Below are 144179 nucleotides of genomic sequence, written 5' to 3'. Positions count from 1 at the left end.
GGCAACAACATAAAGACCTATATGGCAACATCAGAACCTAGTGATTCTACACCTGCAAGATCTGAACATACCAAGACAGAAGAAACAGAAGAAATCAATCCTAAAAATGACTTTAAGAAGATGATAGAGGCCCTTGAAGAAATAAAAAATCCCCTTAAAGAGGAAATAAAAAATTCCCTTAAAGAGGAAATGAAAAACTCCATTAAAGAGGAAATAAAAACTTCCCTTAAAGAAATGGAAGAAAAAACGAACAAAAATTTGGAAGAAATGAAAGAAAGCCAAGAAAAAGCAATTAAACAGATGAAAAATACTTTCCAAGATCTGAAAAATGAATTTGAGACAATAAAGAAAACACATGCTGAGGGAATGCTGGAGATAGAAATCGTGACTAAATAAACAGGAACTCCAGAAACAAGCATAACCAACCGAATGCAAGAGATGGAACAGAGAAATCTCTGACACTGAAGACACAATAGAGAAAATAGATTTGTCAGTCAAACAAAACACTAAAGACAAAAAAGTCGTAGCACACAATGTCCAAGAAATTTGGGAAACCATGAAAGAACCAAAACTAAGAATAATAAGGGATAGCAGAAGGAGAAGAATACCAACTCAAAGGCACAGAAAATATATTCAACAAAATCATAGAAGAGAATTTTCCTAACCTAAAGAAATACCTATGAAGATACAAGAAGCTTACAGAACACCAAATAGGCTGGATCCCCCCCCAAAAAAGTCCCCTTGCCACATAATAAAACACTAAACACACAGAAAAAAGAAAAAATATTAAGGGCCGCAAAGGAAAAAGACCAAGTAACATATAAAGGCAAACCCACCAGAATAATACCAGACATCTCAATAGAGACTATGAAAGCTAGAAGGTCATGGACAAATCTTATGCAGACACTAAGAGACCACGGATGCCAACCCAGACTATTATACCCAACAAAACTCTCAATCACCATAGGCTGAGTAAACAAAATATTCCAGGATAAAACCAGATTTAATCAATACCTGTCCACAAACCCAGCCCTACAGAAAGCACTAGAAGGGAAAATACAACCCAAAGAAGCTAAACATATCCATGAAAACTCAGGCAATAGATAATCCCACACCAACATACACCAAAGAAGGACATTACAACACAACCACAAAAAATAACAGGAATTAACAATCACTGATCATTAATATTCATCAATATCAATGGTCTCAACTCACCTATAAAAAGACACAGCCTAACAGAATGGGTAAAAAAACAGGACCCATTCATCTGCTGCATACAAGAAACACACCTTAACTTCAAAGACAGATACTACCTCAGAATAAAGGGCTGGGAAAAGGCTTTCCAAGCAAATGGACCTAAGAAACAAGCTGGTGTAACTATCCTAATATCTAATAAAATAGACTTCAAACTAAAATCAATCAGAAGAGACCAGGATGGACATTACATATTTATCACAGAAAAAATCCACCAAGATGAAGTCTCGATTTTAAACATTTATGCCCCAAATACAAAAGCACCCACATTCATAAAAGAAACACTACTAAAGCTTAAAACGCACACCAAAGCCCACACATTAGTAGTGGGAGATTTTAACACACCACTCTCACCAAAAGACAGGTCTACCAGACTGAAACTTAACAAAGAAATAAAGGACTTAACAGATGTTATGACTCAAATGGACTTAATAGATATCTACAGAACATTCCATCCTAACACAAAAGAATATACCTTCTTCTTTTCACCCCATGAAAACGTCTCAAAAAATTGACCCCATGCTGGGCCACAAAACAAATCTCAACAGATAAAAAAAAAATGGAATAACCTCCTGTATCTTATCAGACCACCATGCCTTAAAGTTAGACTTCAACAACAACAACAACAAAAATTATAGAAAGCCTACAAACTCATGGAAACTGAATAATGCTCACCTGAAACATCAATGGGTCAAGGAAGAAATAAAGAAAGAAATTAAGGATTTCCTAGAATTCAGTGAAAATTAAAGTACAACATATCCAAACTTATGGGACACTATGAAAGCAGTGCTAAGAGGAAAATTCGTAGCTCTAAATGCACACATAAAGAAGATGGAGCAATTCCATACCAATGAATTAACAGCACAACTGAAAGCTCTAGAACAAAAAGAAACAAACTCACCTAGGAGAAATAGACACCAGGAAATAATCAAATTGAGGGCTGAAATCAACAAAATAGAAAACAAGAGAACAATACAAAAAATCAATGAAACAAAGAGTTGGTTCTTTGAAAAAATCAACAAGAAACCCAAATTAACAAAATCAGAAATGAAAAGGGAGACATAACAACAGACAATGAGGAAATCCAGAGAATCATCAGATCATACTGTAAAACCTGTACTCCACAAAAATCGAAAACCAGGAAGAAATGGACAATTTTCTAGACAAATACCACATACCAAAATTAAATCAAGACCAGACAAACCATCTAAATAGACCAGTAACCCCTAAAGAAATAGAAACAGTCATCAAAAGCATCCTAACCAAAAAAAGCCTAGGACCAGATGGTTTCAGTGCAGAATTCTACCAGACTTTCAAAGAAGAACTAATACCAATACTTTTCAAATTGTTCCACACAATAGAAACAGAAGGAACACTATCAAACTCTTTTTATGAGGTTACAATTACCCTGATACCCAAACCATACAAAGATGCAACAAAGAAAGAGAACTACAGACCAATCTCCCTCAAGAACATTGATGCAAAAATAACAAAATATTGGCAAACCCAATCCAAGATTGCATCAAAAAAATTATCCATCACGACCAAGTAGGATTCATCCCAGGGATGCAAGGATGGTTCAACATATGAAAATCTGTCAATGTAATACACCATTTAAGCAAACTGAAAGAAAAAAACCACATGATTATCTCATTAGATGCTGAAAAAGCCTTTGACAAAATCCAACACCCCTTCATGATAAAGGTCTTAGAAAGATCAGGAATACAAGGAGTTGTATCCATGCCAGTGGATGTCCACACACCCTAGAAGAAAATTTGACATTGCTGCTGCTGCTCTTGGTGTTATAGCAATGGCGGCCACTGCTGCTACTGTTTCTGGGATTACCATTTCATAAATGCTTACTACAGCTAGTGCAGTGGAGACCCTGGCAACAAAAGTAGCTACCACAGTTTGTTAATCTTCCATTCTATTGGGCAAGATAAATTTAATTCAGTAGTTATATACATCTTGATTGGCTTTGAAAATTGTAAATTTATAAACTCAACTTCCAGTTGCTTTTGGGATACTATCTTACAAGGACTCCAATGTACAGTATGGCTCATTAAGGAAGGGGATGGCTCAGTTGCCTTTAGCCTACGGCTATGGGTGAGATAGGACCTCTGTTGGTCTTTTCTGTGTAGAACACACAAATTGCAAGCCCAGTGCCACTTCGAGATCTTTGGCAGCAGTTAACTCTGCAGCTCACACATGATTGAGCCTGTATGATAATGAGTATTCAGAGATGGGTAATGCCTGGGGGGCACTCACCAACCTAAGACAGAGCACCTGTGTGGCCTGGGCAGGTGTCTCCATGATGGGTAATTTGACCTGCTTACGTCCCACACAACTCAAGTCAGAAGCTCATTTTTTAATAAAAGGGGGACCTGTAGGGCCCTGGCCCCTGTTTTTGGTAACTGTTTCCTTGTTTGCAGACCTTGACCTTGATATCCTCCCTATGCTAATTCCCTGCCAGGTTCCACCCTCCTGAATGCTTAAGGGAAGTTCCTTGTCTGTGTATCCTGAATAATGGGCATTCACAGCATAGATGCAAGATTGTAAAACATCAGTAGTGAACTTCTGCCCTCCGGGATTCTCCCATTGTGCTGAAAGCCTGTATTTAAGACCTCCTCCCTCCTTCAATAAATGACATTTGGCTTTTAAAATATATATATATATATATATATATATATATATATATATATATATATATATATATATATTATTGAATGAAAAAAAATCAATGAAACAAAGAGTTAGTTCTTTAAGAAAATCAACAAGATAGACAAACCCTTATTCAAACTACCTAAAAGGCAGAGAGTGAATAACCAAATTGACAAAATCAGAAATGAAAAGACATAACAACAGATACTGAAGAAATCCAGTGATCATTAGATCACAGTTTAAAAACCTGTACTCCTCAAAATTGGGAAATCTAAAAGAAATGGACAGATTTCTTGATACATACCACTACCAAAATTAAATCAAGATCTGATAGACAATTTAAATCAACCGATAGCCCCTAAGGATATAGAAGCAGATATTAAACATCTCTCAACAACAACAACAAAAAAGCCCAGGACCAGAGGGTGTTAGTATTTTTTTTTTTTTTTTTTTTTTTTTTTTTGCAGCGCTCTTACCCTGGGAGGAAAAGTCATGAAACATGACAGAATCCACTAACAAGAGTTTTATTAAGATAGGGCAGAGGGACAGATGTGCATAGGCCTGCAGAAAGACACATGAGTGAAGGGGGAACAGGAATCATGGCACCGGCTTATAAAGGCTGGGCTCTGCCTGCACACACAGGCCCATGTGCCTATTCCAGGCATGCGCGTAGATCACATGGTTTTGCTGTGTGCTTTATGCAACCACACAAACCATAGGGGCCTGGTCACGTGAGATGTTTTGACCTGGAAATGACTAGGCAGAAGTGACTAGGTCCTGCTGGACAGGCATGACCATGCCCAACCATGGGGGCGCGTTGTGAATCCATATCATCCTGGACTCTTGTTTTTTATTAAAAAAAAAAAAAGGTGGAAGAGTGGGTTTGGGGCATCATTTCTCTCAAAGACTGCTTCCAGCTACCTGGTGGATATTGTTTGGCTCTTAGGGGAATGGGGAGGGTAGCTTCTGAAGTACTGGGATGATGATGGGCTGTCCTCCTTTGCTCTGGAGCTGCCCATCCTTCACGGTGTGGCTGGGAACCTTTTGTCTGACAAGATACTGGTGACATAGAAAAAGCTTAGAGAGAAAAGAATCATTATTTTTGTTTTTTCGGAGTTGACACTTTTCTGAGATAGATACAGCCTGTCTAGATGGAGGCATGTTAAGAAGTGGCTGTGAGAGAATTAGTGATTATTATGGTGTTTTAGTATTCTGCTTAATTTTTCACCTGAGACAAGCTTTATTAGAGGTAGTTTATTCAAGGCACCTGTTCCTTTCATTAGTTTAGCATTCAGGAGACACAGGTGATCAGTTGCTGAGTATTTAACAATGATAGACTGTTATATTACACTTTTTCCTTACTGCCTGGATATATTTGATGGTTCTTTTGCCTCCAGCTCTGTGTGGCCCTAGTTGGGAAAGGAAGGGGTGATACCTTATTCCTCTGGAATTGGTGACAAGGCAGTGGATCCTGATGTTCTCTGGAGCTTGAGAGAACAAGGGATGAAGGGTCCTTGCCACTTAGGGGGAAGGGTGAAGAGCGTTGGCCTGGAGGGGGAAGAAGAACCTGATCCCCCATGTGGATTGGGGGTGGGCAAGGACTGTCACATGGCTGAGGTAAGGAATGGTCTGCAAAGCTCCACAGGACAAACCTTAGGTGACATAGCAGGGGGGTTAACAGGCTGTCTGGAATGGTTGAAGAGTTGGATAGAAGACCTGATGTTAGAACTGGCCTTCCATACATTAGTTCAAATGAAGAAATTGAAAGAGGCTTTTTAGGAAGAGCCCTGAACCCGAGGAGAGCTAGAGGCAATAATCTTACCCAGTGGAGGTGAAGTTCCTGTGACGTTTTAGTAAGAATAGGTTTTAAAGACTGGTTGGTACGCTTCACCTTTCCTGAGGATTGAGGATGGTATGGGATATGAAAATGCCAAGGAATGTTTAGAGCTTTAGCTAGTGTCTGGAAATCTGAGAGTTGAACTCCAGGCCATTGTCAGATTGAAGAGAAGCAGGAACCTCAAATCAAGGAATAATTTCTCAGAGAAGGAGGTCTGCAACTGTCTGAGCCTGCTTATTAGAAACTGGGTATGCCTCCACTCAATTTGAAAATAAGTCCACCATCATGAGGAGATATTTAACTTTCCTGACAGTGGGTATATGGGTAAAATCGAGCTGCCAGTCAGTCCCTGGAAGGGACCCTCTAACCTGGTGGGTGGGAAAAGGCTGACTTTTGTACTTGGTATTGGGATCTGTTTTTTTTGGCAGATCTCACAAGAGGCAGTAATTGTTCTTAAGAACTGTAAATCCTCAGAGGTGGGCTGCAGGAGCAAAATTATTAGGATGAAAGAGCTGGTGTAGATAGGAAAGAATTTACCTAGTATCAGGTGTTCCCTATGAGGATATAGGCTGCACTTTATGGATTCCCTGTGGTGGGTGGGGTGAGACTTGACCCTGGAGGGCTGCTATGCTGGCTGCCTGGTCAGCCTGGTTGTTTCCCCTAGAGATGATAGAGCTATTGGTCTGATGAGACCAGCAGTAGACAATTGCTATTGCCTTGGGGAAGCCTCCAGGATGGCCATTATTTGGCCTGAGTTAGATATGAATCCCCCTTTTGCTGTGAGAAGGCCATAATCCCTTCAAATAGCAGCATGGGACAGGGGGATATGAAAGGCATATGTGGAGTCTGTGTAATCATTTAGAGATTGTCCCTGTGCCAATTGGAAGGGACGGGTGAGAGCTATCAGCTCAGCCTGTTGGTTAGTGGTGTGTGGGGGTAATGCCTGTGCCTCTATTATCTCAGTCTCTGACACTATGGCATAATCCGCTTTATGGGTCCCTTCATATAAAAAGGAGCTGCCATGTGTGTACCAGATATAAGTAGCCTAAGGCAATGTGCCCTCCTGTATGTGTGAAGGGTGAGGTAACAGTTCCTCTAAGGTTTCATTGCAGGAATGAGAAGGAGAATAGTCAGCATTAGGTTGAGGGAGAAGGCTTGAAATATTAAGACATGGACAGGTCTACAAATTAAGTGTGGCATCTTCTAGTAATGACACTTGGAGAGAAAGAACCTGGGAAGGAGGTAAAGTTTGTAAGCCTTTAAAAGTTAAGAGAAGCAGAAGTAGAGGTATAAGAACCCAGTTTATTTTCTATCAGAGAGTTCAGAGAGAGAGAATGGAACATGGATATTAACCAATCCATCCATACCGGCCACTTCTCACAAAGGGAGAATGGTTGGTGGGTTTGAATGGCTGGGGTCAGGCCCTTTAGCAGTCTGAGAGAGTGGAAGGAGGAGTGAAGTTTGGAGCCAGGACAGGGTCTTTGGAAACGGTTGCTGAAGAGGAAGAAATGACTTTAGAAGAAGAGGAATCTGGAAGAGAAGCTGAAGGAACAGATGCCCTGGGAGTAGGGGTGGGAGCCGGAGGTCAGATAGGTGGAGGTTCATTAGCAGGATCTAGAGCCAGAGATTCCAGAGTCAGAGAATCGTTTGGTTCAGGCATAGCTAGGTGCATATGAGCAGGAGAGAAGGAATCCAGAAGAGATGGTTTAGCACTGAAAAAGAAGAAAGCTATGACATAGGGCAACTCCTTCCATTTGCCTGTTTACTGGCAGAAATTAAATAATTCCCATAAAAATATCAGGATCTAAGGAGCCGCTCGGTGACCATTTTTTTCTTATTTTCTAAAGCATATTTGGGCCATCTCTTAGTACAGAGATGGATAAGCTTAGAATCTTTAAGGCATTATGCTGAGAGGTTTTAAAGCCTCAAGAAGACAGCCTAGGGGAGAGGTAGGACTGATGGGGTTGGAAGCCTTATTTCCCATGTTTGCAGCAGTGAGGCAGAAAAAAAAAAAAAAACTAAAAAAAGACAAAAACAACAACAACAACAACAACAAAAAAAAACAAATGTGATCCCAAGCCAAGACCCCAGGCGTCCCTAAGGCACAGGCTGCCAGATGGCTCACCAGTCAAAAGGCAGGGGTCTACTCCATGTGAGGCAATGATTCCCCGGGAATCCAGAACAACATTTGCCTACTTCATCAAGCCAGAAAAGTTTGTTGGCTTCACACAGACTGAGGACGCACCCGAAGGTGGTGGTCCAACCACGAGGAATATCTCAAACTGCAGACATTGGAGATGGCTAGAAATTTAAACCTGCGATAGGGGCCAACCATAGCCAATAAAGAGCGTAGTTAGGGGTTCCCCCAATTTCAAGAATACTCAGTGAGATGCTGGACGTTCAATGGCCATTCCCACAGATTCAGGAAACTGTTTACACTGGCTGAAAAGTGGGGGACTCACCAATTGAAGCAGTGGTGTTGCATGCAGGGTCCTGAGGCCAGGCAAATGGACAGTGGTCTGTTGCAGATGGAGCAGACTCCCTGGTTTACAGGTTCCCAGGCACAGAGTGCCTGAAAGTGCCCATTGGGTCACAGCACCAGATATTTTTGTGTGGTGCTCTTACCAGGGTCCTGGTCACATAAGATGTTTTGACCCAGAAATGACTAGGCAGAAGTGACTAGGTCATTCACAACCATGCCCAACTGTAGCTTGATTTTTCCGCCTCGCCCACAGTCAGGACAAACCTCTGTCACCCGCCAGTCCCACAGCCGCTCAGACCCAACCAAGTAAACACAGACACTTATATTGCTTTCAAACTGTATGGCCGTGGCAGACCTCTTGCCAACTGTCCTTATCTTGCTAACTGTGCTTTTATCTTAAATTGATCCATTTCCATACATCTATACCTTGCCATGTGGCTGGTGGCTTACTGGCGTCTTCACATGCTGCTGGTCATGGCAGCGGCTGCAGTGTCTCTGGTCATGGCGGCGGCTGCAGCCTCTCTGGTCATTGCGGCGGCTGCAGCGTCTCCTTCTGCCTTTCTGTCCTTTTATCCTGCCTAGCCACGGCCGATCAGGTTTTATTTATTAACCAATCAGAGCAACTTGACATACAGACCATCCCCCAGCACAGCCAAGTGCAGACCATCTCAAACACCTGCACTCAGGCCCATGGTCCTAATCATCCTCTATACGGACCTGCTGGGTAAGCGCCACAAAGAACCTGAGAATGGGCTCCCACAGGACCTACAGAACATCCCACAGCACCCAACTGTGGGGGGCAGGGGGTGTTGTGAATCCATATTAGTTAGCATAGAATTCCACCAGACTTTCAAAGAAAAGCAAATACTAGTCCTCCTCAAATTATTCCACAAAATAGAAACAGAAGGAACATTGCTAAATTCATTTTATGAGGCCACATTCACCCTGACACCCAAACCACACAAAGAAAGAGAACTGCAGATCAGTTTTCCTTTTGAATGTTGTTGCAAAAATACTCAATAAAATACTCACAAACTAAAGATAACAGAATTTTCCTAAGTTCCAGCCCTGAGAAAATTCTTCCCAGAGTCCCGAGGAAGATGCTACATATGGTGTGTGGTGTCTGAGGGAAGGGAATCTATGTACACTATGCTCTTTTGTCCATTAAGTTTATTCTTCTATGACAAAATTCTTTCTATACAGCTTCAGCTCTGTCCTTACATTGAGCTCCTCTCTGTGTCCAGTTTTCATGTCCTTATGGTGTTAGTAAGTGTGAGACCAAAATGAGCCATCTTAGAAATGCTTTCACCCAAAAACTAAGGCCTAAGATTGCTCCTTTTGGGAATAGGCCATTAGTTACTGAAACCAGTCAGTTCAGATTCCAGAAACCAGGAAGTGTAAAAAGTATAGAGTCACAAGAGAGTCACAAGGTAATGCCTGCCAGACTATGGAATGTCCTCTCCCTGGTTTCCAGGGTAACTGATCACAGAAATGCCCCCACCTGAGGGCAGCCAATGAGAAATGGTGGTGGGCAACCACTCCCTTAGAAGTAATTTCTAGAAGTCCCTAGAAGCAAGCCAATCAGAATTGTACCCATACTAGCACCCCTAAATGATGTAACCTTGTGACTTTTCCCTTTAAAAACTGAGCTTGCAGACAGGTGGGTGCTTCCTCCAGCCTCCACTGCATTGGATGTATTGGACGAAGTCCTTGCCTAGGCTTGTATTGCTTTTGGATATCCAGAATTAAACCTTGCTTTTGCATTCTGGCATGCTCGTCTTTGGTGGTCTCTCTGGGGGTCATGATCTGGGCACAACAGTAAGCTCCTATGCTTTTGACCTGATCTTTTCACTCTGTTCCTTCATCCTCCATCTATCCTTTCTGGCTATCTATCCCTGGCCCTGATAAACTCTACAAGAGATCTGATTTACCCTCTCCAGAATCTCTGTCTTCCTCTCCTCTCTCTGGCCACTTGGTTCAGTCTCTGCCTATGAAATTCCACTCCTGTCCTTATTGCACCTGGTTATGCAAAAAGCCCTATTGTCCTCAGTCAATTGCTCTGGAATGCTACTAGGCTTGAAGGCAAGGGATGGTCTGAGCTTCATTTGCACAAGAAACAAAGCTATGCATTTGCAGCCTGGTTGTCTCCTAGGCTGGGGGGATGGTGAGTTAGTTACCTAGAGGTTCAGCAGGTCTGAGGAGCTGAACTGTTTGCCAGATGGTCTGGGAGTATTTGGGCATGCGGGAATTTCATAATAGAAGACAGCTAAAATATTATAAACTGGATAACACCAAATATTCCATGATAAATGGCTTCCACTAGACAAATTCCTTGAAATTTCTAGGTATAGCTTTAATATCCAGCTGAATCTCTATAATATATTCTTGTGGCCTACAAGAACAAATCAAATTAAATAACATCAAAAAATCATCTGCTGTGGATGACTGATTAATAAATAAAGCATATTGGCCAGTAGCCAGGCAGGAAGTATAGGTGGGACAAGGAGAGAGGAGAATTCTGGGAAGTAGAAGGCTGAGGCAGAGATACACTGCCAGCTGCAGCCATGAAAAGTGAGATGTAAGGTACCAAGCCATGAGCCACATGTAAACTTATAGACTAATAGATATGGGTTAATTTAAGATATAAGAACTAGATAACAAGAAGACTGCTATGGCCAACAGTTTAAATAATATAAGCATCTCTGTGTTTATTTTATAAGTGGGCTGTGGGACTGTGGGGCCTTGGCAGGACCCAGAGAGAAGCTCTCAAGCTACAATCATCCACCATTATCAAGTAGGCTTCATCCCAAAGATGCAAAGCTTATTTGACTTAGGAAAATCTGTCAATGTAATGTATCATATAAACAAATTGAAAGGAAAAAAAAACCTGTGTGATCATTTTATTAGATACTGAAAAAGCCTTTGATAAACTCCAACATCCCTTCATGATAAAAGTCTTGGAGATCAAGGATCCAAGGGACATACCTAAACATACCAAGCCCATAGCCAACATCAATGAGAGATGCTCAAAGCAATTCCACTAAAATCAGGAAACAAAGCAAGGCTGTCCACTTTCTTCAATATAGTACTTAAAGTTCTATCTGGAACAATAAGACAACTGAAGGGGATCAAGGGAACATAAACCAGAAAGGAAGCAGTCAAACTATTTTTATTTGCAAAAGAGATGATGATATACTTAAGCAACTCCAAAAATTCTACCAGGGAACTCCTACAGCTGATAAACACCTTCAGCAAAGTGGCTTGATATAAGATTAACTAAAAAACAGACAAAAAATTAGAAGTCCATATATATATATATATATATATATATATATATATATATATATATATATATGCCATAAAAGGATGGAGAAGAAATCAGAGAAACAATATCCTTCAGAATAACTACAAATAATATAAAATACCTTGGGGTGACTCTAACCAAGCAAGTGAAGACCTGTATGACAAGAAATTCAGGTCTTTGAAGAAATAAACTGAAGAAGATATCAGAAGATGCAAAATTGTCCCATGCTCATAGATTGGTAGGAATAACAGAGTAAAAATGGTCATCATACCAAAAGGAATATACAGATTCATTGCAATCACCAACAAAATCTATAATTCTTTACAGACCTTGAAAGAACAATACTCAACATCATATGGGGGAAAAAAAACTCATGATGGCTAAAACAATTCCACAATAAAAAAAAAAATTCTGGAGGTATCACCGTCTCCTATTTCAAGCTCTACTACAGATCTATAGTAATGAAAACCACATTGTATTAGCTTAAAAACAGACACATAGATCAATGGAATGGAGTGGAAGACCCAGATGTAAATTCACACACCTATGGATGCCTGATTTTCAACAAAGAAGACATAATTGTACAATGGAAAAATGGAAACATCTTCAATAAATGGTGCTTGTCTAACTGGCTGTCAGCATGTAGAAGAATGAAAATAGATCCATATTTTTCAACCTGTACAAAACTTATGTCCAAGTGGATCAATGACCTCAATATAAATCCAGATACACTGAACCTCACAGAAGAGAAAAGTGGGAAATATCCTTGAATGCATTGGGACAGGAGACTTCCCAAACAGAACACCAATAGTACTAGGATCAACAATTAATAAATGAGATCTCATGAAACTGAAAAGGACCTGGAAGGCAAAGGACACCATTAATAGGACAAAAGGGCCACCTACAGAACATGGAAAGATGTTTACCAACTCTACATCTGACAGAGGGCTGATTTCCAAAATATATAAAGAAGTCAGGAAACTAGACATCCACAAACTAGATAATCCAACTAAATAATGGGGTACAGATCAACCAGGGAACTTCTACAGCTGATAGACACCTTCATTAAAGTGGCTTGATACAAGATTAACTAAAAAAACAAACAGAATTCTCAACAGGAGAATCTGAAGTTGCTGAGGATCACTTAAAGAAATGTTCAACATCTTTAGCCATCAGGGAAATGCAAATCAAAATGACTTTGAGATTCCATCTTACACATGTCAGAATGGCTGAGATCAGAAACACAAGTGACAGATCATGCTGGTAAGAATGTGGATCAAGGGAAACACTCCTCCACTGCTGGTAGGAGTGCAAACTTATACAGTCACTTTGGAAACCAATATGGTGGTATCTCAGAAAATTGGGAATAGATCTACCTCAAGACCCAGCTATTTTACTCCTGAGCATATAACCAAAAGATACTCCATCCTATTATAAGGACACTTGCTCAACTGTGTACACAGCAGCTTTATTTGTAATAGACAGAACCTGGAAACAATCCAGATTTCCCTTCACTGAAGAATAAATAAAGAAAATCTGGTACATTTACACAAAGGAATATTACTCAGCTGTTAAAACAACGACATCATAAAATTTGTAGGAAAATGAATGGAACTTGAAAAAGTCATCCTCAATGAGGTAACTCAGACCCAGAAAGACAAATATGCTATGTTATCACTTATATGTAAATATTAGCTATGGGATAAAAATGAGATAAAACATGAGATAATCATGTTAAGGTCCACAGATTCAGAGAGGATAAGTAAGGAGGACTTGAGGGGAGTATATGGTGGTATTCTATTTGTACTGAAATGTGATTTTAATTGTATAATAATAAATAAAGTTGCCCAGGGATCAGAGCTATTAGAGCCATAGCAAGAGGGTGGCAGTGGTGGTGCATGCCTTTAATCCCAGCACTTGGTAGAAGAGCTAGGTAGATCTCTGTGTGTTCAGGGATACAGCCAGCATTGGAGACACACGCCTTTAAGACCTGGAGGGCTGTACATACAGGCAGTGATGAGGCAGTCACGTGTTTGGGTTTAAAACCAATGAGAAGGCAGAACAGAAAGACATACACACAGGAAGTAGCTCTCTTTTGGAGAAGTAGGAGCACCACAGGAAGAAGGGTAAGATTTTAGCTCTGAGCTCTGACCTCTTGGCTTTCTCTTTTACATTGGTTCTGTGTTTCTTATTTAATAAGATGGTTGGTTACATCTACATCTGGCACCCAACTTGACAAGAATCCATTAAAAACTGTTTGGCTTGGCGGCAAGTCCGGTTTCCGGCAAGGGCGGTTGGCTCCCTAGCCCAGGCAGTCCGCTCCCTAAACTGGGCCCAGGTCAACTTGGCCTCAGGCTGGACTAACCGTGAGCTACTTGCTTAAAGCTGGTGCTACAAACAACTCAGGCCTGCCCTGCCTGTAAAGTCAACACACGTGGTCACAGCTTAAGGAAGCCAGAGCCAAGCCTTGACTTGGCTCAAGAGGGAACATGCGGCTGGATTTAAGCTTTAGCCGGCTATGCTTACTTGCGTTTTCTCTCTCTCTCTCTCTCTTTCTCTCTCTCTCTCTCTCCCTCTCTCTGGATTCACACCTCGGACACTAGGTAGCTGTTTTGAAATTCCCTTGGATTTCTACTGTTCTACGCAGATTTGGTAAGTCACAACATATCAGATATTTTAAAGGAAACTATTTAAAAGAGAATTTTTTCCACATTTTAAAAAAATGGGTTTATGTGTACATTGGAAGAATGGGTTTTGTTTGAAACTTTAGGCAGTCTGACAATGGAACAACTATATGAGAAGATTAATATTGATCGAATTATGCAGTTTATTACTATGCTTATTTTACTATTTAAAAAGATAGTCAATTTAAGTGCCAGGATGACAGCTTTAGAAAAACTTGTTAAACCTGTAAAAATTCAGACAGAAGAAATTAATAGTGAAGTTATTTCAAGTTTGGATCATAAGCTTACAGAAAGAAAGCCTGTTTTCACACAGTCACCCTTAATTTATCCTGTAACCACACAGCATTTGCCTGATCAAATGACTACACAAAATATTTTGGCTCCAATTGAAATGTTGGATTTACGAAGGTTTAAGGAGGCAATAGTATCTTATGGCATGCATTCCCCATATGTAAAGCAAATGTTAAACTCTTGGTCAATGTAAAATAGGATTGTACCATAGGACTGATAGGAGCTGGCACAAGCTGTTCTTGAACCCAGCCAGAGGCTTCAGTTTTTAATTTAGTTCAAGGATGAAACTAAAAACATAGAAAAACAATGGAGTGATAAAGGAATACAAGTTTGCCAGGATCAGCTTATTGGAGAAGGTCAATATGCTTCAGTACAAACACAATGTTTATATGATGTCCAAACCCTAATTTTATGTAGAATGGCAGCCTTGAATGCATGGGACAGAGTTGAGGAACCAGGGAAAAAATCTGAGTCATTTACAAAGGTTATGCAAGGCCCAAAAGAATCTTTCACAGATTTTTTTACAAAGACTGGCTTCAGCAGTAAAGAGAATGGTCTCAGATTCAGAAGCTAGTAAGGTAATAATTGACTCTTTGGCCTTTGAGAAATGCAAATGCAGCATGCAAAAGAATAATCAGGCTGTTAAAGGCAAGATCTGCACCTTTGGAAGATTGGATTAAAGACATGGTTAATGTTGAGGCTCATGAGCATGATGATAAGTGGGTAGGAGAAGCAATTTCAAAAAGTTTGAGGAATGTTAGATGTTTTAGATGTGGAAAGCAAGGACATTTGAAAAGGGACTGTAAACAGGTCATTCCTGGAAACAATGTTTCTTCAAGGAACAATGGCAACAAAATGCCCCTTCCTTCTGGAGTATGCAGAAGGTGTGGTAAGGGAAAACACTGGAGCAACGAATGTAGATCAACAAAGGACAATGAGAAAGGAACAACAGCTGCAGAGAGACATTGGATAATAGAAAAAACTACAGAATTAAGTCAGCTTATATACTTTAAGGATGTGCTGACCTCAGAATGGAAACCAGGGTATGTATTATGATGGGGACAAAGTTTTACTTTTGTTTCTACAGGAGAAGATAAGCTATGGGTACCATCAAAATTGATAAAGGTTCAATTTGAACAAGAGAAACCTCTTAATTACAGGAGGTGATAGTTCATCAACCAGCATGAACATCCAATTTAAACTAACTTGTACCAGTAACACATGTCTTTTCATTTAATCAGATAATAACTTGCCAAAAAGGAACATCCCCAAAATTAGTCTTGGGGAAAGGTTTTTGTTTTTGTTTTTTAGGAGAATAAACGTTAAGGAATCTGAAGAACACAGGACTAATGCGACAACTGAAGAAAAGGGACAAATCATCTATCCCAGGAAACAGAGTGAAATGGCGTATGGGTATATATTATCTAAAAAATTTTATGTCTTCCTAAATGTTTGTTTCTGCTTTTCTCTAAAGATTTAACACTATTGGTCTTCTAATAGTCCCAGTTCAATTAAAATTTAAAGCTGTCTTTGGAGTTGGAGAATGGCTCTCTCCTTCTTTAAACTCAAGCATGTTGTTAAAAGGAAAATGCAAACTCCCTGTATCATGCCAGAATGAAAGAGCCATCTTCTGCTATGGGACAGGACAAAAGCCAAATTAATTAAGGGACTATTCTATTACTAATCTCAATTCTTTGATTCTATTCTGATTCTTTAAACTTTTCTTAAAGTATGAATTTTATAACAAAATTTACAAGATATATATATATATATATATATATATATATATATATATATATATATATATATACATTTTAAACTTTATTAAGATATGAATGGTCATATAGAGTACTAACTAATTCTAGAAAAAAGACTTCAATTAGCTGCATATAGATGTCTTTGTGTTTGAGTCTCTTATCAGTTTTCTTCAGGAAATCACGGCCAGGCCTAACATCAACTGAAGTCTCCAGAAAGAAGATGGGGCCCCACAAAAACAACAATTCCATGTGGACAATAATAATATCACTCAGAGCAATTTTGAGATGACTAGCTGAGATGATCCAGTCTCAAAGACTACTTGAATAAGGACTTGAGATAAACCCTGAACTTTGGCATTATACACAGACTGGATAATAATGAAGGATATAGTTACCTTTCCTAGAATTTGACAATTAACCTAAAATTTTTCTTTCAGGATAAAGAAAACTTTGCCCATACCCAGCAGGAAGCAATTTTAAGAATACGACGCCCACATTCTCAAAGAGGTGGTGTGGGGCAGGTGGTTTTTTGGTCTTTTTAATGGGTTTTGGGTCTGGGATAATTTTCATTGTTTAGCGGGGTTGGTTACAAGTTGTTGTCAAGGGTTAAGAAAAAGGCTAAGCAAAGGAGATTAGATTTAAGGTTCTTGTTTTAAAAAAAAGAAGAAAGAAAAAAAGAAAAGAAAAGGACAATTACTAGTTTTAAATACTTTACATTAGATTGGATTGTTTTATATTGTATACAAATTTGAAATTGATATTGTTAGAAAATGCTATATGTACATTTCTAATTGTACTTATACCATTCATTTAACAATGTAATGCAATTTTCTGATCCTTGAATGTTATTATTACCAACTATTAGGATATAAAGAAATGAAAGTTAGTAGTTAGACATTACAATAGAGCTTGTAGTCATATTAGATATGTTTTGAAAATTGAGCAGAGATGTTTTAGACAGGTCGTCTTCAAACCCTTCAGAGATCTACAGAATATGGCATTTAAAATGTTTTAATAACTTAGAAATTTTTTTTTGAGACATGTCGGCTCCTGGCAGTACCAATCTACTTCAGAGAAAATATGGGCATTGAAGAAACTGCATATGGAGTTAACTTTTATTGTGGCAAATGTTAGCCACTGGACAACAAAGTATCCTCTAATCAACAGGACACAATGGACAGACAGGACACGAAACAAAGGACTACTGATTGTTGCCAAAACAAGTGTGGTTATGGCTTTATCAAAAGGCATCTTCTGAGGCCAGGACAATATGACACCATCCCTGAAGTGGCCTTCACAATCCGGAAAAGGTACAGTGCCCTTTTCTTTGAAGGCACCTGAACAGGCAGTGGGCTGATGGCTTCTGTTGTGCAATGGAACAGCAGCTGAAAGCTCACGCCTCTCAATAGTAGACTGGTATTTAATCGAGGGATGTGGAGAAGAAGGGGATGCTGAGATGAAGCCATATATACACAGCCAAGAATGGACAGCTGAATTAAAAAACCATCAACAATTTCCAGAATTTAAAATCCTCAATCATGACAGGACACTAGTGGAATTCAGGTGTTTCTGGTACATGGACTGCTCTCACCCAATGTGAAGTTGAACTGTTGACCTTGTGTACAAAATCGTACTTCACAAATGAGTCTGTCAGATACGCTAAGCCTATAGTCTGAAGATGATGCCCCAACACTGCGGAGAAACCTCAGGTGACTGTCCAGGCAGCTGGCTGTTTCTGTCAACTCACAAATTTTTGGAAGTTGCTTGCATGCACTTCCTGTTTTTATTTTTCTTAGCTAATATTATTTCCTTCTTGGGTCTCTGAGGGAGTTGAAGATTAGTTAGTTATAATTGAAGATTAGTTAGTTATAGTTGAAGATTAATTAGGATAGAAAGTGAATTAGATACATTTTGGACTTACCAAAATAGGATAGATAATGGAATTATTTTCTGTGATTTGTCAAATACAAATGGACTAGCCATTGCTTAGGTATTTATTACTTGTATAAATTATATATAGTTATTGTACTTTTGTATATATTTTTTCTTTTGTTAGTTATCTTTTGCTTTTTTCTTTTTATTAAAATAGAAAAGGGGAAATGTGGTGGTATTCTATTTGTATTGAAATGTGATTTTAATTGTATATTAATAAATAAAGTTGCCTGGGGGTCAGAGCTATTAGAGCCATAGCAAGAGGGTGGCAGTGGTGGCACATGCCTTTAATCCCAGCACTTGGTAGAAGAGTTAGGTAGATCTCTGTGTGTTCAGGGATACAGCCAGCATTGGAGACACACACCTTTAAGACCTGGAGGGCTGTACATACAGGCAGTGACGAGGCAGTCACATGTTTGGGTTTACAACCAATGAGAAGGCAGAACAGAAAGACTATGTAAAGACATACACACAGGAAGTAGCTCTCTTTTGGAGAAGTAGGAGCACTGCAGGAGGAAGGGTAAGATTTTAGCTCTGAGCTCTGAGCTCTGACCTCTTGGCTTTCTCTTTTACATTGGTTCTGTGTTTCTTATTTAATAAGACGGTTGGTTATATCTACAGGAGTAAATAAATATCTCCCTGGAAGGGGAAATAGAATTGATTTCATGCTTGAACTGGGGACTGGTGGGGTTGGAAATAGGAGGAATCAAGTTCAGGAGTGGGTAGAAAATACTGAAAGAAATGACTGGAATTTGGAGTCAAGGTGGAAGCCTAGTGCAATAGAAACTTCATGGAATCTGTGAGAGTAACCCTAGCAAAAACTCCTGAGTAGGAGGAGGACACAGAGCCTGAACTGGACATTTTCTTCAATCAGGCAAGGCCTCAAGTGGATTGGTTGGGACAACAACCAGCCACAAACCCTTCAACCTACAGTTTGTCCTACTTGCAGAGTGTGCTGGGATCAGAGCCTAGCAGAGTCCTCATCAAAAAGACCAACTGATTAAGAGCAGATTCAGAGTCCTACAGTCAAACATTAGGTGGATCTCAGGAAGTCCTAATGTTTGGAGTCTCAGGGAGGAAAGACTGTAGAAACAACCACAGGGGTCAAGGACACCATGAGAACATTGCCTACAGAATCAACTGACTGGGACTCATGTGGGCTTGCAGAAATGAGGGACCCCAGGTCTGACCTAAGCCTTCTACATAAATGTTATGGTTGACTAGCTTGGTGTTTTTATAAAATTCCTAACACTGTGAGTAGGGGTGGTCTCTGACTCTTTTGCCTACTTGTGGGACCCTTTTCCTCCTACTGGTTTGCCTCATTCAGCCTTGAAGTGATGGTATGTGCCTGGGCGTATTATACCATGTCATGCTGGGTTTGATTGATGTCCCTGGGAAGCCTGTTCTTTTCTGAGGGAATATGGGGGGATCTGAATCTGGGGAAGGGGATGGTCAGGAGAGACTAGGGGAGGGGAGGGAGGTGAAGTTGTGGTTGAGATGTAACATATGACAGAAGAATAAAAAAAAGAATATTCTATGTTTAGAACCCTAACCCATTTTTTTTTTTAAAACTGGAACATTTATGTCCTCAATTGTTTTTTAGTTTTTTTTTTTAATATTCTGGATATTAATCATTTCTTAGATGTATAAATAGCAAAGATTCTCTCTCATCCTGTGGGTTTCTCCTTCATTCAATTGTTTTGTTAGCTGCACAAAAGCTTTTTAGTTTTATAAGGTCCTATTTTGTAATTGTTGATCTCGATTTTTGCATTCTAGGTGATTTGAACTCCTTATGTAGACCAAAATGACCTTGAACTTCTGAGCCTTCTACCTCTATCTCTAGTGTGCTGAGGTTATAGATGTATGCTGCCATACCTTCACTGTGGAGTACTGAGGAGTGCACCTTATATATGTTAGATTAGCACTGTACCAACTAACCCCTACCCTGCCCAAATTCTACATGAATCACCAGTCACTTGTCTGGACTGCATAAACCCTTTACCATCTACTATAGTGCTTTACCTGTTCATGTTGAAATTCTTTAACTCATAGTTGAGATTTAAGAGTCACCAGCAGGTCCCTGTTTATCTAGCTCCTTAACTGGGACTTGGAACTTCACATTTAAAATGTGAAGGATGAAACTGTTAGGGTCCAGGAGAAGTCCCACAAATGACCACCGTCCACATATGCAATCAACAAGAGTGTTTATTATTCCAGCATGCTGGGGCCTGCCATCCAACACAAAGGCATGATGGCAAAGACGCTGAGAGGGGTGTGTGGGCTCCTTTTAAGCACAGCCAAGGGTAGATCCTAAGGTGGTTAGGTCACTTTAGATATAATTGGCTCAAGCAAGTGGCAATCATATTATTATGCCACTATTAGTACATTCTAGTTGGCCAGGGCTAGTCAGGGCTACAGCTTTCCATTTTTTTTAAGCAGGCCTGGACAAGTTTCAGGCTTTGTCCTTGAGCTATTTGTGACTCAGGCCTGGACTGCATATACCAGGCCTCATGATCCTTACTGTTGGGGCTGTTGGGGATAAAATTTTCTTTGTACATTGCTCTTCCTCAGAAACTGCTGGCTTGGTTCCAAAAAGCAGGGACCAAGGCCTAGTTCTTAACTGAGTTACTAGGGCAGGCTGTCATAATATTTGTCTGGTCCTCTCATTCCCCCATTGATCAATGCATCATCTCAAATCCTGGGGATTTTTCCTTTTGGTTCATGGGCATGTATTGTTGCTTTAAACCCATTAGTTGGGTCGTGGAGCTCTGTTCCTTAATAAACATAGTTAAAGCATTAATTATATATGGTCTATATGTCAAAGCTAATAGTAACATGATTAAGAGCCCAGCTAAGGTTGACAAGAGAATAGTTAAGCAGGGTGAGCAATTATTTTCCTATCTCAAGTTCCCTATGACAAGAAATACTCTTTTGATCTAACATTCTTGGGGAGGAGGGAATAGCACAACATATTTGCTTTGATAATTACTTTCTGCCAACATTAGGACATTGTTGTCAGAGCCCTGGAAGGCTAGAACATTATTCAAAGGTTAGGAGAGAATTTAGAAGCATCTGGTTCATTGACAAGCTGAAGAAACAGCATTTATATCAACTAAATTGGTCCATACCAGCTTTCAGCAAGTTCAGGGCTCACAGTCATTTGGAGCAGGTTGTCATCAGCAATTGTTATTTGGATGTGTCTGTCAGTCAAGTAGAAACTTGTTGAGACATACAAACTAGGAACAGAAGTTAAAATTTATAAACTTATTTGGAACTTTTAGACCCATAATCTCAGTAAATAAGGAAAGGGAGGAGTCCTAAGACCAGGAGAGAGGAAAAACACCACCCTCAGGACTAGACAGGTAGGGAAATTTAGGCTGTATTTATCTACAATCCTTTTGACCTGTGAAAAGTGGATACAAATTTTATGATTTTTAAAATTTTTTTGAAGTTTATATGAATTTTCATTTCATAAAAAGACAAAGTTTTGCGCCGGGCGGTGGTGGTGGTGGTGGTGCACACCTTTAATCCCAGCACTCGGGAGGCAGAGCCAGGCAGATCTCTGTGAGTTCGAGGCCAGCCTGGGCTACCAAGTGAGTTCCAGGAAAGGCACAAAGCTACACAGAGAAACCCTGTCTCGAAAAAAAAAAATTTGTTAAAAAGACAAAGTTTTAGATACATTTGCATTATCAATCTGTATTGAAATCCATACTGTAGAAAAAGCAAGTAACAGATATCTTTAAAACAACAAGAGTATACTCATCTTTGAGTTTTAACAAAAGCTACAGATTTGGGTTAAAAGGCACATACATTTTCCTTCTATCCAGAGATCTAAAGTTTTGAACTTGTAGCTTAAACAGTAAGTAGTCATTGCTCTATTAGCTTGTCAGAATTCCATTAATGTTAAATTTTGAATTTTTGAAATTTCAATGCAATGACAGTATGGCAAAGGAAAGAAATTTTGGAATGTCTTTTATATATCTTAAGCCATCCTTTTTATATCCCCATAAATTGCATCCATATTTTTAAAAATATCTTCTCAGACTCATGTGATACAAGCCTTTATATACTCAGTCCTTTATATTTCTTAGGCCCTCAGAATTTATATAAACTTTTATATTTTTTCCATTTAATCATTTATCAGAGACATGAGCAGTTATTATTAAGAATAGTCACTTTAAGTTATGTTTGAAATTTGCTTATCTCTTAGCATGAAGCCTGTGAGTTTGGTAAACCTGTTTGCCTTTTCTCATCAAGAGACCTAGTAGTAATTAGTTAATTAATGTATTGATTAATGAGTTAAAAATGTGGCTGCAGTCTTGTGGAAGGATCTGGTTCTCTGATTCTGCTAAGTTGATGAAGTTATAACTAGCCTAGTTGTCAATACCATCAGAGATCTGAGAAGGATAAATTCTGAGTGAACAGAAGTGCAGACCAAACAGCTTGCAAATCTATTAAAAAATATGACAGAGACTGTCCATTACCCAGCTTGCCATCCATCCCAGGCTCCTGTGGTCTTCATAGTGTTGGCAGGACATCATCAGTCTTTGACTACCAGCTCCATACAGTGAGATTTTTCTTTGTGGAGGAGGAACTTGGGGAAGGCTGACCTTATTTTTTCAGTGTCTCACTTGTCCAAAGTCTGGGCCAGATCCCTGGAAGCAGGTGTTGTATTGGAGCATCTTGCCCAGTAGTCAATGTTACCAACAATCCAGGTGGCATCATCATATTGTTTCATATCTTCTTTGGAGACTTTGGGAGTAATTGCTAGAAGGTGGGAGTCTCTGTTTTGTAAGCTTTTATTAAATAATGTAAATGTCATATTTATCAGCTCTTTGACAGATTTGAGGACCATTATTTATGAAATATATTGGAGCTGAACAAAATTAGGCCTAATCTTGAATATATGTCTAAATTTGGTAACAACAACCAGGTCAATTTGTTATCCTGTAGATATATTATTTAAACAAACTTTTCAGGTTTCGTTTTTCTTTTCTTTTAAAGAGCATGATTCTATTTTTAACATAAATATTCTGCAGTGAAGAATCACCAGTTATTTTTAAAATGAAGAAAACCAACCAGAATTAACCCAATATGGTCAAATCTCCAACACATTTTACAGTTTCCCTTCAAATTCTGTATAGTTTATATCCCCTCTGGCCTTCTATAACTTCCCATGCTCCTCAAGTCTGGCTTTTCCTATCTTTGTTCTTCTGGATCAGCCAGACATAGACAAATTTTTTTCTTTTTCATTATTCCAGTGTCCTGCCTTCTCCCTTGCTTCTCAGACCACATGCAAATTTCCATCAAAGTCTTTCCTGTGGTTTCTTCCCATCAGTTCAGAACATTGCATAGGTACCATATTTCAAACAAGAGCAGAAATAGATATTGCTCATAACAAAAATAATTCTGAATTTACATTAAAATATAAAAACCTCAATGTAGAACATCTGCAATTAGTATCACTTTTCCTTACCCTAATCAAATCAATGATAATTTATAACCAATTTCCTTAAATGACAAGCATTTATAATCCATTGAATTCAAATGACCAAAATTCATGTAATTTTTCTTTTCCTGTGGAAACACAGCATAATTTTCCCCAAATATATTATATTTTTATAGGCTGGATTAATTTAACAGTTTCTCAGACAGTGTCAGGCTAGCAGCTGGCCAGCACAAGACCAGACCTTGATGTCACAAACTGTAAAATGTATCACAATGAGTGAAGAACTTAGCTTAAGAAGAAAGGGAAGGGGAACAGTGGGCAGAGGGTACCCTTAGCAGTCCTGCAAGAAAATTGTTAACTCCTCTGGCCACAATATAATAAACCCCTGATTCTCGTTCTACATTTGTCAAAGCTTATCAGTTGCAGGCAGTCAATTCCTCATTGCCTCATCTGACCTTGCATCCCCATAACCCCGTCCCCATCTACCTGTATGGAGCACATACCCCAGCTCTCTGTGAGAGCCACTGGCTGGCTGCAGGCCTCCCCTGCACACCAGCACAAGCCCTGCCCATGCAAGGAACAATGTGGGAGGGGGGGTATGGAGGAAGGAATGTGGCCCTTTCTCTCTCTCTCTCTCTCTCTCTCCTTTGAAGAGTTTTCTTTTCAGGACAATAAGCCCCAAGGTATCTGCTTGGGCCCCAAGGTCCTGGAAATGATCCAATAAGATTCTCAAGAAGGAGGGAAAAGGTTTTTTGCCACATCCGTTCCAGGAAAATGAAGGAACTTAGTAAACAGTAACCAATAACAATGACATACACAACCAAGTACTGGTATTCCAGCACTAAGGCAATAGTCCCTCTCATAGTTAAGCAAGCCCCATATATCAGATGGCTCCTCTTGTGGTATGCAAGCCCTGCCTGGCAGGAGCAACTTGTTATCAACCAAAGGGGCTCCAAAGACTCTACCAAAGTGCAGTCAAAGACATCTCCTGACCCACAGACAGTGTAAACACTACTAATGCATCCACCTAGAATTCAGGTCTGGACTTAGTCAGCTTCAGCTTCCCGTAGACATAAACACATGGAACAGAACATACTAACAGTCAGAACATAGATCAAGAGAAAAAATCATTCACACACCCCATCTGGGTTTTCAGACACTCAACATGTCAACAGTCTTGAGGGGACTTTCCAGCCAAGTTACTATATGTTAGGATCCTGGAGAAGTACCACAAATGACCATCTTCCATATATGCAATCAGCAAGAGTGTTTATTATTCCAGCATGCTGTGGCCTGTCATCTCACACAAAGGTAAGATGGTGAAGATCCCAAAAGGGATGTGTGGGCTCCTTTTAAGCATAGCCAAGGGTAGCTCCTAAGGCAGTTAGGTCACTTCAGATATGATTGGCTCAAGCAAGTGGCACTCACATTAGTGCATTCTAGTTGGTCAGGGCTAGTCAGGGGCTACAGCTTTCCATTTATTATTATTATTATTATTATTATTATTATTATTATTATTATTATTATTATTTTTGAGCAGGCCTGGACAAGTCCCAGGCTTTGTACTTATTTGGTTATCATCTTGAGCTGTTTGTGGCTCAGGCCTGGACTGCATATACCAGGCCTCCTCATCCATGCTGTTAGAGATTGATTATTCTTTGTTCTTGTCTCTTCCTCAGAAACTGCTTGCTTGGTTCCAAAAAATTAAGGACGAAGGCCTAATTCTTAATTGAGTTATTAGGGCAGGCTGTCATATTTGCCTGGTCCTCTCAGAAACCTCAGAGTGAGATTCTCATTCCTTGATGGTGTACTGAGCAAAGTCTCGTGAGGTCTATATCACTGACTCTAGCATTAGAGCCTCGGAAATGCTGATAATGCCAAAAAGGCAGTCTAGCTTAACGAAGTGCTGAGATTAGGAATACAGTCTGCAAAGATGGGTTCAATGGTGTTAAAGTGTGAGAGGTCAACTGTGAACTGTGTAGCAGGCTTGGTGGGTCATTTGCTTGATTGTGCATTTCTGAGAGAGCTGTATAGACAGCATATCATGAACTGTAGCTCTGTGATCTGGAGCTGGGCTAACTGCAGCCTGGAACCTTAGTTTCTTCTGTCACCTAGGCATCTTGGCTTGAAATGACTTTCAAAGGAAAAATTCTTTCAGAGGCTTATGTCCTACTTTGGAAATTTTTTGAGAAACTTGTGTTTCAATCTGGCCAGGTATTTTAGTGTTGCTGGAAAAAATTTTCTTGACAATCTTAAAATTAGAAAAAATGTTTTTATGAAATTTATGATGTTTACAGGTAAAGTATTTTAGAGGCTTATTTGGCTGTGCATCTGGGTAAGTCATTATTATCTTTTGGAATTCAAGTCACACTTTGGAATTTAGGACTAGAAAAGCTATCACCAGAGTGTAATGGGCCATTCTATTAGGAGACTGGCAGACAATAATGTGAGTAATGTGGACAGTGGCCTGCTTCATGGAGTTTCTGAGGAGAACAAAGGCTTACAGTATAGCAATTTCCTCTTAGAGAAAACCTTCCAGTTTGGAGGCAAGCTCATTATTAAAACATAGGATGATGAGTGATGAACTCCAAGTCATCCTTGGAAATAGCAAATCTGTAGCCCAACATAATTATCCTTTAAACTAGAGAATATCACTTGTGAGAAAGCCATCATGGCCACATGGCTGATCTAGAGTGGAATGCTGAGTTCTGGCAAACAGCTGCATCTTTCTTCCAGTGAGTACCTGAACAGGGCTGATGTGAATTATGTACAGTCCAGATTTTAAGAATCATACTTTCTCAGGGATCTCCACAAACTAGTGGGTGTCCTCGCTGCCCCTGTGAGACAGCCTCTGTATGGGAGAGGCCTCACGTGACTTTGTCCCTGGTGTTCCTCTGGGGACATCTGTGTGAGAAACTGCATGCTCCAGAACTAGCTCTCGTGTCCTTTGGCCAATGCCGGAGTGTGAAATAGTCCAACATGGGATTTTTCTTACTGGTAGTAAACAAAGGATGATCCCAATCGGGAATCGTGACTTTTTTTTTTTTTTGATGGTCATGTTCTGTTTTAAAATAACCTCTGTGTATTTCATTTATTTTTGTTTACCTGGCGATCTCTGAGCAGGCTTCAGATTTTGACAGTTGATGAAAGATACGACAAGCATTAATGTGTGGGTGAAAAGCTTGGTGAAATTCTGAGTGAAGTTTTAGTTAAAGTTGGTTGAACTTGGGATTGACTGGGAGGCCAAAGATTTAAAAAGCAGAAGATTCTCTTAAGACACAAGTTGTGTGATAATAGTGTGTTTTGTGTGTGTGAATGAGAATTTGTAAATGTTGAATTCTAGGCTCCAACAATCATTGTCAGTGCAGATCAAGCTGCAAGTATTTATGTTTTAAAACTTAAATTATAAAGCTAGTTACATCTTTCTAACAACTAGTTTTAATGTTTATGAGCATATTTTACCTACATTACCTTTTCAGGATGTTGAGAAAGATGCATCACAAGCACAGGCTGGAGGCTGGGGGCTAGATGGTTTTGAGGAAGAGGTCTTGGTGGACTCTTTCATAGAGCAAAGGGAAGCAATGCCTTCTGGGAATTGAGCTAAGTTTTAATCTAGTCTTTAAGATTAGAAGTCAAAAACAAAAATATTAAGGAAATGAAAACCTAATTGATCTTTGAAGCATTGTTATGTGGAATTGAGTGGGACTTTTGAGGCCTTTCTTCCAGAAAATAAGGTTGTCAGGCCTATATTAGGCCTAAACCTTGGTGCCATGTATTTGTACTTAAATCATTTCAATGGAAAGTGTCTTAGTGATTGGAACTTCTAGTGCAGTTTGGAGTTCTTCCATTTGAAAAATGTGATATTTGCATGGGATTGTTTGAATCTTGTTTTCTAGTCCCTCCCCATCACCACCCTCAGAGTCTGAAGGTAGATTTTTCTCTTGATAAAGGAACAAAAAAAGTGAACATCTTGTTTGTAAATTGGTATCTAGTGTTACCACTAGATAGTGGTAAACTTGAAATGGTAGAATTCTTTAAAGTCTAATTCTAGGTAGCCTTAGGAAAATGTATCTTAATTATTTTTGAACCTGTATTCACCTTGTTTTTTTCAAATATCTTAAGTTATATTTTCTTTTTCAGAGCTGCTTCTTATTTGGGGCTACTTTTTTTTTTTTTTTTTAATTGAGGCGTAATTCATAAAAGGGTACATTGTTTTGATGAGACTTTTTATAACTGTGGCTGGATGTCTTTCTTTAGTCTTCCAAGAAGGGCCATTTTACTTTTTTAGAGTTACTTTTTAAAGTCATGAGGTCAACAACTTGGACTACTATGCATGTAAGTGCTAATGCAAATTAAAGACCAAGTTGACCTCCAGCAGCAGTTCATTCTATGTTGACAGTGAGAGAACACTTTGTCTGTTAGGATACTGTTACTCGTGGACTGAAATGCTGAAGAAACCCCTCCCCTTATTTTGTTTTTTGCAAAAATCAAGGTATATTCTAGGGTTTCCTGGTTGACCTCAACAGATAAACTGAGCTGATAGTCTTAGTTCAGAAATGATCTGAATGTAGATTTACAGTCTACTCGTACAGCTGGCTAAGTGAGATCGCTTTTACAGTTCTGCATGTATCCCATCGGCTTCCCATTAGTTACTGAACTCTTAAAACTGGTATTGTAACATTACCACAATGTTTTGCGCCAATTTTATAAACTTTACAGTGCAATATGTGTTCCTTTTCTGAGGCAAACCAAAGGTATATTTCTCAAGGTTCTGCTGCTATCAGCAGCGTTGATGGGGGATCTTTTATACATTTGTAATAGATAGAAATAAACCAGATTGCAGTTTTTGTTTTTCTTTTTTTGAAAATTTAAACCATGTACTAAGTTTCTGGTCAAGATTGTGTAGGATAAGTTAAACATAATTGCATTCTATTAACCAATATGAGTATATTTCTTATGCATATAGTTACATTGAAATAAAGTTCTAAAAAGCAAAAAAAAAAAAAAGAATTTAAGTTAAATTTAAATACCATAATGCAGTAATAGCCATATTCCATATGTTATATTCATCGTCATATATGTTTACCTTCTTGTCAATGCAAAGATGATGACTTTTTTTGTGTGTGTAAAACTTGAATTGGACTATATGTAATACTTATTGAAAATAAATTTAAGTTGCTGAAAAAAAAAATAGGATGTTCTAAAGAGTTGTAAAACATTCCACCTTAGAAGGGAGCTCAATAAGACACAGGATGTTATAACTGGAGGTGAAACATCCTATCTTGCAGGGGAACACACAAGCTGTTTAGGAAGTAAACAACTCAAAAATTTCAATGACTCCCAGAAACTGACCATGTTCACCAGGCCTCTCCCTCTCCAAGCAGAGAAGTCAAGCCATCTGAAAGAGGTTGAGACCAGATGACCAACCTAGAAGAGGCTCAATCAGCAAGCTGCCTGGAAGAAGAAGAAATCAGATGAGTCATCTGGAAGAAACAGAAACAAGTTGAACTACCTAGAAGACATCCAGACTAGCTAAATTGTTTGGAAGAGGCAGAAGAGACAAGTTGCCTAGAAGAAGCAGAGACTAGCTGGGTTACCTGAACTCCTTCAGATCAACTGAACAACTTGGAAAGGACACTCTCCCACCTGTTGGTCTACCTGCAGGTTGTAAAACAGAACTTGGCTGTGTTATCCACGTGATACTAATTTTGGAGAAAAGAAAGATGCCATATTGAGAAGGTTGTAAGTTTTTTTCATTTTTGGTTTCTAAGAGCAACTCAGGCCAAGGAATGTACAGAAGAATTAACATCTATGCAAGGAGGCTCTGAGAGGCCATTGCATGAAGTTGTGAACTGAAGCTTGGGTTGCCATAGAGACCTGAAGATGTTGAAGATGCTGAAGATGCCAGAGCTATGAGATATCTGCTAAGAAGAGCTTTATGCAGATAACAGAACCAGCCCAGGTGAGAGATGTGGTAGTGGTATTTGCTCTGCCCATGACCTTGGACTATATGGACCTAAGGAGGTGGTGCTTCCTGCCATTGTATGTGACCTCTTATAAGAAGTTGGAGAAGGGTCACATGCCCCTTCTCGCTGCTCCTGCCTGAGAGGTGGATTCGCTCCCAGTCAGATCAGAGGACGACTTTTGCTATTTACTCCATTTGGTACTTGTGAGTGTATTTCCTGAATTTATATCTTAATAAATTCTGTTACCCTTTTAATAGACTCACGTGGATTGATCATAAGATATATGTTACTGGCAAAAAAGATGGAATGGCAGAGCCATTTCAACTCTTTAAAACTTAATGCCCAGATATTGGACATGGAGCAAAGAATTGGATGTTTGCCCTCCTGGGTTTTTGTCTTGCTTTGTTCCAGTCTTTTTTTCACTATTCATTCTTTTTTTTGGAATGTTAATGCATATTCTTTGCAACTGTATATTGGAAGTAAACATTAGATTTTTGACTTTACAAATGGTTGAAATTAAGGCATTATCTTGAATCTCAGAAGAAACTATACTTTTGAACAATGCTGAGACCACTGAAGACTAAGGGGACTTTTGAAATTGGACTAGGTATTCTTTGTGTTATGAAATGGCCATGAGCCTATGAAAGTGTAATGTGGTAGTTTGAATGAGAAATGTCCCCCATGGAATCATATATTTGAATACTTGATACCCCGTTTGTCTTAGTAAAGGTTTCTATTGGGTAGAGAGACACCATGACCATGGGAACTCTTTTAAAGGAAAACATTTAATTAGGTGGCTTGCAGAGGTTTAGTCTACTATAATTATGGCAGGAAACATGGTGATATGCAGGCACACCTGCTGCTGGAGAAATAGCTGAGAGTTCTACAATGATCAGCAGGCAGAAGAAAGAGAGAGATTGGGCTTAGATTTGAAACTTCAAAGCCCACTCCCAGTGACATACTTCTTCTAACAAGGGCACAGCTCCCAATAGTGCCACTCCCTATGAGCCTATGGGGGACATTTTCATTCAAACCACCACAGTGTTGCTGTTTGCAAAGTTTATGGAATCTTTAGGAGGTAGCAACTTGCCGCAAGAATTATGTCACTGAGAGAGGGATTTGAACTTTTATAGCCTGGCTCCACTTCCTGTTTTCTCTGTTTCCTATATGTGAGTGAAATATGACAAGCCAGCTTTCTGTTTAGACTTCCATGGAGACACCATGATAGACTCTATTCCTCTGGAAGTATAAACCAAAATAAACAATTTCTTCCTAAGTTGCTTTTGGTCATGTCATTTTATCACAGCAACAGAAAACAATTATTACAGGAAACAAAAATGCAAAGGTAAATTGAGTGAAGAGGGATTCACAGAATGAGAGAAAACCTGTGGCAGATACATTTCTGACAGAGAATTAAGGACAAGACTATGCAAGGAATTAAAAAGAAAAACTCTGAAGGTAAATAACCAGTATGGCTAAATAATGCTTCTCCTAGAAGTGGTGAGATAGAAAACAATGCCCAATGCCTGGTGTTAGATGACTCCCTAACAAGTTGTTGTTCAGGGAGGTTCCAAAGACCCTCAAGTCAGTACAGGATCTTGACTTTCTACTTGGTCCCCCACCAGAATTTGATAAGATCCTATTGCTGAATATTCCATACAATATAGTTGCAAAATATAGAGGAAGCAAACCGGAAGTGACCTGGAAGCTTCTTGCTTGCTGACTATCTTTCAAAGTGCTGGGAGTTGCTATGCAGGTCCCTGGAGAGAAAAAGCAGCAATAGTCATGTCCAGCTGTGAATTGTATGGGCTACAACACCAATCTGTCAGGCAAGATGTGTTCACATGTGCAATAACAGCATGCTATCTTAGTAACTTTTAGTAGCGTGACTTAGTTATTTTTCTATTGCTGTGAAGAGACACCATGATCAAGGCAACTTATAAAAGAAAGCATTGAACTGAGAGGTTCATAGCTCTAAAGGGTAGCCCATGACTACATGGTGAGGAGAATGATGATTGACAGCAGTCAAGCAGGCAAGGCACTGGAACAGTAGCTGAGAGCTTATATCTGTCCACAAATTGGGGGCAGAAAGAGAGAGGGAACTAACTGGGAATGGTATGGGCTTTTGAAACCTCAAAGCCCACCTTCAATGGCACACTCCCTCCAACATGGCCATACCTCCTAATTCTTTCCAAACAGTTCCACTAACTAGGGACTGAATATTTAAACATATGAGCCTATGGAAGGTAGTGACAATCTCATTCAAACTACCACATTTATGGGGTTAACCAGGTTCTCTCTGATTGGATTTGAGGCTTGCTCCACAGAAGTGATCCCATGATTGGTATTCTAACTTGGTTTCATGACTTGGGAGGTCAAAAGCCCTATGAGGGAAATTACTACTCATGTTTAACTAAGCAGACATAATGACAAACTGCCGTCTAAAAATCTACGTTTATAACTTGTGACAAAAGCTACTCTCAACCCTGATCAGAGAAGCTTTTATTTGCAGTGAGTAGTGGTGGAATATGGAGATTCATAGATTCCAAGATTCTGAGAATAAGTGATGTATAAGGGATTACCCATAACCAAGTCATTAAGTACCCTTTTCAAGGATCAGGGAACACCATGAAAGACAGGATGGGCAGAATGTAAGATCTAGAAGATAGGGATAAGATTAGTGAAATTCCTATCTCTAGATATGACATAACCAATGTAATCATGAACCCATAGCAGTTATGATTTTTTTGGACTGGGCATGCACAATACAGGCCCTGTCATCTATGGATGCAAGAGGAGCTCATGAAATCCCAGTTTTTACTAATGACCTATGAGCTATTGGTGGATTCTTGGAGAGGGAAAGCCACTGTTTTCAGTGGTTTGTCCACTGGCTACAGTTAATCCAATCCAATACCACACAGATATCTCTTGTCAAAACCAAAAGTATACAAAACAAAAAACACAGATATGAGGAAGAGATTAATAGAGATGATGGAAGATGGACAGGGAAGTGAGTGAGATAAGAGAGGATGAAGATGAGGGCAATCAGAATACAATATATATTCAAATATATTTATATATTCAATATATATTCAAAGAACAGTATTAATTAAAAATTATGAGTGTATGAGTGTATTTTGGTGTATGGCATGAATTTAAAAGTTAACTGGTTTGAACCTTTACTGAAGAGACTGTCTCCTTCCTCCAAGAGAAAACTGGAGTGTGTTTTATGCAAGAGATTTTGACCACAAATGGCAATGTCCTTTATAGAAACTCTGCAGAACTTTGTAGCCTATGTTCTTCTCCAGGCTATTTCTTATATTTTTTCCTGTGTGTAATATCCCAGTGATCTTCTTTAAGAGCTGAGCGGAGTCTTCTAGTCACCTGTGAGGCCACTGCACAGCATACTGATTCTCTGTACTTCCTTTCTCTACTGTCTTCTAACACTGTGCAGACTCACTTCAATATGACTAGGCCACAGAAAGAGAGCAAGAGTCAATAATACAACAGAGGCATGAGAAGGACCACCATTCTATCATCAATAAAAGTTTTAAAAACTTGCTTAAAAGCATACAAATGCCTAATGTGCTTTATTACATAATAATTATAATTTCTGTTTTGCATTATATTTGGGACAATAACCTATCTCTGTTCTTTCAAATTTAAGGGAAAAAAGACAGAAAGAAACAATCAACTAAGAAAAAAGATAAAAAGGATATTGATAAATAAAGATGTTCTTGGTAAACAAGGCTAAACTTTGTTGTAAAAAGAGAATAAGAATTGAAACTAAAAGATATGACATGGATATAACTGAGTGAGTTAATTGTAATTAAGATCACTAAAATTCCCAAGGTAAAAATGTAACACCCAGATAAAATTATGCCTGTTGTATATCTACAACAATAAGATTTTCTTAAATATTAAGCTGTTCTTTATAAGATTTATATAAAGACTGGCTCAAAGATCCAAGATTTTATGTTTTATCATTTTACTATATGAAACTAAGTAATCTTAGTAATCTAAAGCTTAGTAATCAGATTTTGTCCAAATGGTGTTTCTGTTTTTAATATGGTAAAGTCTTTACTTGCCAGAAACTACTGCCATAACAATAGAAGGAATTCTATTATGAAGAATTGTTCCTATTTGGGAAATTCATCCTAAATTACAAATGTTTAAATCTGTTTGTTAAATGTGATCCATTACATAAAACTCTCATTGTTTTTAAAATGATATCCAATCATATAGTTTGATTATTAAATAGACCAATGATGCTAATTGTTAAAATTGGACAAAGATTTCATTTTTCTAATCCTAAAATACTCCAATTATATCTTCTAAATCTATGACCTTCTAAGTCTATAATTTTGAAAAACATATTTGGCTTCTATAAATGTAAGTGCAAAATGTTATATTAAAATTAAGTAAAAACTGTGAATTAAAGAAAAACAAACAATGTTGTATGGAAATTTTAAACACAACAACTAAAAATTCAAAATTTTTTATAGGGCATTTTCCCAGTGAACTCCCAAGAAAAGAAAAATTAAAACCAGGCAACTTCACCAGTTGGGAATAGACCTCCAATCTGGAAAGAAAAGGCTAACAGGTACTCCTAACTACTGTCTGTGATGTCACACCTCAGGAGACAAGCTCTTAGGTACATGTTTTTCACCTCAGCTTGGTATCTCTCATTTTGAGAACATACCCACATGGACTTCAGAGTCACTGACAATAGCCATTGTTAATTATAGTGACAGTTGGATTCCGAAATAACTGAGCTCAAAACCCCTCTAACAAGGTTTCTAATTCTTACTTTTTATTTCTTAAATTCTTTTCTGTTTGCCTACCTAAACCCCTAGCCTTGCTTGGGTCCAACTATTCTGTAGAAATAAGGCAAAGTCAATCTGATTAAGGAGTATGATGATGCACACCCAGGGTTTGGAGTTTATTAGGATGCTTTCTTCCATTATTTGCTACCTTTACATCTTTAGGTGATACAAATTTAATTTTAGGTATAATGTTCCCATTACATGTTCTAAATGCTATGTTAGACACAGAGGAGGAAGTAAGAAAAATAGAAAAAAGACATCTGACCTGGGTCTTTTTTTTAAAATTTATTTATTTATTTTTTTTATTTTACAATACCATTCAGTTCTACATATCAGTCATGGGTTCCCCTATTCTCCCCCCTCCCACACCCTCCCCTTACCCCCAGCTCACCCCCCATTCCCACCTCCTCCAGGGCAAATCCTCCCCCAAGGACTGCAATCAACCTGGTAGACTCAGTCCAGGCAGGTACAGTCCCTTCCTCCCAGACTGAGCCAAGTGTCCCTGCATAAGCTCCAGGTTTCAAACAGCCAACTCATGCAATGAGCACAGGACTTGGTCCCATTGCCTAGTTGCCTCCCAAACTGATCAAGCCAATCAACTGTCTCACCTATTCAGAGGGCCTGATCCAGCTGGGGGCCCCTCAGCCTTTGGTTCATAGTTCATGTGTTTCCATTCATTTGGCTAATTTTTTTTCAATAATTGAATAGAACCGAAATTTATTATAAGCCACAGTCATCCTAGGGACCTCCATACTATATATATAGCCTCTATGGTTCTATGGGCTGTGGTCTGGTTGTTCTTTATTTTATATCTAGAATCCACTTATGAGTGAGTACATACCATGACTGTCTTTCTGGGTTTGGGTTACCTCACTCAGGATGATTTTTTCTAGTTCCATCCATTTGCCTGCAAATTTCATGCTTTCATTGTTTTTCTCTACTAAGTAGTACTCCATTGTGTATATGTACCACATTTTTTTTCATCCATTCTTCCATGGATGGGCATCTAGGTTGTTTCCAGGTTCTGGCTATTACAAATAGTGCTGCTATGGACATAGCTGAGCATGTATCTTTATGGTATGAATCAGCATTCCTTGGGTATATGCCCAAGAGTGGGATGGCTGGGTCTTGAGTTAGTTCGATTCCTAATTTTCTGAGAAACCGCCATACTGATTTCCACAGTGGTTGTACAAGTTTACATTCCCACCAACAGTGGAGGAGTGTTCCCTTTGCTCCACATCCTCTCCAACATTGGCTGTCATGGGTGTTTTTGATCGTAGCCATTCTGACAGGTGTAAGGTGGTATCTCAGAGTCGTTTTGATTTGCATTTCTCTGATGATTAAGGATGTTGAGCATTTCTTTAAATGTCTTTCAGCCATTTGTAGTTCTTGTTTTGTGAATTCTCTGTTTAGCTCTTTAGCCCATTTTTTAATTGGACTGTTCAGTATTTTGATGTCTAGTTTCTTGAGTTCTTTATATACCATGGAGATCAATCCTCTGTCAGATGTGGGGTTGGTGAAGATCTTTTCCCATTCTGTTGGCTGTCTTTTTGTCTTATTGACTGTGTCTTTTGCCCTGCAAAAGCTTCTCAATTTTGAGAGGTCCCATTTATTAATTGTGCTCAGGCTGACCTGGATCTTAATTACTAATAGTTATACTGTCCAGGATTTTTTTCCTTAAAGGCTTTAATCACAATTTTGCCTTCTTGAAGGCTGCTTTCCTGCATATTCAGACTTAACCATACCAGAACATAGGAATGGGTCTCCTAGCAATATGAGACATCAAGCAATATATTTGGCTTCTGTATGCACACAATGTGATGCTTGGTGTGTTACTTAGGGCTCTCTAAAGGAAGATAACTGATAGAATGAATATATGTATCTATATCTTCTATCTATCTGTCTGTCTGTCTGCTTATCTATCTATCATCTATCTATCAGCCATCTATATACACACACATATATAAAGGGGAATACTAGGTTTGCTTACAAGATTTAGTGCAGGGTGCTAACAATAGCTGTCTTATACTGGAGAAGACAAGAATCCAGTACTTGCTCAGTCCATGAGGCTGATGTTTTGGTAGTCGCTCCAAATCTGGTGTTGAAGACTTAGAAGATTTCTGGAGAGCTCCCTGTCTTCATTCTATGTTGGAAGTCTGAATAAGTAGGTTCTAATATTGGTGAATGAATGTCACAGTAACAGTGTAGGTGGATTTTCCATTAGAGTGAAGGCAGCAAGCAACAACGACATTTCCTTTGTCCAAATCCTTTTATTTGGGCTGCCATCAGAAGGTTCTGCCCACTTTTAAGGTGGTTGTTCCTGCTTCAGATAGTTTGATCAAGAAAATTCCCTCACAGAAGTTCCCAGCATCTTGTATTTTACTTGACTGTATACATAGTCAAGTTGACAAACAAGATTAGCCATTACACTTAAACAATTAGGGAAACCTATAAAGTGAAGTTTCCAGAGAAAATAAGTGCACTCTTGTGAAAGATTTTGTGAGGCTGACTGTGTGATGAATGCTTCTGTGACAGGTTGGGCTATCTCTGTCTCCCTGGACAGCTGTTTATTGCCTGCTTCTGCCTGTGACTTATCATTACTATGACTACAGGCAAGTTCTTTTATGATAACAAATCTGAAAAGTCCAATAAAATATCAGAATGTCCTTAAGGTAATAGATTCAGTTGAACCTGAGTCTTTCATCTCAAAGTCTGTCAGCATTCCTTCCTTTGGAGGAACCTATCTTTTATCTGATTCTCTTGCTTGTTTTTAGTCCTCTTTAATAAAGTTATACAATTTATTTCCTTCAGAATCTAAAGAACCCACATATTAGTGGTTCTTCATCAACTATTGCCAGGTTATATTGAGGGAGAAATAGGACATTTGTGTGATTAGAATTACAGTAAACATTTGTACAACCCTAGACCAGCAGGTTCAGAAATTTCATGGATACCTTCTGGTGGCGTGCCAGGATACATAACAGTTTTGGTGTAATAAGGTACCAGTGTTCAATTGGGGGATGAATAATTGAGTATACAGGAAAGACAAAAGACCAAGCTTTGAAAAGGTGAAAGTAAAGACTTTATCCCTCAGTTGAGGAGACCCTAAAGTCACTAAATGGACTCTGACTTGGATATTTTATAGAGTCTCTGGATCCTTTCCTTTCCCTCACTGGCCCTGTTTAGATATTTGCCCCCAGACCTTCTCACTATTTCTCCTAAAAGTATCTCCCCAGTGAAACTAACTAACTAACTAACTAACTAACTAACTAACTAACTAACTAACTAACTAACAATAACAATAACAGCAACAACAAAACAGTCTTGCAATCTTGGAGAATCTACTTTTGGTTTTGCCCCTCCAACTCTCTTTCATTAGGGACAGACTATGAGAGACTATTTCTGCCTTACTCATTGGTACATCTCTACTCAGCATAAAGTAATTCATCTAAGACTGATCTTTAACACCTAAAATTAAGGAGAATGTAGAAGATGATGCAGTGTGAGAAAATGAGGGAATAAATATAAACATCTCTGTCCAGACATGATGGGCATAGGGCTGAAGATGACTCAACAGTAAAGAGCACTGACTTATCTTCCAGAACACTCAGGTCAATTCCCAGTACCAACATGGCAAATTACAACTGTCTGTGATTCTATTGCTAGGGAATCTGATACCTCCTCTGGACTCTGAAGACCCAGGCATCCACATGGTACTGAGACATATGTGTAAAATATTCATATACCTATGAACATATATACATACAAATATACACAACTTTTGAAAAAGAAGTCATGGGCTGGGGATGTAGTTTAGTGGTAGAGTGATTCCCTAGTATGTGTAAGGTCCTGGGTTCCATCACAGCATCACAGCAAAAGTCATCAGAGAGAAAATCAGGACAGGGCCACAGAGTTAAGAGAGTCCCAGTAGAATTTTCAGTGTGATAGAAGATTAGTGGAGGGGAATTCTACAGCTTATGTCACTTTAAATATTTCTGACTCTTTAGCCTAAAAGAAGAGCTGTATGAAGAAGGCAGGATTCTTACTATTGCTTCTGTCTCCTTTTGGTTTGCAGGGAAATTTTTAATGAGTTAAACCTCTCTTTTAAAATCTATGTGGACTCACAAAGATTATCATCATGCTGATAAGGGAGTAGTTAACTTGTAGAAAGGGGCAGGATTGGGAAAGGAGGGGTGAGGAAGTGAGGGATGAGGAGATGACGGCTTAGTGAGAGGTGCTGGGCTGGGCAAGCTTCATGTGGACTGTCTCCTCCAGTGTGATTAAATGTGTCTTTGCAAGCATCCAAACATCACCTGGTCCCTGCCTTCTAAAGAACCCAGGTGGTCTGCCTCAGTGCTTAGACAGCACATTCCTCTGATCACAGGTCCTATTTTGCTCTGAATATAACCTGTGCCATAATAGTAACAATATGAACTCCTTTTTTCCCTGTTCTCTTCTCTCCAAACAATCCCCAGAAATGCAATCATCAAATTGTACCTCTGTTTCTGGACCCACCCAGTAAGTGTGCAGGCAGCCAAGATTCTCAAAGTGCCAGCTCCGGATGTGCTCTGCCACTGCAGAGGGAATAGAGCCAACCTGAACTGCTTTCATTAGCAGAGTGTGTCTGGGAAAAAAGTAGGAGGGTGCCTGTCTACCAGCATGCTACTTAGTCATGTTTTCCCAGAATTGGTAATTTCTAGAGATGGGATGGGGCAAAGTACTCTGTGTCCAAGAGCCAAGAAACTCACTTTCTCAAAAGACCCATAATACGTAAGACTACAGACTTCAGTACCTCACAGTGGTGCTTCCAGATATAGTGGGTTTATGTTTTTTTATACAACAATAGCAAACTTTAAAAATTATCTGCTGCCTAGGAATTCAGTTGAAACATCCAGGCCAATGTTCTGTATAAATGACAATGAATTAAACTCTTTCTAACTGCTAAGTTTCTTTCACTGATTAAGGAGGAACAGGCAGAACATCTGCACTCTACATGGACTCCCTCATGCCTGCAGGTGAGTCTCCTGACAGCTCTCACCAGGCATGCTAAAAGGGTTCACAGTCATCAAATCTTGTGCAGATATTCTCTGTTAAAACATTTCTGCTTCACTGAGAAGGTGAAGTTGAAACTAATTTGGCTGCTGACAATGAGCCTGATGAAAAGGGGGGTCCTAAAGACCATACCTGAAGCAGAGAGTTGAGGAAAGTGGGAGGAGTAGAGCCATATACTAAGAAAGTGACTTTGATCCTTGAGGTATGGGTATGGTACATTTGAAGTACTCAGTTGTGATCTGCCCATTGCCACTGGCCACTGTGGCACATTATACATAGAGTTAGACTGCCCTTGTTGGGCTTCTTGATGTGCTCCCCCAGAAGTGAGAACTGTACATCTAAATAATCCATAGAAGTGTTGGGGCCCATTACCTCAGGGGAAGCAATACACATAGTGGAGAAGACCTACAGTAGTCATCAAGAGCATAATTCAAAAAGTTATGAAAGGAATGAGATTTTCCATTAGAAAGCACTAAGTGAAATAGAACTAGTACTAGAACAAATGAACAGAATCCAACTGCATTAATAATTACCTTAAATATGAATGGACCACAGTCTAAGTCAAAGAAAGCATCGCTTGACATTACATAAAAGTTTGAAATAAATATAAGAAGCAGGTGGGAGAGCTGACCCTGAGATCTTAAGAGCAACAGAGCTGTACTTATCCCCTACTAGCTACAACATGTAGGAGAGCAGGCCCTGTACCTCCCCTGGACAGCACAATAGAGCCAACCCTGTTGGTAGAGGTGTGGGTGAGCCAGGCCCAAAGTTGTGAGCATAAGAGAGCTGTCCCCATATTACTCATCTGTCTTGTGGCAGCATGGGCAGGGGAGAGATGCTTCCCTTACCTTTTGCCCCTTACCACCTTCAACAGATAAGCTAGATGACCCTTGCCTTTACCAGCTACAGCACTCAGGAAAGTAAGCCCTGCTCCATTTTAGGCAGCACAGTGGAGCTGACTCTGTTGGCAGAGGTGTTGATGAGAGAGCCCTGAGGATATAAGAGTAGGATAACTGGCTATACTCCCCTCATCTACCATGTGGGGGAAGATGCCCTCCCATGACTCTACTACCTGTGGTGGGTAAAGGAGTTGACCCTTCCCCTTACCAGTTACAGCACTTGGGAAAGTGGACCTTGCACCTTGCCTGGGCAGCACAGTAGCACCGATCTTGATGGGGGAGGTGTGGTGATATTTTATTTGTTTACCCCAATAAAGCTTATCTGGGGATCAGAGGAAAAAGCAAGCCACTATATTAAATATAGAGGCCAGGCAGTGGTAGCACATGCCTTTAATCCTAGCATTCAGGAGGCAGAGATTCATCTGGATCTCTGTGAGTTCAAGGCCACACTGGGAACAGAGCCAGGTGTGGTGGCACACATCTTTAATCCCAGCACTAGTTAACCATAGAGGTCTGGAGGTCTGTACAGGAAGTGATAGAGCTGGGTGGAAAGAGGAAGTGGTGTGGCTGGGTGGAGAGAGGAAGTAAGATGGCAGGACACAGAAAGGTATATAGGTGTGAGTATACAGGAAGTAGCTCTTTCTGGAGGTTGAGGAGTTGGTAAGGTGAGGTTGGTTGTGGCTTCTCCTATTTCTCTGATCTCTCAGTTTTCACCCCAATATCTGGCTCTGTGTTTTTTTAATTAATAAGACCAGTTAGCAATTCATCTTACAGGGAGGTATGAGTGAGCTAGCCCCAAAGTTGTGAGCATGGGAGAGTTGTCCCCATTACTCATCTGTCATGTGGTGGCATGGGCAGGAAAGAGAACCCGTGATCGATGCCTGAGGCAGGTAGAAGAGTTGGCCCTGAGGTCAAAATAGCAGGAGAGCTGTCCTTGCCCCTCATCAGCTGCAGCACATCAGCCTGGGCAAAAGGTGTAGGTGTGGGAGAACTGCCCCTGAGGATACCAGAGAAGAGCAGAAGAACTGGCCCTGCCTCGTGCTCATTGCTGCAAAGGGTGAACTAGCCAGGGCAATTCTGGAGAACTCACCATGGTGGTGAAGACAGGGGAGAGCTGGTGGGTTGACCAACTCTGCAACTACACAGGCCCAGAACCAGGGTTATGTGTTGGCCCACCCCAACATCCACCCCATCTGTGATCTGATGAAGCACTGGGTGGGTGGTGGGATCCAGCAGACCCAGGGCTACAGGATCTCCACAATACAGGGCAGCAATGGGAAATCCAGGAAGAGTCCTAGTGAGGGCTCAGTGTTGAAAGTGTAGCAGAGATCAGGGGCCTTGAACAAGACCAGTGATTCTGTGTGATGAATGCCTGAATGTAAAACTGTATGGATAAAGGGCTTTACTGTGTAACTCACTGTGTCACACTGCAGCTCCCATGAGATTTTCCCCCTTCTTCCTTTTCCCCCTTTTTTTCTCTTAAATTTTATTTTGTTTTATTTTGGTGGGGGGAGATAGATGGGTAGGATAGGGAGGCATGATGTGAAAGGCACAAAGAACAATAAAAAGAAAGTGAAGAAGGAGGAGGAGGGGGAGGAGAAAAGAAGGCAGAGGAGGAGAAGGAGGAGTAGGAGGGGAGGAGGAGAAGGAGGAAGAGGAAGAGAAGAAGAAGACAACAACAACAATAACAATAACAACAACAACAATAGCAACAACAACATGCCACCTGGGAGACCAGCTGAGAAGCTGCACTTTCTAGAAAGCAAGAAACACAAGAATAGAAGAGGGTGAGCTGTCACCTTACTCATTCTACCTTGTCCTCAGTGCCAGGATAGACACTCAGCTCACTATTTCCCTCACAGGGAAAAGTGAGCATGCAGTGAGGCCTTGTCTTCCTAGCTGCATGGTCTGAATGTTTCTGTTCTTAACATTCCCATGTTGGGACCTAACCTCCAGTGTGATACATGATGAGGGTGATAAGCCAATCTCTGGGAACTGATCAGATTATGATTTGCTTTTATTAGATCACATTATTGCAGCATTGCTGGTAATAAGCTTTATACAAATAGATTGAAACTTCATCAATAAGCACATTTAGGTCTGTGCTCATCACATTTGTGCTTGTGAAAGATAAAATGGTTTGAAATCTTCAACTTCAGGGTGACTCCAAGTGCAAGTGCAATACTGACTCTGCACTTCTGACACAGGCTATCCATCAGGATGGTTTGCCTGACTGCAGTCACACTAGGTATCTACAATCACTGAGCACAGTGGTCTCTGCTGTACCTTTCACTTTTTGACCTATTTCTTTGTGAATATGCTTTACTCCCTCCTAGCTGAATGCTTACACTTGTAAAAATATGCTATGTATCCAATTTTTATTGGAAAATAGCCTATAAACCATTTAGTTGTTTTTGTGTGTGTATATTTTTATCATCTTCTTCACCATGTAAACAAATGCATTGCTAAAATGTATATGTACTTTGTGCCACCTACACCACCTTCTTCATACCTAGACTTCCCATGTCCTCCTCCAGGGTCTAGCCTGGTGACTACTGCCACCCCGCACACCCAATACTTGTTTTTCCACATCCCACACCCAATGTCCCAGACTAGGCTGTCCACCTATGCCTTGTGGTAACCTACTTCTAGGCTTGTACAGTTTCCCAAATTCCTTGCTTCAGTCTAGTCACACCCTCTTCTCCTGTGCTAAAGCCAACATGGAGGTGGCTTCTAGGATGCTCCCTATCAGCATCCACCCATAGGACCATTTGTGCCACATCAATAAACCCATTCTGTATTCAGGCTTCTCGTGTCTTCTTCTAGGGTCTAGCATGGTGAATAGCCCTTACCTCTTTATCTATGTCTTTTTTCAAATATACCAGATTTAGCCTGGGTCCCACAACCAGTGTGCCAACCTAATCTGGTCTTTCTTGCCTTCATTACAGAGTGATTTCTGCTTGTGCCAGAATACTTCCTACCTATCTGGCATACCACAGGATTCTTCTACATCATATCCAAAACTTTCCAGGTTTGTATTCCAGCTCTGTTTCCTCTGTCCACTTGATCTTGTTGGACCCCAAAGGTTAGGGTCTCAAGTGGGTGCCCCAAGAACCCAGACTCCAGTCCAGTTGATGCAACAGCACGAGGTTTTTATTGAAGCATCTGTACAGATGGGCAAACTCGGCTCCTAAGAGCAAGGGTTGCATCTTACTGTAGCCACATGGGGGTTTTCAAAGGAAAAATCCACAAAAGCCATAAGGTTACAGTTCCCATACAATTTCATTTTATAAGATCATGGTCTGATCACAGAATGGGTACAGTCACATCTGCATGTACATTCTTCCTGAAACCTCAAGGGGGGTATCAGGGTGGGAGTGGAGTTTACACAAAGGTTACAGTGGTTCTTTCTGGAACACCCACAACTATTCCAGTCACAGTTGAGCACATCTCTTAACAGAAATCTTTTTGGTTACATTGTGGCAGGGGTGATTGAGTAGTGGCTGAGTCAGCTTGTCCTTGGGACTAGATTTTTAGTTTTTCATTTCCTGGGGTATGGGGGGTGTAAACCTGAAGGGTTAGGGTCTTTAAATCTCATTCCACCCAAGCCAATTCCAACCTCTGAACCCAAACTGCTCTTACATCATATCTTTTTCCAAGTCCTGCTCTATTAATAATCAATTTAAAACAAAGGCTTTCCTAACAAAGAAAAATCTACAAGCCCATATCTTATCTCAGGAGTAGCCACAATAGCAAAGAGCAAGTCTGTATCTTCTCTTTAAAACCTATCAGCTCTGTAGAAATGCTTGCCAATTAGAATTACCTAGATTAACTCCAAGACACAGAAATTAAAAGAACAATCATAAATCTCCTCAAAGAATCCAAAGAGTTTTTGGAAAAAACTCAAAGAAGTCACAAGAAACAGTTTAATGAAACCAAGAAAAAAACAGCTTAAGAATAAACATAACACCAGTGAAAACCAGAGTCACAAGCCCACCCTGCACTGATTGGGAACAGGTAAGACATCATCTCTGGACTGGGCAGATCAGGTCCCTAGCCCCTATGCCCCAGGGGTGCATCCTGTGCCCATCCCCCAAGCCGTTGGAGCCCCAGGGACTGGCCAGCTGCCCCTTTGCCTGCCTCCTCACCAAGAAAACAGCCCCCTGTGACACCAGTGAAAACCAGAGACATAAGCCCACCCTGAACCAATTGGAAACAGGAAACAGGTCCAAACCTGCACTGATTGGGAATAGCTGCTCCCTGAAACAGAGCCCACTGGTTCCCATTGGACTAATATCTGTTCCCTGAGACACAGAATCCACCAGCACAGATTGGACCAAGAGCCCAGATTAGACCAAGAGTTCCCATTAGACCAACAGAATCAAATGGACCAAAAGAGGCTTCATCAGGTGCAGACAGCACTTGCATGGAGTGGAGGAAGAGATGGGTAGACACCAGTGCAAAAATACAGCCAAAACCATAAAGACCAATATGACACAAACAGAACCTTGTAGTGCTGCATCAGCAAGACATGAACACCTCAAAGCAGAAGAAACAGAAGAAAGAGACCTTAAAAATGACTTTAAGAAGATGATAGAGACCTTTAAAGAGGGAATGAAAACTGCCATTAAAGAATTTGAAGAAAAACAAACAAAAAATTGGAAGAAATCAATAAATCCCTTAAAGAAAGCCAAGAAAAAGCAATTAAACAGGTGAACCAAAAAGTCCAATATTTGAAAACTGAAATAGAGGCAATAAAGAAGACACAAACTGAGGGAGTGCTTGAAATAGAAAATATGAGTAAAGGAACAGGAACTACAGATGCAAACATAACCAACAGAAAACAAGAGATGGAAGAGAGAATCTCTGGCATTGAAGATACTATAGACGAAATGGATTTACCAGTCAAAGAAAACATTAAAGCCAAAAAAGTCATAACAGAAAACATCCAGGAAATTTGGGACACTGTGGAAAGACCAAATAAGAATAATAGGGATAGAAGAAGGAGAAGAGTACCAACTCAAAGGCACCGAAAATATATTCAACAAAATTATAAAAGAAAACTTTCCCAACCTAAAGAAGGAAATGCCTATGAAGGTACAAGAAGCTTAAAGAATACCAAATAGATTGGATAAAAAAAAAAAGACCCCTTGCCACATAATAATCAAACCACTAAACATGCAGAATAAAGACAAATATTAAGAGCTGAAAGGAAAAAGGCCAAGTAACATATGAAGGCAGACCCATAAGAATAACACCTGACTTCTCAATGGAGATTCTGAAATCCAGAAGGTCCTGGACAGACATTATGCAGACACTAAGAGACCATAGATGTGAACCCCAGACTATAATATCAGCAAAACTCTCAATCACCATAGATGAAGTAAACAAAAATATTCCATGATAAAACCATATTTAAACAATATCTCTCCACAACTCCAGCCCTACAGAAAGAACTAGAAGGAAAAACCCAATCTAAGGAGGTTAGATACACCCATGAAAATACAGGCAATAGATAATCCCATTCCAACAAATACCAAAGAAAAACACACAACACTACCAACAAAAAATAACAGGAATTAAAAATCACTAGTCATTAATATCCATTAATATCAATGGTCTCAACTTGCCTATAAAACGACAAGGCTGACACAATGGATACAAAAACAGAATTCATCCTTCTGCTGCATACAAGAAACACAACTAAACTTTAAAGACAGATACTACCTCAGAGTAAAAGGCTTGGAAAAGACTTTCCAATCAAATGGACATAAGAAGCAAGTTAGTGTAGCTATCCTAATATCTAATAAAATATATTTCAAATATATCAATCAATCAATCAAAAAAAATCAATCAAAAGAGATCAGGAAGGACATTACATACTTATCACAGGGAAAATCCACCAAGATGAAATCTCAATTCTGATTATTTGTGCCCCAAATACAAGGCACCTACCTTGGTAAAAGAAACATTACTAAAGCTTAAATTGCACATCAAACTCCACACACTAGTAGTGGGAGATTTCAACACCCCACTCTCACCACTGGATAGATCTGCCAGACTGAAACTTAACAGAGAAATAAGGGACCTAACAAAAGCTATGACTCAAATGAACTTAATAGATATCTACAGAACATTCCACCCTAACACAAAAGAATATATTTTCTTGTCAGCACCCCATGGAACCTTCTCTAAAATTGACCATATGCTCAACCACAAAGCAAATCTCAACAGATCCAAAAGAATTGGAAAAACTTCCTGTGTTTTATCAGACCACCATGGTTTAAAGTTAGATTTCAACAACAACAAAATTTACAGAAAGCCTACAATCTCATGGAAACTGAACAGTGCCCAAATGAATCACCAAAGGGTCAAGGAAGAAATAAAGAAATTAAAGATTTCCTAGAATTCAATGAAAATGAAATACAACATACCCAAACTTATAGGACACTATGAAAGCAGTGCTAAGAGGAAAATTCATAGCACATAAAGAAGATGGAGAAATCTCACACTTGTGACTTAACAGCACACCCGTAAGCTCGAGAACAAAAAGAAGCAAACTCATCCAGGAGGAATCAACACCAGGAAATAATTAAATTGAGGGCTAAATTCAATGAAATAGAAACAAAGAGAACAATACAAAGAATAAGTAAAACAAGGAGTTGGTTCTTTGAAAAAAATCAACAAGATAAACAAGGCCTTAATCAAATCAACCAAAAGGCAGAGACAGAGAGCATCCAAATCAAAAATCAAAAATGAAAAGAAAGACATAACAGCATACAATGAGGAAATCCAGAGAATCATCAGGTCATACTTCAAAAACCTGTACTCTAAAATATTGAAAAATCTGAAAGAAATCAACAATTTTTCTGGATAGGTTCCACATACCAAAGTTAAATCAAAACAAGATAAACTATTTAAATAGGCCAATAACCACTAAGGAAGTAGAAACAGCCTTTAAAAGTCTCCCAACCAAAAAAGGTCGAGGACCAGATTGTTTCAGTGCAGAATTCTATCAGAATTTCAAAGAAGAGCTAATTCCAATACTCTTCAAATTGTTCCACACAATAGAAACAAAAGGAACATTACCAAACTCTTTATGAGACTACAGTTACCCTGCTCCCAACCATGCAAAGATGCAACAAAGAAAGAGAATTACAGACCAATCTCCCTCATGAACATTGACGCAATAAAACATTGGCAAATGAAGTCCAAGAACACATCAAAAAAAATATCCACCATGATCAAGTTGGCTTCATCCAAATTGAAAGGATGGTTCAACATATGAAAGCTTGTCAATGTGATACAACATATAAACAAACTGAAAGAAAAAAACACATGATCATCTCATTAGCTGCTGAAAAAGCCTTTGAAAAATACAACACTCTGTCATGATAAAGGTACCAGAGAGATCAGGAATACAAGGAACATACACAAACATAGTAAAGGTATTTTACAGCAAGCTGACAGCCAACATCAAAGTAAATGGAGAGAAACTCAAAGCAATTCCACTAAAATCAGGAACAAGACAAGGCTGTCCATTTTCCCCATATTTATTCAATATTGAACTTGAAGTTCTAGCTAGAGTAATAAGACAACAGAAGGAGATCAAAAGGATAGAAATTGGAAAGGAAGAATTCAAACTTTTACTATTTGCAGATGATATGATAGTATACATAAGTGAGCCCCAAAATCCTACCAGGGAACTCCTACAGCTGATAGACTCCTTCAGTAAGATGGCAGGATACAAGATTAACTAAAAAAAAAAAATCAGTAGCACTCCTATACACAAATGATAAATGGGTTGAGAAAGAAGTCAGAGAAGCATCATGCTTTACAATAGCCACAAATAATACAAAATACCTTGGGGTAACTCTAACTAAGCAAGTGAAGGACCCATATAACAAGAACTTTACGTCTCTGAAGAAAGAAATTGAAGAAGATATCAGATAATGGAAGAATTAACATAGTAAAAATGGCAATCTTACCAAAAGCAATCTACAGATTCAATGCAATATCCATCAAAATCCCAACACAATTCTTCACAGATCTTGAAATAACAATACTCAACTTCATATGGAAAAACAAAAAACCCAGGATAGCTAAAAGAATCCTGTACAATAAAGCAACATCTGGAGGCATCTGGATCCCTGACTTCGAGTTCTACTATAGAGCTTCAGTAATAAAAACAGCTTGGTACTGGCATAAAAACCAACATGTAAACCAATGTAAACTAATTGATGACCCTGACATTAATCCACACATGTATGAATACCTCATTTTTGACAAAGAAGCCAAAACTGTACCATGGAAAAAAGAAAGCATCTTTAACAAATGGTGCTGACATAGCTGGATGTCAACATGTAGAAGATTGAAAATAGATCCATATCTATCACCATGCACAAGTCCAAGTGGATCAAAGACCTCAACATAAATCCAGTTACTCTGAATCTGACAGAAGAGAAAGTAGGAAGTAGTCTTAAATGCATTGGCACCAGAGATTACTTCTTAAATATAACACCAGTAGCAGAGACACTGAGAGCAACAATTAATAAATGGGACCTCTTGAAACTATGAAGCTTTTGTAGGGCAAAGGACATGGTCAGTAAGACAAAACAACAGCCTACAGAATGGGAAAAATCTTCCCCAACCCCACATCTGACAGAGGACTGATCTCCCGAATATATAAAGAACTCAAGGAACTAGATATCAAAATGCCTAACAGTCCAATTTAAAAATGGGCCATAGAGCTAAACAGAGAATTCTCAACAGAAGAATCTCAAATAGCTGAAAGACATTTAAGGAATTGCTCAACATCCTTAGTCATCAGGGAAATGAAAATCAAAATGACTTTGAGATACCCTCTTATACCTGTCAGAATGGTTAAGATCAAACAGTGATGACAGCTTATGTTGGAGAGGATGTGGAACAAAGGGAACACTCCTCCACTGTTGGTGGGAATACAAACTTGTACAGCCACTTTGGAAATCAGTATGGTGTTTCTCAGAAAACTGGGAATCAATATTCTTAAAGACCCACTATACCACTCTTGCACATATATCCGAGGAATATTCAGTCATACCACGAGGACACATACATGCTCAAATCTGTTCATAGCAACATTATTTGTAATAGCCAGAACCTGGAAACAACCTAGATGCCCTTCAACTGAAGAATGGATAAATTGTGGTATATATACACAATGGAGTATTACTCAGCAGAGAAAAATAATGACATCATGAGGTTTGCAGGCAAATGGATGGAACTAGAAAATATCATCCTGAGTGAGGTAACCCAGACTCAGAAGGACAAACATGGTATGTACTCACTCATAAGTGTATGCTAAATATAAAGCAAAGGATAACCAGCCCTGCATCCCACAGCTCCAGGGAGGCTAGCTAGTAAGGAGGACCCTAGGAAAAATGCATGGATTGCTCAGTGATGGAGAAATGGATGAGATTTACATGAGCCAACTGGGGGTGAGTGGGTAATGAAGGGCAAGGGACAGGGGATGAGAGCTTAGGGGAGTGGGAGGTTCGAGCTAGAATGGGAATAGAGTGGAAGAGTAAGGAAAGAGATACCATGATAAATGAAGACACCATGTAAATAGGGAGGAGCAGATTATTAGGGAGGTTCCCAGGAGTCCACAAGGATGACTCCACCATAGATTACTGGCAATAGTCAAGAGGGTGTTTGAGCTGGCCTACTCTGGTGATCAGACAGCTCTATACCCTAACTGTCATCATAGAGCCCTCATCCAGTGACTGATGGAAACAGATTCAGAGATCCATGGCCAGGTCTCAGGCAGAGCTCCAGGAGTCTGGTTGATGAGTGAGAGGAGGGATTCTATGAGCAAGGGATACCAAGACCATGACTGGAAAGAGTGCAGAGACAACTAGCCAAACTGGTGGAAGTGCATGAACTGTGTACCAATGGCTGAGGAGCCCTCATGGTACTAGACTCCTCTCTCTGGAGAGGTGAGACAGTTGTTTAGATTTAACTGTATAGGGGGCCCCCTGGTTGTGGAATCAGGACCTGTCCCTAGTGCATGAGATGGCTTTTTGGAGCCTAGTGCCTATGATAAGACACTTTGCACAACCTTGATGTAGGGAGGAGGGGCTTGGACCTGCCTCAACTGAATGTACCAGGCTCTGCTAACTCCCCATGGTAGACCTTGCCTTGGAGGGCATGGGTGTAGGGGGTGTGTTGGGGGGAGGGTTGGGAGGTAGGATGAAGGAGGATTGGGGGAATCTGTGCTTGGTGTGTGGAATGAGTGGGAGAATCTCTTAATAAGATAAAAAAATAAAAAAAAAAACACTGCTTAAAAAAAGAAGAAACACCTGAGTGATGCCCAAGAAGACACAAACACAGGCTGATGAAAATGATGAAGACAATCCAGAACTTGAGAACGAAATTCAATGTGGAGTGAGAAACATCAAAAGAGATCTAGGGTGAAATGATGATGGAACTGAAAAACCCAATAACTATATCTGAAAACTCAAAGGAAAGCCTTACAAGGAGAAATGAATCAAATAGAATCCCGAATATCAGGTCTCAAAGATTAAGTAGAAAATTTAAACAAAACAAGCAAGGGACATGAAAATATTACAGTACATGATAGAGACACATAGGAAATGTAGAAAACCATGGAAAATAAAACCTTAGAGGCATATATATAGGCATAGGTGAGGGACAAGAATCCCAAGTCAGTGGCATAAGCCAGGTCTTCAAGAAGATCATAGAAGAAAACTCCCCCAAACTAAAGAAAGACATAACACACACAGATACAGGGAGCACAGAAAACACCAAGACCAGACAGGAAAATTTTCATGGCATATCGTAATCAATATACTAAGTACACATAACAAAGAAAGTAAATGGAAAGCTGCAAGAGAAAAAACACAAGTCACATATAAAGGAAGACGCATCAGAACAACAGTTGATTTCTCAATGGAAACTTTGAACCAGCAATGCATTCTAAGTTCTAAAAGACAATGATAGCCATCCTAAAACAATATACCCACCAATCTGCCATGATTGAAGGGAAAGAAAATTTTTCCATAACATAAGCAGCTTTTAAGAAGTATATCCAACAAACCAAACTTAAGAAAAATATAGGAAGCATTATTTCAAGTTGAAGAGAGGAATAAGCATAGAAGAGTGACCGTGGAAGGAAATAGGAAGTCATAATTATTAAAACACAGAATACCACTGATAAAAATCAAGGTAACAGTTAACCAGGAAGACATCACTGTCTTAAACATATATGCACTAAACTTACAGGTATCCAATTTCATTAAAAGTCTACTACTAGAATTAAAGACATTGATTAACATAAATCCATTAATAATGGGTGACTTCAATATCCCACTTTCTTTGATAGATATGTCACCTGGACAAACAATAAACAGAGAAACATCAGAATTAATGGATATCATATATCAAATGGACTTAACAGATGTCTACATAATATTCTACACACATTCTATTCAATAGCACATGGAAACTTTTCTAAAATAAACCACACCCTGGGACACAAAATAAATCTTTACAAATTCAAAAAGTTTGAAAACACGACTGTTACTTGGATTTGGGGAGGGGGTGAGAAGGCATGGCATCAATAACACAGACACTGGGAGTCTGCTGAAAGCAAATAATGAACTCTTTATTCAATAACAGGGAAGGCTTTATATACCCTCCTCCCAGTGCCCAGTCTGTGTAGACATCCCTCATTGGCTGGGCATGATCAGGATCTCTAACATCTGACAGCAACTCTGACAGCAACTGTTGCTAGGTCCTTAGGCAGATTCTATGTTGGCTCCTAAGGACTATGTTATGTGCATGCCTTGGCAACTGGTCTGAGCCAATTTCCTCAACCCTATGGGCCTGTCCTACTATATATCCACCTTTTTATTTTATTACCTGGGCACTCAGTGGGAGTCAGAGCAATTTTGACCCCACCTCAGGGGGGCTCAGCAACTATCTTAGGTTGGCTTGCCAAACAAGCTCTTACCTAACTTTGACTACTAGCCCTCAAAGAGCATCCATCCCTGAGGAGTCATCCTGGGTAAGGAGTGTCAACTTTCTGATTTCAGAAAGCCAGGCATGCATAATCTCCTGTGGAGGGCTATGATGTGGATGTGTGTAGAGTCTCCTTAGTGGCCGCCTGTTATTGTTGGATGTACTATAGGAGACACTTAAGAAGGAGAAAGATCAAAAACACCATTCCACCAATCAAGGCATAAATGAAATCCAGGAGAGATCAAACAGCCTCTTTATATCATGCCAAACTTTTTCAAAAAATAAAGAGTGAAAGGCCATAACCTGTGTTCTTGTCTGATTTAATTGGAAAATTTCGTGTGTTAGCTGTAATGGATAATATAGAAACTTAGCTGACTATGGGCCCTTAATATATTTAGCTAGCTCCCAGCCTGCTACACCAATGTTCCTTATCTCAAAAGGCATCATACAAAATGAGGAAAAGCAAGGCCCCACAAGTCTTCAACCTTTAGAGGGGCAATGAGAGCAAGAGAGGGAAGTATATACATTACCCATCCTGAGTGATTTCCTCCTTGGTGGAAGCAGGCTGATCTATGGCCAAACATACATCTCTTGCTGGGACCCATATTGGTGTAGTGGCACTCTGAGGAAAAACACAAGCATACCCTATACCACAGGTTAGCAGGGGGACTGGCAGCTGCCTTTGGAGGGAGATAGGATCTCTCTATCTCACCAGGGGAAGAGTGCTTGTAGGCAGGACTTAGCCCCTTGTCATTAAAATTGAGAAAGTTAATATGGAAAATGACCTCTGTTGAGGATCTCTCCTATCCTCTGGTGAGATAGTCCTTGTCAACAGCTCCTTAAGAGCGCTGTTGGTCCTCTAAACAATGGCTTGTCCCTGTGGATTGTAGGGGATGTCAGTGGTATGGGATATCTTCCAGGATCCTAGAAAGTCATTAAATTGTTGAGATGCATAAGTAGGGCCATTGTCAGTCTTAAGTGCCCAAGGTACCCCAATAACTACCATGGCTGACTTAAGGGACTGGATAACATTGTTGGCCTTCTCTCCAGAAAGGGTGAGGGCATAAACAAAGGAGGAATAGGTATCTATTATCACATGACATAATTAAGATTGCCAAAGGAAGAATGATGTGTGACATCCATCTGCCAGATGGTGTTAGGCAAAAAGCCTCAGTTATTAACCCCTGCATGTTGAAGCAGTCCTAAGGGGGCAAAAGGAACACAAGTGGCACATGCCCAAGACAAATGTTTACATTGGGAAACTGGTAATTCTGGAAGAAGTATATGTAAATTCTGCAGAGACAGATGAAATTGCTGGTAAAGAGCCCTGGCTTGCTCTAGGAGATCTACACTGGATGTTAATATGATGATGTCTGTGACCCCATTTCCTTGAGCCAATATTCTGGGTAATTTGGAATGAGATCTAATATGTGACAGGTACCAAGGCTCAGTCCTCTAATTTAGGACATCTTGCATGAGGAACATGGTGCTCACAATGGGGGTCAGTAAGTCTTTGACTTGAGAAAAGGCCAGCACACAAATTACCTGTACAGTGTATTGGCTATCAGAAAAAAATATTAACAGGCTTGATCTGGCACTCTACTAGAACTTTGAGGAGGGCCAATAGATCACCCAATTGAATTAGGGATAACATGTATAACATCTTTGGAGCCAGGACACTGGATAAGAACACCATATCTGTTTTTATTGGAATCTGAAAGAGCCAGAGTTGGCATGAGGGATGGGAGTGAAGGAGGGGACTGCATGGGGCTGTATCTGTATTGGAAGTGTGGGGAGTTCTGCTAAGATCTTATTTTTTGGCAAATGATTGTCAATTGTTCCTGTGAATGCTGCAACCATTTCCTGGAATGAGATAGAATATGCCCAGATGGACTGGGCATTCATTAAGGAAAAGGGGAAGACAAGCTTATCTGGCTCTCCTCCACATGTCCTCTGTGCCAGCATCCATGCCTTAAGGCTGAATTGGAAGGACTGATCAAACTTAGAGGTGACATTGTGCAGGTCAGAATGTGCTTTATGTATCCATAGAAGGGGCCCAAATTGCCATAACACTCCCAAGAATCCCCTGGGTGTCCAGACGACCATTGCTAATAAAGGTCTTTGGGGATCGTGGCACTGCAGGCTATAGGTGTCTAAAATCACCAAAACCTTTTGTAGCAACTCTTTAGCTTCTTGGGTAAGCCTAACATTAGTGTAAGGACAGGTGAGGCCCTCCAACAATGAAAATAGGTGTCTCATCTCTTGGTCAGGGATGGGTAAGAAAGGTTTAAGCCAATTAACTGCACTACACAGTTGTTGTAATTCTGATAGTGAGTACAATTCCTTCATTTCCAATTTAAAGGAAAGGGGAAGACCTGCTTAGTAATGGAAAATCCTAAAAAGGCAAAGGTGTTACCATTTGGACCTTATTTGGAGCCACTGTCAGATGTAACAATGCAAAGTATTCTAACACTCCCTTGGTAGTTTTTTGCAGAAAGGCTGCATCTGGGTGTGCCAAGAGGAGATCATCCATATAATGGATAAAAGAGCATCCCTGGGGACATTGACCAAAGCTTGAGAAACATATAACTGGCAAATAGTGGGGCTATTCTTCATTCATTGGGGCAAAACAGTCCATTGATATCTCTTAGCTGATTGTATATTAGGGTCCCATACAGTAAAGGCAAAATGATCTCGATCCTGTGACACCAGGGGAATTTGAAAAAAGCAATCCTTATATCTAAAACTAATATATAATAAGATGGAGGAATCATGCTAGGGTGGTAGGCCTGGCTGTGCAGACCCCATTTTTTTCCATTAGATCATTAACTACATGAAGATCCTGCAGGAGGCAGTAGTGTCCCAATTTCTTGGGGGATAGCAAATATGGGGGTATTATGTTTACTTGTGGATGGTTCAATGTGCCCCATCTTTAACTGTTCTGCAACTAATTCCTTTAGGATTGACAGTTTGGGTTCAATTATAGGCCACTGTTCCACCCATAATTCTTGATCTGAGAGCCATATCAATGGAATGGGGTTAAAAGGCTCAATGGTGGTGGATCTCATGGGGACAATGGCCACTAGAATTGGGGGTACAGATCTCATACAGGGTCACAGACCACAAGACCCACCTTTTCATGGACCTTGATGTCATCAAAAAGGCCCCTGTTATCTATAGTTAGGACCATACCTATATGTTCCAAAATATCTCTACCCCATAGGTTCCTAGGTACCTTGGAACTGATAGGGTGACTGGATCCCCTATTGCCATCAAGATCCTTCTAATGGACCAGAGAAGTGGTCACCTTCGAATCTTGTTGGCCTCCCACAACACTGATATGAGGGGCTGGGTTTAAACTTCCAATGAGGGAAGTGAAACACCTCAGTCTTGGTTAAAAAGGTAGCATCTGCACCCATGTTAGCTAAACCTTTGACAGCTTGTCCATCAAGATAGATGGTTAGCATTGGGGAATATAGAAAAATGGGTATTGTCCAATAGATTTTTGGATTACCAGAGCCTCCTCTTACTGGTGGAGTTGAGGAGAGCCCCACCTGGAGTTTAAAGGGGCTGGTGTTTCAGCAAGCTGTGACCTGCAATCCTTCACCTAATGAAATATTTTATTGCATCTGGGGCATTGGGTCCTAGTTTTTTTCCGGAGGGAAGTCACACTGCAAATGGCCTGGTTTGCCACATCCCCAGCAAGTTCTATCTACCTGGGGACCCTTGGGAGTGTCATTAGAATGGCGCCTGTCAGTGAGGAGAGCATCCAGGGAGGCAGTAAGACCGGCAATGGAACTGGTGCTGGGGTCAAGATCTCTGGTGGCCTGCACCCATTTGTGTATGTCCTCATTCCACATGACTGCAAATGCATTATGGGTTTGGACATTGAGTCCCTCCCAAGTCAGTTGTTTAACCAACATATCTCTAGTGGGGCTGGCATCTACTCTGCACTCTACTGCCTCATTGGCATGGGCCAGGAAGTCAGTGAAGAGTTCCCTGGGTTGTTGGATAAGATTGCAAAAGTACGACAAGGGTCCCGGGAGTACAGACTTTGAGAACATTGAGGGCCAGGTCTGAGACCTGTGGAAAATAGGCATTCAAGCCAGTCTGTGACTGGTGCACAGGATGGACATATTCCCCTTGCCCTGTGAGCATATCATAAGTCACCTTATCATAAATAAGATGTTTGTCTGGGCCTGGGATTCTGCCTGATCCTCATAGGCTGATTTCCAGCTAAGAAAGATGGCAGGTTCCAACACAGCTTTAAGCAAATGGTCCCAATCAAAATAAGTTTTTAACTGCATGGATCATTGAGCAAGGACTTGCTGAAAGCAGGGGCAATCTGGGCCTGATGCACTGGCTGCCTTCTTGATGAGGGAAAGATCAGCTATGGGGGTGGGAATCCAGGGCTGGTCTTCGGTGTTTGAGCCCATATTGACTGGGAAGGCTTTTATGGGCCTTTAGACTGACAGTGGTACAGGCTGTGAGGGTTGTAAGACATCTGGCACTCCAGAAGAGTAGCTACCTCCTGAGGCAGGCTGGTATTAGGGTAGATTGCCCCAAGAATACTGTGGCAGAGGGGTATCTGCCAGCAGTGGTGGTGGAGCAGAGGGGATAGCAGCACGTGACCTAATGACAGCTGCCTTCTCTTTGACAGATTTAGCAGGTTCCAAACTGAGAGCTACATTCTCCTTGACAGATTTGGAGGGTGGTGACCACATTGAAAGCTATGTTCACCTTGCCAGACTTTGGGGGGCCCAAACTGACAGTTACGTTCTCCTTGACAGATTTAGTGGAGCATAAATTGACAGATTTCTCAGGGCCCAAACTGTCTGTCTCCTCCTCATCAGATATTATGAAGGTATCTGGCAGGGAACTGGCAAGGGTGATGAAAAGATTACTCATCTTTTCAACGGTATAAAAATTTGTATTGGACGCTTATGTCCTGTGCTTAGTGGGAGACTTTCGTGTTAGTACAAGACCATATGCCCACACTGTGTCTCTAGATGAAGGCTGGTGATCAGGAGCTGAGCCTTGATTCCACCTCCTGGGGGGTCAATCCTTATGTGGAGGTGCAGGGCAAACCAAAGTAGAAAAAAATTTGCCTTCTGGATGGAGTGGGAAGACAAACATGACAGACAACACAAAAGAAAGAAAGAAGTGGAGGTCCCAATGCTTACTTGCCAAAGGGACTGAAAGAACACAACACTGAGGAGCCTTCTCACCAAAACACAGTCTTGGGAGCACTATCAAGCACCACAAGTGAAGAAAGGGAGACTATCAGAACCTGTGCTTGGAGAAACAAATTAACAGAAGCCCCACATTCAAGTGCCAGATGTAGCTGGGATTCTAATGGCTCCCTCGGGGGAGTGGGTGAGAAGGTGCAGCATCAATGATACAGACACTGGTCATCTGTTGAAGGCAAATAATGAACATTTTATTCAATAACATGAAAGGCCTTATATATCTTCCTCCCAGCACCTAGTCTGTGTGGTCATCCTTCATTGGCTGGGCATAATCAGGAACTCTGACCTCAATCAGGAACTCTGACAGTGACTGTTGTTAGGTCCTTAGGCAGACTCAGCATGATCACGAAGAAACTCTGACAGTGACCAGGATCTCTGACAGCTCCTATTGCTAGGCCCTCAGGCAGACTCCAGGTTGGCTCCTAAGGAGTATGCTATGTGCATGCCTTGGTAACTGGTCTGAGCCAATTTCCTCGATTCTATGGGCCTGTCCTACTACACACTACTTGTATCCTATCTGACCACAGTACAATAAAACTTTAATAAAATGTAGAATTCACAGCAAAAAATCCTCTAAGTAAATATGCAAACTAATAGAGATTAAACCACCCATTACTAAATGATGAATGGGTGAAAGAAGAAATTAAGAAAAATAAAACCTCCTTGGGATTAAATGAAAATATAACAAAATCTCAGAGACACACTGAAAGCAGTGCTAAGAAGGAAATTTGTAGTTCTAAGTGCCTACATTAAAAGATCAGGAAGATAAATAATTACAACTCAAAAAGTTGGAAAACAAGAGTAACCCAAATCAATGGCAATAAATAATAAAAATTAGAGCAGAAATCAATGAAATAGAAAAGAAGAAAGCATTATAAAGAATCAACAAATCTAAAAGCTATTTGAGAAGATAAACAAAAGTGACAGATCCTTGGCCCAACTAACAAAAAGAAAATAAGAGAGAATTAAATAATAAATTAACAGATTTATATATATAACACATATATAACAAATATAACACATTTGTTATGTCTGTTGACTTGTTGTTTAATTTTTGGTGATATGACTGAATCTAGAAAATCATCCATTTCTTTTAAGTTTTCCAGCTTCATGGAGTATGGTTTTTATAGTATACCTTATAATATAATGGATTTCTTTGGAGTCTGTTGTAATGTTTTCCCTGATCAATTCTAACTCTGTTAATTTATTATTAAAAAAATAAGAGAGAATTATTCCAGACATTCAAAGAAGATGTATAGCCAGTCCATCTTACACTATAAGGTGTTAGGGACAAGGATAGAATCTCTAGTTAGTGGAAAAATACAGACCCCCAATAAGACAGGGAACTAGATCATCTTACAGTCAGGTTGCCTAGCAACAGGACATTGAGTCAGAGCCCTTGACCCTTTCACCCTGTAAAACACCTATACAAACATCCTGTTAGCTTGCCCCACCTTATGCAGATGATAGCTTCTTGCCCCCCCCCACCCTGCAGGAACTATATAAACCCTTCTGGAGAAAAATAAAGTTGCACCATGATCAGAATCTAGACTTGGTGTATTTCCTTTGTATCTCCTGTTACTACATTGCTTCCTTAGGGTGGTTGAGTACCCGTTGTAGCCCTGCAGGCGGGGCAATAAGGAAGGAAAGAAGGAAGAAAGGGAGGAAGGGAGGGAGGGAGGGAGGGAGGGAGGGAGGGAGAGAGAGAAAGGGCTGTTGAATAATCCATTTGTGTACTGAGAAGATTTGTTGCAGTGATTGGTTTAATAAACAAACTGACTGGCCAATACCTGAACAGGATATAGTTAAGCAGGAAAGTCAAACTGAGAAAGATGGGAAGGAGAAAGGTGGAGTCAGGAGTTGCCAGCCAGATGCAGAGGGAGCAGGAGATGAGCATGCCATGCTAATAAAGGTAGTATTACATGGCAAAGCATAAATAGAAATATGGGTTAATTTAAATGTAAGAGATAGCTAAGAACAAGCCTGAGCTCTTGGCCAAAAATTGATGAGTAATATTAAGCCTTCAAGTCAATTATTTGGGAAGCAGCTACCAGGTATTTGGAAACAGGTAAGCAGGAGAAAAATGTCTGATTGCAAGGGAGAAAGATACAAAAGGAACACTCTCAACTCATCCTATGAAAGCAGTGTTACTCTAATATCTAAACCAGGTAAACATACAATAAAGAAAGAAAGAAAACCACAGGCCAATATCTCAAATGAACATACTCAAAAATACTCAAATAAATACTTGCAAATGGAATACAGACATATATCAAAAAGATTATACAGGCTTTATTCCTGAAATGCATGGATAGTGCAGTGTACTTAAGTCAATATATATAATAAAACACACAAATGGACTTAAAGACAAAAAATCTCATGGTCATCTAAATAGACGCAAAAAAAAGTTTGACAAAATCTAACATGCCTTCATGATAAAAGTCTGAAAGAATGTAGGGCTAAAAGAAACCTACCTCAAATAATAAGAGCTATATATGAAAATCACACAACCAGCATGATACTAAATGGAGAAAAGCTCAAGGCAGTCCAACTGAAGTCAGGAATGAGACATGGATGTCCACTGTCCTTTCAAAATTGTGCTCAAAATACTAGAACCAGCAATAAGACAAGAGAAGAAAATTAAAGGAATATACATAGACAAAGAAGTCACCAAACTACCCCTATATGCAGATGATGTGATCCTATATATAAGAGATCCCAAAAATTCTACCAGAAAACTTAAATCATAAAAAAATTCAGCAATTTGACAGGATACAGTATCAACTTTCACAAACCATATCTTTTCTATAAACCAACAACAAAGATACTGAGATCATGGACATACTCCCTCCCACTCATTATACTCTCAAAGTAAACAAGATACCTAGGAACCAAGGAAGTGAAGGATGTCTATAATGAAAAATTTAAACCTCTGAAGATGGAGTTAGAGAAAGGCATTTGAAAATAGAATGGTGTTCCATGCTCATGTGCTGAATAACTTCATGAAATTGAACTATTTACAAGCAGCATTTACAAATCCAATAAATTCCCAACAAAAATCACCATCTCATTACTCACAGAAATAGAAAAAAATTTCCAAAATTCAGATGGAACCACAAACGTTTCTGGATAGCCAATATGATCTCCAGGGGGGAAAACAGATGTTGGAGAGATTATGATTCCAGATCTTAAGATATATTCCAAAGCCACAGTAGTAAAAACAATATAGTTTTGGCACAAAAATAAATATTTGACCAACACAACAAAATCAAAGACACAAAAATGAGCAGACATAACTTTTGTCACATAATATTTGGCAAAGACATAAAAATGTACGCTGGACAAAAGAGAATATCTTCAACAAATGGTGTTGAGATATCTGGATATCCACATGCAGAAGAATGAAATTAGACAGGTATCTACTATTTTGCACAAAATCAACTCCAAAAGAATCAAAGACATAAGATAAAACTTGAAATACTGAAACTACTAGAAGATAACATAGCAAAGCATACATGATATAGCTGTAAGAAATGATTTCCCAAATAAGATTCCATTTGTCCAAGAATTAAGGCCAATGATGACCAGTGGGACTTTATGAAAATAAAAAGTTTTATGTAGCAGGAATCTTAACAGTTCTTAATAAAATCAAAACTGAGGCCAGTTATTGGGGTGAATACTGGATGATCAGAGAGACAGAACAAGCCACAGTTAACCTCATCTGGCCAACTTCTCAGCTGATCCTGTTTCCTCAGACTGGAAGCCTCTGTATCCTCATATCCGAATGGCTCTCAGCTGAACTGTGCTGCTCAAAGCCTAAAAGCTTAACCAGGCCAAATGCTTCTAGTTTCTAATCCTCACACCTTATATACCTTTCTGCTTTCTACCACCACTCCCTGGGATTAAAGGCTCGCTTTCTGGGATTAAAGACTTGAGTCACCATGCTTGGTATCCTTGAACACATGGATTTCTGCCTCTGGAATGCTAGGATTAAAGATGTGTGCTATCAATGCCTATCCTCTATGTTTAATATTGTGACTGTTATGTCTCTGACCCCAGATAAGTTTATTAAGGTGCACAATATTTCAGGGAATACAATATCACCACAGTTTTATTTATTTATTTTTAAATTTTTATTATTAAGTAATTTTCTATTCATTTTACATACCAACCACAGATTCCTTTCTCCTGCCTTTCCCCACCCCCATAGCCTTCCGGACCAACCTACCCCCTATTCTCACCTCCTCAAAGGCAAGGTCTCACATAGGGAGTCAGCAGAGCCTGGTACATTCAGATGAGGCAGGTCCAAGCCTCTCCCCACTGCACCAAGGCTGTACAAGATGTCCCACCACAGGCACTGGGCTCCAAAAAGCCTGCTCAGGCACCAGGGATGGATATAGCTAGAAGTTTCTACCTGGGCCCTGCAGTCCTATAGCCTGCTTATAAAATAATCTCACAGAGGCTTAATATTATTTATAAATGCTTGGCCATTGGTTTAGGCTAACTACTGACTAGCTCTTACACTTAAACTCAGCCCATTTCTGTTAATCTATATGTTGCCACATGTTCTATGAATTTACCTGTGTGCCATTACATGCTGCTCCCTAAATGGCAGACTGGCATCTACTGACTGTGCTCTTCCTCTTCCCAGAATTCTCCTTGTCTGCTTATCCCACCTATATTTCCTGCCTGGCTACTGGCCAATCAGCATTTTATTTATCAACCAATCAGCAACACATACACAGCATACAGAGTGATATCACCCATCAGATGGATCCCTATCCCACTGCCTGGGGGAACCATAACCAGCTTAAGCTAAACAACTGTCCTGCCTATCCAGAGGGCCTAATTCAGTCCCATGGGGTCTCCACAGTTATTGGTCCATAGTTTATGAGTTTACAGTAGTTTGGCTAGCCATCTCTGTAAGTTTTTCCATGATGATATTGATGTCCCTTGCTCATAGAATCCCTCCTCTCTCTCATCGATTGGACTCCTGGAACTCTTCCTGGTGCCTGGCTGTGGCTCTCTGCATCTGCTTTTTTCAGTTACTGGATGAAGGCTCCCCAGTTGGCTCATGTAGATCTCATCCATTTCTCCTTCACTGGGCAATCTCTGCATCCCTTTTAGGGTCCTCCTTATTAGCTAGCTTCTCTGCAGCTGTGGGTTGTAATCTGGTTATCCTCTGATTTACATCTAGTATCCACTTATGAGTGATTACATACCACGTTTGTCCTTCTGAGCCTGGGTTACCTCACTCAGGATGATATTTTCTAGTTCCATCCATTTGACTGCAAAATTCATGATGTCATTGTTTTTTATTGCTGTGGAGTAGTCCATTGTGTATATTTGTTACATTGTCTTTATATATTTTTTGGTTGAGGGGCATCTAGGTTGTATCCAGGTTCTGGCTATTATGAATAATGGTGCTATGAACAGAGTTGAGCATGTGTGCTTGTGGTATGATTGAGCATTCCTTAGGTATATGCCCAAGAGTGGTATAGGTGAGTCTTGAGGTCGACTGATTCCCAATTTTCTGAGAAACCACCATACTGTTTTCCAAAGTGGCTGTGCCAGTTTGCACTTCCACCAAAAGTGAAGGAGTCTTCCCCTTGCTCTGCATCCTCTCCAACATAAGTTGTTATCAGTGTTTTTGATTTTAGCCATCCTGACAGGTGTAAGATGGTATCTCAGAGTTGTTTTGATTTTCATTTTCCTGATGACTAACAATGTTGAGCAATTCCTTAAATGTCTTTCAGCCATTTGAGATTCTTCTGCTGAGAATTCTTTGTTTAGCTCTGTAGCCCATTTTTTAATTGGATTATTAGTATTTTGATGTCTAGTTTCTTGAATTCTTTATATATTTTGGAGATCAGTCCTCTGTCAGATATGGGGTTGGTAAAGATCTTTACCCATTCTGTAGGCAGCTGTTTTGTCTTATATATTGTGTCTTTTGCACTACAAAAACTTCTCAGTTTCAAGAGGTTCTATTTATTAATTGTTGCTCTCAGTGTCTGAGCTACTGGTATTATATTTAGAAAATGGTCCCTGTGCCAATGTATTCAAGAAAATTTCCTATTTTCTCGTCTATCAAGTTCAGTGTAACTGGATTTATGTTGAGGTCTTTAATCCACTTTGACTTGAGTTTTGTGCATAGTGACAGATATGGATCTATTTGCAGTCTTCTACATGTTGACATTCAGCTATGTCAGCACCATTTCTTGAAGATGCCTTCTTTTTTTCTATTGTACAATTTTGGCTTTTTTTTTTTAAATCAAAAATCAGTTGTTCATAGGTGTGTAGATTAATGTCAGGGTCTTCAATTTGATTCTGTTGGTCTACATGTCAGGTTTTATGCCAGTATTAAGCTGCTTTTATTACTATATGCCTATAGTAGAGCTTGAGGTCAGGGATCCTGACGCCTTCAGAGGTTTCTTTATTGTACAGGAATCTTTTAGCTATCCTAGGTTTTTTGTTTTTCCATATGAAGTTGAGTATTGTTCTTTCCAAGTCTGTGAAGAATTGTGTTGGGATTTTGATGGATATTGCATTTAATCTGTAGATTGCTTTTGGAAAGATTGCCATTTTTACTATGTTAATCCTACCTATCCTTGAGCATTGGAAGATCTTTCCATTTTCTGATATCTTATTCAATTTCTTTCTTCAGAGACTTAAACTTCTTATCATAAAGGTCTTTTTCTTGCTTGGTTAAAGTTACCCCAAGGTATTTTATATTATTTGTGGCTATTGTAAAGCATGATGTTTCTCTGATTTCTTTCTTAGCCCTTTTATCAATTGTATATAGGAGGGCTATTGCTTTATGAGTTAATCTTGTATCCTGCCACCTTATTGAAGGAGTTTATCAGCTGTTCCCTGGTAGAATTTTTGGGTTCACCTATGTATACTATTATACAGTATGCAAATATTGAAAGTTTGAATTCTTCCTTTCAAGTTTGCATCCCCTTGATCTTCTTTTGTTGTCTTATTACTCTAGCTAGAACTTCAAGTACAATATTGGATAAATATAGGGCGAGTGGACAGCCTTGTCTTGTTCCTGATTTTAGTGGAATTGCTTTGAGTTTCTCTCCATTTCCTTTGATGTTGGTTGTCAACTTGCTGTAAATTGTCTTTATTCTATTTAGGTATATTCCTTATATTCCTGTTCTCTCTAGGACCTTTGTCATGAAATGGTGTTGGATTTTTTCAAAGGCTTTTTCAGCATCTAATGAAATGATCATGTGGTTTTTTTTCTGTCAAGTTGTTTATATGGTATATTATATTGACAGATTTTTGTATGTTGAACCATCCTTGCATCTCTAGGATGAAACCTACTTGGTCATGGTAGATAGTTTTTTGATGTGTTCTTGGACTTTGTTTGCCAACATTTTATTGAGTATTTTTGCATCAATATTCATGAGGGAGTTTGGTCAGTAATTCTTTTTCTTAGGTGAAGTTTTGTGTGGTTTGGGTATTGGGGTAATTGCAGCCTCATAAAAGAGTTTGTTAATGTTCCTTCTGTTTCTATTGTGTGGAACAATTTAACGAGTATTGGTATTAGTTCTTCTTTGAAAATCTGGTAGAATTCTGTTGAAACTACCTGGTCTGGGGCTTTTTTGGAGTGTTAGACTTTTAATGACTGTTTCTATTTGCTTAGGGGTTATAGGTTTATTTAAATAGTTTATCTGGTTTTTATTTAACTTTGGTATCGTACCTATCCAGAAAATTTTCCATTTCTTTCGGATTTTACAATTATGTAGAGTACAGGTTTTTGAAGCATAATCTGATGATTCTCTGGATTTTCTCATTGTCTGTTCATTTCTGATTTTGGTTAATTTGGATAAGGGTATGTCTATCTTGTTGATTTTCTCCAAGAACCAACTCTTTATTTCATTGATTCTTTGTATTATCTTTGTTTCTATTTTATTGATTTCAGCCCTCAATTTGATTATTTCCTGGGGTCTGTTCCTCCTGGGTGACTTTGGCTCTTTTTGTTCTAGAGCTTTCAGTGTGCTGTTAAATCACTAGTGTGAGATTTCTCCATCTTCTTTATGTGGACATTTAGTGCTATGAATTTTCCTCTTAGCACTGCTTTCATAGTGTCTCATAAGTTTGGGTATGTTGTACATTCATTTTTTTGAATTCTAGGAAATCTTTAATTTCTTCCTTGACCCATGGTTTATTTAGTTTGGCATTATTCACTTTCTATGTGATTGTAGGCTCTCTGTAATTTTTGTTGTTGTTGAAATCTAACTTTAAGCCATGGTGGTCCAATAAAATAAAAGAGGTTTTTCCAATTTTTTGTATCTGTTGAGATTTGCTTTGTGACTGAGCATGTGGTCAATTTTAGAGAAGGTTCCATGGAGTGCTGAGAAGAAGAGATATTTTTTATTGTTAGGGTGGAATGCTCTGTAGATATCTATTAAGTGCATTTGAATTATAATGTTTATTAGTTCCTTTATTTTTCTGTTAAGTTTCTGTCTGGCAGTCCTGTCCAGTGGAGGGAGTGGGGTGTTGAAGTCTCCCATTACTATTGTGTAGAGTTTGGTATGTGATTTAAGGTTTAGTAATGTTTCTTTTACAAATGTGGGTGCCCTTGTATTTGGGGCATAAATGTTCAGAATTGAGACTTCATCTTGGTGGATTTTCTCTGGGATAAATATGTAATGTCCTTCCTGATCTCTTTCAATTGATTTTAGTTTGGAGTCTATTTTGTTAGATATTAGGATAGCTACACTAGCTTGTTTCTTAAGTCCATTTTATTGGAAAGTCTTTTCCAAGCCTTTTACTCTGAGGTAGTGTCTGTCTTTGAAGTTGAGGTATGTTTCTTGTATGCAGTAGAAGGATGGATCATGTTTTCATATCCATTCTGTCAGCCTGTGTCTTTTTGTAAGTGAATTGAGACCATTGATACTAATGGATATTAATGACCAGTGATTTTTAATTCCTGTTATTTTTTGTTGGTAGTGTTGTGTGTTTTCCTTCTTTGGTATTTGTTGGTATAGGATTATCTATTCTCTGTGTTTTCATTGATGTATCTAACTTCCTTAGGTTGGATTTTTCCTTCCAGTGCTTTCTGTAGGGCTGGATTTGTGGATAAGTACTGTTTAAATCTGATTTTGTCACAGAATATTTTGTTTACTCTCTCTATGCTGACTGAGAGTTTTGCTTAGTATAATAGTGTGGGTTGGCATCCATGGTCTCTTAGTGTCTGGATAATGTCTGTCCAGGACCTTCTGACTTTCAGAGTCTCCATTGAGAAGTCAAGTGTTATTTTGATGGGGCTACCTTTATTTTTCACTTGCCCTTTTTTCCTTTTCAGCTCTTAATAGTTTTTATTTATTTTGTATGTTTATTGGTTTGATTATTATGTGGCAAGTGGATTTTTTTTGGATCCAGTCTATTTTGTGTTCTGTAAGCTTCTTGTATCTTCATAAACATTTCCTTCTTTAGGTTGGAAAAGTTTTCTTCTCTGATTTTGTTGAATATATTTTCTGTGCCTTTGAGTTGGTACTCTTGTCCTTCTTCTATCCCTATAATTCTTATTTGGTCTTTTTATGCTGTCCTAAATTTTCTGGACATTTTTTGTTACGACTGTTTTGGCTTTAGTCTTTTCTTTGACTGGTTAATCTATTTCCTCTATTGTATCTTTAATGCCAGAGATTCTCTCTTCCATCTCTTGCATTCTCTTGGTTATGCTTGCATCTGCATTTCCTGCTTGTTTACTCAGTTTTTTCATTTTCAGAATTCCCTCAGTTTGTGTGTTCTTTATTGTCTCTATTTCAGTTTTCAAATGTGCATCTGTTTCCTTTACCCCTTTCATTGCTTTTTCTTGGCTTTCTTTAAGGTATTTATTTATTTATTCCAATTTTTATTTGTTTTTTATTGATTTCTTCAAGCAAATTTTTCATTTCCTCTTTAAAGGCCTCTATCATCTTCTTAAAGTCATTTTTAAGGTCATTTTCTTCTGCTTCTTCTGCGTTGGGATGTTCAGATCTTACTGATGTAGAACTATTTTCTGTTGGTGCCATATTGGTCTTTATGTTGTTGACAGTATTTTTGCACTGGCATCTACCTGTCTCTTTCTCCACTTGGTGCAAGTGGTGTCTGTGTCTGAGGGAGCCTCTTTTGATCTGATCGACACTGTTGGTCCAATGGGAGCTCTTGGTCTAATTGGGACTCTTGGTCCAATTGGTGCTGAGGGACTCTGTTTCAGGCTTCATCTCTTAGTCCATTGGTGCTGGTAGGCTCTGTCTCTTGGTCTAGCTGCAGTCTCAGAGGGTTGCAGGTTTAGGAGGTGTGGGGCTTATAGTTTGCTGGTCTGGTGGATGATTGTGGTAGTCTGACCTGTCTGCAGGATACCTGCTTGCTGTCCTGAAACTGGAACTGCAGTGGGTGGTGGTGGGGAGCACAGGCTTGTGCCTGTGGGCTCTAAGCCCAGAGATGGGGTGTTCAGCTATGAGAACAAAAACTTACCTCTTAGTCCAACCAGTGCTGGTGGGCTCTGTCTTAGGGAGCAGCCACAGTCTTAGAGGGTAGATGGTTTTGAGGGAGGTGGGCTTGGGGGTTACAAGTACCGGTGGTGGATGGTAGTATTTTGACCTGTCTGCAGGAGACCTGTTTGCTGGCCGGAAAGTGGGACTGCAATGACTGGTGGTGTCAGGGCTCAGGTTTGTGCCCCTGGGCTCAAAGCCTAGAGGCTGGGATGTTTGGCTATGAGAATAAAACATACCTATTAGTCCAATTGGTGCTGGCACACTCTCAAACCCAAAAAGTTTTTATATAACAACAACAACAATCAATGGAGTGTGGAAGAAGCCCACAGAAATGCAGAGAATCTTTGCCAGCTATAAAACTGAGAAAGGTTTAATATGCATAATATTCAAAAATTTTAAAAAAAGTACACCAAAAGACAAAAAGTCAAAACAAACAAACAAAAAACCCCAGTGATCCATTGAAGAAATGGGCCTGGGACCTGAGTAAGGTTTTAATGAAATAAAAAAAAAGAATGGTGTTGGAGAGGTGGATCAGCAATTCATATCATTGGCTGTTCTTCCAGATGATCCGGGTTCAATTCCTGGCACCCACATGGCAGCTCTGTCTGTAACTCCAGTTCCAGGGGATCTGACATACTCACATAGATTATACATGCAGGTAAAACACCAATACACATAAGATAAAAATAAAATAAAAAATTTAAATGAGTGGCTAAGAAGTATCTCAAAAAATGTTCATCATCTCTAGTGATTAGAGGAATACATATCAAAACAATATTGAGATTCCATTTTATTCAGCCAGAATGGCAAAGATCAATAGAATAACCAACAACAAATGCTAGAAAAGGGATGCCAGGAAATAGAAAGCCACATTCATTGTTGATGGGATTGCAAACTGCTACAACCACTATGGAAATCAGTAGGGATAATTCTCAAAAGTCCACTCCTTTAAAAAATCACATGTCCCCTCTTTTATTTTTTTAATTTTATTTATTTTTTTCACATGTCCCCTCTTAATGGAGGCTTCTAGCTCATAATCTTCAGATGTAAGTATTTAGCTGTTAGTACAGAAACTACAGAAACCAGGAAAGTAAGAGGGGACCATTGCCAGGATGGGGGAGGGAGAGCAATAGAGAGGGGAACAGCAAGGTAAAAGTAATCTAATAATGGAAATGGAAAATTGAGAGTGCTCCATGGTAACAGGGAGGGAGGATAGTACAGAAGAAGCTTGGAAGAGGATAAAGAGGGATATCAAAATAAGATGGTGGGGCCTCTTTGAGGTGAGTTAACATAGACGAAGACAGGAAGATAGTAGGATATAATTGATCAAGAGGAGAAGTGGGGAAGGCAGGCTCCTCAGGAAACAGGAGGGACGCAATCAGAAGAAGGAGGCAGATAGGCAAAATCATAACATGGATGGCTAAAAAACACAAGAAATCACACTATTCACTATTTACCTCAAAACTATAACTAAAACTGTGTGTAACTCAGTGTACAAATAAACACACATAGCTTTAGTGAACTTTTCTAATGTTGGCTGATGGCAGTCCCTCCAGGACCCAAAGCCCACCTAACCAAATTCCTATACCTGAAATGAGAAACTCTCTTTTAAGATGTTGGCCAGAGCTATCTAAAAGTCTCCCAAACATACAACCTATTATAGTTGCCCTTGATCGCCCTGCAGAGGTGGAAGGTATGTGCCTATTGCAGACCATACCATGTACTTCACAAATGGTGTGACCAGAGACTTCTGAGCTGGAACTGACCTGTAAGCCCCTTCCATGAGCACTAGCTTTTGGCATACCAGGAGGAACTGCCTTAGTTAGAATTTCTATTGATGTGACAAAACACCACAATCAAAAGGCAAATCAGTTTATTTGGCTTATATTTCCATATTAATGTTCATTATTGAAGGAAGTCCAGACAGAAACTCAAACAGGACAGGATCCTGGAGGAAGGACCTGATGCAGAAGCCATGGAGAGGTGCTGCTTACTGGCTTGCTCATCCTGATTTTTTATAGAACCCAGGACCACCATCCCAGGGATGGAACCACCAATGATGGGCTAGGCCTTCCTCCATTGGTCACTAGTTGGGAAAATGCTTTACAGCTGTATCTCATGGAGGCATTTCTGAAACTGTGGTTCTTTTCTCTATGATGACTCTTGCTTATGTCAAGTTGACACACAAACCATCCAGTACAGCCACCATGGAAACTTCCAAAGGAAAAAAGACAACCAACAGTCTTACTTAGCTATGATGTCTATGAGCCACATAAACAAACAGCATGACACTATAACTCTAAGGGTGCAGTAGTGGTACACATAACCATGGTGGCAACCAACTATTCTCTAATTGGACTTAAGACCTACTCAACCAGGGGATACCAAGTCTGGTACTGGAAACCTAGCTAACTACCCAGAGCTAGTAAGTCATGGATATTGAGAAGAACCTACAACCACTAATGTACTAAATCAGCATAATACCTAACAGCAATCCACAAACATTTGCCCTTATACCACAGAGAAGTGTAGTCTTTATCTCTCATTAGAGAAACTTTTCTTTGCAACAGATGAAGACCACCACAAAAAACCACAATCAACAAAAATTCAGTGTCGAACTAATTCCCAATGGATGTATCTACAAAACCCTCCCATACCTGTAGCACAAATTCTAATTGGTCTTCATAATAAAAGCCCAGAGCCAGATACCAGGGTAAATGCTGAAAAATAAAAGAAATAAAGGAGCAACCACAGTTACCTCTTACCTCCATGACTCCTCAGACTGAAATGGGGGCGAGCTCCTGTCTCTGCCTGCATTATATTCCTCTCTCTGCCCAGCCATATCACTTCCTACCATTCTCCATTTTTCAGATTTCTTTTTAATTACAAATATGGGAGAATTCCAAGGACTGTTCAATTCCTCAGTATGGTGAGAATTTAGCTGCATAGAGAAACCCTGTCTCAAAAAACAAACAAAGACAATGTAGATGACCTTTGGCATCAGTTGTTCTAAGGCCTGTAATTTTTCTGATGCCAAAGGCCATTGTTCCACCCAGACAAATTTGTCAGTCAACCATTTTAAATGTAGGGATTTTGGTACCTTTAAAAGATAAGTAGCTGTTGCGCCCTGTTTTTGTACACCATGTATGGTTGGTGACTGTTTTTTTTGTTTGTTTGTTTGTTTTTTGTTTTTTTGAGACAGGGTTTCTCTGTGTAGTTTTGGTGCCTGTCCTAGATATCGCTCTGTAGACCAAGTTGACCTCAAACTCACAGAGATCAACCTGGCTCTGCCTCTCAAGTGCTGGAATTAAAGGTGTGTGCCACCACCGCCTGGTGGTGACTGCTCCATATAATACCTTTTAATATTTTTCCTAGAAGCATTCATTAATTTATGCTTTGTTTCTGAGATTTGAGGAATGTTAATCTGGGTATTCCATTGCTGTAAAAAATCATATCCCCATAAATTCATTGCTATATTAGCTACATATGGCTTTAATTTACCTCTCTGTCCTTTTGGCCCTATATATTCAACCCATCTCATACTTTGTTTTACCTGAGATAAAGTTCCAATCTATAGAAGCTGAACATTTGGCCAATTTGGATGCCAAGATTCTGGTGCAATTTTTGTTACATCTGCCCCTGTGTCTACAGGGCCTTTGATTATAATATCATTTATTTGTACCTTTAGCTTTGGTCTTTGATCATTTATAGAAGTCTGCCAAAATATTTGCTTTATGGTTTCTCCTGAAATTTTGTTTTATCTTCTAAAGTTGTTCTATCATTCAGAGCAGAATGATTTGTTACAATAGGCATTAGGTCATTTAATTACTCTGGGGAGGAGGTTCCCTCATGATGATAGGGAATGACTGAACCACTTTGATATGGGGGCCTGGGAGAGGCCTCCCAAGGTGTTTTCCAATAACAAAGGGTTATGCTTTTTGTCCCTTGTTGATGTGCATTCACTGGTTCAATGCTGGCAGTTAATGAACCTTCTGCATGCTCCAGAAGGCAAGGGCCTTCTGTTTGGATTATTCCTAGAAAAAATATTGTTTCCAGGAATGCCCTGTCTACAATCCATTTTTAGATGGCCTTTTTTGCCACAATTAAAACACCTGAAATTTTGATTTTTTTCAAGCCTTTGGAAGTCATCTCTCCTATCTAAGCATTATCATGATTATGATATTCAATATTGACTGTATTGGAGGTCCATTTCTCCAAAGGTACTGATCTTACCTTCAGTGGCCTAATTGCCATTTTGCATTGAGAATTAGTGTCTAGATTCTGAATTATGTATCATTATATTTACAGCTGAAGAAAACCTTTGTAAAAAAAAATCAGGGAAGGTTTCTTTTGGACCCTGTATAACTTTAGTATATGACTCAGTTCTTTTTCTAACTTCTTCAACTCTGTTCCAAGCATTCAAAGCTACTACACAGCATAAAGCCAGGGTATATTCATCATATATAGATTGTCTTTGTTTGTTTTTTGAGACAGGGTTTCTCTGTGTAGCTTTGTGCCTTTCCTGGAACTCGCTTTGAAGACTAGGCTGGCCTCGAACTCACAGAGATCCACCTGCCTCTGCCTCCCAAGTGCTGAGATTAAAGGCGTGCACCACCACTGCCCAGCTAGATTGTCTTTGTATATCCACATAATCACCTCCTCCAAGAAATTGGCCATGGGAGATTTCAATACCTCTAGCCCCATCTCATTGTTCAATGGTTTGAGCCTCATCTTTCCACCAAGTCTTTCACTGCAATTGAGGACCAGCTTACAATACTGCTGTAACCAAGTCTTTCCAGTTTTGTGGGACAATTCTGTTACTAGTTGACTATGAGTTGAACATCTGCTTAACAAAAGGTGAATGCATACCATATGAGACTATCACTTCCTTAAATCTTCTCAAATCTAACATTTCCACAGGAGTCCATTGAGTGTATCCATAGTGTTGGGGATATCTGTCATTTGGCAGTTGTTCTTGTATGGTGACTGGAGCAATTAATATTGGTTGTTTGATAACCTTGGGCTGTTCCTCTCGAATTTTATAATGTAATGGTGAGGTTGGTTCTCCTTTAAATTCCTCTGTCTGTGTCTGAATATCTCTATTATCTGTTTTAATAAGTTTTTTTAAGGCTTTTAACTTTTGAATAGTAAGTTTTTCTAATGTTTTCATATGATCAGTCACCTTTTTGCTCTCTTTAGCAGTAAATATTTCTAGAGCTTTCATCCAATTGGTCAAAATTGTATTAATCTCCTTAGTAATTGTTCATAAGGCTTGCACATTATCGCTAGTAACCATTTCTAAGGCTTGTATCTTTTGAATAGTAACTGTTTCTAAGGTTTGCTTATTATCAATAGTAGCTTTTTCAAAGGCTTGCTGTATCTTGGCACTCATATCAACCAATATTTTTAGCTATAAAGCAGAATTATCAAGCCAATAATGATTACAATTAACATTATATAAATCAAAGCTAAGTTAATTATCCCCTCATTTAATTGTTCCATTTTTAAACTGTCTAATGTGTAATCATACAGAGACCTAACTGCATCCATCATGATATTGTTTCCCATTTTTAACAAAGGAAAAAATTCTCTATTTTATCTAATGTCTCCCTTTAAGAAATCCCAATTGTCTCACCAAATCTGCTGATGATGACAGTGAAATGTGAGGTGTAGCACATCTGAGAGGAGAACACAAGTAGTGCTCAGCCTGGTTGGGAATAGCTGCCATTGATCATGCAAAAGTGGCTAACTCTGGTAGCATTTGGAGTAAAGAGGCTGAATTACCTTGATCAGTAACTTTTTCTGTTCCCCTTCTAGGAAATGAATTGGATTTTGGAAGAGCAGATATTCCTTTTATGGGGCAGGTTATACTTAAAACCTTAGCATGGCCTCCCAGTTGCAACCTAGGAGAGTCTCCTAAGAATGATAATTTTCTGAAGCTTGTCTAAGAGGTCGTGCCCCAATAAAGGGTACGGACTTTGAGGAATAACAATAAAAGAATGAGTCACAGATTAACAGTCCTAGATTAACAATCTAGTCAATGGTCCATTTACATTCTTTGCTGTCCCCTGTTGCCCCCTGTACTTCCATTGTTTGGTTGGAAGGTGGTCTTAAGGGCTCCTGTACTACTGAATGAGTAGCCCCTATGTCCACCAGAAATTTTACTTGTTGGTTCTGGTGGACATAGGGGCTACTCATTCAGTAGTACAGGAGCCTTGTTCACCTAGTTCTAAGGAGACATGAACTTGCAAATCCTCCATAGCTAGGATTGGCTTGGGTTGGGGGGCTACATGTTTCCAGTGTGGACATTCATTTTTTTTCTAGTGACCTATTTCTTTGCAATAAACACATTGGTCATTTTGTAAAGGTTTCCCCTTTTTATTATGGAGTGCATGGAGCTTGAGAGTGCCTGGGGCTTGTAGTGCAGTCACAGTGGCATGCACCATCTTCTTTATCAGAAGACCTTCTTTGCCATTTCTGCCATCAAACACTTTCTGGGCCATCTCTAATTGTTCTGACCCGTTCTTTCCTGCAAATCTATTCATCTTTTGTATCTTTCTACATATGTCAGGGTCTTTCTACAAAGGCTAGGTTAAATAATTTTGAGGTTTTCCAGGTTCTCTGGGTCTCTAGGAGTGTATAACCAATAGGCATCCAGGAGGCACTCCAGGAAAGCTGAAGGTGATTCATCTGGGCCCTATTTCACATCTGTTACCTTAGATAGATTAGTGGGCTTCTGGGCAGCCTGTTTCATCCCTTCTAGCAGAACCTGGTGCTATTCACAGAGTGACTTTCTACCTTTCTCTGTGCTACAGTCTTGGCAAAGCACAGTCAATTGCCTCTGCCCTGTGGTCATTAGCCACTGAAGCTAGAAGGTATTTTGGTGGGTTCTTCAGTTGCTTTCATGAGAATTCATTCCTTTTCTTTGGTAGTGAAGAGGGTATGTTGCATCTGCTGACAGTTGTCCCATGTGGGGAGATGATTGGGAAAGAATCAATTAGAGAAATTAAGGAATTGGGGCTAGTGCTGAAGGGGGCGTTCTGGTTCTTCCAATTGTAGAGATCTATGGTGGAAAAGGAACATACAGGCAGTGATTGTTAGCAAATGGCCACAGAGGAGTGGAGGACTGAGGGAAGTGCCACTCTCGAGCCAGAATGAGTTTGGAGGGCCAAATGGGACTTCCTAGTATGTGTGGGGAGGAGAAAAGACAGAGGGAGGTAGGAGAGTTTGGGGAACCATAGGTAGAGGTAGAGAAGAATTAGATGATGGGGTAGGGAAGGTGCAGACAGGGGCAGAGTGAAGCTTTGGTGGTGAGGACTGGAGTTGCAAAGGTGGAGGTTGAGGTGAGGAGGGAAGAAGAGGTTTAAGATGGTTATACAGAGGTAGAAGAGGTTCTTGCTCCTGTGAGTCCTGTAGAGCAGTCTTCTGAGGAAGCTTATTGGTCTCTTCTACAGGCCCTCAAAAGGCCTATCTGCAGACAACCAGGGTTTGGTAACCTGGCTCATTATGGATCATACAGACCATCTAGTGGGGTAGATTGAAAATTGCTTCAGCAAGATGTATTCAGTCTGATCTGGTTGGGCAGAATTACCAAGGGTGATGTTTAGCACTGACCAGGCTATCTGAGCATCAAAAGTGCCCTGGGAGGGCCAGTCAACCCTGAATGTGGGCCATTCAGCTTCACAGAATGTTCAAAGGCAATGCTTGGTGATAGGGTAATCCTAATCCTTCTTAACTATAGGGGGTAAATTTTACCAAAATTCTTTAGAACACAGCTTAGAAGGCTATTAGGCTTGATAGTCTTATTACCCATACTGTTCATCAGTTCATTTGCCCCCAAATAAACCAATTTGTAATGATATTGCATGCAGGGGACCCCAGCTGGCCAGCCCAGGGTATCCCACAAGTGCAGGGAAAACCTGCCTGTCAGATACAACAGCAAGCAGTGGCACATAAACTGTCAGTTACTCACAGCCAGGCACTGCATCCACATGGAGATAAGTTTATTATAATAGAGATATAAAGAGAAAGATAAGGAAAGAGGCAGGCAGAAAGAAAGAGAGAGGGAGATGGGGGGTAGGAGAGGGGTTGAGGGTGCCCATCTCATGGCAATGGGGGTGGGGGCAGTTCTCTTTTTTAAAAGGGACTTTACATTAGGACACTGGGCAGGTCTCCAAGGGATGGGTTTCCAGGGGGCTAGTCAGAATACTAATATTCTTCCATTTTGATTATTATAAAAAGGTGAGTTATGGATAGCAAGTGGGGAGACAAGGGCACTGAATTCTTGAGGCTGCTTCATGTTGACAAGGGATGAAGTGGGAAGGGGGAAACCGGGAGTTACACACAGCAGATGAGGTCACATGACCTGCGTGTCTTAACCTTAGTAAAGATGGTGTCTGCCTAATCACGTGGTCATGTTTTTTTTTTTTTTTTCAAGACAAAGTGAACAAATAAGGAACAGATAAACTGAAGTATTTAAAAGTCAGTCAGGAACACGTTTATGTGGCCATCTCCCAAGCCCCATCATCATCATCATCATCATCAGCAGCAGCAGCAGCAGCAGGAAGGTGGGATGGCAGAGAGAGGAGAAGCTTGGCTCTATGCAGCTCAACCCTAGCTGTGGCTGTGGTGGTGGCAGCTGCAGGAGAGAGAAGGCAGGAAACGAGGAACAGACACAGACAGAGCAATATGAGACAAAAGCATCAAGGTGAAGGGACCAGGCAGCTGCAGAGGAGAGGATGAGAGGCAACTTTAAAGGGTGCACAAGCCAGGAAACGGAGTAGCAGTGCAGCCTGGCAGGAGAGAGGGACCCCCACCCTGGGGCTACAGCGAGGTGCGAGTAGCAGCAGAGGAATGAACCCAAGCCATGGGTGGGTGACAGTGGCGGGGGCAGGCAGCTATGCTCTGTCTGGCTTGACCCAATACCATGACCTGCAGCAGCAGCAGTAGTGGCGGCAGCAGCAGTATCGGTAGAAATACGGCCAAATGACCAGACATTTCTGTGGCTAGTCTGCTACACCTTTTGCTCAGCAGCCAGTGGGGCAAGGCTCAGGGCTATGTGCCAAAGTGCGTGGAACAGTTAGATGAGGTTCTGGTAATAGAGTTAATCAACAGAGAGAAAAGATTTAAGAGATAAAATTACAGACAAGAAGAGGAATTAGAGGCAAGGGACTGGCAAAGAGAACAGACTTTGCCTGGTGGTCAATTTTACATGTCACAGGAAGAAACTTGGTGACAGGTGATGATGTAACTGCTTAGCAGAGACAAGAGGAGGAACATAGGGGAGATAGGAGAGGGTAGGCACATTTTCAACAGTGAGGTACAAGGTCCTGCGAACTGACCTCCAACGTCCCAGAGTGTCAGTGAGGATAAACACAAGATAGCCAGTGGATCACCATACAAAGGCTATAGACTGAGGAATTAAGTGGGCACATGCTGTCTCCATATGCCATCTCATAGGAACAGGGGCCAAAGAGCTTAAAGCCCAAAAGACACGTGGTGCCAGCACCAAAAAACTTTGTGAGACCATCCATGGTCTAGAGATGAGTAAATCCTCCGTTGTGGGAAATGCCCAGAAGGGAAGGGAGGATCTTTTTTTTTTTTTTTTTTTTGGTTTTTGGAGACAGGGTTTCTCTGTGTAGCTTTTGTGCCTTTTCCTGGAACTCACTCTGTAGCCCAGGCTAGCCTAGAACTCACAGAGATTCTCTTGCCTCTGCCTCCTGAGTGCTGGGATTAAAGGCATGTGCCACCATTGCCCAGCAGGAGGATCTTACTGAGAGGGTGAAGAGTCTGGTAAAGGGTCCCAGAGTTTCTCAGACTGCCAGTGGGCAGGAGAAAGCAGTGGAAAGGAGAGCATCTTGATATCACGGTATCAATGTTATGATATTGCACATGGGAGGCCCCAGCTGGCTGGGCCAGAGTATCCCATGCATGCAGGGAAAACATGCCGGGCAGATGAAGCAGCAGGTGGCGGCAAGTGAACAGTTGGTCCCTCACAGCCAGGCACTGCATCCACGTGGAGATAAGTTTATTATAATAGAGAGATGAAGAGAAAGATAGGGAAAGAGGGAGGCAGAAAGAAAGGCAGGGAAAGAAGTTGGGGGTGCACAACTCATGGGAATGGAGAGGGGGTGGGGAGGACAGTTCTCTTTTTGAAAGGGGACATTACATCAAGAGGCTGGGCAAGTCTCCAAGGGGCGAGTTTACAAGGGGTGTGTCAGAATACTAACACAAGTTACACAGAAAGTACAAGAGACAGAAAGAGAATGGTAAAAATGAAGCCAAAGACAAGACCTACAAAGACATGGCAAACAGGACATAAAACCAGACCAAGAACCACAGGTGGGAAACTTCCCATCTAGACAAGGGAGCTTCCATCTGAACGAGAGAGAGAGAGAGAGAGAGAGAGAGAGAGAGAGAGAGAGAGAGACTTACTGAATCTGTCAGCTCTGTCTGGACCAAGTATGATGATAAGACCAAGAACGAACCACAAGGAGATGGGCAGACATCAAGGCAGAAGTACATACAACAAAATGAAGAGCAATACAGCATCACCAGAATTTAGCCCGCCTCCAACATCTAGACCTGAACATCAAAAATTGGAAGAAGCAGAAGAAAACAGCCTTATGAATAACATCATGAAGAAGGTAGAGGCTTCTATAGAAGGAATCACAAGTGAAACTGGGGAAAAGACAAACAAAAAATGGGAAGAACGCTATAAAAAAACTAGAGGAAAGAACAAATAAAGCAGAAGAAAACAATAAAGCCCTGGAAGAAAACAACAAAGCCCTGAAAGAAAATCATGAAAAAGCAATGAAACAGATGAAAGAAACATTCCAAGACCTGAAAGGGGAAATAGAAATACTGAAGAAGACACAAACAGAGGGAATGCTGGAAATAGAAAATCTGAGTAAACGAACAGGAACTTCAGATGCAAGTATAACCAACAGAATGCAAGAGATGGAAGAGAGGATCTCTGGTGTTGAAGATACGGTAGAAGAAAGAGATTCATCAGTCAAAGAAAACACTAAAGCCAACAAAGGCATGAGCCAAAATGTCCAAGAAATTTGGGATACCATGAAAAGACCAAACTTATGAATAATAGGGATAGAAGAAGGAGAAGAATACCAACTCAAAGGCACAGAAAATATATTCACCAAGATCATAGAAGAAAACTTTCCCAACTTAAAGAAGGAAATGCCTATGTAGATACAAGAAGCCTATAGAACACCAAACAGACTAGATGCCCCCAAAAAAGTCCCCTTGTCACATAATAATTAAACAACTAAATGTACAGAATAAAGAAAGAGTATTAAGAGCAGCAAAGGAAAAAGGCCAAGTGACTTATAAAGGCATACCCATCAGAATAACACCTGATTTCTCAATGGAGACTTTGAAAGCCAGGAGGACCTGGACAGATGTAATGCAGACACTAAGAGACCATGGATGCCAGCCTAGAATAATATACCCAACAAAACTTTCAATCATCATAGATGGAGTGAACAAGGCATTCCAAGACAAAGCCAGATTTAAACAATACTTATTCACAAACACAGCCCTACAGAAAGCACTAGAAGGAAAATTCCAACCTAAGGAAGTCAGATACACCCTCAAAAACACAAGCAATAGATAACGCCACAGCAGTAAACCCCAAAGAAGAGAAGTACACACACACACTACCACCAAAAAAGAACAGGAATGAACAATCACTGGTCATTAATATCCCTTAATATCAATGGACTTAATTCTCCTATAAAAAGACACAAGCTTACAGAATGGATACGAAATCAGGACCCATCTTTCTGCTGCATACAAGGAACACACCTCAAATTCAAAGGAAGACACTACCTAAGAATAAAAAACTGGGAAAGACTTTCAAATCAAATGGTCTTAAGAAACAAGTGGGTGTAGCCATCCTGATAACCAGCAAAATAGACTTCAAACTAAAATCAATCAAAAGAGATCAAGAAGGGCATGACATACTCATCACAGGAAAGATCCACCAAGATGAAGTTTCAATTCTGAACATTTATGCCCCAAACACAAGGGCACCCACATATGTAAAGGAAACATTACTAAAGCTTAAACCACATATAAAACCCCACACATTAATAGTGGGAGACTTCAACACCCCACTTTCACCACTGGACAGATCTCCCAAATCAAAACTTAACAGAGTAATAAAGGACTTAACTGATGTTATGTCTCAAATAGACTTAATCAATATCTACAGAACATTCCATCCTAACAAAAAAGAATATACCTTCTTCTCAGCACCGCATGGAACCTTCTCTAAAATCGACCACATACTTGGCCACAAAGCAAATCTCAACAGATACAAAACAATTTGAATAACCTCCTGCATTCTATCAGACCACCATGGTTTAAAGTTAGATTTCAACAACAAAACTACAGAAAACCTACAATCTCATGGAAACTGAATAATGCTCAACCGAATCACCAATAGGTGAAGGAAGAAATAAAGAAAGAAATTAAAGACTTCCTAGAGATGAACAAAAATGAAGACACCATATACCCAAACTTATGGGACACTATGAAAGCAGTGCTAAGAGGGAAATTCATAGCACTAAATGCCCACATAAAGAAGTTGGAGATATCTCACACTAGTGACTTACCAACACACCTGAAAGCTCTAGAACAAGAAGAAGCAAAGTCTCCCAGGAAGAATAGAAGCCAGGAAATTTTCAAAGTGAGGGCTGAAATCAATAAGATAGAAACAAAGAGAACAATACAAAAAATTAATGAAACAAAGAGTTGGTTCTTTGAGAAAATCAACAAGATAGACAAGACCTTATCCAAACTAATCAAAAGACACACAGAGAGAGCATCCAAATTAACAAAATCAGAAATGAAAAGGGGGACATAACAACAGACATTGAGGAAATCCAGAGAATCATCAGGTCATACTTCAAAAAACTCTACTCCACAAAACTGGAAAATCTAAAAGAAATGGATAATTTTCTGGATAGGTACCACATACCTAAGTTAAATCATGACCATATAAACTATTTAAATAGTCCAATAACCCCTAAGTAAATTGAATCAGTCATTAAAATTCTCACAACCAAAAAAAGCCCAGGACCAGATGGTTTCAGCAAAGAATTATAACAGATCTTCAAAGAAGAGTTAATACCAATACTCTTTAAATTGTTCCACACAATAGAAACAGAAGGAACATTACCAAACTCCTTCTATGAGGCTACAATTACCCTGATTCCTAAACCAAACAAGGATACAACAAAGAAAGAGAATTATAGACTGATCTCCCTCATGAACATTGATGCAAAAGTACTCAATAAAATACTGGCAAACAGACTTCAAGAACACATCAAAACAATTGTCCACCATGATCAAGTAGGCTTCACCCCAGGGATACAAGGGTGGTTCAACATATGAAAGTCTGTCAATGTAATATACTATATAAACAAACTCAAAGAAAAAAAAAACACAAGATCATCTCACAAGATGCAGAAAAGACATTTGACAAAATCCAACACCCCTTCATGATAAAGGTCTTGGAGCAATCAGGAATACAGGGAACTTACATAAACATAATAAAGGCAATTTATAGCAAGCCAACAGCCAACATCAAATTAAATGGAGAGAAACTCAAAGCGATTCCACTAAAATCAGGAATGAGGCAAGGCTGTCTGCTCTCCCCATACTTATTCAATATAGTATTTGAAGTTCTAGCCAGAGCAATAAGACAACATAAAGAGATTAAGGGGATACAAATTGGAAAGGAAGAAGTCAAGCTTTCCCTATTTACAAATGACATCACAGTATACTTGAGTGACCCCAAAGATTCAACCAAGGAACTGATACAGCTTATAAACACCTTCAGCAACATAGCAGGATACAAGATCAACTAAAAAAAAATCAGTAGCCCTCCTATATACAATTGACAAACAGGCTGAGAAGGAAATCATAGATACATCAACCTTTACAATAGCCACAAATGATATAAAATACCTTGTGGTAACACTAACCAAGCAAGTTAAGGATCTATATGACAAGAACTTTAAGTCCCTGAAAAAAGAAATTGAGGAAGATGTCAGAAAATGGAAAGATCTTCCATGCTCATGGATAGGCAAGATTAACATAGTAAAAATGGCAATCTTACCAAAAGCAATCTACAGATTCAATGCAATCCCCATCAAAATCCCAACACAATTCTTCACAGACCTAGAAAGAATAATACTCAGCTTCATATGGAAAAACTAAAAACCCAGGATAGCCAAAAGAATCCTGTACAATAAAACAACCTCTGGAGGCATCACGATCCCTGACTTCAAGTTCTACTATAGAGCTAGTGTAATAAAAAAAAGTTTGGTGCTGGCATAAAAACCAATATGTGGAGCAATGGAATTGAACTGAAGACCCTGACATTTATCTCCACACCTATGAACATATAATTTTTGACAAAGAAGCCAAAACTGTACAGTGGAAAAAAGAAAGTATCTTCAACAAATGGTGCTGGCATACCTGGATGTCAACATGTAGAAGATTGCAAATAGATCCATACCTGTCACCATGCACAAACCTTAAGTCCAAGTGGATCAAAGACCTCAACATAAATCCAGTTACTCTGAACCTGCTAGAAGAGAAAGTAGGAAGTAGTCTTGAATGCATTGGCATAGGAGATCACTCCCTAAATATAACACCAGTAGCACAGACACTGAGAGAAACAATTAATAAATGGGATCTCTTGAAATTGAGAAGCTTTTGTAGAGCAAAGGATATGATCAACAAGGCAAAGTGACAACCTACAGAATGGGAAAAGGTCTTCACGAACCCAACATCTGACAGAGAACTGATATCCAGAATATATAAAAAAAAATCCAAGAAATTAGACATCAAAATGCCCAACAGTCCAAATAAACTATAGAACTAAACAGAGAATTCTCAATAGAGGAAACTCAAATGGCTGAAAGACATCCCTAATTATCACGGAAATGCAAATCAAAACAACTCTGAGATACCACCTTACACCTGTCAGAATGGCTAAGATCAAAAACACTGAAGACACCTTATGTTGGAAAGGATGTGGAGCTAGGGGAACTCTCTTCCACTGTTGGTGGGAATGCAAGCTTGTACAACCACTTTGGAAATCGATATGGCGCTTTCTAGAAAATTGGGAATCAATCTCCCCCAAGATCCAGCTATACCACTCTTGGGCATATACCCAAGGAATGCTCAATCATACCACAAGGGCACTTGCTCAGCTATGTTCATATCAGCATTGTTTGTATTAGCCAGAACCTGGAAACAACCTAGATGCCCTTCAACTGAAGAATGGATAAATAAATTGTGGCACATATACACAATGGAATACTCAGCAGAGAAAAACAATGACATCATGAGGTTTGCAGGCAAATGCATGGATCTAGAAAAAAATCATCCTGAGTGAGGTAACCCAGACTCAGAAAGACAAACATGGTATGTACTCACTCATAGGAGGATACTTGATGTGGAACAAGGATGACTGGACTGCTACTCACATCACCAGGGAAACTGGAAACCTGGAAAACAGGACCCCAAGAAAGACACGAGGATCGCCCAATGACGGAGTAATGGATGAGATCTACATGAACAGCCTGGACATGAGTGGGGGTAATGAAGGGTGAGGGTTGAGGGAAAGAGAGCTTGGGGGAGCAGGAGATCCAAGCTGGATCAAAAACAGAGAGGGAGAACAAGGAATAGTAGACCATGGTAAATGAAGACCACATGAGAATAGGAAGAAGCAAAGTGCTAGAGAGGCCCACAGAAATCCACAAAGATGCCCCCACAATAGACTGCTGGCAATGGTCAAGAGACAGCCCGAACTGACCTACTCTGGTGATAGGATGGCCAAACACCCTAATTGTCGTGCTAGAAACCCCATCCAATGACTGTGGTAACTGGATGCAGAGATCCATGGCTAGGCCCGGGGTGGAGCTCCGGAGTCCAATTGGCGAGAAAGAGGAGGGTTTATATGAGCAAGAATTGTTGAGACCAAGGTTGGATAAAGCACAGGGACAAATAGCCAAATGAATGGGAACACATAAACTATGAACCAATGGCTGAGGGGCACCCAACTGGATCAGGCCCTCTGAATAGGTGAGACTGTTGATTGGCTTGATCTGTTTGGGAGGCATCCAGGCAGTGGGACCGGGTTCTGTGCTCAGTGCATGAGTTGGCTGTTTGAAACCTGGGGCTTATGCAGGGACGCTTGGCTCAGCCTGGGAGGAGGGGACTGGATCTACCTGAACTGAGTCTACCTGGTTGATCTCAATCCTGGGGGAGTCTTTGCCCTGGAGGAGATGAGAATGGGGGGGGTGGACTGGGGGGGAAGGGGGAGAACAAGGGAATCTCTGGCTGATATGTAGAATTAAAGTATATTGTAAAATAAAATTAAATTAAATTTAAAAAAATTTAAAAAAGTACCACAGGTAGGAGGTGTGACATCTCACTTTTTGCCCTGGACAGGAGAATATTAGGGTCCCATTGAACCCCCTCTATGTCCCAGATAGAGATTCTATGAAACAGAACTAGACTAACTCACCATGAAGCCTTAGATGCTTTCTGCTTTTCTCAGCATGAAAATTCAACCTGATAGTCCACAAACTCAAGGCAGCCCCTGAGCTTTGTAACGTCTCAAGGCACATGTCTCCTGAGGCAGCCCCCAGCCCTCCGGAGTTCCAGAGCAAAGGTCTGGGTTTAGAATTTGGGTGGGTGATCTGAATCTTGCTGAGACTTCCAGAAAATGTTAATCTCAATGTTGAGAATAAGACCACTGCAACAATTTGAGCCAAATTTGAAGCTGAAAGACCCCCTTCCCCCACCACCAAAGGCCCAGACACTGTTCCCCCAGAAACCCAAAAGAGCTGAGGGAAGAGATAGCTTAAAATAAACAGAACTGAGTCAGTTCCCCCCTCCTGGAGAGGGTAAAGTCAGGAGTTTTCAAAAGAACAAAGTCAGGATGCCTCGTGGTGACTGGTTAACCATGAGATGCCTCTTTCCAGAGATAACATGACCAGATCTGGGAGATGGGTTGTAAAACTCCTGACAGGGCAAACAGATAAGCTAAAATAAGACAAAGTCCAGGCCCAGGAAAAACTGGACCAGTCAGGGATAGACCTGTTCTAACCCCCTCTCCTCTAAGGAATTTTGTGGGTTTTGTCTATAAAAACTAACTTCCACAAGAAAGAGTAACTCTCCTCCCTGCCTCACTGTGTCCGGTGTAGTAGACGAGAGCTCCCTGCTAGCTTGACCTACACACATGTGCTGTGGATATCACTCTATATAAATAAAATACTGATGGCCAGTGACCAGGCAGGAAGTATAAGCGGGACAAAGAGAGAGGAGAATTGGGGAAACAGGAAGAAGGAGGAGAGACACTGCAGCCACCACCAGGACAAGCAACATGTAAAGATGCCGGTAAGCCACCAGCCAAGTGGCAAGGTATAGATTTATAGAAATGGGTTAATTTAAGATATAAGAACAGTTAGCAAGAAGCCTGCCACGGCCATACAGTTTATAAGTAATATAAGCGTCAGAGTGATTATTTTATACGTGGATTGTGGGACTGCGGGGCTTTTGGTGGAACCTGGAGAGAAGCCCTCCAGCAACACACATGCGCTGAATTACTACTTGCTATTGCATTCTGGACGTCTTCTGTCTCCAGTGGTCTCTTTGAGGTCCTAATCTGGGCAGAACAGAAGCAAGCTTGATTTTTATTATGGTGCACCCAAGAGCTGGCCAGCAACTGCCTCCTCAGTCAGGTTAAAGAGAGAAGCTTCTCATCCATCTCCTGTGTCCCTTCTAAGGAGTAAAATTGTGAGTAGTTTTACAGAAGGGAGACAATGAGACAATAAGGAAATACAAAAATCTTAGAAAAGCATCATGGTCACCTACATGTGATTAGGGAGGTCAGGGAAGGCCAGGGAGGGTAAGGGTATTCTTAAAAACAAATCAAGGTCATAGGTTGGGGAAGGTCAGATTCCAGGAAACAGAAAGCAACCCAACTCTCACAGTAAAAAGAAACTTATTTTTAAAAATACAGAATGATGTCTCCTGTCTTCCAAACGAGGTTAGGCAGGTTCCTCACAGTCTTGGATTTTGAACATGTTCCTTTCTTTCCCAGAATGCAGCTTCCAGTCTAATAAAAGTGACTTGTCAGAGCTAGAGCCTCATTTTCCATCATTTACTGCATCAAAACCTCAAAGGAAATCAGGAAAAGACAAGGGGATTTGGCTGGAGAAAGAAAGAGAATTTGCATTTTAAGAAATTTCCAATGATCAGTATTTACAACAAAGCTGCAGTCCCATATGTGCATACAGAGCTTTCTTATGCAGAACAGTGGTGATCCAGTCCCTCCATGATTGTGATTTACAAAAGGAAAGTCAAATAATGATCAAGATGATGTGTTTGAGGAAGGAGCTGACATTTCTGAGTGGTAATTGGGTTTGCAGTTCAGATGTCTTTCTGCCTTGTTATAGACAGTTGTAACAACAGAAATTCATTTCTCAGAGTTCTAGACATTCAGAAAACTTTCAAAGATCAGGATGCTTAGGGATTTGGGGGTATGCTGAAGGCTATTCCATGGCCACTTTCTCACTGAGTGTATTTTTCTATAAGTCCACTAGCTTTGCTGGGTGGAACATGACTGATAACTTTATGCAACTTTAATTGCTTCCCCAAAGCATTATTTCCAAAGGTACTTAACACTGAGGCCCAGAGAGGTACAGTTGTATGCTTAGCACACATTCACAAAGCAGGAGTCAGCCAGCTCCAGAGGTCAGACCACTGTGTCCTAGGCATGTTCTATAGTGAATGATGCTAGATGCTGGAGGCCCAGCATTTGAGGGTTGCTTTCAGACTATTATTTACTATGCTATAGGAGGTTTGGAAAACAAGGTTGCTCCCTTTGTTTTTGTAGCTCCATTAAAATAGAGGTCCTGAGACAGTCACTGCCATGCACATCCCATGTCTTAGTGTATTGTGCTACTACAACAAAATACCTGTAACTAGGCAATCTGTGAAGCACAGTTTCATTTTTCTAGTGCAGGAAACTGTGAAGTACAAGGTCAAGAGACTAGCACTGTAGTCTAGCGATGGCTACTCTGTTTTTAATCTGGCACCTCTTGTTGCATCCTCACATGAGAGAATGAGTGGAGAGACAGAATAGAACAAATACCATATCCTCAGATGGCAAAGAGTAGACAAGAGAGCAAAGTGAACTCTGTCTGAAGCCTAAAGGATTGGGGTCCTTATGACTTGTTTCCCCAAGGGCCCCACTTCTCAACACTACCACTTTGGGGATTTTCAGCATTATCTTTTGAAAGATATACATTCATGTTATGTCATTCCATCCTGGGTCTCTACAATTCATGTCCTTCTCATATACAAAAGATTCTTATTCCAAACCAATGGACTCATAAAGTCTTAGCAGTGGCATCTTTAATGTTTAAGTCTAGATCTCACCATCTCAGATAAAGGCACCAGTGAAATCCATCCTGATGCCAGCTCTCCTTAGTCTGTGAGCCTGTGAAATCAAACAGTTATGTGTCCACATTACAATGATACTATGTTTCTGTTCTGAAAGGGAGAGATCAGCAAGAACAATGAACTAACAGGTTCCAATCAAGTCTACCACCTAATAAAGTAAATGAAATCTTACCTTGAGATAGCTTGAGAATAATTCTTTACTTTCAACCTCTCTTCTGGATCTTGGAGCAGCTTGCACACCAGCTATCATGGCAAGAAGCATGTAGTTCTGCCAGACTAGGAATGCTTTCTGATGATTACATTTCTGGGGACCTGAGAGGGACCCACTCTCTTGGCTTTACTAGATGTTGCTGTCTCAAAGTATGTCTAGTCTGCTGCAGCCCTGCCCCTGTGGCAGCTCTCTGCAGTAACTTCATAGCTCATGTACTTTGTGCACTTCAGATTGGCAACATAGATGTTGGCAGATTGGCAACATAGATGTTGGCACCTTCCCAGGTTATAGACAGAGGTATCAAAGGGCAGCTGAGGACAACTGTGCCTATGTGATCCATGGCCCATGGCAAGCTAAATATCTCTAACCCCTTAAGGACCTCTTCCCATTAAGACCTTTCTGCTCTCAAAATGGTGGAACTCTAGACTGTAATAATGGGCAATCAAGAAGGAGATGTTGGAAATGCCTTGAAATCGCTAGTTCTCCCATTGTCTTGCCACACAGAGCACCTTGTTTCCTTCTACCCACACTAACATTTCAAGGGGTCAGCAGCACTCTTGGATTTGCTTCCTCATTCAAACCACAGTACTCTGCAAAAAGTTACTCCCATTGTGGGGAGACAGCTAAATTGTGCAGCTCAGACATAGGCCCCAAGTCCCATCTCCAGCATTTCATAAATGAAAATAATAAAAAAAAGTTCAATGGAATGTATATAAATGGTCTAAGAAGAAAATGTAATTTTTTGGGGGTTTGGTTCTTTGTTTGATTTTTGTTTTTGTTTCTGGATTTTTTGTTTTGTTTTGTTTTGTTTTGTTGTTGTTTGGGATAAGCACATACCAAGTAACTTAGACAAGCCTGAAACTCATATTAGCCACTTTATCTGGCTCTAGAAAGCATAAAAGTTCTGTAGCATTGGCCTTTATGCCATTGTTTTATGATTTTTTTTTTTTTAATCCTGGCAGGAATGATGGTACAGGAAGACCGAGACAAGTGGATGGAGAGTTTGAAGCCAGCCACTACTACATTCATAATAAGTTCAAGGTTAGTCTGGACTACATGGCAAGATCCTGTCTTAAAAGTAAAAACAAACAAATGACAAAAAAAAAATATAATTTCTTTAAACCTACTATGAATTTTCAAAAATGCTTAAAATTTTCATATTCTTGAGGAAAAAAATAGAAGCTGGAATAGGTAAATAATTGTGGGCAAATTATACAAAATAATATGCTATAGCCATGGTACCAGTTTAGGGGACCACAGGAAGCCATTCAACCCTTGCTAAGGTTTTCTTTATCATCATGTGGTCAGGAGTGTCACAGCAGAGCCTTTCAGAGAGTTCTGCCTTTGTTTTCTATTGTTTATTGACTACTGCATCATGAAATATTTGGCAAGTACCTGTAACATATGACTGTTCTGGGCACTGGGAAAGGAAGTGAGCAGAGCAGGACTGTGGTCTTGTACTCAGCTCTGCCTTCCATGAGGACAGTGTCCCTTGGCTACACAAGCCATCTATCAGGACCACTGTGATTGTTTCTCTATTTTATCTTATTTTTCTATTTTTCATTGTTTATTTTAAGACAGATACATAAACCAATATATCCTGAATAAGTAATACCACAGAAGAAACTAATTATGAAGACCAAATGGTCATCCATTCCCAGGATTCCTGCTATAATACAAAGACTTAATCTGATACACATTTCATGATACACAGAGCCATCTTTATGCTGCACGATAGTTAGGCATAAACACTCAGTAACCGCAACAGCTATAGTCTGGGTGGTTTTCACATAGACAAGTCATCTTCTGAATGTTCTGTCTTATATTATGGCTCAAACAGGCAAAGCTAGTGTCATGTTGACTTTATTGAAATGCTATATGGCTGCCACTTGCCACTGTATCTAGTTCACAATTAGACACAAAAACTGGGACCTGCATCATATACTCTTTGGATTGGCCTTGCTGGGACCAGGCAACCTTTCAGGAGTTCCTCTATAGCTCCTATTTGCCCATTTCCTCCATACCTCCTCTTTCAAGGCCTGTCCTGGACTACTGATACAACATGGAAGTCAGGGGCTCTGGGCATTGGTCCCCTGCTTTTTTTCATCCCCTGTAGAGTCCCTGGCAGAAAGTGAGAGAGCAGGGGCCTGCATGGGAATGGCTGAGACCAGGCAGATGGGCACCAGCCCAGACCCATGTCTCCTTCAGATCCAGGCATGCAGATGTCTTGATGGGATTTTAGGTGTAAGACGATTTATTCAAAAATTCTCCCCTTAAACCAGACATTCCTCTAAGAAGACACAAAGCTCCCATTTAGTGATTGGAGATAAAAATCTGAAAAGACAAATGCCTAGAGAATTACCACACTGGCTGGAAAGGGGTCGAATTGAGTTTCAGGATAAATATGATTTAGAAGGGAATTCAGAGGCAGAAAGCACCCGAGAGAGAAGGCCAGGGAGTAGCATTTTAAGGAGGAAACTTGCTGTATCCCTGAGGTAGATCTTCAGTTTCTTCTGTAGGTCCTGCTTCTTTAGCTCTGTCCAGGATAAAATTGCTGCAAAGTACATTTTCTGGGTCTTGGAATATCCCATCAGGCCATCTCCAGCTGGATGTCTCTGCCTATGAAAAGGAGCCATCAAAAGCAATTCTCAATAGAAAAAATAAAAAAGCATCATAAAGTAGGGCTACTTGACATGCCCTGCATTGTACTTTATGATGACTGGTGAATGTGTCATATAGAAGTGGATAGCTGACTAGATGGCTTCTCTGATGGCAGTTTACAGAAAACACAGATGTTAGCATGCTTGGATAGAGAGGGTTATAGACCAGGTTATCAAACCAGATCCACATCCTGCTAGATCCAAAGAAAGCCATACCTCTACCCACAGACATCTGCACCTGGATTTACTAAGGGATGTAGGAGAAGGAAGGGCTGAATTGGGAGTTTCCTAGGAAGCCAGAGATAAATGCACAGAAGTCCCTCACATCAATACCCTGTAAGTAGAGTAGTCACTGACATCAGAACCAGGCTGATGGCTGTGGTTGGCAACACACCCAAGAGAAAACCAAAAACCATTTTAAGTCTTGGTTTTCATACACTCTGATGTCAGAGAAAATAAGAACAAATTGGGTTCCCATTGGCCCAGTAAGGCTTATTCTCTTGTCATGCTTGCTTCAGTATTGCAAATACTTCAGTATCCCAGGCTTCACTTGGGCAATTGTTCTCTTATGGGACAGGATGCTAACTACCATTATTGGTTATTGAAATCACACCCCACAGTAAAGTACTGTTCTTGGTCACAAGGGAAAACATGCATCTTCAAAACATTGATTCTTAGAACCAGTGGATCTCACTGCTTCTGATGGGTAGAATGATTGCTCTACGTGATGCTATGCATGTTTATCAAATAATTAACCCATGTGCAGATTATGTGAATACATATAATTTTTTTTTTAAATCTGACACAAATTCTTTTTGTCAGAAATAGTCCAGGGAGTCTACATGGGAGACTGTCAATTTGGGGTTGAAAATTGTGTTCATGGCCTAAAGCCAAGTGGTAGAGTCTGTGCTCCATTTGCAGCTCTTTTTCCAATAGCTGGAGGAAGTGGAAGGATCATGTAGTCCTCATACAGGAGCCCACAGGGACTTATATGCTGTGTACCTACCACATAGCCTTTGAAGGACTGAAATGTGTAGATTTAGGATCCTCTGCCCTGGAGGCCAAGGGAAGACACCATTCTCCCTTAAGAACAAACACTCTCTTGCTGACCTATTCATTTTGGTCTGTTGGGTGATTGACAGTGTGAGAAATGAATTAACATAATGTAGCTAACAACTAGAGTTGTGGTTGGGTCTCTGGCTAATGCATACATAAACACACAACTACATACTTTCTATTTTTTTTTTTTAGTTTCTATTATTTATATTAGTGACTTTTCTTGTTACTGTGACAAAATGCCTGGAAAAAGCAACTTAAGAAATTAAAGGAAGAAGAAAAGAAGGGAAGAAAAAGAAAGAGAGGAAGGGAGGGAGGGAGAGAAGGAGGGAGGGCGGGAGGGAGGGAGGAAGGGAGGGAGGGAGGGAGGGAGGGGGAGGATTTATTTTGGCTCTGGCTGATGGTATAAAATGTACATTTATACAATGAAATATAATTCAGGTGTTAAGAAAAAATATGAAATTCACAGCAAATGAATGGAGCTGCATATAATCACTTCGTTTTAGGTAACACAGACTGAGAATGACAAACACCATGTGGTTTCTTTCATTTATCCATCATGGCAAGAAAGATCTGGCAATGGGAACATGAAGAGGCTGGCCACATTGTACCATCAGGAATCAGAGAAAGATGAATGCTGGTATTATTTTCAATTCCCCTTTTGATTCAGTCTGAAATTCTAGTCCACAGAATGGGACTACCCTGTTCAGTGTGGGTGTTCCCAACCTCACAGACACACTCAGAGATGTGTCTTTTAGTGATTCCAAATCTAGTCTAGTTTGTAATCAAGACAAGTTATCAGCCTCCTAACTAGTTCTACCTGCAGAGTGTTTCTAAGGGGTTTCTACTCTTGTAAAAGGAAACCATGGTCTCCTGCCTTGCCCTGCCCCCTGTGCTAATCCTAAGGCTTTTCTTCCATTGAACCTTGCATGACACACCTACACCCACCCATTCTGTGAATTTCCTCAGCCATTGCCTCAGTCAACACAATCTAATTTGTATCCCAAGTAATTATCTATAAATAATTTAGCACTGACATTCACACTATTGATGTGAATAGTAGTTTCTTCCATATGCATAAAGATTCTATAAGACAAACGATTTCTTCTCCTTGAAGATAAGGAAAGTGTGTCACTGGTGGCCTCCTTGATTTCTCTAAGTTCCTTGTCTTGAAAAAGTTAATGGAAATCAGTGTGGGTTTTTTTTTTTTTTTTTAAAAAAAACTAGATATACATATAACATATGATCTAATTATATCCCTTTGGGGAATATACCCTAAAGACTCTACATCATACTATAAAGATACTTGCTCAGCCATGTTCATTGTTGCTCTATTCAAAATGGCTAGGAAATGGGAACAGCCTAGATGTCCATCAACTAATGAATGGATAATGAAAATGTGGTACATTTACACAATGAAATGTTGCTCAGCTGCTAAGAAAAATAAAATGATGTAATTCTGAGGTAAAGGAATGGAATTAGAGACACTCATTCTGAGTGTGGTAACTCAGATTCAGAAAGACAAATGTCATATATTTTCTTTCATTTATGGATGGTAGATTTGAGTCTTTATATATGTATTTGATTCCAAAGTCAGAAAATTTCCATAGTCAGAAAATTAGTAATGGGCCATGGGAGCCGGTATCAATGGAAGGAGATAGAATTCAGTTACATAAAAGATTGAAGGAGAATAATGAAACAAGAAGTGTTGAATGGGATGGGAGATGGGAGGGCAGGATATAAGAGTGAATATGAGAAAGGATACTAAAACTAAAGAGATTTGAAAAAAAGCCACATAGAAACTTACTACCGTAGAACTGTCCTAAAACATATGCATACACACATATAAAGAGTATTTAAATGGAAGTTCTTTATAATGGGGCAACAGTGCTAGATGCCACAGGCTAACAAGTAAAAAGTCTAATTCCAGGGATGAATCACTTATTTTGGTGTTACTGAGCAGTGAGGTTCTACAGACCTCCTCAAAAACAGTATTTTGTGAATGCTCTTTGTTACCCTTCAGAACTTGACAGAAAGACCATCAAGCTGGTATTAACCTAGAAGTTTTATCCCTGCTGGCTAGTGTTCATGGTGCTGGAAGGGGCTATGCACACTACTGGACAACAGTAGTCAACATTCTTATCCAGCTGTGAACCCTGAAAGCTACAATAATGACCTACCTGGCAAGACATACCCACTGGTCTAAAAGTAGCACAAACAATGTGAGAATAACCAACCACTTTCTCATTGACTCTAAAGCCCACTTTACAAGTTGAAGTCCATGTCTGGCACTGATATCAAGGTAGAAACTTGTGACTAGGTATGTTATAGGCTCTAGGGCAAAGCCTGCTATGATTCTGCTAAATGGTATAGAAGTAACCAACTACTAATGACATTTCATTATACCTATAGATTGATGTTATCTCTCAAACCTTACTGGGGAAACTTATTTTGTCAGTAGATGATGAATAACAGAGAGGCTCGGAGCTGGTCAGATTGAAGACTATGGAGCTGGAGAGATGGCTCAGCAATTAAGAGCACTTGCTGCTTTTGCAGTGGACACAGGGTTGGTTTCCAATACCCCATGACAGTTACAGCTGTCCTTAATTCCAGTTCCAGGAGATCCGGTACCATCTTCTAAACTCCATAGACACCATGCATTCACATAGTACACATACATATATATGCAGGCAAAACAATCATATACAGAAAGTAAAAGTTTAAAAATCTAAAGAGAAGCCGGGCGGTGGTGGCGCACGCCTTTAATCCCAGCACTCGGGAAGCAGAGCCAGGCGGATCTCTGTGAGTTCGAGGTCAGCCTGGACTACCAAGTGAGTCCCAGGAGAGGCGCAAAGCTACACAGAGAAACCCTGTCTTGAAAAACCAAAAAAAAAAAAAAAAAAAAAAAAAATCTAAAGAGAAAGACACACACACACACACACACACACACACACACACACACACACACACACACACACTGGACTGCTCAACCCTAAATGGGACATCTGTATCACACCCCTTCTTTCCGATGCTCAGAGACCATTGAAGAAGAGGGAGCAGAATGAGTGGAAGAGCCAGAGGCTGTGAATGAGTACAGGAAACAGTAGTTCTTGAGTGTGACCAGGCGTATATGAAGTCATAGCAGTTGAGAGAGCATGAACAAAACCTGCACCAGCTCAAATTAGACAAAACCAGCACAGAGAGAAGATAAGCAAATATTTCCACCCTTTAGCCAAGGAGCTATTGGCAATTAATAGCTTCTGGGAAAGAATCACTTTCTTTACTGATGTGCCTCTGTGGAAAGCCATACAATCAGGAGTATATAGGCAGTACAAACTGTTTTTGAAGAGTTTTTGCTGTTTTTTTTTTTTTTTAAGAGAACAAAAAGGTGTACCAGAAAGCAGGAGGAGTGGGGGCTAGGGTAAATATAATCAAAATATACTGTGTATTTTTTCAAAGAACTAATTAAAAAAAAAAGCAAAAGATCATAAAGCAAATGGGCACTGCACCGAGTGTGCTTCTAAGACAGCAGACGTGGTAGTGCCTGCCAGTGATCTGACTACAAATCAGAGTAATGACAGTCTCCACATGTGACTCAGCAGTTCATCCTTTTCAAAATGTCCCTGGTACTGAAAAGGTAAGGCCAACTTTGGAGAACTTATTTCATGACTCATAAGCTCTGCCATACTGTAGCATTTGATGAATATTTACCAAGGGAAATACCATATGTGCACACATATGTATGTATATACATGTACGTATATTCACATTGTCCAGCATTTACTTGTCTATAAGAGGTGATGAAAAGCCATTTTATCATAAGTTGACACCATACTTTAAAAAAATTTTTTAAGTAATTTATTTTGTGTGTTTGTGCCTTATATGTATTTGTTGTTGTGAGTGTGTGCCCATGCACACGTGTGCACATACATATGGAGGCCAGAGGTTGATGTCTTCCCTCAATCACTGTTCACTTTTATTTTTTGAGACGGAATCTCCCAATGACCTTGAAGCTATGGATTTGGCTGGACTTGATCATCAGCGATTTACTCGTCTTGATTCCCCAAAGCATTGGTTATAATCATGTGCCTCACTGCGTTTTTTTCTTTTTCTTTTTTCTTTTTTTTAACATGGGTTCTGGATATCCAAACTCGGGTCCTCATGGTCTCATGGAAGGCACTTTACTGACAGACATTTCCCTAGTCCACCATTCTTAATCAATGCAGAAAAATGAGTGATAGGTTTCTAGTCAAGAATACTAGAAAAATGTGTTTTCATTTAAAATAAAATTAGAAGACAAAATTCTCCAGAGATCAGGCCTCCAATTTTCTTGCTTGTTAACACTAAAACTCACTTTCAGGTTATGATTGGACCAGGGAGATGCCTTCTCTCCTCTAATCCACTGCCTATGGTCCAGGGCAGAGATGTGATCTCTGTAACCCAAAGGTCAGGTTGACAGATGTGGCCTTAGTCCTCACCCATTCATCATTTATCAGTGCAATACTTTGTGCAGGACTCTGACCTGAAAAATGGTATGCTAGCAGGACTGGCCTTCCCAGCAAGTGTAAGCTAGTGAATTTTCCTGCCCACTTCCTTATCAGCCAGAGTAGAAGGATGGATTTTAATAGACATTTCTCCTCTCTGCAAGTTGTAAAGCTATATGTCACTCTCATACATTTCAGAGCAAAAAGCAAAGCAAAAGTCCAAGGGTAGTAAGTAAAATGATGAATTTCCCCTTGTTTGGCCCTTCTTTCCTCCTCGAAGGGTTAAATATGTACAGGGAATAACTGCTCCACTTTGTGTATTTGCTCGGTGGGAACTATTAAATTGCTGCTGGATGTTTCTGATTATAACATACAGAAGTGCCTGTGGGGGCCTGGGGCCACATGTGCCCCACCGGCCTGCCTGGGCCTGCCGGATTGCCCACACTTGCTTGTGGGTGCCTCTGTGGCACCAAAACAGAGTGGGGTTTTTATTTCAAGCACAAGGGTGGGAGCTAGTGCTGGCAAAGGGGAAGGAAACGGCCAATAAAACCCAGAGCTGAGCGGCTTAGTGGAGCCAGGACGCTGGGGTCTACTTAATTGCTCTGAAATGAAAAAGTTTCGGGGGTTTTCATGAAATCCCATAGGCGCCCTTGCCAAGCCTCAAATATTAGATTGAATTACAAAGCTTCTAATCCCTCCCTTCTCCCCAAACCATGAGTCTTATTTTTTCTGGATGTTTGTCCCCCGCCTCAGGCCTGGTAGGAGAAAGGTTAACAGAATGAGGGTGAGGCACCCAGTGGGTGTACCCCGACTACTTTCCTGCCAAGAGCCTAGTAACACCCACACTGTGGCGCTGGTGGGACTCTACAGTGATGAGCAGTGGGCATCCACTGTGCTGAGAGCTCTGAAAACATTTAGAAAAAAGTGCTCCACCTGAAATCTAGGGTAACTACACAGTCTACATAGGGGTGTGGGGGGAAGGCTGTTCCACATCTTTCATCAGAATCTTGAAGAACTCTAAAAATAAAAAGGAGGACGCTGGAGATCTGGCGCAGCATTTAAGAGCACTTATTGCTCTTGCAAATGACCCAGGTTCAGTTCCCAGCTCTCACATGGTGACTGACAGCAGCCTGTGATTCTTGTTCGAGGGGATCCAATGCCCTTAGCAGTCACAAAGCACACACATGGCACACATGCACACATGAAAGCAAAGCACTCATACACATTTTAGAAAATGAACAAATCTATATAAAATTTTAGAAGAGTAAAAGAAAAGTTCAGAAGAAATGACAGAGAGCAGGAGTGTAATACAGCTAGATGTTTCTAGGGGAGAGACATACTTTAGGAAATGATGAAAGGGCTCCTGGGATTGGGCACAGGATGGCTAAGTGTGGGAAGCATTCCTCATCTGACCTCACCCAGTAGGGAGCAGCTGAGTAATTGAGGGAAGGAAACCTGGCTAAGATGCAACAATAAAATCAACCCGATTAGTCATGAGCCACAGAGGCCTGGTCTGCAGTGAGTGCAAAGGGCTGGTGAAGGCCAGTGGCAGATAGATGAAGAAGGCAGGAGCTGCTCACCTGAGAGGGTAGACTGCAGTGCAGCAGCCATGCTTGCTTCACATTGTGATATTTAGTGATCTCAGAGGTAGGACCCAGGATTCTGGCAGGCAGAGCCTTCTGGTGAGCTGACTTCCTCCTGTTGGTTGGGTTCTGTTAACTGTATTTTGAAGCCAAAGTCTTGGAACCTTGGAAGGCTCAGCTGTGGAGGCCAGCCCAGAAAGTGCTTGCCCACAAGTGATGGAAAGTCTTTCACTTTCCAAATTATTCTTAGAAAACAAGCTTCCATTTTACTCAGGCTTCAAATAGTACAATCAACCAGTGATAGGAAGATAGTGAAAACATGGATGGCATGATGTAGAAGAGAGCTGTGGAAGCCATCAAGATGAGCATGTAAGCAAAGTTCACATGCATACAAGCTATTCCACACTCATCACTGAGAACCAGAGTATTGGCGAAATTATTAATGCCACTCCATGTAGTTAAAAGGGAGGTTTATTTAGTGGCATAACTTACAAATGAAGGGATAGGTAGGTCGCAGGGTCTGGGAAAGACGCAGTGCAGTCCAGTGGTTTTCTCTGGAGAACTCTGCTCGGTCTACTTCCAGCGTCCAGGGTCCAGGAACCAAGAGAAGCGGCACATCCAGATCTTGGGTGTTCAGGGTCCTCTATTGGCCCCACCTTGTAGGTGTGACAGTTACCGAAGCCTCAATGGGGGTTGGAACTTCCAAATCAAAGCTGGAATGGCTACCCACTACACCAGAGGTCTTGGTCTTTCTATTTTCCTGAGCACATGGCTTAGTGGGAATTGAATATGGAGGCTCCCTTCCCTCTCATGCATACATGAACACTGGCGGTACCTTCCAGAACAGAGAATTTGCTTTCACTCTTAGGAAGAGACTTTGTGACATGGGTTTAGGGTGTACAATGATGGCTCATGCCATGGCTGTGATGATGGTAATTCCATCCCCTACTTCTCCCTGTCTCTCTGAGCTCCCACTGATCTGTTCTTTCCATGTTTGTAATTATGTAGAATGGATTTTCTTAATCAACTTGTGATCTCTTTATTGCTTGCTTGGTGAAAGATATAACTGTTGTGAGAGCATGGGAATGGGGACATGTGTCTAGGGGATGATAACCGTGCACCTGTTTCATCAGAAAACCCTCTGTGAGAGACACAAGGAAGCTGGAGTCCTGTAGCATATCACTTTCACGTTTGCCTCTTGTGGTGGGTCTTTGGATTTCCAGCACAATGCTTATAGTGAAAGCAGTAGCTAAGCCTCAGGGCCAGAAGACACCATGAAGTTAAAGAAGCAGGCAAAACAAGATAGGGGGTCACATGGGTAAAAAACCCAAACTTTTCAGATCCTTAGAGAGATAGCCATCTATTCAAGCACTTAGCCCGTCCCTGTGGCTTCCCACACAACATTCCACATAGTCCCTTACTGGGAGCACCAAGCAGGGAACGTCTCTTTAGAAGAATGCACGTGTGTTTTGGTGGCCCTCAGGAGCCACAGTTTCATTCATGTCCATGTAGCAACCCAGGATTCACCCTCCTTGCTCTGCAGTTGGATGGTTACAGGAACCAGAAAAATAAAGAGACAACTTGCAGGGACATCTTAGGCCTTTCTATGTAGCTTATCTGTTCAAACCTCTCAGAAATATTTCTAAATGCTACTGGTACTCAGATCTTTACATGAGGAAACTGCAGCCCTGACCACATAGTTATCAGTGACCAATACAAGTTTCTAAGCAGGTGGACATTTAAAAAATGCCAAAGCTTATTTTTCATTTATTTAACACCCAAATAGTCATTCATATGTTCTCACCTGTCCAGGTGACAGTTCAGAGATGTCATTCCTGATATCTTCAGAACCTGTTTTCTCCTGGTTTTGGTTTTCCTGAGATTTGTCCCCTAAGATAAGCTTTATTTAAAATTTATTGAAAATGCATTTTAAATCCAGAATGCCCTATAGTAATACATAGGCTAAGTTTTATATTTTAGTGACTAAGATTTAAGGCAGTTGAGGCCTCTAAATAATGTAATAAAGTTTAAGCCAATGCATTTGATTCTGCAGATGCTAGTAAAGTCTGCTGCAGGGAACAGAATATCTATATGAGTCTCCCCACCCCTTAATAATTTAGAAATCAAGAAATAGGCAAAATTCAGTGTAGTTCCTATGTGTAAACATGAAGCATGGTGTTCAAAATTCCTTGAAACAACTTTAATAGAAATATTTTGGCAAAGAAAATTAGTGCATGTAGCTGTGGGTAACATGACCTTAGTTCTTTTCAAAGATCAATTGGAGACACATGCCTTTAATCCCAGCACTCAAGAGACAAGCGCAGGCAGATCTGAGTTCGAGGCCATTCTGGTCTACAGTGTGAGTTCCAGGACATCCAGGACTATACAGAGAAACCTGTAGAAGTAACGGTCTTATTAAATAAGAAACACAGAGCCAAATGCAGAGTTAAAAGCCCAAGAGGTCAGAGCAGTAGCTAAGAGCTGAAACTAAAACCACCTTCTTTTCACCCGCTGCCGCTGCCATCCTTGCCCTGAGAAAGAGACCTACTTCCTATGTGTCTGCCTTTTTATTGACTTTCTGTTTTGCCTTCTCATTGGTTGTAAACCCAACCATATGACCTCCTCGTCACTGCCTGTCTATACAGACCTCCAGGTCTCTAGGGTTGATATTGAGATTAAAGGTGTGTGTCTCCAAGCTGGCTATGTCCTTGAACACACAGACTCTGCCTGCCATGTGATTGGATTAAAGGTGTGTGCCACCACTACCCTGCTTCTGCTATGGTTTGCTATTAGCTCTGCCCCCCAGGCAACTTTATTTATTAACATACAAATAAAATCACATTTCAGCACAAACAAAATATCATCATAGAAACCCTGTCTCAAAAACAAGCAAACAAATAACAACAAAAACAAAAAACAAACAAATAAGAATAAATTGGTACTTTTATTTTCTATAATAATTTCATTTTGTATGTTCATTTGTACATGGTACAGCATTACTTGAGGACATTTTCTTATAAGTAAGTAGTATACATTAGACACATTGCCCCGTCCTCCGTGTATTCACTTTTCTTTCCTGCTCCCTCCCCACTAATCTCCTTTGTTTCCCTAGACAATTTCACTTCTATTTTCCTGTCATATATACATACACAATTTTAAGTATCTACAAAAAATCTAGAAACTATAAATGAGAAAAAAGTATATTTATATTTCTGAAAATGGCTTAATCCTCTTAATGTAATTGTTTCTAGTTATATCAATTTTCCTGTAAACTACTTAGCTTCTTCATTGGTGATAAATTTCACTGTGTATCTTCACATACTCTCTTTATCCTGCCTTCTGTTGGTGGGTACCTTGGCTGCTTCTTTTATGTGGCTGTTGTGAACAGTATTGGAGCAAACTGATGGCCAGTGCCTCTGGTTGAGTAAATGGTCTCTTCTGGAGTTGGGGCCTGTACTTCTGATGGCCTGGATGGCCTCTGGTCCAGCAGTGGAGAGCTTCCTAAGTTGGGGGCTGTAGTTCTGGGGATACCCATGGCCTCTGATCTGACTGGGTGTTCTCTGGGGTTCAGGTTGCTGGTCTGGCTTCTGGTGTGGTAGGAGGCTTCTGCCTGGTTTTCAAGGAGTTGGCCTGGTCTCTGGGGTTCATGCTGCTGGCCTAGCCTCTGGTGGCATAGGAGGCTTTCTCTGGAGGTGTGGGCTAGTCTATGATAACAAAGAAAGGAGAGGTGGCTGGGGTTATACTGGGCAGGCACAGGCAGGGTAGAAGGGTGGTCTTACTTGGGGTTCAGAACGCTGACCTGGCCTCTGGTGGGGTAGGAGAATCTCATAAGCTGTTTCCTAACTTAATATATGGTTTCATTTCTTCAAAAAAAAAAAAGCCTTTATTTTATATATTTTTCTTTAGTTTGTGTACATGTGTGGAGGTTAGGGGAGAGCTTTGGAAGCCAGTCCTCTTCTATCATGTGGATCCCAGGTATGGAACTTTGCCAGAAGGCACCTCTACTCACTGAACCATCTCTCAGGCCCATTTAACTGTTTATTTTGTTGTACAGAAGCTTTTTTATTTCATAATATCTCTCTTGTCAATTGTTTCCTAGTCAGAAAATCTTTGCTGGTGCAGTAAAGCATTTTTCTGTTTTTTTAAATCTCAGTTTCAGAGGTTTGGGTCTTAAGTTAAAGTCTTTTATCCATTTGGAGTTGATCTGTGGCCAGTATAAGAAAAGTGAATCTAGTCTTGTTCTTTTTCATCTAGACATAAATACTAATACTAACTAGTACTAATACTGGTTACTAGGGTTACTAGGGTTATAACCTGAGTCTAGGAAGCCCTGAGAAGCTAATCTCAGGCATATATCCTCAACAGGTCAATTAAATATCTTCAGTGTCCTGACATGAGTTTTAGGTTTCAATAGAGTAAAAGAGATATGGATAACTGAGCAGTCCTGGTCAAGGTGTGGTCCTATCCATCACTGACCCTTCACTTCTACTTCAGTCTCTCTGCAAGGTAGTCTGATAAGTTATCAGAACTGTGTGAAATCCCTTGCCCTGGAATGAACTCTCCTTCTGTCTGGCACTGGACTTCAACCTTTTCTTTATCATAGTATCCTAGTTACTTTTCATTGCTGAGATAAAATAACTTGACCAAAGCAACATAAAGTGGAAGAGATTGTTTTAGCTTATGGTTCCAGAGTGATACAGTCTATCATGGTGGGGAAGACATGACAGCAGATAGGAAAGGTGTGATGGCAGGAGCAGGAGGTCACATTGCATCCATTCTTGGAAAGAAAGACTGATGAATACTTGTGCTTATCTCACCTTCTCTTTCTTACATAGTCTAGGATCCCACTCCAGGGAATGGCTCCACCCACAGTAGGCAAGTCTTCACATTTCAATAATCTAATCAAGATAATCTTCCCACAGGCATACCTAGAGACCCATCTCCCAGGTCATTCTGTATCTTGTTAGTTGGCAAATTAAACTAACCATCATTTTTGCAAGCATTTTATCTACTGAACCATCTCTTTAATCCAATATTTTATTTGAGTGTTATACTTTTTTTAAAAAGTAAAATCTCTCTCTATGTGTATATGATATATGTGCATATATGCATAATGTGGGTATATATGTATCTGTGTGAGTAATTGTGCTTTTGCTTGTGCTTTTGAATGTGTGTACATGCATGCCATGGCCCCCATGGAATTCAGAGGACAGCTTCTGGTATAGGTCCATACTTTCTGTCTTGTTTGAGGCAGGATTTCTGTTGTTTGATGATGTATATGCCTAGCTACCTGGTCTGAAAACTTCTGAGGATTCTCTTGTTTCCACCTCCCATCTCACTGTAGGAGCATTAAAGATTAGAGGCTTGTGCTGCTGTGTCTGGCTTTATGTGGATTCTGAAGATTCAAACTCAGGTTCTCACAATTGTATGGCAAATGAACTGTCTCTCTAGTCCCATGTTATTTACTTCTTATGAGATAATTGTGAATGGAACTGTTTCACTGATTTCTTTGTGAGCATGTTTGTTATTGGTGCATAGGAAGACTACTGATTCTTGCATATTAATAGTACATCTTGCCAGTTTACCGGAACTGTTTATCAGATGTAAGAGTTTTCTGAGGAAGTCTTAGGGTCACTTGTAAAATTATATTCTCTGCAAATAAGGATACTTTGAGTTCTTCCTTTTCCCTTTCTTCCATGCTGTTTCCTTCTCTTGTTTTACTGTTTTAGCCAAGACTTCAAGCACAATACTGGATAAAAGTTGAAAAAATAGACACTCTCTTATTCTTGGTCTCTTTAGGGATTTTTATCCTGAAGGGACATTGGATTTTGTCAAGCTTTTTTGAATGCTGATGATGACTGATATTGAGATTGATCATGTGATTTCTGTCCTGGAGTCCATTTATGTGCTGTGTTACACATTGATTTGTGCATATTGAATCTAGAATGAAACATTTTTATCATAACGAATCCTCTTTTTGATATGATCTTGAATTCTGTTTATAAGTATTTTATTGAGAAGCTGTTTATCTACATTCTTCAAGGTGATCAGTCTGCAATGTTCTCTTGTGCCTTTGTGTGATTTTGATATCAGGGAGTAGTACTGACTTCATTAAAAGGCATTTGGTAGCATTTCTTCCTTCTCAATTTTAAGAATAGTTTGGAAAGCATTGGTGTTACTTTTTAGTAAAGATCTGATACCATTCAACAGTGAATTCATATGTGTCTGGCTTTTTTTATTATTATTTTTGAGACAGGATCTCATTGTGTAACTCTGACTGATCGTGCTATATAGAATAGGCTCACCTGAAAATCACAGACGTCTGCCTTTCCTCACAGCAACTATTAACTGCCCATCGTTCTGCAGGGAAAAGTGAGGCCTTATGGGCCCTTCCCCCATCTGTGATGGAATTTTGAAAGGCCCAACATATGCAAGTCTTTGGCAGGTGGCCCCTGGTACTGCAAGTTTATGGCTGCAAAAACTACAGCATGTCCAGGAAACAGTGTTTCATAACACTCCTTCCTATTCTCCAGCTCTTACACTCTTTCTGTTCCTCTTCTATGGTGTTTCATGAGCTTGGGCGTGTGTGTGTGTGTGTGTGTGTGTGTGTGTGTGTGTGTGTGTGTGTGTGTGTGTCTCTGTGACATAGATGCTTCATATAGGGCTGAACACTCAATTGTCACTTATTTTCAACACTTTGGTAATTTATGAGTTTTTGCATGAACATAAGCAACCATAAGCCTCTCTAAGCAAGAGAGCAGCTTAGGACTATAGGTATAAACATAAATATTTTGAAGAAAGTTTGATATCATGTCATTTAGGTAAACTATAGTAGGCTCACCATAGGTCTTATGACCTTGCCAGCTGTGGCCTTATGACCAGGTTTACAGGTATGACCTGTTTTACAGGTATGAGTCCCTTCTGTGGAGTGGAATGTTCACATATATGTGAAACAATATGTGAATATGTATAATATAGTCTAATTATAATTCCTCCATTATTCTTTTCCCCATCCCATTGAACCTCTTCTTTGCAGCAAATGCCCCCTCCTACTTTAATACCTTTTTATTTTTGTGGGAAATCCAATTAGAAAGTTGTTGGTTACCCCCCATAATAGTCATGCCACTCTTTTACCAGTAGGTATAACATGCCTGACAGATTGGTATTGTAGTTCACAGTTGAATTAGTTGTTTTATAACTTTTCTCCCTTAGAAGCCTGCAAAGCAACTTCTAGCACTAAGAAAACGAGCCAGCAGGATGAATTTTCCAGCTAAGTTCCAGCCTGATTTTTGCAATCAAAGTGTGCAATGAATGACATCAGTATCCTCTAGCTCTGGTGGGCAAACAAGAGCAATGGCAATAATTGGGAAAAATTTTTTTTAATTACTGCTTCAATTCCATTGCTTTGTGTAGATCTGTTTAAATTGTTTATCTTATATATACTGTTTCATTTTCACTTAATTCTAGGACTTTTTAAAATTTCCTTCTTAATTTCTTTAATGAAATTACTCATCATTCAGTATGTGTTGTTCAATGTTCACAAATATGTTCTATCCACATATTTGCTAAGATTTCTTTTGGATACTATTATATAATCTGATTATAGAAGTTGCATGGGCTGCTGAGAAGAGTGTATATGCTGCAGTGTTTAGATATAATGTCCTGTAGATATCTGCTAGATGCATTTGATTTATAATGAAATTTAACTAAGGTATTTCTACAATATTATTTGTTAGAATGTCCCATTTATTGATGAGAGTAGGGTATTGAAGTTACCTACCATTATCATATTGGTGTTAATCTGTGTTTTTATATCTAGTAGCATTTGTTTTATAAAATTGGGTATGCCCATGTCCAGTAGACATATGTTCAGAATTATGTCCTATCTTAATCAGTAACAAATAACATTCTTTTTCCCTACTTATTAGTTTTTACATAAAAAAAACTTTGTCTACTTTGCCAGATATTAGTACAACAGTACTATTCACTTTTTAGTTCAATTTGTTTAAATAACTTTTTCCATTCTTACATCTGGTGATTATAACTTTCTTTGACAGTAAGTTATGTCTCTTGGAGGCAACAAATTGATAAATTATTTTTTAAATATCCAATATGTAGTCTGTCATTGGGAAAACTTATAAAACTAACACTCAGAGTTATTATTATCATCATTATCATTGCTATTTTATATGTGATAAATATGTTTATGTGCTTTTATGTCTATACTTATGTTGCCTGTCATGTGCACTTATGTATAGAGGCTGTAGGTTGACATTGGTTTCCATCTGGAGCTTATTAATTTTGCTAGACAAATAGTCTACCAATCTCTGTAGATCCTTCTGTCTGTTTTTCCCAGTGCTAGGATTATGAGCATACACTGCAATACATAGCTCTTTCTGTGAGTACTGGGGAGCTCAAACCTTCATACTTTCATTCCAAATACTTTACTGACTGAGCTCATCCACAGCCCCAGTGTTACTATTATTGAAAGACATGTACTAATTACATTATTTGGTTAATTTTTTTCTTACTGTTTAGTGTTTTCCTATTCCTAATTTGTTTAACTAGTGCTATTCTGTTGTAGCCTCATTGATGTATTGATCTTTTACTTCAGTATAAAAGATTTCTTTGAGTATTTTATAATTAGAATTGGCATAGTGGTCATGAATTCCTTTTGCTTGCTTTTATCATGGGAATTTTTTCTTTTTCCTTCTAGTATGACAAATGGTAGGTTGTGTTGGCAGTTGTTATCTTTCAAAGGTTGAAATACATTATTCCAAGTTCTATTTTTGCTTTTGTTTCTTTGAGAAAGTTGCTGCTTTTCTGGTGAGTATAAGTTTATATGTGACTTTGTTTCAATACATTATATTTGTTCTGTATATTTAGTGTTTCTAACTAGAATACAATGTGGAAAGATTATTTTCTGATGTCCTAACTGCATCCTGTACCAAGATTGGCATTTCTTTCCCAAGATTTGGGAAATTTTGTGGCGCTCATTGTTGGACATTGATCCCTATAGACCTAAGAAAGCTTAATGATTCTGAATGCCGAGAAACGGAGCCACACTAGGCTTCCTAATCACACAGTCTCATGCCAGTAGCAGTGTAGAGACTTGTCTCTGATAGCTGCCTGTGAGATGGAGCTGACTGCCAGCCGCCATAAGCTAAGCGGATTTCCACCGCAGTGCATAATGGCATCTCCAAGCCACACAACACACAGCACGGCAGATTTAGCTTTTTCTAGTATAAAAAAAATAGGTTTCTGGGCTACATGTGCCTTGATAAAGTCATAGACCCACTGCTTCCCAGAGTTGGCAGTGCACATGGCTCCCAGAGCTGGTGGTAAACATACCACTGCCATGTTAGGAAGCTGAGGTGGATGGAGTCAGCAGCCAAGGCTGCCACTTCTGTCCTAGCCACTCTGCAATTTAAAGCAATAAGACACATTCAGATGAGATAAACTTCTAAACGGTTTACAATGTGTACAAAAATGTATGAAGGCTTGGGAGAGAGAAAAAAATAATATATATAGTATGTAAAGAAATAGATGGTTTTAAAAAATAAAGTCTTTAAAGAAAAAGGAAAAGTAATATAAAAAATAAGATAAAATCGATATCACACAGAGAATCTGGATTGTGTTGTCTGTGGCATTTTTAACTTCAGAAAGACATTTGATTGTTAAGGCTGCTCAGTTAAACAAATATGTATATTTTAAAGGTACCTTGACTTCAAAATTTGGATGTAAGGATATGTTGCTTTGGGAAGGAGGCTCTGCTTTTGTTTTCACAGAAAGCAAGAGGCTATGGATTTGCTCCAGATTAAGATACATCAGGTTTGACCAGCCAAGACCTCCTGAAAGGTCTCTGATGACACCACGGCCCAGGTGATCCAACATCCAGAATGGTTTCAAGGCAACTGGCTCAGACAATACAGCCTCACAAACTATTCCATAGTCCTAAAAATTTCTTTGTGTCCTCATAAGTATACAGCACCCTAATCCAGCAGGAAGTAGTATGAGAAGCTACACCCAAATTCCCAAATATACCAAGCTGGGTCTAGAGATGGAATTGGCTCACTTCTTCTCTAAACCCAAACATATTGCTAAAAGAAAAGGTTGAGAGATTCTTCTGTCCCATATCAGCAGAGCCCACTTGTGTGGGACAGAGAAAAACCAATATTTTTATTTAAAGTAGGTTAATTATAAATACAATCTCTTTCTAAAGAAGAAAAGGGGATGGTATAGATATAATAGGATGAAAGGGTAGATTAATGAACCCACTTTTAAAGAGCAACAACTTGTTTAGAAATGTTTTACATTGCTATGGATTTTAGTTTATTGATACAAGTTTAAATTTAATTTTGTTATACTGTATATTTCTACTCTCGTTTGAGGTATTATGTTTATGTAACTCATTTCAGTTGTAATGGATAATTAAAAATACAGGTTAATAATTAGTCTTCTATGGATAGTCAAACTTATAGTCATGTTAAGTTTTCTAGGTATACATAGATATAATTCAATTAGGTAGGTAATCTTCAAACACTTCAAAGACCTACAGAATATGGCATTTAAAATGTTTTAAAAATTTAGACTTTCTGGACAGTGATACATGTTTGCTCCTGGCAGCACCGATTTACTTCAGAGAGGAGGATGGGCATCAAAGACATTCTATATGGAGTTTATTTTCTTCTTGGCAAACATAGCCATTTGGGCAAGAAACTGCTCTTGCCTGGACTGCTGATAATATGTTATATAAACTGGACATAGAGGACCCATAGGAAGGTAATCACTGAACTATGCAAGCCAAAATGGTTCTTAAGGTTCCTGCCTCCCAGAGGAGATTGTCAAGTATTCTACAGGACACAGGGAGAAGCAACTAAAAAACTCTAGGCCTATTGGCTAAAGATGCATGTTCCAATGTTGCAGAGGAACTTTGGATGACTGTCCAGGCAGCCAGTTGTCTCTGTCATTTCCAGAATTTTTGGAAGTTGCTTACAATTCACTTCCTGTTTACTTAGGTAATATATCCTTCTGGGGTCTTAGATGTAGTTGAAGAATAAATAGTTATAATCATAGTTTTTCTTGGTTATAATAAAAGATAATTTAGATATGAAACCTTAGACTCACAAATATAGGATAGATAAAATATTTTCTTTGAATCTGACAAATATAAATTGACTAGATATTGTAACTGTAATTCTTGCTTGGTAACTATTTTGTTATATGTAATTTTACTAGGTTAAAGTTAAAACCTTCCTTTTTGATTAGACCAGAAAAGGGGAAGTGCTGTGGGATGTCTTTCTGTATGCTGTGAATATGTGTGGTTTATAATAAATAAATAAATAAAGCTGCATTGGCCTATTGCAGGGCAGGATGGGTCCCTGTGGGAAAATCCAAAAGAGATAATGACAGAAGAAGAGCGAGGTGGGGGAGACACCAGGCCGCCACCAAAAGGGAACAAGATGCAGCAGACCAGTAATGCCATGGCCACCTGGCAATAAATAGATTAATAGGAATGGGTTAATTTAAGAAGAAAAAGCTAGCAAACAAGAAGCTGAAACCGTAGGCCATACATACAGTTTATAATTAATATAAACCTCTGAGTGATTATTTTATAAGCAGCTGTGGGACCAAGGGACTGTAGAACTGAGGGGCCGGGTAAGACCCAGAAACTTCCAGCTATCGGATGCTGGGAAAACCTGGTGGCTATTTCCTCTTTGTTACATTAAATAGGCACCTGAGTTAGCTTTTTGTTCCAAATTTGAGGCTGAACAAATTTCACTGTTTCTGATGGTCAGGCACATAGTCAGGGCAGGAAAGAAAGAAAACAAATGATTCCCATCATTCCTCTGGATTCCTCTTAGAAACTAGCCTCTAAGACTGGATTGCAGCAGCTTGTATGTAAAAACAAGAAAAAGACACCAATGGAAAAGGGCAAGTGACGTTCATTTTATTTAGGAAGTTATAAAGAAAAGATGACTTCCATTTCACTTCTCTTCTCTTCTACTTAAATCTGGGGAATAAAAGCAGTTCTCAGGACTTCATTACCCTCCCTCACACTCTCCACCATAGAAATGTTGGTATCAGTGTGCTTCAGACTGAAGTTCTCAGCTTTCTGCCCTTTCTGGCACTGGGTCATAGAGAACTATTGAAGTTCAGTGTCAGATGTGTAGAAGTTGAGATCATCAACAAAAGGAAATGTCTGTTTATTTTATTTGTAGATACAAAACTTTAAGTTTGCATAGTGATTTTTTAAAAAATAATAGTAATTCTAAATGTGGTTTGTTACTGTTTTGTTGTCTGTGGGTACTAAATCTACAACAGTGAAAAAAAATTGAAAGCTTTGATGAAATGTTTCTGGAAACATGCCATCTATCAGCTGGCTGACAATTGGTTTCTCTACCTGAATAGCAATTGTAAGTAGGCAAGAAGCTCCAAGAATGCTAAACTCTGGCATGTTTCATTTCCTTTGTTATTTCAGCATCAAGAAGTGGCAGCTGGCAGGCAGAGGCTATGGCAAGTGGTGCCCTCTAGTGTAATAATCCTCCTGCCCCTATAAACCTCATAGTCTCTCTGAAGGCCTCAGGTATGTCAGTTGCTGCTCAGATGGTGAGCTTTGACCCTGCAGACTTGATAACACTTGGGAACTCTCCCTTTTTGGGCTTCTTAACAGCACTGTAGCAGCTCTTTGCTCTCTTCTGCTTTCCGTCCTCCCACTGTGGCTGCTCTTGAACAGTTCAGTTGCTTCCTCAGTTAGTGGCATGTGTCAGGAATTGGAGTGCTTGCCTCTGTCCAACAGTATTTGGAAGATGGGATGCAGGCAGAACCAGTAGGAAGGCCTGAGCCTCTGTGCTATGCCAGTCCTGATGGTGGCTTCACACTTACTGGTACTGCTGATAAGTAGGCTGAGGCTTCCTAGCCATTGCTTCATCAGTGAAGTGGAGAGCTCTAGGGCTTTCCCTAGGAATCTGAGGCTGGGGTTCAGGAATTGAGCATTAGCAACTCAGAGGCTGGTCGAGATCCTAGCACCAGGTGCCTGCAGCTGGGAGCATGCCCTGGGCTTCTAGAACATTTGCAAGTATTTGTGGTTTTTTGTTTTCTGTACTGGAAATTGAACCCACTTGGTAAACACTCTATCAACAAGCAACCCCTATCCTTTAACTCTTTATCTGGAAGCAAGGTCTCTGCAAGTTGTCTTTCTTGGCTTTGAACTCTGTGTACTAGGATCCCTTAAATTTCGCATCTTTCTGTCTCAGCTCCCTGAGTCCTTGGTATTACAGGCCCATTTGATAAGTTGTAAGTGCCCAGATGGAGAGGATAGTCTATTGAGTAGGCAAATAGCAATGTAGTCTGCTAGCAGGCTGAGGCAGCTGGAGGGCAGTCTATGTGCTGGGGAGGCAGGAAGAGGATTTCAGAATGAACAGCAAAGGAAGACTACATGTAGGCTAGGACAGTGGGCTTCAGTGAGATCTACTTAGGAGAGGTACTCTGTGATTAGGGTGATGTTTGAGTTTGCCTTTCTGTTGTTGTGATAAACACCATGACCAAAAGCAACATGGGGTGGAAAGGATTCATTTCATTTTATAGCTTACAGTCTATCATGAAGTAAAGTCAGACAGGAAATGAAGCAGAGATCATGGAGGATTGCTGCTTACTGGTTAGCTCTCAGAGACTTGCTCAGCTTGCATTTCTATATAACACAGAACTACTTACCCAGGGGTGGCGCCATTTACAGTGGACTGGGCCCTTTCACATCAATGCTTGATCAGGAAAACACTCCACAAATATGTCTACAGGCCAATCTGAGGGAGGCAATTTCTCAACAGACATTCCCTCCTCCAAGATATGTTTAAGTTTGTATCAAATTTACAGAATCTTGAGTCCTCTTGTAGTTTTCTGAAGTGCAATGCATGGCATGTGTAAGAACACACAGTCCAGATCAACTGTGAACAGGTCGAGGAAGTTTGCATGAGTTGCTGTGCATGTGATTTCCAGTTGTGCTGTCTCTGCTCTGCAAATTAAAAGGTGTGAAGATCAGGGCTATGCAAATAAAGACTGTCCTGTGGATGAAAGTTTGGTCCTAGCTGAGGGTGTATCCCTGGGCACCACTTGCAGCTATGGTGTCAGGTTACAGTGGCCAGGAGCCTGGGATTTCTAGATGATGCTTGTAAAAGTGCCCCAGTGGAGACCAGTGTAGATGTAACTGTCTTGTTAAATAAGAAACACAGAGTCAATGCAGAGATGAAAGCCCAAGAGGTCAGAATAATAGCTAAGTGCTAAAAACCTTCACTGCCATTCCTGTCCTTCCCTCCACAAGAGACCTCCTTCCTGTGTATCTGTCTTTTTATAGACTTTCTGTTCTGTCTTCTCATTGGTTGTAAACCCAACCACATGAACTCCTCGTCACTGCCCGTCTACACACACCTCCAGGTCTTCTATGGTTGGTATTGAGATTAAAGGCATGTGTCTCCATGCTGGTGGTACCTTGAATACACAGAGATCTGCCTGTCATGTGATTGGGATTAAAGGCATATGCTACCACTGCCAGACTTCTGCTATGGCTTGCTTTTAGCTCTGACCCCCAGGCAACTTTATTTATTAACATACAAATGAAATCACATTTTAGTACAAATAAACTATCACCATGGATCAGCTCTACACTTTGGTCTTTTTTTTTTTTTTTTTTTTTTTTTTAAAGATTTATTTATTTATTATGTATACAGTGTTCTGTCTGCATATACACCTGCATGTCAGAAGAGGGCACCAGATCTCATTATGGATGGTTGTGAGCCACCATGTGGTTGCTGGGAATTGAACTCATGACCTCTGGAAGAACAACCAGTGCTCTTAACCTCTGAGCCATCTCTCCAGCCCCACTTTGGTCTTTTTAATGGCCTTCCCTTCATAGTGAGCAGAGTTGTTCAGCTTTCAAGCCCCACCCCCTGCCATTTTGTGTTCCAGATTAGCCCACATTACTGAGAAAACCGTGGAAGAGAAGATTTCATTGGAGCTGGTGTCACAGGACCAGGGAAGGTAAGCATGGGAAAGTGCCCCAGCTAGCTCACTAAGAAGCCATGCCTGTCTGCTTATTTAGTCTGAGAAGGGGTGTTTGGACCAATCACAGCTGTTTTTATCAACCAGTTACAGCCTTGCTTCTTAGCACCTTGCAGTCATTAAGACATGTGCTTTGGACCAATCATGGCCTTGTGTTTCAGCACCAATGGCAAGAAGTTGCTTCACTAGGGGAAAGTACTCCACTCTGATGAAATATCTGGTCAAAACTGTTTCAAACATGTGTCCTAAGTATTCAGGTCAGTTGAAATCTTTATGTAGTTGTCTCACAGGATCCATGGAGTGTTCAAGATGGCTGGTACTGGCACAGGGTAGTCAGGCTGTGAATCTGACTGACCTTTGGCTCAGAGCAACTGTGGTAACACAGGAGAGTTTAATAGCTGCTAATTGCACAATTAATTTATTCTACCCCAGTGTCTTTGATTATCTCCAGGAAAATGATCATCAGAAAAAAGTGTTCACAATATAAACTGAATAAAATATAGTGACAGTAACAGTAATTAAGCACCTTTTAGCAGTAATTTAGCAGTGGTTTAAGTTGGCTAGATATCCCAGCAAAGGCAGGGTCATTTGTGTCTGTCTCAAATGCCTAATCTTCCAACAATTTACCTGCATTTTCCTTTAACTTATCCAAAGCTAAAGAGGAGTGAGCTTCAGATTGTGGAAACCATGGTAACAGGGCAGAAGTGTAAGTCTGAAACTGAAGCTGAGTCTCTTAGATGTGTACAGCAAACAGAAACATTGAAACAAATTATGTCAATTTCAAGTAAGTTACTTTTCTGAGCTCCTTTGGAACCTTGGGTGATTTCAGTGTTGGAAGAGCTTAAGAGCCATTCCTCTTTTAAAACAGTGGCCTAGAATATCTGAGGATTTTCATTGTGCTCTGTTTACCCGTCTGGTAAAAGTGGCTGCATCAACTGCACTGAAATGAGGCATTAAAAATATGTAGTATAGATATGATAAAAAGTAATTTTCATTTGCAAGTTTGGTGACCAAGTACCTTATTTTTTTTTTAAATTTTGTTTTATCTTCTAATATTATTTTATTTGAAATACTATTTTGTTTGGGTCTGTAACAGTAAATGTGCAAAGCTTTGGGCTTCTTTAGAGAGAATACAGAGGAAACCCCTCCATTTCTAGACAAAAAGAGGACCCCCAGCACAGCACTTGAAGGACAATTTGACCCTCATTCTTTCAGCCTGGAGACACAGTGGCAGCAGGCCCCAGGAGAGGACACCCTACAGCTAGCTCCCTGTCCCAGCTGCATAAACTTCAAAAGAATCTGCTTTTAGCTCAACAACCAGACCCTGAAAGCTTGACATCCTGTAAAAGCTTGACACTGGGGTTTAGCTGGCATGTTCTAGGGGAGGACTCTTTGGCACATGGAATAAACAAAGCTGCTTTTGGAAACATACCTATAGGGTGAAAAGTTGGAGTATATTTAACTTTTACATATCATTGCAAACTTGGAAACCTCTTGTGCCTGCTATGATATTGTTTGACTTTAATTTTTTTGAATGGTGCTGGGGACAGATGGAACCCAGTGCTTCTCACATGTTCTACCACTGAGCTATGCATACAGTATTGGCTATATTGTTATTTCATATTAAAACATCTTTATATTGAACCAAACCTTTAAAAGCATAAAAATTTCTGTTTTCTTCAATAGTTCAAGTATGTCATTCAAGTGCTTGAAATGTAAATAGCAACAAAACAATTGTTATCAGAAAGCCTTAAGGGAGACTTGTTGATAGAGTACATCTACAAGGCAGTGGGTTCGGTCATTAGCATTTCACAAACAAGTGGAAGGCTCTCTGAGCACATGTGTTTCTGGACCATCCCCCACTTCTCTTTTTCTTATTTGAAGAATATTCACAACGACCTCCTGGATATGACTCTAAAGAGAAAAAAATCCTTTCATCTTAAATTCCTGTAGATTTTGTGCCTCTGGAATTTCATATGAGGTGTCAAATTTAGCTGACCATAAACTTTTCACTGGAGCAGAAATACCCTGGAGGGGAAATGTCATGCTGTGTGCTGGTGAAGTGTGTCGTGTGGGAATACTGACTGTGGTTCCTTGGAGGGTCTTCTGCAGGTACCATGCTCTTTGGGGGTGTACTTTGCCTCTTAGGGACAGGGTACAGAGAATTTTGTGTCAATTTTATATGGCTTCTTTGATAAGTGATAATACTAATCAACATTTAAGTAAGTTTTTTTTAAAATTTATGGTGTTGTAACTAGTATTTCATCTTCCTTGATTATCTCTAAGCTTTTACTCACTCTTAGTGGATGTAGTACATTTATAGGTAATTAGAAGACAATTATCAATTTATTATTAATTTTATCATTTTAAAATTCAAATATTATGTCTCTGACTTATTTACTTATTTTGTGCCATTGTGGACTGAACCCAGGTCCTTATGCATGGCAGGCAAGCACTCTGTCATTGATGTACACTCCAAGCTCCATTCCTGAGTTTTCTTACAAGTCATTCTGTTTGTTGGTACATCTTACCTTGGGCTTTGCCTACAAATACATAGTGATATTTTGTAGTCAGTATAAGTTGCTTTTGGTATTTATCTTGCTTAAGATGCTGCTATTTGTCTTAAGAATTTGCTCAGCAAGACCCTTAAAATTGCTAGTCCTGGGTCTTGCCCTTCTGGGTGTTCCCCTACAGCAATGATGTATGGCATTTCCTCAGAGAGTCTACCTGTTGAATCCGAGACCTTAATGTGCACAGAATCCTGCTTTCCTTGCTGTGTGTGGAGCCACCAGGGCACTGTGGAGAGGATTTGTGAGTTTAAAACCCAGGAAGTATAAGGGTTCTGGTAAAGGACTAATGATGGCCTGACCATGGGTGGTCTGTGGAGCTTAGTGGAGGAGATAAGACATTCCCAAGGAATGGTATCTATCCAAAAGTGAAGGTGACTGGGGGGTAGGGGGTGGGCAGAGTTTGGTGTGAAGCAGGTTCAGCCAGTATTCTCTGGACACAGGTCTGAGGTCACCTTCTCTAAGACAGCGATGCCTCTGACTTGCCCTGGAGCTAGCCTCAAGGAAGAGCTGTGATTTCCATCACAATACCTGGGGAGCCAGCCTAAGGGAACTATCCAGGAATGAGACCTGCAAAATGGCTCACAGACAATGGGACTCTCAGAAGTAGGTCCTTGGGGAACTTTAGCTCTACTCACCAAAATGTGAAGCAACTACTGATGGGCTTGGGGAAGCAGACACAGCTATGCTAGCAGAGTATTGAGGCTTCAGCTCCTGGGATTCTGAATAGCTGAAGAGGAGCTGTGTTGGGCTGTAAATTTGGCTAGAACCAACCAGCAGCACAAACCAGGAGATAATTCTAAGTAACTTGGCTCTTTTCCAACTGACTTCAAAAGTTCTTTTATGAGACTTCAGAATTGATCCAGGCTGATGGAAATATCACTATTTACCTGACCTAGTAGAGGAGTGAGTTTAAGATTCTTTGCTATTTTTAAAAAACAGGGAACTGAATCCATAGATTTTTCAACTCTAAGGTATCTGAGACATGAAAGAGAAGTGTCTGGTCTGATCTGAGGCAATCTGCAAAGGAGCATGTTCCACATGGGCAGAGGGCTGCTTGAGGGGTCTGCAGGACCAGGATCTGAATTATGTCAAGCATGCAAGTTCTCAGTTCTGTGTCTTCCTGTCTGGAAAGGGAAGTTTAGCTCTCATCCAGGCTCTGCAAGGGGCAGTGAGAAGGACATGGTGCTTCTGCTACCATTACTGTTCACAGAGTGATTCATGGTGACAGAGCCCAGGTAGAACATGATCTTCCAAAACATGCAGGTGAGCAACCACAGGTTTAGCCCAAGTCCAGTGACTCTTGCAGCTATGTCCAGGATGTAGTCGTTTATACATTGTACCAGCACAGCTGTGCAGTTAATGTTGTTAAAAAGGGCCTATCAAAGAGTGAAAAACCAAGCCCTCATGGGTCTGGAGTCTCAGTAGTTAAGAGCACTTGCTGCTGTTGCAGGCACCCACAAAAGCAGCTTACAACCTACTATATCTCAAGGTCAGTAATATCTAACACCCTCCTGTGACCTTTGTAGGCAGCTCCAGGAACACACACATGGTGCACATGCATACATGTAGGCAAACACACACACACACACACACACACACACCAAACCACCCACAAAATCAATCAATCAATCAACCAACCAATCAATCAATCAATCTTTTTTTTTTTTCTTTCAAAGGCTGTAAGACCTGGTACTGTTTTGAAGCTAGGTTCTTCCCTATTCCTATGCAATCTGTAGAATGGTTCAGTGCCTCTCAATCTTGTTTATTTCATCTGTAAAGTGGGGATAGCAACAGACCCTGGACCATGGTAACTGGAAAGAGGAAACATCATCTTGAAAGGTACCTCATGCTATGACATGTACATACAGCCTACTCTCCCCAGTTTGTGCTGTTTCTGGCAGCTCACTGTCATCAGGAGTCATAGAAGACTTGACTCTGTCTCTTTTCCATCTGAGTACCAGAACTCATTCAGGAATCCAGCAGTCACAATCATATGCAGCAGTTTCTCTAATTCCTCTCCCTCTCCTCAATGCAGGCTCTGCAAATCCTACCTGTCTGCTTTTCCTTCTGGGCTATCTAGGCATAGGTAGGTACTCAACAAACATTTGGGGAATGAACGAAAACAGAGGATAATGCATTCTCATAGTCTTCCTGGACGCTCTACTGAGAATGTTGAAGGAGAGAAGCTTCTAGATTGGCCTTGGGTTCAGATTACAAGGGCTCACTGACTAGCCCTAGTAGCCCTGGGCTTGCTGCTGACCCCTCACATCTAGTGTACTAAGGTGTGAGTAGACAGGCAGTCACCTCTGTCTCACAGCATGGCTCTGGTCCCTACACCGACCCCCCACCCCCCATCCCCCACCCAGGCAGTAGTACAGGGTGGACCCATCCCCCACCCAGGCAGTAGTACAGTGTGGGCCTTGCCATTCTATTTCTTAAGAAGAAAGCTAGAGAAACCAAGGTAGTATGACGTTTTCCCATTTGAGATTTAAATGTCGTTCCCAAAGGGAGACTTGCCATTTTTGTCTGCCTGGTTCTGTCTGTACATACATTTGCTGGACATAGATATACTAAAGTTAAAGTTATATTAATTTCTTAAACAAAACAAAAGTACAATAGCAATAAACTCTGCAGCCACTCAGTTTAACTTGAAGGTTTAGTCTTTGGGGCTTAAGGCATGGCTTCCCTGTACTCAGTGAGGTGATGTTGGGTGGCACTCCCAAAGGGATGCATGTTCCTGTGTACTGCTGGCTTGTTGCTCACTGCTTTCCTTTGCAACTTATTTGTTAGATTATTTCTGATCTCACCTTGTTTTGGTTCTCTGAGGCTCATCTGGATGGAAACACCAGCATTTAGAAATTTTCTCATAAGGCAGTATCTTGGTCACCATTCTATTGCTGTGAAGAGACATCATGACCACAGCAGCTCTTACAAAAGAAAGTGCTTAATTAGGGCTTTCTTAAAGTTTCAGAAATTAGTCTGTTATCATCATGTTGGGATGCATGACTGCATGCAGGCAAACATGGTGCTGGAGAAGTAGCTGAGAGTTCTAAATCCTGTTCTGCAGATAGCAGAAAGCAACAGCCGCTGGGCCTGACTTTGGCTTTTGAAACCTCAAAGTCCAGCCTTAGTGACACACTTCCTCCAACAAGGCCACACCTCATAATCCTTATCTTTTCCAATGGTTCCACCCCCTGGTGACTAAACACTCAAATATATGAGCCTGTAGGGGGCATTCTCCTTCAGACCATCACAGGCAGTTTTCTCTAGGAAGTACCCTCTGATTACAAGATAAAAAGAAGGATACCCTTGAGCATACCTTCTTCCAGCTTGTTAAAGAAAGGCAGTATACTCCATCTTGCTTTGTGGAGATAGGAGGCCACTGGGTACAGTCCAGCTTTGTCAGACATCTGGGCACTCTTACAACTCTCCAGTGTCAGGACTCTCCCAGGACAGCCTGTCCTAAGAGCAACCATTCAAACCCTGTCTGCAAACTGAACACAGCCCTCAGAGCAAGGCTCAGGGAAAGTCACCAAAAACTATCTCAGACTTTCTGTTGGTGGAAACAAGGTGCATTTACATAGGAAACAAAGTTCCTACAGCTTTTCTTCTGGGATTTTCCCAGAGTAGTGTAGTAGTGCTTCTAGGAGAGCTGGGAACCCCATTTGCACACACCTGGGGCCTGGCTGTGCAGCATTGCTTCGGCTTCCAACTTCTGACTTTGATGTCTTTTTGGGTCCTCAAGTTATTCCACAGCCCTCATTGATAATAAGGCTCCTCTATCGTTGAAGCTTTCTGGCTGCTAAGACTTCAGAGAGCATGCACCTTATGCTTGTGACTGCAGAAAGAGAAACCGTACCATGCCTGTCCTCTGCTTTAGATTCCTAACCGGCTCCCATCCTCTGATCCTACCAACCAGATTTCCCAGTCTTGGGTCACAGACTTATGCCCCACCTCTGCCTTCTTTGCTTTAGATCCAGGTCTACCAGCATGCCCCTGCTCAGCCACCCCACCTCACACCACAAGGGCCCCACTAGATGACTGCTATCATCACAGTCAGCGAGACTCCACCTGCCGCCGCCCCCTCCCCTTCTCTGGCGCCAGCCACTGGATGGGTCTTGCACTTTGATTATTTGTGTTAACAGTTAATTTAGCACAGAGGCCACGTGTGCCAAAGCTGCCTTCACTTCCTCCTGGCTCCCAACAAATGGCACTTTTACGAGACCCTTTCAAAGTAACTCCCAGGCTGTCTCCCCAGTTTGCAGCCTCTACCTCTCCTGGCAAGGATCCCATTCCTCTGCCCTACATCTTCCATCAGGCGCCCCCTCTCCACAAAGTCACAATACTTTTGTGATCTTCCATCTTTCCCACATTAGCATGAAAGGAGCTGTTTATGTCAGCTCTGCTCGCCTAGCGCCCTAATGGAGATTTATGGAATCATCGTATTTTCTTATGAGCCGGGTGAGTATACCCCTGGGGACCAGGAATCTTAGGCTTGGCGTCCTGCATACCAGCAACTACAGTGGCAGAATTACTTTGGGGACCTTTAAAAAATATCATTCCAATAAAATGTCACATACAAGAAAATTTCTTAGGTTTTTCAACAAAATTCACCTACGTTATTTTTTTTTGGGGGGGGGGGTTCCTCAATAATGCCCAGGTGCATTTTAATTCAATTAAGATGATAGTCAAAATTAGTCATCACAGCATGGTATCTATCTTAATTTGTTTTTCTCTTTCTTCATTAGCAAACTGCTAGAGAAATGTGTAAATAGGTTTGGTACTAAGTCTGAATTCTAAGAAGAATATTTCCTCAAAATTGCCCATCTCATAAATAAAGTGACATGTCTTTTCCATGAGGAAAGCCTGGTGCTTCAGCATTTTACCTAAACCTCAAGTCTAATTCTTTCCAACTCTGTCACAAGAATTCTCTGGACTGATATTGCCCCAGACATCATGAAGGTGTCTTTGGCTTTGGGTGCAGTCAGCCCAGGGTCTTCTCTTTATTCTGTGGGGAGGAGGAAGAGTACACAGGTGAGGCCTTTGTGCTTCACAGGGTTCTTTTGCATCCTGGCTCTTCTTTTCTTTCACAGAATTTGTGCTCAGCCTGCTGACAATGCTCAAGCTTTTGCTTGGTTGTAGCACAGAAACCCAGTGGCTGTTCATGGGGACTCAAGCAGGGTTTACTCATATGCCCAGAAGAAAGCTCAAGCTTGAACCAGCAGGACTCAGTGACAGGGCTTTGTGGCCTATAGGATTATAATCAACCTGATCATTTCAGTGAAGCCAGGGCTTCCAATCTGCTGTTGCATCAACTCAGAGTGTTTTAGACCACTAATGGTTCTTAATCAGCCCAAATTTCTGTGTATCATGGAATCTCCCTTTATTCCTGCATGGCTGGAGAGGCTGACTACTTCAGATCTCTTGGAAGAGTCATTGTTGATGAAAGCTCTGCGAAGGATTCCAGAGGTGCACCCAATGTTGGATGGACCTCCTTGTGCACATAATCTACTTTCTTGAAGCCTCATCCTTTCCTGGACCACTTACGAATTCAAGGAGAGTTCCCCACCAGTAGGCTCACTTTTGGGTGGGGAAATGTTAATTCTTATCTTAAACTGAATGTGTCTTGGCTGATCTCAAACCCTGAATGATAGATTCACAACATGCTCCCATGGTTGGGCATGGTTGCGCAAGCTCGGCAGACCTAGACACTTCTGCCTAGCCAGTGCCACGTCAAAATAGCCAGTTCCAGGTCAAAATAGCCATATCTGGGTCAAAAAAATGTCTTGCAAGACCAGGACTCCATGGCTTTGCATGGTTGCATAAAGCATGCAGTGCAACCATGTGATCAATGAGCATGAGTGGAGTAGCCACATGAACCTGTGTATGCATGCGCGACCCATATTCCCGGCTAACCTCCTTATGCACATGTCTTTCAACAGGCCTGAGCATCTCTCTCTCTCTCTCTCTTATCTTAAAACTCTTGTTAGTGGATTCTGTCGTGTTTTGTGATATTTCCGCTAAATAACTAACACTGAAGTATGTGTTTCTGTATGAAAGGGTAATTGTGTGCTCTAACCCATACTCATGTGTTGTGATACCTGACCAGGGATATTGGCATGGTCTTCAATGTCCAACTCAATGGCCTTACCTAGATTCCCACTAAGTTCCTGGAATACTAGACATTGCTGGCCTTGAGAACTCTGATCTCTGTCACTGTAATCCCACCCTGCCACCTCATTTTTCTACTTTTATCTTCTAGATATAGATAGGACTAGCTCTTCATCTCCAACAACTGCCTTTTTATAGATGACTCTAGAGTTGCACCTTAAGTGGTAAAATTTACAGCCATATTTCTAATGAAATTAGACACTCATAAGTGATTGAACTACCATCATCATAAATTCAACATATTTACTTGTTTCTTCCAATGTTGAGAGACTTGTAGTCTTTGCTCTTAACATAGGCTAGTGAGACACTCATTAGCCATAGTGAGACACAAAACAATAAATTCCATGCCAATATGTAGTTAGACCCTTCTCTGAGCAGGGTGTCAATGGAGCCTAGTACATCCATGTTCCTTGGCTTCTGGGAGCAAACACTGTATCCAACTCCATTTTCTCAGTGTTTGATTTCTTGTATTTCATTATGGCATACTGGTCATTTCTTTACAATTCTTTCCTAGTCATTTCCACCCTTCTCACTCTCCCTCACCATGCTCCAGTGAAGTGGTGGTAATGAATTCCTAATGACTGCCATTTTCTTACTGTATACCCCATCCTGAAATTTTGACCCATTCTCTACTTGCAAAAGTGTAGTTCAAATCAGTTCAGTTACCCTCTGAGAGATGCCTTGTGTGCCAGACACTAGGTGACAGAGTAGAAGACACAGATCTTTCTACCTACATAGAAGAGAACTGTGCTGAAAAAGGGAATTCTGTGTGGTAACTGCTAAGATGGGAATATGATTCTTGTTCACTTGTAGTACAGAATTAACCTTTCTCCTTCTCTCCCTCAAGCACTCTAATTCTTTTAACTAAATGTCCAAAGTTCTTGGTCATCTTGACCCATCTTGGCTTTCTAATACATCTTCTTGGCCACACTGTAGCAATATTGAATAAAATGTTTCATTAGGCACAGGCCCCACATTTCCTGCAGATTTGTTTCCATCTCTGCTTTTTGTCTTTGTCTGAAGTGCCCCCCAGTTGCTTTACTATCAGTTATAACTCTCTTTATTATCTAAACCCATTAGATTCCAGGCTATCCAAGCAGCCTTTATTTATCCCAATATCCACAGATAAGTGTAGCTCTCATTTCTCATTAAAGAAACTTCTCTTTGAAGCAGATGGAGATGATTACAGAAAACCACAACCGGTTAAGATGCAGAGAACAGCTGATTATGGAGCGCCTAGCCTAGGTTGATATCTCTAAAACAGAACTCCTACACCTAAAGATCAGGAAATATCATGGAATAAGGGACAGAAAGGTTGCAAGAGTAAGAGGACCAAGCAAGTCTATTATGAGATTATGTCTCCTAGAAATGACAGGGAAGCTTCACTGATGATACCTAAACAATATGGCTGCTTAAACAAGACATGAAGAAGTACAACACCAACAGACATGCCATTAAGGAAAGGGCAAAATTCACAGGGCCCCACTCCTAGACAAAAATCTATGGACAATTAAGAAATTTAGGAGAAATAGTATTTCCCAAGATTGAGCCTCCTAATTGGCTATCCAATACTAAGTGGTCAATCTTTATACCATATACGTACTAGTAATATTAAACAGATTGAGCAGGTTGTATTTATATGGCTATACATTTATGTGTGTAAAAATAACAATTGAAGAAAAATAGACCATGACTTTGAGATGAAGGGAAGGGAGGACATGGAAGGGATTGAAGGGAGAAAGGAAAAAGGAAAAATGATGTAATTATACTTTAAAAATTAAAAATAAAAATAATTTTAAAAAGAAAGACATCATACTTGACCTAGAGGGTTTGGGGCTCATGAATGGCACATGAATGATATGTTTCAAGGTCCTTTTGGATCCCAAATTCATTACATTTATATGAAGTGGTGTAGTGTTTGCAAAAAAACCTCCATACATGCTCCAGCATACTTCAAATCATCTCTAGGTTGATTGTAATATCTAAGAGACTATAAATACTATGTAAGCAGTTATTAAGCAATATTCTTTAGGGGATAATGACAAGGCAAAAAATCTATACATGTTCAGTATAGACAGTTTCTTTTTGAATATTTTCTATTCTTGGTTGGTTGAATCTGAAGATGCCAAATTGTAGATATAGGCAATACACCATACATGTCCAAAGTTTGTCATTAAAAACAACATGTGTGGAATTATAGGGAAAAAACTAGTGTCATGACTGTAGTCAGTGTTGGTGTGCATCCCAGGAAAAGCTTTTAATCCCTGCCTTAGGAAATTACTAGTAACTTAGTTTCATACATGGAAAAACATTGAGCCTTGTGCTTCATGCTCTCCCTAGAGAAGATGTTGTGTTTCTTCCCAGGAAATTTTTTTATGTGCTTTTCATTGGTTTGGGTAGAAATTTGATGATTGGTAGAACTGGTAGCATAGAGAAATGACATTAAGGGGAAAGGATAGCAGGGCATGGCTCAGGTACCGTAGAAATGTCAGGCTTTTGCTGTTTGGTTGTCACATCTAACTAAGTAGTACCAACATGATATCCCAGCCTTGTCACTGTGAATGATAAGCCATCCGGAGGGTCTGATCTAGCACTCCATTTCACAGCACATGGTCTAAGTGATTCCCTGCAAGGAGAAAGCCCGATGGAGTCAGCTTGTTCTAAGATCCAGAATGATTTTTTGGACTACTTCTTTTTATTTTGCCAGGCTTGTGCCTCCAGTTACAGGTGATTCTGAGAAGCCTTGCTATTTTACCTTGGAACCATAAATATCTAGACAAAGCTGTGATTGCAGACATAGCAAATAGGGGGAAAGAAAATAATTTTTGAATGATGGTCAAGGATAGGATAAAGAAAAATATTTGCATCTCACAAGGGTATGTTATGGTTTGGATCTTCATTGTCTCTTACAGGCTAAAGGCTTTGTCCTCGGCCTGTGGCACTATAGGGAAATGGTAAAACCTTTAGGAGACAAGGCCCATGTGGGGAAATTACATCATTAAAGGTGTTCCCTAGATAGGGACATTGAGGCACTGGTCTCTTCTCCTCTCTCTTTTGATTTCTTGCAGTTCCAATGCCACATATAGATGACATTCTGTGACATCTTGACCCAAAGCAATATGGCCAAGCAGCTATAGACTGAACCTTCTGAAATCAGAAGTAAAACAATTTTTCTCCTTTTAAAAGCTGATTTTCTCATAAGAGTTTTGCCACAGCAAAGACAGGCTGTCTAACACAGTGTACCTATACATACTTACATCTTCCATCTTCACTCTTCTTGTACATTAGGATAACCAGAGAGGGTGAATGCTAACAGCCTCTGGGTGGTCAAAGGAAGGCTGTGAGAGTGGTGTGCTGGCGTCTTTAGGAACTGTGTGACTCCCACCCTATTCTTGGGAGGTAGAGATACTGAAACTTATAAGGGTAAGGCAATTCTCCCCATACTAGCAACCATTACTTGGGTCTAGCAGCCTTTCTGACTCTGTTGGCCTTATGGAAGCCATGACTCAAAGATGTGATCTTGTTTCAAGAGTCCATCTACCCAGTACTGCTGAGCCAGGTACACACTGTGATACACACTGAACTCAGCAGACTTGAGATAAGGCTACATTGACTATAAAGAAATATAAGGTACTTCAGACACTGTCCCAGAGACCACAGTGTTCCCACTCTGTCTGGGAATTATCCATTGAAAATGTATCATTGTGCTTATCTGAACACAAACAGAAGGAGATGATAGTGGAGGAAATTCTGTGTGACCACACAGTCAGCTAGATTTATAGACATGAGGCCCGAAGTATAGCCATCAGTTCTAGAACAGTGGAGGGTTTTGATGGGTATACCCCTCCCTCCCCCTGTAGTTATGTTTTGCTTTGCTGGGTATTTGCTTTGCTGGTATCTTGTTGGTTTGAATGAAAGTTTCTTCCAGTTGGTTTAAATTCAAATGCCAGAGTCCAGTTGGGGTCAGTAATTTTGGAGAAAGCCATCATTAGGCAGGAATTCAAGTCTATGACTATACTTGTAGTTGATACTCGGCTGCTGCCTTGGATAGTCAGAGTGAATGCCTGAATTGCTATTGAAAGGAAACTTCCAGAGGATTTCTGCGAGTTTTTCTGTTATTTGAGGTGTGAAATGGTATTATTTTAATAACTTTCCAGCTTAACTCCAAACATAGTAAGAACTACAGTTCATGGGAAGTTCTGTCTGATCTAGTTGTAATAATACATTTAATATTTATATTATGTACACATAATATACCAGTCTATCTGTTTAATAGAAAAAAAAATACACTCCTAAACATTGTGTTGGGTCACACAGTGAAGGGTCTCTAGTACAGCTCCGCATTAGGTGCTATGATCCCATCAAAAGATTTTTTGAGTCTTCAAAATAGAATTGCAATTTTGATGTCTTCCCCCTTCTATCTGTCCCTGACTTAAGCTAAGAACCACTGTGTGGAATTCTGAAGTTTATAAACACATTGAATCAGTTAAACTCTTTTATCCTGGACCTTTGAAGTAAAATGAAAATCTTGGCAAATGTCTGGTGTGGAGACAAGGAAGGAGAGGAAGCTGTGGCCCATGATCAGTGGGAAAAGATGAGTGCCACCTCAGTGGGCCCTAGATGCAGGCATCAACACGTGGGGACTTCTGGCCTCTGGAGAGCTGGTCACACACAGCCTTGACCTATGGTGGCAGTCTCAAGGAGACCTCATGTTCAACACTTAAGTGACAAACAGAATTAAAAGCTTTTCCTCCAGACTATTAATTTGTAGTGGAAGTTTTGTTGCCTCTTGTTAGAACTGCATATAACTGAGGTAAATTTCCCTCATGGATGCAATTTAAAGACCTTGGAAATGTGTGCCATAGTGCATTCAAGTGACCTTAGTGCACTCCGTTCGGATCAAAGGAGACTCTCTTCTCACTGACATGTTGGAGCTGTTGGGTCCTTGCTCAGAGCCTTCAGGTCCAGCTCCTGCAGTCACTGAAGGACTCCCACAACAAGCTGTGTGATGTCATCAGACAATTCTAATGGTTCTTTTCATTTTCCCTAGTGTGAATAAAACATTCTCATGTCTCACTTGGCTGGGAAGCTTCTCCCACTCAGACCAGGCTGGTCTGCCTGTTTTGCATGCACATGACACCCAGGGCATGTTTTTCAGTTTGCCCATTGCAGGTTTTAGGGGTATGAGGATTTACCTGCATTAGGGAGCACTGTTCACAGATTCCACCAGCACTTTGAGACACACCCATCCCCCTTCACATTGCTTCAGAAAACATTTCATCCTCACAGACTTCTTGTAAAGTGACAGCCTCTCCCTTTCCAAATCAGGCAACTGATACATGGGAAGGTTGGAGGGCCTGAGCAACCTTCTTACCAAAAACTTCTTACCAAAAAAAGCAGTGAAGATGGGATTTCAATGCAGAGTTACATGGATATGCTTCGTCCTCCTTCTGAAGTACTCTGCCTCTCATGGACAAGAAAAGGTAGTGAGGTGGACAAAATGGAGAGGTCTGTCCTGCTACATAAGGTCTTTCCTAAAAGTTTACACACCTACCCCTTCATCACTGCCATTCACAATCCTGATCATAACATCAATCTATTTAGTGGACAATAATCTAAAAATCAGAAGAACAGGAAACAAGATGAGAATCTGAGAAAGAGGTTGAGGTGGTGTCAGACAACCGATGAGTCATTTGTGTCTCAGCAGGACGTCAGATGGCTTGGAGCCCATGAGGAGCACTATAGCTTCTTTTGTGTGTGTGTAGGAACACACAGATAGCACTCCCTTTTCCACATAGCTACATACAGGCACACCCAGGCTCATGTGGTCTCACTCCTGTGGGAACACCTCCAGATGTCCCACTCTCCCAGCCAATGAAGAAATTGTGACAGTGGCAAAAATCTAGCGTACTCAAGAAATATGAGTCTCATTTATGTCCCTGCTAACTGGCCCACAACTGTCTCATCTGGGACAGATGAACTTTGGCTCTTCTGGTTAGTGTCCTCTTCATCATCAAATAAGTGACCTAGGAAGGACTGAGCTGACCACATTATGATGTAGGAAAAAAGTTCAGTTAGCTACAGAAAAGGCAAATGAGGGAGGCAAAATAGAAGTCACAAATCTTGCCCCTCTCCCAGTGCATATGAAAATCTGCCTTGGTGAGAGCTCCTCCCTGATACAAGCAAAGCTGTTGAGAATGGGAACACCAGCCACAGAAGTGAAGTCATGCAAGTGCTATGCCTCCAAAGGCCACAGGAATTGTGGAAAGATTTATGTAAATATCTCATGCATTCTTGTGATCTAAGGTTTATGGAAATGAAAACCACAGAGGAAAAGCCTATGCCACATTTATTCCTTCATCTTCCTCTTCTGCTTCAGAATAAGCTTATAGAACATTTTCCATATTAGTCAATAAAATCAATTATTTCATTTTTATTACCAGAAAGACATAAACCAAAATGTGCAGCAAAAATTGGACCTAAGAAGACTCAGTTTGGGAAGAAAATGAAGGGACATTACTGTGTATCTCACAGCTCAGAGTGGAGCCTGAAACATGTAGACAAGAGTAGAAGCAACATTACTAGTGTCCCATGAGTTTTGAGCTTTCTTCCCTAGCTTCTTAATTTTGTGGTGGATGTGGAGTGGGATGTGTCACATGCAGAGCATTGCTCAGATATTCAACTTGTTGATGCATCCTTGGAACCAAGTTTAAAGAAACCTCAGAGGAGCACATGGTTTCCCACCCAGGACATGCCCTTTCCCAGGCTCCAGCATCAAGCCTTCTAGAGTCCTGGGCCTGACAGTGAGGGGGCTGTTCTGGAAAGAGGCTGTGGATGCTGTGGGCACTCTTTAGCCCCTTCCTTTGCACTTCATGGTAGGGAAGCTAGGGCCATGAGAAAGCATTTCCATCCTAAGTAGATGAATCTATGTGTGATGCTAGAATTTTCATAGAATTTGTGCCCTAGTTTGTTTGTTTCTTTCTTTCTCTCTTTTTTTGTAATCTATCCTCCATTTCCCCTAGCTCACATTATAGTTATACATGCTATCCATATAATGAATAGATTTGACTCAAAGAAGTACTCATCAGAAAATGACCTGATTTAAAAAAAAAAAATCTAGCAAAGTTTTCTTCATTGTCTTAGAATGAAATCGTCTCCATATTTTACAGATTCATTCTTTCAGGTATTAAAAGTCTGTTCGGAATTAAATAAAATCTTTAATCACTTGCCTGATAGATAGTCTTTTCTGCCCCTCTTCCCTTTCAGCTCTGACTCAGCACTGAGGCCTGACTTGGGGAATGAGAACATTCTTTTTAAATCTTTTGTTTCTGTTCTGCAGTTACACACTGCTGGGGAAGAAGGGGCTTATGGCCAGGAGGTCTCATTTACTGATGAAGCTATTATCTGACATCAGTGTCTCCCTAGGGACTCTGAGGCCTGTTTTTCCTTACATATGTGCTCTCTTTGATTTTTTGGAAAGCATCCATTTCAGAAGGACACACTTAACATCATCCAGCAGATCATTTTGACCCAGTCTTGACTTCTCCTGGCACATGAGCATTGTAGAATCTTGTATATGGGGATGTGAGCTACTATCTGCCTCCTCAGTAGAAACACAGCTCCCCTCCATCCTAGTCTCCTTGTGCTGCTGTTGCAGAGGCTTATGTAGTCCTTTGCAGTTAGGTTTTCCAATGAGAAACAGGCATAAATACCCAGTTCTGCAAAGCCTCATTGATAGGGCCTATATGGTGCCATTAAGCATGTGTAGTGTCTTCACTTTGCTTGAAAATCATAACACCTCATTCCCCATTGATCCAAAAAGTTCCCTTCTGTGGAAAAGTTTATTAAATGGCAGAGCTGTCATAGGAAGCCTATGAAGGTAAGTTAAATAAAGAAACAGAGTTGTAAGAATGTTCAAAAATAGTCTAAAGTGTTCAGTGATCAGAAGAATGATGAATTAAGGAAAATATAAAAAGTAGAAGGAAATTTTATTGACATTTTTACTCATTTTCACTCTACTACCCCTCCAGCTTGCTGGTGATTTAAAAAAAGACAGCTTCCATTCTCAGAAGAGAATTCTATGATTCCAGGATCTGAAATGAAAATTACTGTGAGTGTTGTAACTCTCTGAAGAACTGATTCAAGGAGTCTATGTCTGCTTAGACTAGTTCAGAAATGACTCAGGGCGAAGAAATAGTAGGAATTGCTCAAAAAACACTCAATGATCTACAGCCTCTTGGCAGAAGACAACAGTTGAAACGTCCAATTGACCATGTAAATCTGAGAAAGGAAATCTGGTTATCATTTCTTCGTGAAATTAGAAAAGTCAGAAGCACTGTAATTCATTGGGAGAGTTAGAAAGCAATATTTACATTCTGGGGGAGAACATATGTGTGGAAAAGAACTAAGACAATTCATCTCTTCAGTGTTTGATACCTTTTAAGCTGAAAGCAAGCACAAAATGAAGAATATAAGAATTGTAAACATATTGACTAAGAGCTGAAGATGTGTCCCAACATAGAATTGATCTTCAAAGACTAGGAAAGGTATTGCTTGTTTGATCTTTTAAAAATCCTGATGCTTAAGGAACTTTCTATCATGATATTAGCTATAAAGATAGAGTTTTCAGAGACTGCACAAGACAAACACTCCTGTACTTGAACTTGTTGCTGTAAGTGACAAAAATACTTGATTAAAGCATAACAACTTAAGGAAAGGCTTCTTTTGGCTTTTTGCTTTGAAGTTTTAGTCTATGGTTACTTGGACCCTTAGATCTGAAGTGAAGCCCAACGTCATGGGGAGAAGTATCTTATGACATCAAAGAAGCAGAAATATTATTTTGATAATTAACTCATTATAATATTCAAATGTCTTTCTTTTAGCCAAAAGTGTCTTACACACTCAGATACTCTAATGATAAAGGGAACAAAGAAATTACACAAGGAATCTGCTAATACAGGAAGTGCAATAGATTCCAAATAAGTTTAATTTAAAGAATTCTGTGGTTATTTACATTATATAATTGTTGGCAGCTAAAGAAAAAGAGAATATTGAAAACAGCGGGAATGCCTCATCATATCTGCAGGCTCATGGACAACAATAATAAGAGCTTAATTAATTCACTGGAAATCATGTGCATGGCAGTGGAATGACATGTATGGTATTTAAATGAAAACTTGACAAGATCTAGAACACCTAGGAGACAGGTCTCTGGGTATGTGTGTGAAGGAGTATCTAAATTTGGTTGAGATGGGATGACTCACTATAACTGTGGGCAGCACCATTCCATGGATTTGAGTCTTGGGCTAAATAGAAAGAGAAAGAGCAGAGTGTTAGCACTCATTGGCTCTCTCTTTTATGACTGAGAGTGCAATGTGACCAGAATCTGTCTCCCCAAGCTCCTCTGTCTTGATTTCCTTACCAGAGTGGGGACTGTATCTGGTTAAACTATAAAAATGATTGAATGTTTTTTTCCCTTAGGTTGTTTTTGTCAAAGTATTTTTATCCTTACAACAGCAGGGGTGGGGATGGTAACTAATAAAGAACATTGGTATCAAGAAGTGTGGATCTTAGGCTTTGAACTGGTTTGTGGGAGGGATCAGGGAGAGCTTACAGCTGTGCACTACAAAGCCAAATAGGGCAGTCAGCAAAACTTAGTGGGCCATTCTGGTGGGAACTTGGAAGACAAGATTGCTGAGAAAAGTATGGACTATGGAGGCTTAGGTCGTGAGGTTTCAGAGAGGAACAAGGAATCTATCAAGAAATGGGCTAAGAGTAATTTCCATGATATTCTGGCAAGGATTCTGACTGTATTCTGCACAATTCCTGAGAAACTGAGGTTGAACATAAATGTAAATGAGCTAATCTGTTTGGTGGAGAAAAATTCAAGATAGGAGAGTTTTAGGCTGAGGTGCAGCTACTTTTTACTTCAATTATTTAAGTCTACAGTGAAAAAGAGTAACAAGTGGAGCAAAAAATTATAAAAATTGTCCAGATTGTCAAGAAAAATAGCTCAAACAAGTTTAAAGATTCACCCAAGGCCTATACTTTAAAAAGACATTGTAATAGTTAAAGAAAAACCTGCTTTATACCAAGATGATAGGAAAGGTATCCATGATAGAAGGCTACACCCATCAAAGGCTCCAACTTGTGAAAATGCAAATTCATTCTAAAGGAAAGGTCCTAAATTCATAATTCTGAAGATTTCCTGCTCTTGGAAAGCAACTGGCTGGGGAAGTGTTTTCCCAGAGTCAGTATACAGCTACTGCTACAGCTGTGGTGAAAGAGAGGAAAGATCCCTCCTGAGCTGGCAGCAGAATATGAGAATGTTATTCCCATGACACTGGTTTCACCGGAATGAAGGATTTAAGAGTGAGGAGGCTCATGGAGTCTTGGTTCCTGAGGACAATTGAGGCTATGCAGTGTGACTTTGGCCTCCCCACCAGGAGGCCATGTGAGTCTAGTGGGTGAATCAGTGGAGGTAAAACCCAAGTTGCAATGTAGAACTCAGGATGTTGGGGATGCCAGAGTCATGAAAGAAAGCTAAAAGTTGAGGCTATGTGTGCTTCAGATAGCACAGCCAGGCAGGCGAAGCTACTCAAGGCCTTTGCAGCCCAGTTGATTCTATTATGAGCTGCAGATGCTCACCATGGAGCTGCAGAATTTGATGTCTGTCATGTTGCGGTTTGGTCTGATCATTCCTTGCTTTGCTCTCATTTTCTGCTTTAGAATAGGAATGTTTACACGCTACTATTGTATATTTACTCTGGTTTGAACATGGAATGTGCCCCATAGGCTCTTATGTTTGAATATTGGTCCCCAGCTGTTGGAGAAAGTTGTGAAACTTTTGACGAGTAGACTTTTGAGGGGAAAAGTGTGTCACTGAGGGAAAGCTTTGAAGTTTAATAGTCTGAATTCTCTCAGTTTCTGGACTGCTGATGAAATCTTTTCTTACCATAAATAAGCTGCTTTGTCCTATGGCAAGGCAGCTTAGAGGTAGGTGGGAAATCCAAGGAGAGAGACAGGAAAGAGAGAGGCAGAGTCAGGGGAGATGCTATCCTGCCACCCAAAGAACAATATACCAACAGACCACAGAATGTGTGGCAAAACACAGATGAAACATAGAAATGGGTTAACTTAAGATATAAGAGCTAGCTAGCAAGAGGCCTGCCATAGACCATACAGTTTGTAAATAATATTAAGCCTCTGAGTGATTATTTTATAAGCAGCTGTGTGTGTGCATGGGGCCAGGCAGGACCAGAGAAAACCTTCGACTTCAAATGGTGCCCAGACATGGTGGCAAGAGTTTCTAACTAAAACCTGAGAGAGCTTAAGAAGAGATTATAAATGTATCTAAGAGCACCTGCCTAGTTCATGCCGCTCATGGTGGACCATGGTACAATGATGTGTCCCTGGCTATGGTGAGTTCGTGGCACGTGGGCTTGACCTACAGCATGGCAGATTCAGTGGTACACAGAGGTATCTCTAAGCTGTGCAACATACTGCACGGTGGATTTAGCCTTTACACATTAAAAAACAAAAAGTTTATGGGCCAGCTGCATACTACCTAGTGGCAGCATGGACTCCAGACTCTGCTGGGTAAGCATGACTCTCCTGGGTACGTATACCATGTTGGGAAGCTGAAATGGCTGAATCTGCAGTCAAGGCTGCAGCTTTTCATCCTAGCCATGCAGTTTAACAGTTTAAAATCTCTCCTGGTCAGAGAAGGATTATAGATTCACAATAAGACAGACTCAGATGGAATAAAACTCTAAATGGTTTACAATGTATGAAAAAGGTACAGGTACATAGGCTTAGAAGAGAGGGAAAAAGGAATATATGCAGTTATATAAATAAATAGTTTTAAAAAAGTAAAGTCTTTAAAGAGACAGTAAAAGTAATATAAAAATAAGCCATGTAAAGATAGAAATCACACACAGAGTCTGGATTATATTGTCTTTGGGATTTTTAACTGGAGAGAGACATTTGATTATAAAGGCTACTGAGTTAAATATATATATTATATTAATGTATCATATTAATTATATATATTATATTAAAGGTATCTTGACTTTAAAATTTGTGTCTAAGTATATGTTATTTTGGAAAAGAGGTTCTGCTTTTATTTTCACAGAAAATGAAAACCTATAGATTGCTTCCAGGCTAATATGGTTTGATCAGCCAAGACCCCCTGAAAGGTCTCTGATGATACCATGGCCCTGATGATCCAACATCCAAAATCAGCTTCAAAGCAGCTGGCTGAGATGATCCATCCTTACAGACAACTACAGCCAAGATTTAACTATAATTCTCAATTTTCTTAGGATCCCCATAAGATTACTAGTGCCTCCAACCAGCAGTAAGTAGAATGAGAATCTATGTCCAAATTCCCAAAATATTGTTTATAAATGTTTACTTTTATTTAAAGAGGGTTGATTATAAATTCAATCTCCTTCTAAAAAGGGGAGGAGGGATAGTATAGATACGATAGGATGAAAGGGTAGATTATTGAATCTACTTTTAAAGAGCAACAACTTGTTTCAAATGTTTTGTATTGCTATGGATTTTAGCTTATTGATACAAATTTAAAGTTAATTTTGTTATACTCTATATATTTCTACTCTTGTTTAAGGTATTATGTTTGTGAAACTCATTTGAAATTGAAATGTATATTTAAGAAATATATATTAATAATTAGTCATCCATGATAATCAAACTTATAGTCATGTTAGTTAAATTTTCTGGGTATACATAGATATATTTCAATTAGGTAGGTAATCTTCAAACACTTCAAAGACCTATGGAATATGGCATTTAAAATGTTTTAAAACAGACTTTTCTGAACAATGAGACATGTCTGCTCCTGGCAGCACCTATTCACTTCAAAGAGGAAGATGGGCATCAAAGACACTCCATATAAAATTTATCTTCTTCTTGGCAAAAATAGCCATTCAGGCAAGAAACTGCTCTTGCCTGGACTGCTAATAATGTGTTATATAAACTGGACAAGCAGGACCTATAGGACCACTAAATTTGCCAAAACCGGGCAAAATGGTTCTTCAGGTTCCTTCTTCATAAAGGAGACTTTCAGACATTCTGCAGAACACAGGGAGAAGCAATGGGAGAAACTCTGGACCTATAGACTGAAGATGGATGCCCCAGTGTTCCAGAGGAACTTGGGGTGACTGGGCAGCCAGCTGTCTCTGCCATTCTAGATTTTTAGAAGTTGCTTACAATGCATTTCCTTTTTACTTAGGGAATATTATATCTTTCTGGGGTCTTTGATGTAGTTGAAGACTAGATAGTTATAATTTTCCTTGGTTATAAGAAAAGATAAATTAGATATAATACTTTAGACTCATAAATATAGGATATATGATAAGATATTTTCTTTAATTTTGACAAATAGACAAGGTATTATAACTGTAATTCTTGCTTGTTAAGTGTTTGTTATATATAATTTTACTATATTAAAGCTTAAACCTTCCTTTTTGATTAGATAGAAAAGCAGAAGTGCTGGGGGATTTCTTTCTGTATGCTGTGAATATATGTTGTTCCCATTGGTTAATAAATAAGCTGCTTTGTCCTATGGCAAGGCAGCTTAGAGGCAGGTGGGAAATCCAAGAAGAGAGACAGGAAAGAGAAAGGCCGAGTCAGGGGAGATGCCAGCCTGCTGCCCAAGGAACAGATGTCAGCAGACCGGTAAGCCACGGAACATGTGGCAAAAAATAGATGAATACAAATGGGTTAATTTAAGATATAAGAGCTAGATAATAAGAGGTCTAACATAGACTATATAGTTTATAAATAATATTAAGCCTCAGGGTGATTATTTTATATGCAACTATTGGTCTGCAGGGCTGGGTACGACCAGAGAAAAATTTCAACTACAGAAAGGCCACAAGGGAAATTTGTAGCCATAAATGTATATATTAAAAAATAAGAGCAATTTCAAATTAATAGTCTTACTTTACCAAGAAAATTACTAGAAAAAGAAGAACAAATCAAGGCTAGCAGGAAATGAAAATTTTAAAGATTATATCAATAATGAATAAAATAGACAATGCAAAATAACACAATCAAAGAAACCAAAAGTTTGATTTTTAAATATTTGAAGGCTATTTGTCATGATTTTGTATTTAGCAATGGATTTTTAGATATGGCATTAAAATTGTGGGTAACAAAAGAAAATATTGGTAATTTAAGCTTTACAAAAATAAAAAATACGTTTATAAAAATTTTTACTAGGAAGATAAAATGACAGTTTATAGAACAGTAGATGTGGAATCACATTTGTTAAGGATTTAATGTTTAAAATATACATGAAAACTTACAACTTATCAACAAAAATACAAATAAAACCAGTCTAAAAATGGACAATATTTGAACCTGGCCCACAAGCACCATCCCTGTCCTCCCAGACCTAGTGTCAGTAAGGTAGCCTATGCACTGGCTTTCTTTTGTGAGCCTACCCAGAACAAAACCCATGTATGCTATCTTCATACTCCCATGGCCAGTTCTGAATGTGTAACTCCAATTTTACCTAGTGAGATCCCTATAACATTACCCACCAGCCCTAGACCCATATTCCTAGTCCTAGTGCACTGGAATAGCTAATTCACCAGATTTGCCTAGTGAGCTCCCCAGAAACTAAAGCACCTCCCCAAGCTTTACCCCACACCCTTCCTACACTCCCAGGACTAGCTCCTTTCTTGCACGAGCACTGCCTGAGGAAGGCTAGAATACATCAGACATACAACCAACAAAAGAAGTCCACATGCTCAAATCACAATACAAAAATACAAATAGAATAAAAGACCAAGACAATCTGTACTTCTCTAAACCCACTACTTTTAAAGAAATGCTCTCCAATGAGAATTATCTAGATGAACCTCAGAACTTGGAATTTAAAAGGACAATCACAAAAAGTTCAAGAAGTTAGAAAGAGACATCAACAAACAGACAGATGAACTTAAAGACAATAGCAATAAATGCCCAAGTGATGTTCAAGACAACACAAATAAATGGAAGAATGAAATGATTAAGATGACTCAGCATTTGAAAACTGAATTCACTAAAGAGATCAAAACACTAACAAGAGCTTATGCTGAAGGGAGGAAGAAGTAATTCAATGATCCAGTTAAAAAACTCAAGGAAAAACCTTACAAGTTAGATGGATGAAGTAGATTATAGAATATCAGGACTTAAAAATAAAAAGTTGAGGAACTGGACCATTTGAGCAAACAATGCAAAAAATTAGAAACATACTGAAAGAACATGAGAAAATTATGGAACAAAATGACCAAGTCTATAAATTGCAGCCATAGAAGGAGAAGAATTTCAAGTCAGTTGCATAGAACAAATCTTTAACAAGATAACAGAAGAAAATGTCCCCAAACAAGGAAAAATGTACTCATACAGACACAGAAAGCACACAGAAGACCAAATAGACAGGACCAGAAAAGAAACTCCCCACAGCATATTATAGCTAAAATACTAAATATACAGAACAAAGGGAGAGTATTGAAAACTGTAAGAGAAAAACCACATGCAACATGTAAAGGGAAATTCACTAGAATCACAGCTGATTTCTCAGTACAACTATTAAAAGCAAGAAGAACCTGGAGCAATGCACTCCAAGTTGGAAAAGACGACAGATGCTAACCTATATTTCTGTACCCAGCAAAAATATCCTCCATAATGGAAGGAGGGGGAAAAAAACTTCCCATGATTTCAGCAAGCTAAAATAAATCATGCCCATAAATTGAGCTCTAAAGAGAAGACTGGAAGCAATACTTTGGATGAAATAAATGAACTATAACTGCAGAAACACAAAATAGGATTGAGGAAAAAAACAAAAAAACAAAATGATTGCAGTAACATACTTTCCAATAATAACTTTAAGTATGAATGGCCTAAACTTTCAAATCTAGACATAGTTTAGGTGAGTGTATTAAGATACAAAATTCATCTAGCTGTTGTCTAAAAGGAATTCATCTTCAAAGACAGATACTACTTTTAAGTGAAAGGATATAAAAAATATTTGAAGCATATGGGAACAGAAAGCAAGATGTCACTATACTAATAGACTTCAAACTAAAACTAATCAGAAGAGATAAAGGATGCTTCATTCTACCAAGGGAACAATTCAAGAAGACATGACAAACCTAAACATGTATGCACCAAACTCTGGCATACCCAATGTTATAAAATGACTACTATTGGACTTAAAGATCAGATTAACTCCAGCCAGGCAACAGGTGATTGTTAATAACTCATTTCCTCCAAAACACAGGTCATGTGGACAAAAAACCTAGAAATATCAGAAATGAATGTAATAATACAACAAATGTACCTAACAGATATCTAAAGAATATTCCATTCAAACACCAAAGAATATACATTCTATTCAGCAGTTCATGGAAAATTCTCTACAGAGATGTAAAACAAATTTTAATAAATTCAAAAGAATTGAAATAACTTCTTAGATCCTATCTAATCACATTGCAGTAAAGATTCAAACCAATAGTAAACAAATTTATAGAAATTGTGAGGAACCATGAATATTAAACAACTCATTACTAAATGACAATTGGGTCAAAAAAGAAATGAAGAAAGAAATACTTTTTTTCTACAATTAAATGAAAATGAAAATACAACACAACAAAGTATCTGTGTTATTGCACATGCTCCTTGGTTCATTTAATCAAAATAAATGTGACATATCTTTATGATAAAAGTCCTTGAGAAAGTAGGACTAGAGGGAACATACTTCATCAAAAGAAAGACTATGACAGGCCGATACCCAACATCATGCTGAATGGAGAAAAATTCAAATAAATCCCATTGAAATCAGAAATGAGACAGGGATGTCAACTACCCTATTTCTTTTACATATAATACTTGAATCACCAGCTAGAGCAATAAGAAAAGTTCAGAAAATTAAAAAGATATAAACTGGAAAAGAACAAATCAAATTATCCATATTTTCAGATGATATAAGAGATTCCAAAAATTCTACAAGAAAACTTCTGGAAATGATAAGATCAACAATGTGCCAGGGTACAAAACCAACTTAAACCATCAGTAGTCATCTATATACAAATGTGCTAAAAAAAAAAAAAATGAAGGAAACATTCCCATTTACAATTGCATTTAAAAAAATCTAGGAATAAATCTAAGCAAGAAATCAAAAGCTGTTTACAATAAAAACCTGAAGAGATAAAGGACGAGAGTAAAGATAGAAGGACCTTCCAAGATCATGTATTGGTAGAATTAGTGTTGTGAAAATGAACATCCTATCAAAAACAATTTACAGATTCAGTGCAATCCCAATCAAAATCCTCAGGACATTCTTCACAGAAATAGAAAAATCAATTCTAAAATTCATACAGAACCATAAAAGAACCCAGGGATCCCACCAATCCTGAGCAAAAAGAACACTACTGGAGGATTACCAATCCAAATCTCAGCAGATACCTCAGGGCTATAATGATAAAAAGCAGTATGGTACTGGCACAAAAACTGACAGGTAGACCAATGAACAAAATAGAAACTTAGGCACACTTGTAGGGCCCTGGCCCCCCATTTTGGGTAGCTGTTGCCTTGCTTGCTGACTTTGACCAGATGTCCTCCCTATGCTGATTCCCTGCTGGTTTCCTTCCTCCTGAACACTCACCTGAGGAGGTTTCTTGTTTGTGTATCCTGCATACTGGGTGTAAACAGCTTAGAGGCAAGAATGTAGAACATCTGTAGCAAACTTCTGCCCTCTGGGGTTCTCTCATTGTGCTGTAAGCCTGTATTTAAGGTTTCCTCCCTCTTTCAATAATCAGCATTCGGCATTCTGCTGGGGTGAATGACCCGCTGTCTTTTGTCTCTATTTTTTAATCCACAGTCCCTCGCTTGGACATGGTGAACGGGTGGTGGGTGGTGTAGAGCGGGCGTTACCACAACACGTACTCATAACTACAGCCATTTGATATTTGACAAAGAGGAAAAAAAAAACATGCTCCAGAGAAAAAAACATCATTTTAAACAGTGTTGTGAAAACTGGATTCTCATATGTAGAAGAATGAAATAAGACCTTTATCTATCACCCTGCACAAAGTTCAACTCCACATTGATCAAAAACTTCCATTTGAAACCTGAAATGCTAAACTTGGTAGAAGAAAAGATCCTGGGACCCTAGAAGACAGGTGTAGGAAAGGTCTTTCTGAATAAGACTCCATTTGTCTGAGAATTAAGGTCAATAATTGTCAAATGGGACATGAAAAAACTAAAAAAAGCCTTCTGCACAGCAAAAGAAACAATCAAGAGCGAAGAGGAAGCCTACAGTAGGAACAAATCTTTGCCACACATACATCCAATAGAGGATCAATATCCAAATTATACAAAGAACAAAGAATTATGAAAATAAATGACCTAATTTAAAAACAACCTACAGATCTGAATAGAGTTCTCAAAAGAAGAGACAAAAATGGCTTAGAAATATCTTTATGTGTTCATCATCCTTAGCAATTAGAGAAATGCAAATGAAACTAAATTTTCATCTTTTCTTAGTCAGTGATAAAGAAAAAACAAAACAAAACAAAGTCTGGCAACAAATTTTGAGGAAGATTTGGAAAAAGGGAAATCTCATTCACTGTTGGTGGGATTGCATACTAGCACAGCTATTTTGGAAATCAGAAAGCTAAAAGTAGATTTACTGTATGACCCAGCTATTCCAGCTCTTGGCCTCTGCCCAAAAGACTCAACATCCTTCTCCACAGATGCTTTCTCATTGTCATTGTCATTCTATTCACATTAAATAGGAAATGGAAACAAACTAAATGCCTTTCAGCAGATGAATGGATAATGAAAATATGGTACACATACACAACAGGATTCTATTTAGTTTTAAAGAAAAATTAAATCATAAAAATTTTAAGTCAATGGATAGAACTAGAAAATATACTCAGTGAGGTAACCCAGACTCAGAAAGACAACTGTCACATGTCTCTCTCATAAAATCTGTTAATTTGCATGCTAATTAAAAATACATTTTAAAAATTGAAAAAATAAAATAAAAAGTATTGGCATAGGTGTGGAAGTATGGTTCAGCATCTGTGGTAAACAATGACAAGCCTCTTTGAAAGGCTAAACAGTTACACAAGGCCTCCAATTCCACTTCTAAAATGTTAGTTACATTTCTCATTGCTCTGACAGAATATCTGACTGAAGTGGATTAAAAGAGTAAAAGGTTATTTTGGTTTATGGTACAGGGAATACATCTCAGCATGGTGTGAAAGGCACCATGCTGGCTGAATTTTGAAGATGCTGTGGAGCATGAAGGGGCTGTGCATAGCAGAGGGAGTCCGGAGAGCTAGGGCTGGGTTGTAGTCTTTACTACTGTTCCTATGGCATTGTATCTTCAGGTTACACCCAGAAAGCTAGAATAACACCACCAGCTGGGGATCAAGTATTCAAACATGTGAGCTAGTGGGAAAGATTTCACATTTAAACAATAACAACAGGGAACAGAAATAAATAACAATCTTTTTCATAAGTGAAAAGGTAGAAATAAGAACCCAGTACTCAAGAGCAGATGGTAACCAACGTGTAGCATAATAATAAGTGAAAAGTGTTTCAATGTGGATGACCTTAAAAAGCATGCTAAAGGAGAAAAACCAGATAAAGGTCATATCTTACTGCACTTATTTAAAATATAAAGAATAGGTAAGTTCAGAAACAGAATATAGATTTTCATAGGTAGACACTTAAAGGAGAAATAGGAGAAACTGCTTAATATGTGAGGGTTTTCATTGGAGTAATGGAAATATTCTGGAAATAGTGATTATATAGCATTGTGAATACAATAAGTACCTCCAAAGCACACATTCACTTTAATGTAGTTAATTTAACAAATGACCTCACAGTGTGCTGTACCAATCAGGAGCCTACCTTAGGGGGAGAAACAAAGTCCCAGGATGTTGCTGTGCTCTTTAGAGAATCTCATTTTCATTACTTTGTCCAGTCTTTCCTATATCAGGCCTCAGTGATGGATTTTTTTGTGGTGTCCTGTAATCTATGCTTAGACTTCCATGGGTAGCCTGGGAATCCTCTCTCCCAGAATTTGTTCAATTAAGCACCAAGCCAGACTTGGAAGCTTCACTGACATGCGGGGAGGAGGCATCCACTTTTGGAAAGCTGTCCCTGGGCCCAGATGAGAATGCCGTTATTTCCCACAGGATCAGCCTTGCCTTGGGGGCTTTGCACAGTGATGGATCTTGGTTTACTCACACAGACCCTGCCTTCTACTGTGCAGAAAAGAGCCATCCTTGAGTATCAGATAGTTTTCTAGAAATAGCTCCTGCTTCTACCTGCCTACAGAATGCTTCCTTGTTTGTCTGTTTGCTTCTGGAGGCAGCTGCTGTGCTCCCTAGACCTAAGCTCAGTGGTCTGTTGTTTGTTTTCTCTTCCCAGACAAATTAAGTTTCTCTTCATTTGTTAGAATCTTTTGTTTCCAGTTATGTCATGTAAGTTTCCAAGAATTTTTTTTTACTCTGGTCTGGGGATCTGTCCAGGCACCAGGGGCAGTTCTAGGCCCCATCCAGGACTGAGGATTCCCTCCTTTTTCTTCCAGATATTGTCCAATATCCTGCAGGCTGCAGTCACTGCACCTCCTGCTGCCATAGTGTTGCCAGCCCGAGATAGCCTTGTCACTGTTAGAGGGGCCAAAAGCAGATGACAGGGACATAAGTGAGTTTTTTCTTCCTTAGCTCCCTATCATTTGACAAGTGTGGAAGTCAGAGAGCCTCCTAAGGAAGGTCTGGAGTACTTTGTCTTTCAGCAGCAGCTCCTTCTCTGGGTGCAGGTCTCCTGCCCTTTGGAGGTCTGTGTTGGTTATCTCATGGAATGCAAGAGAGTTAGTTAGGAGAAGTATGGCTCTGTTCCACTGCCTTTTCCAAGACAAGGGTGTCTTGCTTATAATTTCACTCAAAACAGAATTGCTTGTGTTCCTGTGGTTAAAAAATCTTCCATGACCTTCATTTTCCAAGAGACAAATCTGAATCCTCTGGGCTGGCCTACTAGATGCTTCCCAAGCTCCCCCTAGGCATTACCTCCTGCCTGCAGGCCTGCTCCTGTGATAGTCCCTGGGACCCTGTGATATTCATGCCCAACATGCCTCCTCATCCCTTCCATGAAGGGCTTCAAATGACCAGATATTCTCAGTGAGAGTTCTCTCAGTTTTTTAAAAAACTCATAATTAGTGATGATAGTACATCGTTTATCACAGTGCATTGTGATAATAATAAGGAGATGCCCATCTCCTTAGATGCAGAGGTCCTTGATTAGTTTAGCATGTGTTCAGCACATAGTAGATGGCCAGGAAATAATCAGTGTTTTGTTTTGTATGAATGATGACTCCAGTTACAAACCCAGAGCAAGAGCAACAGAGCAGAGGTGAAGGTGGCTGTGAGCACCACAGAGGATGGCAAAGGCTAGTTCAGATTTATAAGTGTGGGGGTGATAAACGGCTCCTGGGGCAAGCTGAAGGTGATCAATGTACATTTGGATATTTGTTTTTTTCACAAGCAGGTAAGGTACTCTTTCAAGTTTCATACATCACCCAAGAGGATTAACTTCGCCATTCCTACTGGGTAACTTTATTTGCTTAGATAATAAAGTTGATTTTTCCTTTGGTCTAAATCATTTGTGCTGATAGCATGAGTGATGGTAGATGGTAATAATTTAGGAGCAGAAGGCATTTTATAGGAAGGAAGGAAGGAGGGAGGGAGGGAGGGAGGGAGGGAGGGAGGGAGGGAGGGAGGGGAGGAAGGAAGGAAGGAGGGGAGGAAGGAAGGAAGGAGGGAAGGAAGGAAGGAAGGAAGGAAGGAAGGAAGGAAGGAAGGAAAGAAGGAAGGAAGGAAGGACCTCTTACCCTAATTCCCTCATGAATATCCTCCCTTGCAGGCCATGGTGGCAAGCATAGGGACTGATATGCAGAGCTACTGGTATGACAGAGAATCAGGATGTGAGCTTCCCTGTCTTTAAACAAGCAGCATAAGCAAATGGTGATTTTAAAACTGATATATTTCTCAGATATATTCTATGGAACACCAGTCTATGTACAATCTTTATAGATATTTCACAAGAAAAAGACATGTGGCGATCAACCTCATTTTAGAAACGTAAAACAGGCATTCTTCTCACAAACTTTCCTTTCTCAGGGTTATAGAGATGTGCCCATCATATTGGAAAAGAACAGCTTGAGCAATAGTTTTGGAAATGCTCAGACATTAGAAGGATAATATGAAGTCAGAAGATGTGGTTGAACATATTCAAATGATCTCTGCACCCCAGTTCAGTTCTTGGCATAGAATGAAATGAAGACCGGATACCGGATACCTAAAGGACACATGTAAAATGTCGGGCAAGGGTTGAATCTGCACAGTAATTCTACTTTACCCTGAGTAATAAGCATTCTCTATTCAGAGAACAACTGTCCCTAAGTACCAACAAGAAATTGGCTCAAGAATCTACCAGGGATTCCTAAATCTCTCAGGTCCTTTGTATGAAATGGCTAAAATGGCAAAGTATTTACACACAGTCTACACAATCTTCTGTATATTCTAAACCATCCCTCAATTACTTACAAAACTCAGAACACTATAAATGCCATGTAAATAGTTGCTAGACTACATTATTTATGAGAAAATAACAAAATAGAAAATGACAAAATAGGC

The sequence above is a fragment of the Peromyscus maniculatus genome, chromosome 12, assembly GCF_049852395.1.
Source record: "Peromyscus maniculatus bairdii isolate BWxNUB_F1_BW_parent chromosome 12, HU_Pman_BW_mat_3.1, whole genome shotgun sequence".
Classification (NCBI taxonomy): Eukaryota; Metazoa; Chordata; class Mammalia; order Rodentia; family Cricetidae; genus Peromyscus; species Peromyscus maniculatus.
Note: the sequence above shows the minus strand (reverse complement) of the source record.